Genomic DNA, 144179 nt, shown 5'->3' on the forward strand with positions numbered 1-144179 from the left:
ATGAATGAATTTGAGAAGTTGTGTGTGTGTGTGTGTATGTGTGTGTGTGTTCCTCTTAATTTTATAACTCTTTTTTCAAATTTAGAGTAAAAGCTTAGTAGATTTATTTTATTGTCAATTTAAATCCAAGGAAAAGCAGCAGAAAAATTCAGGAAGCTATTTATAAATCTGTTCACTGACCAAAACAATACATATAGTATGGATAATATTGTCATAAACAATCAGATAAAAACTACTGGTCTGGCGCTGCTGGCTCACGCCTGTAATCCCAGCACTTTGGGAGGCTGAGGCGGGTGTACCACCTGAGGTCAGGAGTTCGAGACCAGCCTGACCAACATGGCAAAACCCCGTCTCTACGAAAAATACAAAAAAATTAGCCGGGCGTGGTAGCAGTCGCCTGTAATCCCAGCAACTTGGGAAGCTGAGGCAGAAGAATTGCTTAAACCTAGGAGGTGGAGGGTGCAGTGAGCCGAGATTGCGCCATTGCACTCCAGCCTGGTCAACAAGAGCAAAACTCTGTCTCAAAACAACAACAACAACAAAACAAAAACAAAAAACCACAAAAACCAAAAAACTACTTAATTCATTTATGCATAATTTTAATATAAAAAGAAAACCAAACAATTCACACAATGTAGCATCAATTTTCTTTATGGTAAGGCATATTATAAGCAATTATTCAAAAGATATACTATACTAATTGTTTAAACATTTTACAATGATAATTTGTAACAACATATGTAATCAGGTAGAACTAAGTTTCTTTTCTTTTCCTGACGTCATGTATGAATTTCAGACCCACCTCAGACCTTCTTATCCAATAAATTCAAGAGTATAATTAGAAGTACATTTATTTGGAATAAAACTGAACTAGTGTTTCTTTTCCTATATTTCCTGTGGAGTACTATTTTAGCTGAATAAATATTATTCCCCCTTGTAATCTTGTTTTTTCACTGAGAAGTGTTTTTTTTTCATAAAAAAATATTTCAAATGATAATTTTATGATAGTGGATATAGGAAACAATCCATACATGACGAATAAATGATAAGGCTGATGGTATTATAAAGACAGCTACTCGGGAGGCTGAGGCAGGAGAATCGTTTAGTTTTGGGAAGGGCTATTATAATTTAACCTATAAAGTAAATTTCTCCCAAAGTTAGCTTGGCCCACACTCAGGAACGACCAAGGGCAGTTTCGAGGCAAGATAGATAGTTAGTTAGGTCAGATCTCTTTCACTGTCATAATTTCCCCACTGTTATCATTTTTGCATAGGTGGTTTCACCACTGTATTTCCATGTTCAAAAATGAGTATAGTGAAATCAAAATAAAAACCAACAGTGTCTTTCCACTTTTGACCTTAGAATAAGTTATTCTAATGGAAATCATCAAGATTGTTAGGTCAGTTAAATAAGCCCATTCCAAAATCTGAAATTTATTACAATCCAGCGTGATGAATGAGGTATAAAAGGAATCTGGTCTCCTAGTAAAAGATGGATTCTCTTACTATACTGCAAATACTTAAAGCAGGACTCATGATCCTAATTTTCCTACAAGTGTGCCTGAAAATGTATCATGAAGAAATTCTTCAATGTGACATAAAGTCATAAATAATAAATGTATGATAAACAGATTTTTAGCAGGGAAGTTTGTCTGAACTGAGTTCTCACAATGGTAGTCCAGCTGGTGAAAGATCAACTCATTTCAGCAAAATATTGATTCTATCAGTATTTGTTGTTTCTTACTGTCATCCACAAAATAACACAGGCAGTCATCCAGGAAGCTATGTGTTGATTAAAGTGGCAAAAATAGAGAGATTTCTATAGCTGGGAAATTTCTTAGACCACCATGTGAGCAAGTAGAATGAATATCAATAGCCAAGTCAAAAGGTTCAAATTTTTGCTTCACAGTTAGCAGCTGGGCAAATTACTCAACCACTCTCAGTATCTTTCTCTGTAAAACAGGAATAATCTGCTTCTGAGGGCCTTGGGGAAGATAAAAGAAATTAATACAAGTAAAGTGCTTAGACTTGTTGCTGGTATAAGGTAACTATGCCCTAAATGTTAACAGATAAATATACCTTCAAAATAGGCAAGCAATAAAAATGTTTCCAAAGATACCATGAAGCATAAAACTCACACACAGTTACACAACAATTCAAGGATTACAGTACTTGGATAAATTTATAAATACATTACATCATCTCATTTTTATATACCTTCAAATATTTATAGACAACACTGATATTTCACATTCCATAATGAAAGAGTCAGCATCTTTCCTGAGCAAATATTTAAAGTTATACACTAGAGAGGAAGATCAAAGGCCTAAAGGAAATTCATCCTTTAGGGGGACCAAGGTCTCTCATTATACATTTAATTGAAGTTTGTTCTTTCCTGACTGTATGTCTGCATTTCTGCAAGTCAGAATTTGTTCTATTCACTGCAATCACAAACTCCACCTACAAAGAAGGCATGTATCAGAATTTAAGCAAACTTTCACAAATACACTATATATATCTTTCCAATTCATAAATTCAGATTCTTTCTGGCTGCAGACAGCAGTCATTATTCCTTTGAGCCTATAATATATACATTTTCATGGAAGTATGAGCTAACAGCATTATTTTTCTATCCCCCCCAATATTTTATTTAGATACTATTAATAACTATCAAGAAGAAAATTAGTCACAAAGGCAGAGGAAACCATGTGCATCCCTGTGCGTTTGTGTGTACAGGTTACCTCTAGAAACCAATTTTTAATCCCAGAACTAAGAAGAACAGTCATTCTCTGATGTGTGGTGAGGCAGCCATGATTCTCAACTTCAGAGGGGCATATGGGTTGGGGAATTAGCTAAAAGGAATCTGCTCTTTCTCCTGCCCATAATTCAGTCAAGTATAATTCTCCCACAAACAATGGATCAGGAGATGAACTTATGTCACTGTACGATCTTTCCTATCATCCAAAAGTTAACTTTCAAATATGTTTGCTCATTCATACATATACATGCCCTTCATACATATATATGCAGGAAATGTATGTTCATTCATACATATATACACTCTCCCTTCTATTTATACTCTTAAAAACCACTATAAAAAAGTCAGAATTGACAATCTTAAAACAGTCCCAGTAGAAAAAAAAAATCTGAAAACAAGATTCAGATTTTTTTTTTTTTAATTTAAAGCAGAATCTGTCTTCCATCATGAGAAGGCACCTGGTTTCTTCAACTATTTGGTAAGTTTTGAAGAGTCCATCCATTAAATATATATTTGTTTGATTTTCTGAAATGTCATCTTCTTGCAAAGCCATTGGTATGTAATAAGTTCCATTTAAATAATGGCATTGTGCCATTTTAACATGAAACTTGGGCTGTGTTTCAGAGAATAAATAAGACTCACGCAGTCTTTCTAAATCAGATCTTCATCCAGCCAGTTCATTTCCGTAACCTAATCAACATTAAATAAGGGGAAACACCTTCGGTCTTCAATTCACTGTAGAAAAGACAACACGATGATCAAAATGGAGAATGTTAAACTCTAGTGATTATGGCTAGACTACCACACTCAACTACCACAATACTATTCATATCAAATCTGAACTAACTGCTTTGTTCTAAGAGATGTGTTAATAGATGTGTTCTGACCAGTTCCCCATGATATACAGTAGAATCGCATTGTGAAAGCATTTAATGCATGCAAATTCTGCTAGATGTAACAGGACAAGAATGAGGGAGCATGAGGGAAGCCGGAGAGAGGAAGAGCCTGTATCTGCCATTCCACCTGGTGAAGACATTCCCCAGAGTGAGTTGGAGATGACAAAACACAAATCAACTGTTCCCCCAGGCTATTTTAGTTCAATGCATTTTGCATAGCCTGAATTTATTTCCTCACTGTGTGATTCTAGTATTTAAAACTGTAAGTATGTGTGTGTATATATATACATATGTACACAGACATATGTATGCATGCACACACATATATACATATGCATATTTTATTATTGTTGTTTAACAACATGGCCCCTCATCTCAAGCAAACCACTCAAGAAACATCAGGCTGGATGCAGTGGCTCATGACTGTAATCCCAACACTTTGGGAGGCTGAGGTGGGATGATCACTTGAGCCCAGGAGTTCAAGACCAGCCTAGGCAGCATAGCAAGACGCTGTTTTCCACAAAAAGAAAATAGCCAGGTGTGATAGTGTGCCTGTAGCCCTAGCTACTGGGGAGGCTGAGGTGGGAGAATCCCTTGAGCCCAGGAGTTTGAGGTTAAGATGAGCTATGATTGCACTGCTGCACTCCAGCCTGGGCCACAGAGTGAGGCCCTGTCAAAACAGAAAAACAAAGAGAGAATGAAAGGAAGTGGAGGGGAGGGGAGGGACTAGTTGGGAAGAGGGGAGGGGAAAGGAAGGGCAGAGAGCGGGAAGGAGGGTAGGGGAGGAAGGGGAGAGAAAGAAAGGAGAGGGAAGAGGGGAGGGAAAGGAAGGGAAGAAGGAAGGACGGAAGGAAGGAAGGAAAGAAGGAAGATCTATATGTTCTAATGCTCAAGTAAAAAAGAAAAAACCTTGTTTGTTTGTATTCCCTGAGAGAATGTGTAGAGATTTGCCAAGATTAAATTTTTATGTGTACATAATTTTCTAATTTCAGTCTTAACAGTTATCTTTATACTCAAATCTCTCCCTAGAGTTAATTCCATTGTATATTTGTGAATCCAGATTTACCAAACCAAACTACCACTTACATTTTTCAAGCAACCAATGGGCCATATTTTATTTTGCAAATGTGAGTCCTGCCTTTATATCAGGAGTGCCCAGCCCCTGGGCCATGGACTGGTACCAGTTTATGGCCTGTTAGGCATAGGACTACACAGCAGGAGGTGAGCAGCGGGCAAGAGAGCGAAGCTTCATCTGTATTTACAGCCACTCCCCATCGCTCACATTACCTCCTGAGCTCCACCTCCTGTCAGATCAGCAATGGCATTAGAGTCTCATAGGTGCACGAACCCCATTGTGAACTGTGCATGCGATGGATCTAGGTTGCATGCTCCTTATGAGAATCTAATGCCTGAACATCTGTCTCACCCCCAGATGGGACTGGCTAGTTGCAGGAAAACAAACTCAGGGCTCCCACTGATTCTACATTATAGTGAGTTTATAATTATTTTATTATACATTACAATGTAATAAAAATAGAAATAAATGTAATGCACTTGAATCACCCCGAAACCATCCTCTCCAACCTGGTCCATGGAAAAACTGTCTTCCATGAAAATGGACCCTGGTTCCAAAAAGGTTGGGGACTGCTGCTTTACATAATTAATATGAGAATTTCTATCAAAAATCACAGAACAAAGGGGACATTCAGTCTCGTTTCACCACTTCAGTTAGGAAATTTCCCCCATTTGGCCTTTCCCAAGTCACAGGGAGAAGAAAAATCTTTAAACAGTAAACCTTTAACTATTAATTAGTTAAATACTAATTAATAGCTATAGCTAAAGCGTTGGCCAAAGAAATCATTCTCTTCAACATGACCCCTATATACCAGCCAGAGTCTCAGCTTTCAATACTAGAGTAGTTACCATAATACTAGAGTAGTTACCATATGAAGATAACCAGCTGTTTCATTGTCTGCTCCATTCTGGCCCCATTCCCTCCAGGGTCCAAGCAGCTGGGACTGGCCATAGTGCTTCACCATCCCAGTGGGAATGGTAAAGATGGAAGGGAGCAAAATATTAGCCATCCTTCCTCCCCTTAGAATGTCACGCTTGCCCTCCTAGTCCCAACTTTTCACATCTTCCCCAACTGAAGTGACTCCACTCTCCCTGCTTCTGAAATGTAGGCATTTCATCTCCTCCTGGGAAACCTCTGAGGCTTCATTTCTTTTCTTTTCTAGAAGTTGCAGGGCTAGTGGCCAAAAAGTTTCTAACAAGCATCTGGAGGCCGAAAGATTTTAGAGGACTTGAATCATAATAGTTTCATCTCTAGTCTCTAATTACATACATCATTAGCAAAGTGAAATACTGTTTCAGGCAGTTTTAAAGAGAGAAGAATCTTCCTGAATTCCTAGACTGATGCTAATCATAGTGGGTCTGATTTTTCCACCTCCGGCACTGGGCTGAAGAGACGTTTAGAAAATAAGATTCTTCCCTAGAGGGACTAGCTTGGGAAATTCAAAAGCTGTTAGAAGAGGAAGTTTTTAATCACTTTTTGAATGATACATATAATTAGAGACTATGTTTTCTTTTAAATGATAATTTCATTGGGTTTGTGGAAATGAGATTTGAGCCCAGATTCTGATTTTGCCAACAACCACAACAAAAATTTAACTTAAAAAAATGACTTAGATGGTTTCAACCATCATTTCAATTTCTTTAGTAGGTCATCATCATCGCTTGAAATCATTCATTATTAGATAGTTGTTGAAGAACCTTGTCCTTAGCAATGCAGGAAATTAAAAAGAACTATTCTTGCCCTGGTGATATTTATATTAATAATTTATTAGAGTTGACAACATAGCAATTTCAAAAAATGCCAACAATTAAAGATTAAAATGTCCACCAATGGCATAAAAAACTTGAGCAACAGAAGAAGAAAGACAAAAAAGGAGATGATCTGTAATGTCTAGGTGTTGGAGTTGAGACTGGGCTTGTTTTAGGGCAAAGAAGAAAAAAAGAGATATCTAAATTTGTTCATTAATTTATTTAGTATTTCTGTGTTAGGCTTTGAGGATTAAATCATGAACAAGATTAACACAGTTCTGAATAGAAACTGGGAGAAAAACAGTAAACAAATGATTGCATAAGCAGTGAGAGACTGGAATCTTTCTTGAGTGGGTTGAATGTCTAACATGTTCAACATAGGTTGTGAAGACAGGGTGGAAGAAGACAGAGACCTTACCTTGTAGAGACAGCCTTAGATACCTTTGTCCTAGGAGTTTCAGATGAAAGTGCTACCTGGGTTTTTAGTTCTTTATTCTAAAATTGAAAAAAAATGCAGACATCAAATAGCTAACACATTTATTAGCTACACCCTCAATGCTTCTATTCAACCCAACACCTGCCTCACTCGTTGGCAGCAAGTTTGTTACTGCAGTTATGCTATAGAACACAGAAAATAGCCAGTTGAAAGTCACTAAATATTATCTCTGAAGATGCAGCTACTCCTTTAAAAATGTATAATTTACCAAGGGACTAAAATAGAGTATTCTGATTTAGCATCTGAAATTCAACAGCTGAAGTATCCATATTTTATTTTACAGAGTTTTAAAAATACAGGCAAATGAAAAGAACTTTTAAGGAACCTTGTTAAAGATACCCACAATATCGATCACATGTTCGTCTTTCTTTTGCGATCTCTTGATTATAAACCCCATGAAAATAGGTCCCATCTGCTCTTTACTATTAATATAAGTTCATGGCCTCTATAGCCTCAATTTTCTTATGAAACCTTAGTTTCTTTATATCTATACTAGTGGTAAATGATACATGTCCTGCCTACTTTGTGTAAGTGTTTGGAAGAAACAAGTGTCATATGAACATAATATTTTACATCTGGAAGCACTCTCATAATTCTGGGAGTTCATGCAACAGCTAAGAACAGGAGTGGTTAGAGCACAAGTTCTCAGGTACAAATCCTAGCACAGCCACTCACTGGTTACATGACCTCATTTAGGTTACTTAACCTCTCTGTGCCTAATTTCCTCATCTGAATTACAGATATAATAATAACGCCTTCTTCACAGATTTAAAATGAGATAAAAAAATACGTCAAGTGCTCAGCTAGTGCCTGGCACAGATTTTAAGAGTAAAGGCAATTGGTTATGATTTTCTAGTCGAAGTGCCTTTTTTTTTGACAGTGTCTGGCTCCGTCACCCAGGCTGGATACAGTATCTCGGCTCACTTTCAACCTCCACCTCCAAGCCTAAACCTGCCTTCCACTCAGCCTCCCGAATAGCTGGGACCACAAGTGTGCGCCACTATGCCTGGCTAATTTTTGTATTTTTGGTAGAGACAGGGTTTCACCATGTTGCTCACACTGGTCTTAAACTCCTGGACTTGAGTGGTCCACCTGCCTCAGCCTCCCGAAGTGCTGGGATTGTAGGTGTGAGCAACCACACTCAGCCTCAAGTACCATTTTTATAACTATAAATTGAATTCCAAAGACTTCCAGTGCCCCACATCCTATTCATGCAGAGCTCAATGCCAAGCTGTGTCCTCCTGTCCAGAGCCAGTGTTTTCTCTACAACATAGTCAAGTGAGCAATTTCACTTCCCAGATCTGGAAAGTGAGACTTAAAACAGTTAGGGATCATGAGCAATGCTGTTGCCAGTGGGTTGCACTTTAAAGGACACACCCATATAAAAGTGTCTGCGACCAAAAGGTAGCTGGGGGGAACGATGACAGGTGATGAACAGCAGAACATCAGCTCCCTTCCCTTTCAAGGAACAGACTTAGAGAGTCATGTAATTATAGTTTAAAAGGTATTTTCTTTCTTTTTTTTTTTTTTTTTGAGACAGGGTCTCACTCTGTCGCCCAGGCTGGAGTGCAGTGGCACGATCTCAGTGTTACAAGGTGTCATTTTTCTGGCCGCAAATGTTTGAGGCCAGTGGTGCCTTTGCCACAGTTTTACTTGAGTCCGTTGGGCTCATTTTGTCCACTCAGCCTGGCAGGCTGCGAGCTACTGGCCTAGGTCTCATGCCTGTCAAGGGCAAGTCAGGTGTGAAATGGTGAGGGGTGTGTGAGCAAGTGGTGTGGGGTCCGGCCACTGTGTATAGTCAAACATGCCGACTGCTACAGTGGGGCACACAGCGCCAGGTACTGGCATGGGTGCTGGCTCTGCGAGGCTGCGGCTAGACCAGGTGCACCATAAGCAGCTTCCACAGCTGGCACCGGGGAACACGGTGGCACCCGGAAGCTTGGAGATGCCAGGAACCGCAAGGCCCCAGAGAGAGAGTCACAGCCCTGGCTCAGGGAGCTCCCAGGTCTGGGCTGCCCAAAGGGCCACAGCTCTTCTTTCCTTCTCTTTGCCTTCAACATGGCGAGCAAGGGGCATGTCTCAGCCCTGTTTGTGTTACAGCTCTTTTAGCCCAGGCATCCAGTGGGTCCTGAGTTCTTGTCCGGCAACCAGGAAGAATGAGGTACCCAGACAAGTGTAGAGTGACCAAGACAAAGAGGAGCTTTACTGAGCAATAGAACAGCTCGGAGGAAACCTGCAGGGGGCAGCTCCTTTCTGCAGCCAGGGTGTCCTGACAAGTGTCCAGCTCCTAGCAGAGAAGGTAGCTCCTCTCTGCTAGGCAAGTAATCCCAACAAGTGTTCAGCTATCAACAGAGACGGTAGCTCCTCTCTACAGCTGGCTGCCCCATCGTCTGTGCAGCTCTCATCAAAGAGGAAGCCCTAGAGTGGGTGGCTCCTCTCTGCAGGCAGGTTGTCCCAATATCTGCTTGATTCTCAGTAGAGAGGAGGCCCTGGAGTGGGTAGCTCTTCTCTGCAGCTGGTCATCCCAATGTCTGCCCAGCTCTGGCTAAGCCTGGGGCTTTCATGGCCTCAGAGGGGAAGGAGGTATGTGCTGATTGCTCCATGGGCAGCCATGAGTGGGCCCACAAAAGGCAACACAAGTTCTTACTCCAGTCCATAAGACTGGCAGCCCGGCCCCCAGCATTCAGACCCTCCCTGTCCTGAAGGTGAGGACTCACTGAGACCTGCCCCCTTCTGCCCAGGAGCCTGTCTGCCTTCTGCTGTGGTTCATAGCGCCCAGGCTGTTTGTGCCAAGGGGCACCTTCAGGCCAGCACCAAGCTGCCCTCAGCACCCCCTTGGCTTCCCTCTCATGCTCATTGGTGCCCAAAGTCCAGAGGGGGTTGAGGCAGAAGGGGGTTAGCATGTCAGCTCTAACTTGAGCATGCACACACCCAGCTGAGCTGTGACAGTGCCTGGGCTTGGTCCCAACTTTGCTCCGAGATTGGGGAGCCAACAGCAGGGAGAAGCCAGGCAGTGGGAGCAGGCACTTCCGAGCCTGCAAGGGCAAGGGGGGCCTTCCAAGGCCCCCAGGAGTGCAGGGACTCCTGAGTCTGCAGCCACAGTTCAAACAGCTGCAGCTGTGCCCAGTAGGGGTGGGGCTCTTGTGGGCTCCATGAAGAATGCAGCCCTTGCCACGCCTCCCTGCTGCAGCCAGTGAGATGGCAATAGACCCTCCAGATGGCTCATTACAGCCATCAATGGCTCACTGCAACCTCCACCTCCACTTCCTGGGTTCAAGCGATTCTCCTGCCTCAGCCTCCCGAGTAGCTAGGTTTACAAGCACGTGCTACCACAGCTGGCCATTTTTGTATTTTTTTTAGTAGAGACAGGGTTTCACCATGTTGGCCACGCTGCTCTTGAACTCCTGGCCTCCAGTGACCCGCCCGCCTCAGCCTCCCAAAGTACTAACATTACAGGTGAAAGCCACTGCACCTGGCCTACAAGGTATTTTCTGAAATTCCACCTGATGGTTTGGAGTAAGTTAATGGTTTAGAGTCAGCCTTGAATTGTGCCTCTTCTTTTTTTTTTTTTTTTTTTGAGACGGAGTCTTGCTCTGTCGCCCAGGCTGGAGTGCAGTGGCGCGATCTCGGCTCACTGCAAGCTCCGCCTCCCGGGTTCACGCCATTCTCCTGCCTCAGCCTCCCGAGCAGCTGGGACTACAGGCGCCCGCTACCACGCCCGGCTAATTTTTTGTATTTTTAGTAGAGACGGGGTTTCACCGTGTTAGCCAGGATGGTCTCAATCTCCTGACCTCGTGATCCGCCCGCCTCGGCCTCCCAAAGTGCTGGGATTACAGGCGTGAGCCACCGCGCCCGGCCGAATTGTGCCTCTTCTTAGCTCCCAGCATTTATCTTGAATAATAACTCAAAGATGGAGCCAGTATCTTCACATGCAATCATCATTTCACTGTGAAATTTCAAGAGTGAAGCTAAGTTTCACCAAGGAAATGTACTTCAGATTTGATCAACTGATGGTGAAGATTTCCTCATATAATGAATATAAATCTATTATACACTCCAAACAAGGGCAGGCACATATTATAGGCCAAGCATGTGCCTAGAAAAAAGTCCCTCTCTATAGTACTTTACACTTGACAAAGCAATTTGAAACACACTCTCTTGATGACAAGCATGATTGAAATGAAAATATTCTGTGACTGGACAATTAGGTAAAAGCTACTTAGGTTTTCCCCAGAATAATCTCCCAGTTTCTCAACCAATTCAGTACCAAACAATACAAAAGCATAGGAGTTATTATGTTAGACTCTCTTCAATTTATTTTAAATTCCATGCTGATTTGTTTCATCTACCAGATTTAGGCATTTAGTCTTGATTCATAGACTTTTCTGATTTTTCCTTTAACTAGGACAGTATATGCATGAGTTTTATTTAAAAACTACAAATCACTGGCCAGAATATGCCTGCCATTATTATGGCTCTGTCTAAGGATAGTTTATTGACATAGTTTTCACAAAGAATATAATTTTTGCATACTTAATATTTTAGCAACACACTCCAGAATTAAATTTAAAGGATGATGGTGCTTATATAAAGTAGGATAATCTTCAAAGTTTAGAAAATGGAGTAATTTCTGAAAATGCATTTCCCTAGGAGCAGGTCCTTAGCGAAGAAACTAGAAATGCAAGAAATATGAGTGTCAGAGCTGTAAATTAAGATGATGAAAGATATGCAAAACCAGAAAGAAAGTAAATAATTTTGGTAGAGTTAAGCAGAAATTTTCTGGTGATATTTAAAACTGGCTAAGAAGAATTAAACATTTTTTAAAAGATAGGGTTATATGAGTCAATTTTATCACCTATAGGGAGGGGAAAAAAAACTGCTAGGATAGAAAGACCACCACAGGAAAAAAGGAGGTGTTTCCATTACTTGAAAGCTAGAAGTAAGATAGAAAATATTTAATACAGTAACTGTGACAATGACTAAAATCAATGTAAAAGACTATGCAAATTTAATGTTATAACCAGGTGTTTAAAAATATATTGGCTACACATATATATTTCACAAACATGTATACACATACACACACACACACTTTTAATCACCCAGTGTATTAGTCTGTACTGACGCTGCTAATAAAGATGTACCTAAGACTGGGTAATTTATAAAGGAAAGACGTTTAATGGACTCACAGTTCCACATGGCTGGGGAGGCCTCACAATCATGGCAGAAGGGAAAGGAGATGCAAAGACACGTCTTACATGGAGGCAGGCAACAAAGAATGAGAACCAAGCGAAAGGGGTTTCCCCTTAAAAAACCATTAGATCTCATGAGACTTATTCACTACCGTGGGAACAGTACAGGGGAAACTATCCCCAGGATTCAAAGATCTCCCACAGGGTCCCTCCCACAACACGTGGGAATTATGGGAGCTACAATTCAAGATGAGGTTTGGGTGAGGACACAGCCAAACCATATCACCCAAATACCCAGATAAGCAGATATTGATGGGCAGACATGTGCTGCAAAATTAAGCAGACTCAAATGCAGGTTCTGCCTTGCCGAATGATTTTAAACAGGCTGCTTAACTTCTCAGATCCTCAGTTTTGTCACTTGCAAAATGTAGTCAACATTAGCTCTCCTGGAGCAGCTTTCAGGATTAAAGAAAACAAAATATGTAGCATGACTAAACAGAGACAAACGATTTTAGCATGAATGAGAAAGTGATGCTGTTTTTATGGTTTCAAAAATTGCTGGGTTTAAAAGGTTGTTCAAGCTCTGATGATCATTTTTCATAAACTGAATCAGTTCCTCCTGTTATTTTAGGAATTCCAAAATGGGCAGTGACCTTAAATTTGCAGTGCAAGACAGTGTACCCCTGCACATTTTATTCTAGCTTAAAAGCTTTATAATAAGCCATTCACTAGGAATAGGATAGAAATTTATTTACTATGAGGCTGAGTGAAGTGGTTCACGCTTGTAATTCCAGCACTTTGGGAGGCCAAGGCAGGAGGATCACTTGAGCCCAGGAGTTTGAAACCAGGCCTGGCAACACAGTGAAACTCTGTCTCTACAATTTTTGTTTGTTTGTTATAAATTAGCCAGATATGGTGGTGTGCGCCTGTATTCCCAGCTACACAGAAGGCTGAGGTAGGAGGATTGCTTGAGCCTGGGAGGTTGAGGCTGCAGTGAGCCATGATCACGCCACAGCACTTCAGCCTGGGCAACAGAGTAAGACCCTGTCCCTAAAAAACAAATAACAAAATAAAAATAAAATAAAATAAAAAACTGAATCACTATGGCTCAAAGTCACTATATTTAGGTATTTGGATACCTGGTCCAACATGTGCTCAGGGATGCCCTCCCTAATCCCTGTTACTCTGCGACTCCCCACACTCTTCCATTCTTCCTCGGAGAACTTGGCACTTCCTAAGCAAGCTGTGTACTTGCTTGTTTATTTGTTTGTTGTCTGTTTCCTCAAAGTATAAGTAAGATGAAATCAGGGACAATCTGTCACATTCATGGCCACATACCCAGCACTTAGAACATTTCCTGACACATCATAAACACACAAAAATATCTGTTGAATAAATAAATTAATATGGCTTGGACTTTTTAAAGCTCAAATGGGCATAGTAACATCCACTGCTGTGAAGGAAAGATTTATCTATTGAAGAAAATAAATGTTGAGAACATAAAGTCACTCATCAGATACTGTTATTATTTGAAGCCTTTTTTTATACAAGTGTTAGAAAACACTGGCTTGAGTCTGGGCACAATGGCTCACACCTATAATCCCAGCACTTTGGGAGGCTGAGACAGGAGGATCACCTGAGGTCAGGAGTTCGAGACCAGCCTGGCCAACATGGTGAAATCTTGTCTCTACTAAAAATACAAAAATTAGTCAGGTGTGGCGGTGGGCACTTGTAATCCCATCTATTTGGGAGTGTGAGGTAGGAGAATTGCTTGAACCCGGGAGGCCAAGGCTGCAGTGAGCCGAGATCACGAGATCACGCCACTGCACTCCAGCCTGGGTGACAAAGTGAGACTCCATCTCAAAAAAAGAAAAAAGAAAACACTGGCTTGGGTTGAGCTACATACAGAGACTCTAAGACAACACTGGGAGGTTCTGTCACATTACTGTAGAGAGTCTGCCACAAACCAAGAAGTTTCCATGAGAGGAGAGGTACATACGTCTATTTCTGTGGCATAATTGCTGAATAGTCAGTAATTATTTGCTGAATTTTGGAATATACAAACGGAGTACAATGGAAACAAATACATCTTCCTTGTCTAACTGTTTAACGAACAGGCCAGCTGAATAATGTACAGTGTCCGGGTTAAGTTGTCAGTTTATTTAGGAAGATAAACTCCTCATTGGAAACAATATAAATAAATAGGCACAACTAAAGAACACAAAATTGAATTAGAAGCAGTAGTACCACTGACACATTGACTTTGTGATAAGAATGGGCACTTAATTAGATATGAGCAGAGCCCAGAACCATATGAAGTGAAAGATCTGAGAATGATGCCAACTCTAAAACAACCTCTCCAATTAAAACATATTACAGATGTACAATAATTAAAGCAGTAAGCTATTGGAGCCACAATAGGCTGATTCGCTGTTGGAAGAGCTTCAATAAGAATTTAGTCCAGAAGAAAGAGGCATTTCAAATTCACTCACTAGGCAGTACGTTCCAGGAAGCAGGACTCATGTCTATTTTGTTCAACATTGTTTTCTAGAATTTAGTGCCTATACTGTAGTAGCCACTCAATAATTAAGTGTAGAAGTAATTACATAATTAGTGATGTGGAAAAATGAATGAAAGTTTAAAAATGAGAATACAATAGGCACAGTGCAGTGCCATATATATTCTATAGTTAGTATGTACACACAGGTATATAACAGGCACATAGATTCCCACAAAACATAGATATACCCAGCTATGCTGATTTGGTATCCAGGGACGGTACTTTTATCAGCGATTTTCTTGTTCTATTTGCTTATCCATATGTCCCAACTTATATGGAATGAATGAATGTTAGTTACGTAAAAAATGTAAGAAATAGGCCAGGCATGGTGGCTCATGTCTGTAATCCCAGCACCTTAGGAGGCCAAGGTGGGCAGATCGCTTGAGGTCAGGAGTTTGAGACCAGCCTGGCCAACATGGTGAAACCCCGTCTCTACTAAAAATACTAAAATCAGCCGGGTGACATGGTGTGCGCCTGTAATCCCAGGTACTCGGGAGGCTGAGGCAGGAGAATCACTTGAACCCAGGAGGCAGAGGTTGCAGTGAGCCGAGATCATGCCACTGCGCTCCAGCCTAGGCAACAGAGTGAGACCCTGTCTCAAATATATATATATATATATATGAAATACATAATATATTGCTACATATAATAATATAAGAAAAAATATTTTATCAAGTAACATTTGCCAAAAAGCCACTAAGAAAGGCTGTGAAGAAATGTCTTTAGAGAACATTTCATACAAGGGGGCTCCACTGTGACATGAATCACATAATCTGAAGGTCCCCTGAAATAAATTAGCCAGCTATTACTGGGCACTTGAGTGAACACTAGTTTTGAGCCAATTATTCCACAATCAAGGCATTTTTAGCTGCACAGAGCTGACAGCAGTGTGTTAATCAGTCCCATACAGCCTGAAGAGGGCGAGAGTCTAAAGAGAGTGCGAGGTTCAGTGAGGCCTATCCTCAAAACCAAAAGAGAACAGTTGTCTGCTGGGAAGGTAGAAATGGAAAATGAGGCCACAAAAATTAACACGTAAAAAACTATTATTATGATTTTTTATCTTCTGTTTGGGGAAAGCAGAAAGAACATGATAGTGGAAGGAATAATTCCAAAAGAGGATAAGGCCTCCAGTGGGAAGTCAGAACATCTCCACAGTCCACAGGACTGGGCAACATTAACGCTGGCAGGTGACAATTGGCAGAAAATCAAAATACTGAGGGATGGAGTAGAACAGGTGAACAGCTCCAGGCAGTGGGTGATGTGCCATTTGACAGAGGCAGAAGCAGAGACACGGCAAGAAATGGAATGAGGTGGAGGTGCCGTGGGGTCTTCAGAGGAGCTCCAACCTTGGCAGGGGCTTCATTGCACTTCCTGCAAGGCAGGGGCATCGCCAGCAGAGGACAGCTGAGTGCTAGCAAGGGGGTTGATATGGTTTGGCTCTGTGTCCTCACCCAAATCTCACCTTGAATTGTAATAATCCTCACCTGTCAAGGGCAGGGCCAGGTGGAGTTAATTGAATCATGGTGGCAATTTCTCCCACATGGTTCTCATGATAGTGAGTGATTTCTCACAAGATCTGATGGTTTTATAAGCATCTGGCATTTCCCTTACTGACACTTCTCTTGCCTGCTGCTATGCAAGCTATGGCTTCCACCTTCCGCCATGCCATGATTGTGAGGCCTCCCCAGCCATGTGGAACTGTGAGTGCACTAAACTTCTTTTTCTTTATAAGTTACCCAGTCTTGGGTATGTCTTTATTAGCAGTGTGAGAACAGACTAATAGAGGGGTCCTGAGGAAAGGGGAAGTGAATGGGAGAGAAGAAAAGCATGTCTTATCCCAGGACATTAGATTGTATTGTGCTCAGTTTTAAAACACTGAAAAGCAAGACAATTATAACAGGCTTCTGGAAGTGGGTAAGCCTGGAGGCAAAGCTGGGAGGCCAGGATGGATGTGAATGAAGAAAGGAGGAAAGAGGACATCCCAAGCCAGGAAAGGATCATGCATGGGAACCAAGGCAGGAGACAGGAAGCCTGGCCATCTGACTAGAGTGAAATTTACACAAGAGTAGATTTGAGCAAGCTTCTGATTCAAGCCCATATCGAGAGAAGTTATCATCTGCCTCTCCATTACAGCAAGTATTCTGGAAAATCCAAATGAACTTTTAATAATAATTTAATAATATTTATTTAATATGTAACAAAAATGCGAATAATTTAATAAACATACAATCTTTTAAACACTTCATAATTTAACAATTGTTAAATTGTCAGTCCTTTTTTCCATAGTGCTAATTTCTTATGCATAGAATATGCACAGACACACTCACAAAATGACACTTGGATACACACAGAGACACACGCACATACACTTAGACATAGACAGACCCAGCACGCACAGTCACACAGACACTCACATGCCCGCTCCCAAACAGACATACTCGTAGTGTTATACAGGCATACAATGCATGCTTTCATACACAGGCTCACTGATACTGATACCCTCGCGTGCACAGACACACACACACACACACACACACACACACTCACACCCTCACAACAAAATGTAAGACAGGTTCCCTCCTTACCTGGGCTTCAAGTATGTTAACCTTTTCTCTGAGATTTTCAATTCTTTTGTCTTGTTCTTTTAAATTATTTTTTAATCCTTCCATCTAAGAATTAGAAAACACAATAGGAAAAACCTTGTCAGACCACAGGAAATAGTTACTTAAGTCAGAAATTGTACGGATTTCTGAGGTCAAAAGATGTTCATCAAATTAAAAAAAAATTAAACCCCAAAGCATTAGCAGACTCAGCAGGCAACAGAAAATAGCAGGCCAAACTGACACCTGGGGCTGAGAGCCCTCAGCTGGTGCCGTGATTCACTCTAATCTTTGGATAACCTGTTTAAACCAAGTTCAGCAGGAGTGCGTCCTGTGAAAGCAGCACTGGCCACCCTTCTGCATCTCAGCAACTTAATGTTTTCATCCTGCAGATGCAGCTGCTGGTGGACAGGATGCAAGACCACTGCCTGGTGTGCGGAGGGTCCCTGCGGTAGAGATTTGTCAAGCAGCAGCATAATAAGGTGAGCCTGCTTTGCCAAGAGGCAATGTGGAATTGGGAGGTGGGGTGATGAGATGCAAAGCAGTGTAAGAAGAGAGGGGACACAAGGATTCTAAGACCAACTTTGGCACCACTAGCTGTCATTAAACTGCTCTATAAAAAGAGGGTGTGGGATGCCCCCAAAGTCCCTCCTGGCTCTCAAATTCCACTACTCAGTTCTCTGGCCTTTTAGTGATGTCATAGCCAAGCAAGCACAAATGCTATATCTATGTGAGGAAGGCTCTGGAGTATTTGGGAGGACTTGTATTTGGCAGTAAAGTAACTGAATAGAAGTCTGATTTTAAATTTTAAAACAGACCCCCAAAACCAGATCAATGCATGTCTTGAAGTAGATTTTAAATACACACTCCGCCATCTAGCTGGCTGTTACCACAATCGCCTCGACTTTGCCACCTGTCAGGCTGCTCCCAGAGAAGAAGGGCCAGGCTACACCCCTATCCTAAATCATGTCCTAAATAAATTATGAGGTTATGAAAACAGATCATTTCATACTCAAGGAAGGGCTGAATCTCCTGATCTATGAAATTGTCTAAAGACCAGTGTACATTATTTGGCGCAGAAGACTTTTAGAAAATCACTGAAACATCTAAAAAACAGTTATACATAACTTTCCAAGCTATCTTCATCGAGAGCATTAAAGGTGTTGGTGTTACAAACAAGAGAGGGCATTGAAAACAGAGACATATTGCATGAGAAACAAAAAAGGATATGTCAGTAGGGAGAGAAATCTCATTGCTTCAAAAGTCCAGTCAAGCCACTCGTATTTGGGCTCCATGCTGTAAACATACTGTCTACCAGATAAATACACTTGATTAATCTGACCTCCTGGATGACACTGCGCAGGTTCTGATGTTGGGAGTGAATCACAAACTGCAGATGAGAGATCTGCTCCTGGAGAATGGAAATCTCCCTCTGAAGATCCTGGCAACTGGGAATGCAAAGGGAAAAAGAGCAAGAGAAAATGATTGGCTCACACGTTCCATAGCTCGTCCTTACTGCTAGCCCTCCTACACACTCTACTGCTACTGGGGATCAGTTGGGTAAGACCCCAGGGCCCCATTATGCCACATAGGACACACTGAAGATAAATAGCTATGAAGCGGGCTCTAATTTGATTGGATTTAACTTGAATGAGAATATCAATTCCCGTCAAAATCTCCATTCTGGCCATCTGTGACTCCTCTAGCAGGTAGTGGAATCAAGTTGTATTCAGTACGATAAAGCACTTATATGCTAAATTGCCTTGCCTGAGCACCCACAGACCTGGCACCCATCAAACTTCACAGACAATTGCATGGCAATAGCAGAGTCAGAACATGGGAGCAGAAATGGAGATTTTATCTATTAATATATTTATAAGAAACCAATTTCTCATGATTCGGGCTTAGTATATGTTGTGGATTGTCTGTGTTTGTCTTTTTTTATTTTTTATTTTTTGGATTCCTACTTTTGGTAATTCTACTATCATTCCATAGGGAAACGGGGGGGGGGGGGAGGAAAGGAGAAGAAAGGAAGAAATTTAATTCCAGCAAATATTTTTGAGTCCACATCCATCATTATGGAAAAAAAAGTCAATTTTGAATTTAGATTATTTATACTTTCCCAAAGCTTCATTCAGGTAACTGGAATTGGTTGTACTGTTTTGGCTGTTTCTCTTCTTGCTACTGTTATTAGAGTTATGAAGCCACATGCACTGTGGCAACACCACCAAGCTTAGAAGCATTGTGACCTCGGAGAAGTCACTTGGCCTTTGCTCTTATCCAATGTCATCCCAATTCTGTTTCTTTCTTTTTTTTTTTTTTTTTTTTTTTGTTGTTGTTGTTGTTGGTTTGTTTTTTTTCAGACGGAGTCTTACTCTGTCGCCCAGGCTGGAGTGTAGTGAGGTGATCTTGGCTCACCGCAACCACCACTTCTGGGCTCAAGAAATTCTTGCAGCTGGGATTACAAGCATGCACCACCACATCTGGCTAATTTTTGTATTTTTAGTAGAGACGGAGTTTCACCATGTTGGCGAGGCTGATCTTGAGCTCCTGACCTCAGCTGATCCACCCACCTCAGCCTCTATGTGGATCACAAAGATAGCAGAAATTCATAAAATACTATATAGCACGTTCTAATTAGAAAAAAAAGAGTTATTAGTTTTCATTTTGTTTCATATAATGGACTAAAACATTGTTTCAGAGAAATGCACATCTAAACCACTATGAGATACCATCTCGCAGCAGTCATAATGGCTATTATTAAAAAGTAAAAAAATAACAGATGTTGGCAAGGATGCAGAGAAAAGGGAATGCTTATACACTGTTGGTGGGAATGTAAATTAGTTCAGCCACTTTGGAAAGCAGTTTGGACATTTCTTAAAAGGGTAAAAGTAGAACTACCATTCAACCCAACAATCCCATTACTGGGTATATACCCAAAGGAAAACCGATCATTCTACCAAAAAGACATGTGTACGCTTATGTCCATCACAGCAGTATTCATGACAGCAAAGACATAGAAACAACCTAGGTGCCTATCAACAGTGGATTCAATACAGAAAATGTGTTATATATACACCATGGAATACTATGCAGCCATAAAAAAGAATGAAATTGTGCCTTTTGCAGCAACGTGGATGCAACTGAAGGTCATCATCCTAAGTGAATTAAGGCATAAAAATAAAATCAAATACTGCACGATTCCACTTATAAGTGGGAGCTAAACACTGGGCAAACACAAACGTAAAGAAGGAAACAATAGACGCTGCGGACTATTAGAGGGGGAAAGAATGGAGGGGAAAGGGTTAAAAAACTACCTACTGAGTGCTATGCTGGCTACCTAGGTGACAGATTCAATAGTAGCCCAAACCTCAGCATCAGGCAATATACCCACGTAACAAACCTGCACATGTACTCCCACAGGTAAAATAAAAGTTGAAATTAAAACAAAAAATCAGAAGATTTATTTTAATTGGTCCAATAGAGTCCTGGAAAGAAAACAAAAGAAGTTTACAATTTACAATTACAAAAGAAATTATTGTAATCTTCCAGGACTCTAGAAAGAGACAGGAGGGGAAGATAGGAGAATGTTTGGGAGTACAGCCGCAAGAAATCTACAGGGAACAGGATGCCTACAACATTGGTGAGGGGAGTGAAGCAAATGAGGGGCCTGGGAGAAGGATGCAGAGAACAGAAAGAGAAGGTACAAAATGACGGGGGAACAAGAACATGCGTCAAGTGTGCTGCTCTGTTTTAGATGATAATCGGAAACACATCTGATTATCACACCTACACAACTAAATCTCACTGTAAAAGTCCATTTCCCTCCTCTTGATTAACACTACAAGCAACTATGAAACTAAGAAAAGCTATGAAAGAAATGTAAACGGTCAATGCAGGCTGAAGGAAGATCACTAACTAGTTCAGCTGTGCCAATATTTTATCTGCTTTTTATAACATGATCATTTAAAGGACCCCATACCTGGCAGAAAGCCTCACTTTGATCTTTTTCTCTTAGAGAGGGGCAGTGGGGAATCCGAACCAAGTAAATAAACAAGCAGTCCCTTTGTTTTTTTTTCCATGGTCCACGGCAGGAAGTGTTTGAAAAGAAATAAGCTGGATGCCTGATTCAGATGAAAACGCTTTGTGCCCATGTAGTTTGAACTGACAATAGCAGCAATACTGAGCCCTCAGTATTTCCAAAATTCAAGTTCAGAGAATGGCTGCATCAGCACACCAGCCTGTATTCACATTAGATTTCAGTTGTCCCTAGACTTGAGGTTCAGAGGCTTCTTGAGGCACGGGAGACTGAGGAAATTTCAGGACCCCCAGCGGGTAAGGTGCCACACCCTAAGGATGTTGCGGGGAGATGGAAGAGCCTTCCAAGGTGAGACCAGGCTTTGGATGTTGGCAAACATTCTGAACAAACAGTGAGAAGGCTTACCGCCCACAGAGAATCTTCAGGGGCAGGATGTCTTCAGAAGTCCAGGGAGATTGGGAGCGTTCGAGGGGCAGGACTGAGAAATCTGCAGATGTTGCTCAGAACCCTTGGAGGGTAGAATTGCTGCGAACATGCAGAGGATGGGGTAACTGAAGAGCCTCAGAAGAAAACCTCAGTTACTAGGAAAAGATGACTGGAGGATATAAAGATCAAAACAGGCCAGGCATGGTGGCTCACGTCTGTAATTCAAGCAATCTGGGAGGCCAAGGCGGGTAGATCACTTGAAACCAGGAGTTCAAGACCAGCCTGGCCAACATGGCAAAATCCATCTCTACTAAAAATGCAAAAACTATGCCGGGTGCGGTGGCTCACACCTGTAATCCCAGCACTATGGGAGGCCAAGGTGAGTGGATCACTTGAGGTCAGGAGTTCGAGATCAGCCTGGCCAACATGGTGAGACCCTGTCACTACTAAAAATACAAAAATTAGCCGGGCATGGTGGCATGCGCCTGTAATCCCAGCTACTTGGGAGACTGAGGTACAAGAATCGCTTGAACCCAGGAGGTGGAGGTTGCAGTGAGGCGAGATCGTGCCACTGCAATCCAGCCTGGGTGACAGACCAAGACTCTGTCTCAAAAAAAAAAAAAAGATCAAAACACAGAGGGCAAACAGAAATTGGGTCCATAGCTGGTGCTAAAATTCAAAATTGCTCCAGCAAGGAAAGTAAAAGAAGAAAAGATAAAAATAACAGAAAGAGCAGCTATGACCCACTTAATGGTCAGACTCAGGACTTTCCCAGGAAGTAATGAGAAAGAGCTTAAGATGCCTTGCAGAGGCAAGCTGGCTTTGAATATGCACGAAATATAAAAATACTGTAAGCTGTTAAAGGTGAGTAAGGTGAGAATTTAAAATGGTTCTCTTTGTGTCCCATGACCCAGAACCTTGGAAACAATGGGAAAAAAAGATGGCTTTAGGCACGGAGAACAGAGGTTGTTATTTTTCTATCAAAAATCCCAAGCTCAGAAAAATTTCCCATGTACTCCTTGAAGGTATTACCATAGCGTTCACTGTAAGTAAAAAAAAAAAAAAAAAAAAAAAAAAATTGAAATTGGCCTCAAAATAGAAGAAAACTATTTCTAGAAGCACTCTTGAAAACACATGGCCTTGGGGCTTCACTTGTCTCCATTAGTACACTAAAACAGTGACTAAAGGCCATTGCAGAAAATCTCTATTAGGACTGTCCAATAAATATGAAGCCTAGTCATCCATTTAAGACCTTTAAATGTAAAAATATATCTAAGTAAGCTGCCACTTGATCTTCTTTTGAGCTTTGTTATTTATCTTTCTGTTAAAGCACTCAGTCTTTTTTTTTTTTTTTTAAACAAAGTCTCACTCTGTCACCCAGCCTGAAGTGCAGTGGTGCAATCTCAGCTCACTGCAACCTCCGGCTCCTGGGTATAAGTGATTCTCCTGCCTTAGCCTCTTGAGTAGCTGGGAATTACAGGCGCCCACCACTATGCCTGGCTAATTTTTCTATTTTTAGTGGAGACGGGGTTTCACCATGTTGGCCAGGCTGACCTCAAGTGATCTGCCCACCTCAGCCTCCCAAAGTGCTGGGATTACAGGTGTCAACCACTGCACCTAGCCCAATCTTATTAAAGAGGTACACAAGCAAAACTGGAGGAAGAAAACATAAGGAAGGGTCAAGCCTAAAAAAAGGAGGCAAATGTCTGTATCTGGGATTCGTGCTCTGCCTTCCAATGTCTCAACATAATTTTTGACCATGTTTTCCTCTACAATGCAACTGAATAAAAATATAAAGCAAATGTTGAAATTAAAGCAGAATTGAAAAGCTTTGGCTTCTAAGAAAATGTAGAATACATGCTTTTCCCCATTCTTCCCGCTAAATACAACTAAAAGCCCTGGATATTGTATATGAAAAAAAAAACACAAGAAGACTCTGAACAGTGGAGAGAAGAAGGCAGACTGGCTCTGGAACCTGGGATCCAAGAAATGACACAATGGTGAATCCTCTGGGGTTTCTTTTTATCTCACATATCCCAGACTTGGAGCTGGAAAAAACCAGCAGCCTGGAATGCCAATGGGGGCAAGGAAAAAAAGCCCCAAGAAAAAGAGAAGAGAATCTCTGCCCTACCCTTTTGAGGGAGGGAATTGAGGATTCTCTCTCAATTCATCACTGAAGGAGGGGGAAGAGACAACTATTTCTGGTTCACTTCCTGTTAGATTCCTTAGCATTCAAGAAAGGAAGTCAATCCTATCTTTAACTGCAGAAATGTGAAAAGAAATTACTTTGCCTCTAATTAGCAACATGGGATGATCATAGAAGAAGCACTTGACAGGAAGCCCACCCTCAATTTCTCTACTCCCCAACGTCTCCCAAAGGGTTGGTGAAAAGAAACTGAGTTCATGGAGAACTTCTCTCCCTCCATTCCTCACAATACTCGACAATCTATCTTTGGGTCAACTTATACCATAGAGGGTAGCATTATTGGACTTTCTCACAGTGCCCTCTGTTCCCCCCTGTTCCAATGGCTTTTATTGAATTGTGTTGGCATCATGCTATTCTGTTTAGATGATGTTCTGAGGTAAGCCTTTGTGTTTATTACAAGGGGTAAGCTGAAAACATTATTCAGGGTTCTTTTTATGACCATACCCTGGGCAATTTTCTTTCTGGCTTTATAGATAGATAAGAAATAACTGAATGATCGCAAACACCTGATTGGTTTTAATCATGTGGAATTGTGACTCAGAAAACTAATCATCATTTCCTGTTTGGGTTGGCTGCTGGAAAATTTGAAACTGAGTCAGTGATCCCCTGTGAGCAAGTCTGTAGCATCCATGGGCCTAATTTTGTAAATGTAACTTTATGGTATACCTATTCTTATATCTCCTTGTCCTCATCATCTAATTTTTTTCTAATTTAAGTAATCATATTATATTTTACATAGTTTTTATAAATAACCTTAGATTTTCTTAAAAATTTCACAAAGGGCATGAATAGCCTGAGCATGGCCATATTTACACAACTCAAGAATATAACATGTTTAAATCTTTATAAAGTACATTTATTACCAAGGATTCATGTAGTAAGATGTTGATGAGAATGAAAATTCCAGAAGAAGCCAAAAGAGCTAGGTGCTGAGACAAAGGAAGTAAAAATAGCAACGAAAGCCATGTTGCAGGCTCTAAGAGGCTACTTCTGGGTACACTACAGATTATAGAGGCATTGGAAATATGAATAGCCCTACATAGAAATCCCACAGGATACAGAAGATAGTGAGATTAGTGGCATCGTAGAGCTTCTCTGAAGCTATAAAAGAATCTTACTACCATCTGTGGGGACTCATATTGCCTTCTGTTAAGGATCCAATGTTTCTCTGGACTTCCATGAGTGTAAACATCACTGACTATGGGCCCCCAGTGGAATAAAGGATAACTAGGGACCACAACCACAAGAAGAGAAGAGGTCAGATCCTTACCATTCCCAGGCCAGACTAAGGGAAAGAATCAGCTTGGATGTAGGTGTAGCCCTGTTTGCATTTCAACAAAATTCATGAATGTGTCTTACTATTTTCTATAAAATTCTTCTTTATTATTATTTTCATTGGTGGTACCAAAGGGGTGCCTTGAGAGAACACTCCCACCCCAAACTACTGCAGATAAATGTACAATTTAAGTGGCAACCATATGCTTTGACATGCAACCTCAGCTTCAAGGTCTTTCCTCCTCTAAGGAGTTTCCATTCCTAAGCAGCATCTATGTAAATACGGAGGGGCCAACACTGTTTATTTTTACAGCTCCCTGTATTAGTCTGTTCTCATGCTGCTCTGAAAACATACCTGACACTGGGTAATTTATAAAGGAAAGAGGTTTAGTTGATTCACAGTTCTGCAGGGCTGGGGAGGCCCAGGAAACTTACAGTCATGTTGGAAGGGCAAGTAAACATGTCCTTCTTCACATGGCGGGCCAAAACCATGCAGCAAGGAGAAGTGCAAAGCAAAAGGAGGAAAAGCCCCTTATAAAACCATCAGAACTTGTGAGAACTCATGAGAACAGCAGCATTGGGCTAACCGCCCCCATGGTTCAATTACCTCCCACCAGGTTTCTCCCATGACATGTAGGGATTATGGGAACTACAATTCAAGATTCTCATCTTTTCGGGTGGGGACACAGCCAAACCATATCAATCCCAAATATGTTTCCCCAAAAGATAACTCTTAAAAAGGCCTGCATATTTGTTCGTGATGTGGCAGGGCAGGTGGAAAAGTTGGAAAATGGCTTTTTGCTAGTCGTTACTCAGAGGAATGAAGAACCCAGTTTAAGAGATCTTCAGAGGTTTCCAGAAATAAAAGAAAGATGGTCAAAATCTTGTATAGCAGAATGAGCTAATGCTTTGCTATGTATGAGAATGTAGGAGCAAAAACTCCGAGCTCTATAATTTCTGAGAGATTGAGCAATCTTGGACAACTCAATTAGAACTTCAGCTCTTTCCCAGAAAGGTGAATGAAAGGAATAAAATAAAGAAGTTACCTGAGGTTATTCTGAAAACTGCAAAGCATTTTACCTGTGTCAATTACCAGTAATGGTAATAGAAATATGGAGTCAACCTTATTTTTAAGAAGACAAATCTTTTTGACTTTTCTGTCTCTTTTTTATGACCCTATCTATCTAAACTTAACCTAACAGAAACCCTCTTTTTTGTAGTAGCTTAATCAAGTCTCTGTTATTTCAACCAAAAGAGTCTGAGTCATACTGATTTCATTTTCTTGTTACTTCACAAACTGAATGCCTCTACATAAAGCTCGGACAAAGTAATAAGTCATCACAAATATGTATGATACCTACAATCTGTAAAAATTGCGTAAGCCTGGATGTTGGAAAAACCTTTCTAGAAACACCAAACATCCATTTTTCCCAAGAAATTTCTAAAACTTCCTTAGGAGCTTTTAAAGAATTCTTTATAACAACTACTTATATAGAATAGAAGAGAAAGAATAGATCAGGTTGGTTTTTAAAACAGCTATATTGTTGGCTCAAAGACAGACAATAGCCCTATCACCAATTTTTTTAAAAACACATTTTTTTAAAGGAAAAAAAAATCAAGCTTGGAAGGCCTGAACTTTTACTGGAAGATGCGTACAAATCAGTAGTTCTGCTACCTGGAAAAGCTCTGCCTATTTAAGAAAAAATATTAACTGAAGATGTACTTAGAATTAAGTTATGAATATCCATATGTAATTCCAAGATCTAAGGATACTTTCTACAGTATTTCCTTCAATCTCTACAGAAATGTGCAGTGTTATAAAACTATCTTAGAAGTCCACTCTCTTGGGCTATATGTTTGTTACAGGGAAGAAGATAGGAAAATTAATAACATATTGGTATCCTAGTATGTTTCAAATGTGTGTGTGTAATTGCCAGGATCAGCCCATTTCTGGGCTTTGGCATATGTGGTCCAAAATGCAGGAATACAAGCCAGGCAGAAGGTACAACATATGAGGACAGGTGGGAAGAAAGATAAAAAAGGAAAGGAAGCAGCAGGGAGCCTGTAGGGGGGAAATCGAAAGACTGAGAAAGAGGGATGTCTGAGCACACATCATTGAATAAATGACAACAATTCTGTCCATAATGGTGCCTGATACCCTAGTGAACAACAGTTCTAGGATGACAAACTAAGATCTTGAAATCGATTTGACTTTGAACAATATTATATAATTATATCGGAACATACAATGACTGTGTTGGACTTAGAATTTTTTAAAAATAAAGAAAAATCTCATAAAATGTCTTATGATATGATTTATTACATGATAATACAGAGACTTTTTCTAATAGCAGCTGAGTAGCACAGCGATTATGGTGATATCCACAAACCCATCCCCAGCATACTGAGGACTGTGACTGCTTGTGAACTTTGAGTATTTATAAGTAAGTCCAAAGGACTAAGGATATTGTCCATAGCATTTCCTTCACCTTACAGAATTAAGGAGTATCAGGAAACTATCTTAGAATTCTGCTTGTGGGCTGGCCAGTATAATGTCTGCTGTAGAAGTGACTCATTAATAAAGACAGAAGCATCAGGGAATAAAGACCTCTCAAGCGTCCTCCTTAGCACAAATGGTAAACCAGGAGGTGCCAGGCTCACTCACTCATTCACTCTTTAGAAGGACTAACCTTCCTGCAGGGTTCCCTGCACCCCCAGAACTCTGCCCCCGGCTCCCAACTGCCCTGTGATTCCTCTGAGTTTGAGGAAGGGGAGGCACATAACTACATGACTGTTAATCCCAAGAATTCAACCTTCCTCCTGCACTGTCAGTCATCCTATTTCTTTGGGGGACAGAAGGTCTTCTGTTCCCTGGCTGGCATACCAGTGGACAGGAAAGAAATCAGGAACTGCCTTTACTTAACAGGTAGCTTCACAAACCTTTTTCCATATGTAGCACTGGATTTGAGTTGCAGTAGCTTGTTTTCCAAAGACAGTTTTCTTTCTAGTAGTGTTCTCTTTTCCTAGGAGAAAATAAGATACAAATTTTGCTAAACTGCATGTGTATGTTTGGTAAGGCCTTCCTCTTGTCATACTATAACTATGGCTTGAGCTAAAGAGTTAATTTCACACGTGCTGTTACTCCTCATCTTCAAGGAAACCTGGCCAAGTATTCTCCTGTGTGCTTTGCACATAGTTCAACTATAGGCCAAAAATAGTTGTCTTCACTCTCTCACCTGCCTGGAGGACTTCTTCTGCTCCTCCTCCAGGGCATTGCCCATAGCCTGTTCAGCTCAACCTCTCCCACTAACCTCTCCCCATCCTACCACATGTAAACATCCTGCCCATCTCTCACTAGACCCTGACTCTCCCACCCTTACACCTGTTTCGCCTACATTAGACTGACTTGTTGGTTTCCAAGGACACTAGATACCTCTACATACTACTTGGCATCTGTCAGAAGGTAGTAAAGCAATAAACATGTTTTTGATGAAGGATCAAGGCCACAAAGGATACAACTGCTTTCCAATTAGGATACAGGAGAAACTGAGATTGCAATTTTATGATGCTGGGAAAGAATATCTTTTAAAAAGATGCCTTAATTTGATTATTAAGCCAAAGCTTTTCCATCCAAAAGGAAAACAGACAAGACCATGAAAAATGAAGCTGAGATGACTGTGTTCATTTTATATTTGATGGCACTCGGCTGAAAAAAAGGAATTTGGTGCTTTGGCCTGATGGTTTAGGTTGCCAAGTTGGAAAGAATCAAGGGAGATTGAAAAAAGGCAGGAATTGGTATTGGCAACATGGATGGAATTGACTGGAAGAGGCGTGCCAAAACCATAATGCTGTTTAAAATTACTTCCTGCTGCAGCATCTGAGTGAGTGGTACACAGCAAGGCAGTGCTGTATAGAAGAAACATCACAAAGACTGTACATAGGGACTTACCTGGTTTCTAAATTTTGGCCAAGGTTTTAAACTCTCTGGGCCTTACCAATGTTAAGAAAAATTAACCCAAACTTGGAAATAAAAACAATATACAGCATGCAGTTTTAATGTCATATTGGGTCATCATTTAATCATCTGACCCAAGATTTATTTAATTCTCAGAGAATTTCCCTGCGTTCGCTTTTATTATTTATTATTTCATTAGAGCCCTGAGTCTGTGAAGTTGCATGTAAATTTGTAGATTTCTGTCTGGTAGAAGGCATAATCCCAAAGGTTATGATTTAATTGCCTTAAAGAATATTAACCATTTAAAATTTAATCTAGTACTCCTATACTATTTTTCACTTTTTCTCCAAAATGCCTATAAATGGCTAGTTTCTGAAAATATTTTATTTAAACCAGCTTTCTCATCTTACTGTTTCTCTCATTAATTAATGAGTTAGTTACAACATTTGACTTGTATTCATTCTATATTCATTTGACTTATATTTGTATCTTCTGAGCATTCCTAAAATGGGGATAATATTACCTATATTGAAATGCTGGGATAATAGAGATAATATATGTAAAAGGCATACAGGCTTCCTGGCACATATTTGGACCTCAATATATAATAATTTGAAGGCACTAATTACTTCAAATCTTATGTGTTCTGTTATGTTTTAAAATTAGCTTTTTCAAATTTTTCTTATAATATTCTTGCCAGATAGAAATTGTCCTGGAGTTTCCCTAGCTGTGTTCAAATTATTTCTGAAGGATCACAGTTACTCACTCCCTTCCTTCCTTCCTTCCCTTCCCTTCCCCTTCCTTCCTTCCTTCCTTCCTTCCTTCCTTCCTTCCTTCCTTCCCTCTCTCTCTCTCTCTTTCCTTCTTTTTTATACAGAGTTTTGCTCTTGTTGCCCAGGCTGGAGTGCAATGGTGCGATCCTGGCTCGCTGCAACCTCCGCCTCCCAGGTTCAAGCGATTCTCCTGCCTCAGCCTCCCGAGTAGCTGGGATTACAGGCATGTACCACCACGCCCGGCTAATTTTGTATTTTTAGTAGAGACGGGGTTTCTCCATGTTGGTCAGGCTGGTCTCGAACTCCTGACCTCAGGTGATCCACCCACCTTGGCCTCCCAAAGCGCTGGGATTACAGGTGTAAGTCACTGCGCCTGGCCCACAGATACATCTTACAAGCGTATGATAAGGCTTGGATTGTCAAAAAAAACACACCACAGATAATGTATTTTGAATTTGTAGGGTGAGGGAAAATAGTGCCTAACAAATGTTAAATAGACTTACTCTTGGTTAATGGATTTTCATAAACAGGGGTCAAGGGGACCAGACAACCGGACAAGTAAATGCTCTCCCTTGGCCAGGCTCTGCCATCTAGCTTGGGTTCTTTTTGCCTCCTCTTTGACAATACAGAAAATCTCACCGTACCAGATAGCGCTTCTCAGGCAATGTCTTCAGGAAAGGGAAAGGGAGTTCACAGCACCACACAGTGGGCAACCCCGCTATTCCCAGAGCCATACCTCCAGACAGCTCCAGGTTTCCCTCACCAGGCTGATCGGAGAGGGCACCAATTTCAATCATTGCCAAATGCTAACATCTAAATGTTTTGGAACCAAGTCTATCATTTTTGTCCAGCATTAGAGAAGACGGGGGCATAATGGAAAGGGTTGTGATCTAGAAAGTGGAGGATTGTGGAATAGTTTCTGGTTCATGCTGTCCTCATTTATAAAATGATCATGAGGAACTAGGTGGTCTCAAAAGTGCCTTTGAGCTCTAAAATTGCAATGGAGCTAAATCAATGACACTAGAAAACAAATATGATGTAACAGAATTGCACTGCTAGCAAACGGAACATATGCCATATTAAAATGCTCTTATTGGGCATTTTTGCTAGCTTATCACTGTGCTTATGGAATTCATTCTCACTGCATTCCTGATCAAAGTGGGACAGATGGTGAAGGTTTTAAGTAATATGTTCATTACCAGACCTCATACCACTAATGGCTATTTACTGGAGCGGTGGATTGTTCAAGTGAGTAGCAAGTAAATTTTTCTCCAGGGGGCACCTACGACCAGGCCAATATTTATCAACCTTTGTGAGGATGTTTGTTTTTAATTTTTACTTTCTTTTTGAACTTGTGTCTTTTTCCTATTAATACAAAAGGCCCAGTACACCCTCCCCTTACTCTGGCTTGCGCTCCCCACCTGAGACACGCTTCCTCACAGCCTGTCTTCTCAGTCTCTCTTTAAACCAAGAAGTTGCCAAACTTCATTCCTTATAGTTTTATTTATTTGCTTGTTTCACAAATATAAAATATTTTTAAACCAATTCGGTTTTTTTTTTTTTTGAGACAGAGTCCTGCTGTATCACCCAGGCTGAAGTGCAGTGGCGTCATCTCAGCTCACTGCAGCCTCCACCTCCCAGGTTCAAGTGATTCTCATGCCTCAGCCTCCAGAGTAGCTGGGACTACAAGCACATGCTACCATGCCCAGCTAATTTTTGTATTTTTTTTTAGGAGAGACAGGGTTTCACCATATTGGCCAGGCTGGTCTTGAACTCCTGGCCTCAAGCGATCCTCCTGCCTCAGCCTCCCAAAATGCTGGAATTACAGGCGTGAGCCACCACACCTGGCCTAAATCATTTTTTATTTTAAATAAAACTGCACATTTCCCCTCCACATCATCCACACTTACCTCCACCCTCCAGAGATTCCAGTAGGCTTGCCCTCCAGAAAGTCACTGAACTATTCTGGAAGGTTGCTGCATGGCCTTACTAAGCCATGTGCATCCTGTCTGCTTCCTTTGTCCAAGATCTCCTGGAGACAGCCCACTGTTGCGAGTTATTATCAGGGCAGGAGATAGGCCATCACTTCCCAAGAATGTCCTGCCAGGATCTGAGCCATTGAACCTTATTCTGGGGCATGCTCCTCTGCCTTTGACTGGGCTTTCAGCCTCCCTAAAGGACTCATAGAGGAATTAAGAAAGGGAGATCTGGGAAGTTCCTTGAGCCTCACACAATCCAGATATACTACATTGTCATCTCCACAAAAAGAGACTGTCTGGTTCATTCACAAATATATATTCAGCCCCTAGTTCTATGCTACGCATGGTGGTGTTCAAATATTTGTTTAGTAAACAGTCAAGTAAATATACCCCAGAACTCTGAGATGAACTAACATCTAGTGCACATTTCTTGGGATTACTAGGAAATAGAAATTATCTTCCACTGTTCTTTCTTTTTTTTGACACGGAGTCTCGCTATGTCACCAGGCTGGAGTGCTGTGGTGCAATCTCGGTTCACTGCAACCTCCGCCTCCTGGGTTCAAGCAATTCTCCTGCCTCAGCCTCCCAAGCAGCTGGGACTAAAGGTGCGTGCCACCATGCCCAGCTAATTTTTGTATTTTTAGTAGAGACGGGGTTTCACCATGTTGGCCAGGATGGTCTCGATCTCTTGACCTCATGATCTGCCCACCTCGGCCTCCCAAAGTGCTGGGATTATAGGCATGAACCACCATGCCCGGCCTGTTCTTTTGTTAATTTGGGGGCAGTGACAGTTGCCACTAAACCTGACCCAATATTACTGGGTTTGAGATGGCGTGAGCTCTAGACTAAACTTAAATTTTAAGCTGGTTAATCAAGTTGTTTGGTTAAGCAATTTATTCGTTTCCCAGAATTGTCTTTCTTTCCTTAATGCAAACATTCTTTGTACTATCTTAGTTTTGTTAAGCTATTTATTATAGGATCAAGTATTCTACCACTCCCAAGTATACAACCAAATATTACAGTTTTTCCAAAACAGCATAATTATAAATTGTCATGCCTGGATAAACTAATTGCTTAAGGAGATTCTAACCCAGTGATTCTGCTAAAGTATAACACTCAGTGACCTTCCACATAATACACATGCAGCTGAATATTATCTTAGAGCCACTTGATAATGGGCATATTTAATTTTTGTGATTTCCTCATAGGACCTTCACCAAGACTACAAATTCAACCAAATCACAATGTCATAAAACTTTAAATTCTTGGGAAACATTTTTAAACAAATCAAGTTTCCTTTGGTAAGAAACCTGAATATTGAAATGTGATGTTTTTGAAATGACATTTATAAAATGGCATAAACCCAGGCAGACTCATAAAATAAATTAAAGCTAAAAAGAATAGAGGCAAATACAATAAATATAAAAAATGTATTGGGCAATATTTACTAGTATCCAAAGGCTATATTTTTCTCTATCCCCAATTCAGTTTCAGAGATGCCAGTTTTCTCTTTGTTTTGCTATTAAAAAATATTCCTTGATTTGTCCAAATTCTAAATTCTATGGCATACATACACAAATTTATGTGTTCACCTTTTGTGTATATTTTGAGTGCCAGCTACTTAAATGAACATGGCATGAAACATTTTAAAATTTTTCTTCTATTATTGCTCGTCTCTAAATATGCCTTCTTAAAGTTCCAATTTCTATAGAATAGATTTTCTTAATGTGAACTGTATCTCTCCTAGTGCAGCCGTAGGGTTTTCCAAACACAAAGTAGACTTGGGTGGCCAAAAATGGATACTGCACTGACTCTAATACATAAAAATGCTGTGATTACAGGGACCTGCTACATTATTACTCCTAATAGATGGACTTTGTGATCTTTTCCATTATTTGCATTCACAGCCTCACCTGGTTCCCCTAAGTCACATATTTCCTAGAAAGAGAAAGTGACAAGTGATGATATGACTACAGGATTTGCAGAAAGGTAAATCAATCACCACAGTATAGATCATATGAAATGTTTATGGGAAAAATTAATATTAAATACTTCCTAAGGCCAAGAATTGTAAAGAATACTTTCACATAATATTATCTTATTTAATTTAATATCCTATTTATTTTAGTATTGTTTTATTTCATTCTCATCCTAACGCTGTCAGTAAGAAAATCCTCTAATTCTCCAGGGGCATACCTTTTCCATTCTCTGTACAAGGTTCTCCAATTCTGTAATTTGACTGTGTTTTTCTTCAAGTTTTTCAGCAACTTGATTCAGATTTTCAACATGTTGTTTCAATTTCTGTTCTTTTTCAAGCTTGTTAACCTATGGTCAGAGAAACAGTTGTGTTGTGAAAACTCTGTTTTTCTTAAACCTATACACATATTACCTCTTTCTATAATTTTCTAATTAGCCAAAAAAATTCAGAATTCATACTTGTTTAGAATTACTCTTTTGATTTCAGTGTTTACTTCAAAATAACCCTGATAGACTACAACAACATTAAATAGAGAATTAATAATGTATAATATTCTTCCTAGAATGTTTCCATTTGTTACCATAAAGCATACTTCCTGAACAGGTATAAGAGAGAAAGATGCTAATTTAACGAAAGCAACATTTTTGACTTTTTCTCAACAATTATTATCCAGAACAAAAAAAACCTTACATGTTCAATTAAAACACGTTTTATTTTTAATTAGAAAGTGTCATAAAAGCAGAATAACTCCCCTCAGTGTGTCATGGTGCTACTTCATAGGCATAGAGCAGGGGTTGCTCTGAACCATCATAGGAGAGAAGACTCCATCTAGCCGGCAGTAAGCTACAGTGGGACTGTGTCGACTAACTTGTTACTCTTCTGCGTGTGTATTTAACAAAGCTTGACATTTCACAGGGAAAAATAAGTGTCTGGCTTCCCTTGTAAATACCAAGTGGGCCTCCAGTCAGGTCACTCCAGGCTGGTGCCGAGCCCACATTACAGGGATGCACGCTTCCCGTCCCCACAAGCGCCCCCATAGCATAGCACCCTCATCCGCTTCCCGCTTATGTTCTTCATCTGCACCCAGCACGCATGTGAGTTTGCAACCATCACTACCACAGCCTGATGCATGAAAGGGTGTCACCTAGGCAGTGAATTTCCTACTGTACTTCCCTGAGGACCTTCTTAGAGCCTGAGCTGATAGACACCTGGGTGCCCCAAACTATGATGAATGAACTTTCCTGTTAGCTGTTTTATAGTTTTAATTTTGGCAAACACACACACACAGGCATACACACACTTTTTTGACTCCTCCAGTTCTAGAATATATTTTTCAGACAGATTTTATTGGTCCTAGTATATATACTTCAGATTTAAAAACAAATGAACAAAAAAGAATATGTTTGAGTGTCTGTACATGATTTTTATTTTTAAAATTTATACATATTTACATATTAAAATATAAAAGCATCTAAATTTATATATTTTAAAAAATATATAACTATTATTTATATAGATAAACATATTTATTTATAGATATTATATATTTATTTATGATATTAGATATTATAATTATATAGATAAATATATAATTATTTATATAGATAAATATATATCTATATATTTTTAAATATATAGTTATATATATTTAAAAATATATAGATATATATTTTTAAATAATATATAAAAATATAAATATATAAAATATATAACTTTATATATTATTTAAAAATATATAGATACATATTTTGTTTTCTGTTTTTTTAAATCCGAAGTATCTATCCTAAGACCAAAAAAATTTTGAAAGCATGTGTCTAGCCCAACTCTTTCATTCTAGAGACAAGGACACCCAAATCCAGAGAGGAAGAATGGCTCAGTCTGGGTCATCTAGCCAGTCAACGGCAGAACCCGAAGAGAAGTTACCAGCCCAGCTCCGCAGAGCCAGTCGAGATTTCCAGGCAGGGTGGCACTGCCTCCCTCCCACCTGTGCTCATGGGGGCTCTGGGCAAGAACTGCAACACAGCAGCTCAGCAACATCTGGGGTGTCCGGCTAAGCAGGGGTGAGAGAAATTGGCAAAAGAGACAAGCACACCGCTTCTTTCCCAAGTCTTTTGCCAAGTCACTTGGCCATTGCTTGTTTCATTTCTAACTCTTCTAGAAAGATGAACTTCAACAGCTCAGGGTGGGGGCTAGTTCTCCAATAGACAAGCTGCATGTTTGGTACCTGGAGTAATTGTTTACTGTCCTCCTGCTTCTTTCTCACTTCTTCAGATTGCGTTTGGTAGTTTTCAAATAATCTCTGGGCCACGTTTCTCAGAGCTGCTGCTCCTGCTTCTCTGGAGGCTTCCAGCTAGAAAAAAGGTCACTATGCATGTTCTGACATTTACAACAAAAAGTGTTAAAGGCAGAACAGTTTGATGGGCAATTAAGAACACCAAAGGTATAACTATACCATTTACAGCCTCATAGACAATGGATACGAGAGAAGACACTGTTATTTGGTAAGAGGAAAATGTAAAATGAGAAACTCCCTATGTAGAGGGGCTGTTGAACAGGCAGATTTGCCATAGTCAAACCAAACCAGAGCTCTGTGCACAGTAACGCCCTGCAGTGATAGTCCTCACTGTTCACATAATTCCATGGTGCTCTGTCAGCTTATACACTTATTTGCAAGCCTTTTATCATTAATGTCCATAACAGTATTAAAAAGTGTATCTTCCTGAAATAGAAGTGGGACAAGGTTAAAGTATTGAGGACAATAATGCTAAAATGTTATGAATCTTTCCAGGATTTAACCTAAGGAAACAATCAAGGATGACTATAAAGATTTCCCTACCAAGATATTCATTGCAGGACTGCATATAAAATAAACCCCTAAAGAGGAAAATCAAAACCATTCAGCAATAGACAAATGTAAAAATATTGTGACATTTGACTATGAAGGCTATAATTAATATTTATTAAATATGAACACACTTTTAAAAAGGTATTGTGGACTGTGGTAAGAACAATTAACATGAGATGTACTAAGTGTACAGTACAGTATTGTTAACTATAGACACAACGTTATGCAGTAGATTTCTAGAACTTATTCATCTTGCATGACTGAAATTGTACAACTGTCGAACTTTTGTAAGATATTTTCAATAACAAAAGAAGCCTCAAAAATAAAACAGTGAGATATGATTTGTGAAATATAAAAATGCTTCTCTATGTAAGTGAGCATGCAGATGGACCTATGGATGTGTGTGGACATCTCTCTGCTTTTACAGAGCCACAGATGCTAACAACCCATTCTATTAGCTCAAAGGCTCAAAACACAAAATTTGAAACTTCTAACAGTCATACCTTGATTTTCAATACTTCATTCTCTTTGTTCATTTCTAAGAGCTGTAGGTCTTTTCCTTTTATCTTTTTCATAAGCAAATCCAAACTGCAACAAGAAGGATCCATTTCAGAATCAGAGCCCTGTTGAAGGTTTCCACAGTGCTGAAACAGACAAATGAAAATCATAGACCTGACTATCTTTTCCTCTACAAACTTTGACAACAATAATGATCATTTAGTATTACATATATCAAAGAAGCTTCAGGTCAGCATAAATAAACATCTTTTGAATCTCAAATATCAATGGGAAATTCTAGATGAAGCAGTTGACTTCTAATTTGCTGAAATTTAAACAGATTCTTATATTGAAAGAGTTAGAATGACATTTTAACTTTTATATTTTCTATAGTTTCAAATATACTGATAAGGGCTTTTTAGGAGATAAATAATGTCCACAAGGCCAGACATTTTTAAAAAATCTAAGTTGTGGACATAATTACATTTTGGTCACATTGCATTATAGACTAATACTGTCAGACCTAATAGTTACAATACATAATAGTCAATGTTTGGTGATGCTTCACTGTAATTACCTCATATTAAATTTCCAATCAGAGATATCAGAACTGAATGACACTGCCATTATAACCTGATGTAAGCTCTAGCTCACTGAAAATACACTTGGAACATAAATCTCATCTGGAATCGTGGACACGCAGAGGTGGATAATAAATTGGAAACCATCTAACTTAAACTGTCCATTTTGCAGATGTAGAAACTGAAGACCATGGCCCAAGTTTATGCAGCAAGTAGCGGGAGAGCTCATGGCACTGCCTCTTGAATAGTTATTGTGTGCTCTTTCTGTTCTTTCAATTTATTTCAAAACTGAGAAACGATTACACAATTACACATACACTACAATTATAATAACAGCTTCTATTTGTTAAACACCTGTTTTATGCCAGGTCATCTTTTAGATGTTTTACGTACAGTCATTTGTCTGAATACTCAAAACACTGGAAAGTGCTAGGCCCTTTACACAGGTGAGGAATTTGAAGATGAGAGTTTAACTAACACACCTAAGATTTTACCTAAAGTAACTGCCAGACCAGAATTAGAATCCCAGTTTGTTTAACAACAAAATATATGTTCTTTTCACTACAATATAATAACTATGATTGCAGAAATAAAAAACAAAAAGAACTTAGTGTATGTGGATAATATCCTCCCTCACCATAACTCTGTCACAGTTTTGTGTTTTAGAGTCAAGACCCTAGTGCATACTTCCACTCTTCATATACAGAGTAGGAATTATTTTCTTTTTTAATTTGTTAAAGAATATTTGACAAAAAAAAAAAAAACTCTTGAAGAAGGTAGATTATCAGCAGTGGTAGATGGCTACAAAGATCATTGATCAGTGCTTTTCAAACTTCAATGTGCCTGTGAATTACTGGGTGATAGAACTGGTTAAAAATGCAGATTCTGAATCAGGAGGTCTGGGGTAGAGCCTAGATGCGGCCTTTCTAACAAGCTCCTGGTGATGCTGAGCTGCTGGGACTGCAGACCACACTTGAGAGTAGCAAGGCCCTAGATCACTATGGCGAAATCTCTACAGGGCCAGAGGGCTGATGTTTTGATGCATGGTTGATCTGCTGACCTTCTGTGGTTTGAGGTGGCTGAGGCAGACACATGGCAACACACTGTCATCACCATTCCTAAGAAGCTCCTCCTATCTATGGTGGGCATTCAGTCTTCAATTTCCTTGGCCCATGGACAGCATTTGACAGAGGGGTCCTGCCCTGCTTCTGAAACCCTCTCCTCATTTGCCTTCAGTGACTCCTGCCAAAGTGGCCTTAACATGAGTAGCTTCAAACCATAAGAGGTCAGCAGATCAACCACACATCAAATCATCAGCCCTCTGGCCCTGTAGAGATTTTGCCATGACAATCTGGGGCCTTGCTACTCTCAACTGTGGCCTACAGTCCCAGCAGCTCAGCATCAACACGAGCTTGTTAGAAATGCAGCATCTAGGCTCTACCCTAGAACCCTGAAATCTCCTTCTTTTCCTCCTAATCCACTCATCTCAGCTTCCTGGGATGGTTCTTCTTCCTGATATCTAAACACTGGGAACGGTCCCCTCAAGACTCAGTCCTTAGATCTCCTCTCATTTCTCTCCACACTCACTCACTTGGTAAACTTCTTCAGTTTCAGAACTTTAAATACAATCCTTAAATGCCCAAAATCTCTACCCTGTATCCTGGACCTTCTAGCTCAGTCTTCTACCCGCAGCTCCAGAATCAGATGTCCAGCTGCCTATGAGAAGCCTCTACTTGGAGGTCTAACAGGCAGCTCAACATAGCCCAAACTGAATTTTTTAATCTTCCCTATCATTCCTAAACATAATCTTGTTTTCTAGTTTAGAAGTATTTTAAATAATAATTGAAGCTAGTTACGTTAGTGTGGGAGGCTGAGGGTGATGAAAATGACTACATTTATGCATTATACCCCACGTTCTGGTGGACTCTGTGGCCATGCCTATAGTGGACAACACTGATTAAGTACACTTGGCTCAGATGTGGTTTAGCTTGGTGTAATCCAGACAAGGCTAAGTGCAGATTGCTCGACCTTAGGTATATAAAGCTGATGTTGGGGAAGGGAGTGCATTCAAGCTTATCAACTATCTGACAAAGTCTTGACTCAACTCAGGCCTAAAAGCTTCAACTGTATGTGTCTATTCGTGTGGCCCACGTGAGTCTAAAAGCTCTGCCTGTCATTGGGAAATGTTGCTGTCATGGATCTTGGCTGGGCCAACATCTTCTCATTTACTTTCGATAAGTAAGCCTTGTTTAATATATTCAAGTAGGGCCTAGCCATTCCAATTTGATCTTATAACATTTGTGGTTAAACATTTCACACGTATGGCCATTAACGTCTTTAGATATGCATGAAATATTTCAACACTCATCCTTCGAATCTTCAAAGAAGTTAGTAATTGCCCAAAAATTACTTTAAAAAGTCTAAATGGCTTTATGCTAATCTTCTGCAGGAAATTATTACCTTTGCATCTAGTTTGTGATTTGTACTGTTATGTCTTATTTCATCTTTAAACATCTGGGTCCTGATCTTTTGCAGAGTAGTTCGAATCTAGAGAAGGAAAAAAAAAAAAAACATTTGTTTCAAAGGCATTTAATGCCAAACGCTTTTTTTCTCAATACCAGTTACAGGGTACCTGATTATCTAGAAAGTAATACATATATACATATATTGATCTCAGATTTAAATAACTGCCACCATCAACCTAACTTGCATTTAGGCTAATATTGTTTAGATTGCTGAAGGTAAGCATTTGGTCTTTATAACTCTTTCTCAGACAAATCTAAAATATCACTTAAGTGAATATTATCCCCCAAACAATTATTAGTTAGTAATTAGTACTTAACACTATTTAGTTTTGTTTTGTCTATTTAGTAATTTAGTACTAATTTACTGTTTAGTAATTACTATAAAACAATTACTACTTAGTAATCACTACAAAATAATTACTACCTAGTAATTACTACAAAATAATTACTATTAAGTAATTGCTACAGAATAATTACTGAGAGATCACACACATTTATGCATGAAATATAAGCCCATGTCTTGATGACCTATGGAGTTGCAAGACACTCAAAGATGATGGAATTAATTGATTTGAACAAGTTATAAACTATGCCAGAATTTGCCCATTATTTCACTAAATAATTAAATAATCCAAAAAGGTAAAATATGAAATTTCTCTTTTTATTCAGCATCCTCTTAGACTGTAAGACTGTAAGAGTAGGAGCCAGGTTTATACTCTACAACATTATTTTATTTTTTATTATTATAATTTTTTTGAGATGGAGTCTTGCTCTGTTGCCCAGGCTGGAGTGCAATGGTGTGTTCTCTGCTCACTGTAACCTCCGCCTCCTGGGTTCAAGCGATTCTCCTGCCTCAGCCTCCTGAGTAGTTGAGATTACAGGCACCCACCACCAAGCCTGGCTAATTTTTTTGTATTTTAAGTAGAGACGGGATTTCTCCATGTTGGTCAGACTGGTCTCAAACTCCTGACCTCAGGTGATCCACCTGCCTCGGCCTCCCAAAGTACTGGGATTACAGGCGTGAGCCACTGCACCTGGCCTACTCTAGCACATTTTAAGTGCTTAACACATGTCTGTTGTAAGAAACAGTTAAGAATATATATTTCTGCCAGCCATTATCATTTTGGATTCTCATAAGACTTCACATGTTTAATGAAGTGATATGCCAACCCACAGTCACTGGCAATAGTTACCCTGAACTGTGAAAAGGAACAAGGTAACGAGAGGCACCAACTCAGCAGGAAATGTAAACATCTACTTGGGAACACGATCAACACTCATGAAACCACTGGAAAACATTATAAAACAGTAGGAAATCCAGTGGTGAATAGTGAGGGACAAATTAAGTGCTGATAGGTGTTTTGAACCCTCCTGGCCCATTATTCAATTTTACTGAGTGAGTAAAATCATTTTACTCCAAGCGTAGGAACAGTTTCATATCCTCAAGAGAAATGACTAAACATGGGTTTAAACTTCAGCTAGGAAGACTGTCCTTTGCCAAACTAGAGTTGTTCCTTTACATATGTTCTATGGAGAGGGAAACAAAATCCTCCAGCCCATATTGGAATTTCTCTTTAAAAAATCATATCATACTAATGATTTCTGCTACCCACATACCTTTTTCACATACTCGGTTTCTTCAATAATGTGAGCGGACGTAGACTCATACAAGGCAGAATTATCTTCCATCTTATCCCTTGGGGGAATTTCTGTGGTCACTGTCACTGTTGTCATTGTGAATTCTGGCTTTAGGAAAACATAAATCAGCTAAGCAAAACAGACTGTTTTGATTGTATGATTATATGGTTCATAAACTGAAATAAGTTGTTTTATCACTATAGTCAAATATAGCAGAAAAGCTATAAATCATTGGTATCTGTATATATTCATAAATCCAGGAATTAATTTAATATAAAGCCATATCATCTGAAGGAATCATTAATTTAAAAATTAACAAACATTTAAATAATCTAAAAAGGTAAAATCTGAAATTTCTCTTTTTATTCAGTATCATCTCAGACTGTAAAATCTAAAATCTCAGACTGTAAAAAGGAATGAGGTTTATATTCTAGTACATTGTAAGTACATAATAAATGTAGAATTAACATGATACAATTATAACAAAATTATGTTTTGTGTGCATGTGTGTATCTTCATACATAGTCTGTAAAGCCTATTTACTATTAGGAGAACTAATAGTGAAAGACTGGAAAAACCCCATGCCAACAAGAAGAGGATAGATTAAATAAACTATCAACTGCTATGGAGCCATCACTAGGATGTATTATTACCTCATGAAAAAGCATAGAGCAGAAAAGAATATGTAATATCACATTTTCTATAAGAAGGGTAGGAAATATGAATGGAAGGAAGAAATCTGTGTCTTAAGGTTTTAATACTAAACCACATATATGTATTATCTAACCATGAAATAAAATTGACAGAAAAAGTAATCATCCAAAATAAAGGTGAAATGAAATAAACAAATAAATATATCTGTATATCAAGTTCTATAACCATAAGAATTATTTCAAGTGATTAAAAATGACATATCAGGAACTATTTATCCCTGGTGTGCTATATTCTAAGAACAAAAAGAATAGCAAAACAATCTTGAACTATATTCACTCATAATATTGTTAGTGGAAATATTGGTATTGCCATTTTGAACTGTGAACTGTGTTTGGTGTGTTTATGTACACAGGTTCACATTATAGAATAAAGCCAACAGGTAATTGTGTTAACATCATGAAGAATCAATTATTTATCATAAAAGAAAAAATAAAATATACAACAAAAATGTTAGGTGAAGCCGGTGAAGCCGGGCATGGTGGCTCACATCTGTAATCCCAGCATTTTGGGAGGCCAAAGTGGACCGATCACTTGAGGTCAGGAGTTTGAGACTAGCCTGGCCAACATGGTGGAACCCCGTCTCTACTAAAAATATAAAAATTAGCTGGGCATGGTGTACATCTGTAATCCCAGCTACTCGGGAGGCTGAAGCACGAGAATCACTTGAACCCAGGAGGTACAAAATAATGATTTATTTTCCTTTAAATAATATATATTCTACCTTTATTCACCAAAAAACCTAGAAATAGTAGCAGTTAGCATCCCTCATGGCCAGACTGTGGTCTTTGAATATCATATCCTACCAAAAAGGAAACTAGGACTTCTTGGCTGATCCAGGTCTGGGGTAAGAAATATGTAAAGTGAGCTTATAATTATTATTTACTATAATAAATAGTAAATAACTAATAAGTAAACTATAATAAAAAGCCCTGTGGAGTAGGATTATTAATCTTATGTTACTGATAAGAAGCCAAGACTCCACTCCCATAGTCTGAGATATCTGGTCATATCAGCAAGCAAAAAAGTGATCAATACTATTTGAATAAGACACAAAACCCATCCTGAAGAAGAATGTCTGTGATGGATTGAAACTTATCAAAAATGTTAAATCCCTGAATTTATGATGACTGAAGAAAAACCCACAACAACCACAATGCTCACTGTCCACCTTTAGAAGCACATAAGGCAAAAGCTCAATGCACATAAACCAAAAGTACACTAAAACCTGGCAAAAAAAGAAACAAGCATGTATTATATGAACTATATTTCATAGCAACCAAGTAGTTGATGAGGGAAAGTTTATTTATTGAATTCCAGCTAATAAATTCAAAAGGAGAGATAAAATTAGAAAATCTATATTTTGCAACCCTTGATGAAGTAAAAAAACCTAAGCATCATCACCTAAAGCTAAAAACATTAGTGAATATTTAATGAGGAAACTTTAACCTGAGAGACACCATTAATCAATCTTAACATAAATTAAGGATCTTAAGAGATACAGGACCAAATGCAACATATGAATCTTGTTTGGATTTTGATTCAAAAAAATCAACTATGTAAAGACATTTTTTAGACTAACTGGATAATATGTGATGTTAAAGAATTGTTGTAATTTTGCTAGCTGTGATAATTGTGACATTCTTTAAAAGGATTGTATCTTTTAGTAATACCTACTGACATATTTGCAGGTGAAATTGTGTTACATTTGGAACTGCTTTAAAACTCAAAGAGAGAGGTAAAAAGGAGATGCGGATAAAGATTAAGGAAGTTTAGCAAAATATAGATAACTATTGAAACTGGGTGATGAGTCTATAGGGTTCATTGTATTCCTCTATGTATTTTGGTTTTGTTTGAAATTTCTATAATAAATAGTAAATAACTAATAAGTAAACTATAATAAAAAGCCCTGTGAGGTAGGATTATTAATCCTATGTTACTGATAAGAAGCCAAGACTCCACTCCCATAGTGACATTAACTTACCCAAGACGAAGTAAAATTAATAGAGCTCAAACGCCAACCTTGGTCTTTTAGAAGTTCAGAGATGTTTCCATCATATTAAGACTGGCTTCCCTGGAGAGAAACAATAACAACAACAAAATATTTAAAATCTAACAGTGACCTAGGCTGCAAAAAAAAACACAAAGAATTTGCATATTTGAGGGCATCACTTTGAAACAAGATCGCTTCTGGGGATACTACAAAGTCCTGCATTTATCCTTTAATCCTCAATGAAATTGACAGAGGATGCCAAGAATTTTCCATTTTATTATAAATCCTCTTAGCAGCTATGGCTTCTATTAAATATTTGTTTCCGCTGAAGTTGATTTGGCAGCAGCAACTCTGCAAGTGTGCTTTTGCAAACTGTGAATGGAAGTACGTCTCTTACTGGGTCCTCTGAAGTATCTTCCGGGATTAAGATATTGGTGCAAAACAACATTTAAATGCTTGAAGTAAGAGAAACACCCATAGAGTCAATATGCAGTGTGCTTGGAAGCCAGAGAGAAGATGGTCAGGCCAGGGTAGGGGTCAGCAAACCCCAGCCTGGGAGCTCAATCCAGTTTCCCTCCTGTTTGTACAGCCCCAGAGCTAAGAATGGTTCTTACATTTTTGAATGGTCAAACAAAAAAATCAAAAGAAGAATAACATTTCATGGCACATGAAAATTATATGAATTTCAAATTTAGTATTCATAAAAATGGTTGGAAAAAATCAAAGGAGAACATTTCAAGACACATGAAAATTATATGAAGTTCAAATGTAGTGCCTATAAATGAAGTTTTACTCTAATACAAGATAGCCATTCATGTACATATCTTTTATGTCGCTTTGGCGCCACAAAGAGCAGAGTTCAGTAGTTGTCACAGAGAAAGTACGTGGCAGGCAACGCCTAAAATATTTCCTTATCTAGCCCTTTACAGGAAACGTTTGCTGACCTTTGGGTTGGGGTTTGGCAAGGAGTAGGGGCAGGACCAGTGGGAAAATAGAGGCAAGCAAAGCAATCGATCCGGCCTGAGTTTGTTTTTTTCCTCCAGTACAGTACCCTGGATCTACAGTCCCATTTGACTGATTTACTTTCATTTTCCTTTTTAGTATGTTATGCAATGTGTACATTAACAAATGATAAGAGGCATTTTATCATAGGAATGAATCGCTCTTTAGAATGAATCCCACTGCCTTCTCAGGCTCTTTCATAATTTGAAAATTGCATCGGGCCTTACGTCTTTTATCCTAAAATATACTCTCTTATGTACCTTTTATTCTTAAAATCAAGGAATTTTGTTTCTTGATGACTGATATTTCTGAAAACTTCCCACCTTTTCCACTCACTGGTTGGGCCACCTTAAACAAGTTACATAAAATCTTTGTCTTCACTTACATAGCTGTCAGGTAGGGATGATAACACCTAGAGATAGGAAAATGAGTTTTTTTTTTTTTAAATGCCTGCTAGCAGAAGGCACTCACTGGACAGTCACTGTCAATAGTGTTGCCCTGTTATTTTATATTATCAATAGCCACAGAAGACAAGCAGGGCAGGTAGTTCACATCTATCTGGTTGCAAAGCTTTATAACTGTATCCATATGAAATTAAATTCCATTTCTGTCTTTGGTTCAGAAAACTTTTGTACCCAGAGTCCTTGGTTGGTATAAAGAAACCCAAGGGGAACATAAGCCGGCGAAGTCCAAATTGCCATATGGCATTACTATCCTGGGGAAAATCCATGTTAGCATTTTATTTCAGCCAGAAGTAGATTAAGGGGATAAAATTTTCCAAATAAATCACAATCAGTTAATTAAAGTAAGGAAAGACTTTTATTTGTCTTATGCTAGAATGGATTGAAGACAGCTTACAGGTGGCATCACGCCAAGAGGAGGTATTTCCTAGACAAGTGCCTTTCAAACAGGGCTCCCAGGGAGGAGGCAGAGGGCTGCTGAATAGACAGGGCTCTGCCACCTCAACTTCAACCACCCCAGCTCTGCTTTATTCTGTCTCACACACTGAATTTTTCCATGAGGCTTTCTGTGAAGAAAGAGGGTTCCACAGCTGAAACAGTTTAGAGGCAGCCTGCCTAGTCTCATGGCTCCATTCTGCCACTCCATACCTGTGTGACCTCTGTCAAGTCCCTTAACTTCTCTGTGCCTCGGTTTCCTTAACAGTAAAATGAAAATAATATTAATTATTAACAATAATCAATGTGGGGTTGTTCATGAGTTAATATTTGTCAAGCACTTATAGCAGCACAATTAATATATAATAAATGATTTGTACATATTTGTCAAACAAGTACATAAAATATGAAACCACTATCCACAATTAAGGCTGACATGAAATCTGGGTGGTTTCCTTTCTTCCAGGAAAGAAGCAGGTTATATTTTAAATAATCTGTTACTGGACTATGAAGGAAAAATTGCTTTGGGGGACTTTAAGATTAGCAAATCCGTGGGAGAAATTCCTTATTGCTAATGCACCGATAATTTGTCAGTTTCCTCAAACAATGATGCTAACATCTATTGAAGAGTTTACAATCTACAAAGCAATGCACACACGTTATTGTGAACTGTAATCCATGTGATAAACCACCATACCACCAGGCACCCAGGAGAATCTAACTAAACCTTGTGCTCTGGTTAATGACATGAGGATAGCAGTACTACACAATAAACACAAACAAATGCCTGTGATGGGTTGAATTGTGTCCTCCCTTCAAATTCATGTTAAAGTCCTAACCCCCAGTTCCTCAGAATGGGACCTTATTTAAAAATAGGGTTTTGCAGGTGTAATTAGTTCAGTAAACATGAGGTCACACTGGAGTAGGGTGGATCCCTACTCCAATATGACTGATATCCTTATGAAAAGGAGCAATGTGTCGAGAGATGAGAACACCGAATGCCCTGTGAAAATGAAGGCAGAGATGTAGCGATGCTTCTGCATGCCAAGGAACACCAACGATTACTAGCAAACCACCAGAAGCAGGGGAGAGGCATGAAACAGATCTCTCCCACAGCCCTCAATAGGAACCAGCCCTGCAGACACCTTGATCTTGAACTTCTAGGCTCTAGAACTGAGAGATGATCCATTTCCCTGTTCAAGCCACTCTGTGTGTGGCACTTTGTTAGAGCAACCCTAGAAAAGGATTACAGACACTGTTTATATTGTAGAGACTGTAACAAGAGTGTTTCCTTTCTTTACTTAACTCTTGATTCATTTATTGAGAGAGTAAATATTTATAGAAAGCCACTGTGTTAGGAACTGTGGTTACAGGGCTGAGCCAAAGACCCTAGTTTCGTAGGATTTTCAGTACAAAGGGAGAGACAGACATTAAACAAATGAGTAAATATAGAGGGAGTCTAAGGGAGGCTGTGATGAGTGACATGAAGAAAAGCTGATCAGGGGACCAAGGGTAAAAGGAGGTGCTGTTCTAGATGAGCAGTGAGGGAAGCTGATCTGAGGAGGTGGTATTTGAGCAAAAGATGAAGAAAATCAGGTGCAAGTCATGTGGCTCTCTGGGATCTAGGAGAAGAGAGTTCCAGGCAAATGGGAAAGCAAGAGCAGAGGCTGGCAGGTGCCTAGAGCAGTGTTTTTGTTTGTTTGTTTGTTTTTTGAGACAAGGTCTCTCACTCTGTTGCCCAGGTTTGAGTAAAGTGGCGTGATCTCTGCTTACTTCAACCTCTACTTCCTGGGTTCCAGTGATTCTCGTGCCTCAGCTTCCCAAGTAGCTGGGATTACAGAGCTGCATCACTAAACCCAGCTAATTTTTTTGTATTTTTAGTAGAGACGGGGTTTCGCCATGTTGGCCAGGCTGGTCTTGAACTCCTGTGCTCAAGTGATCCACCCACCTTGGCTTCCCAAAGTGTTGGGATTACAGGCATGAGCCACAGCACCCGGTCCCTAGAGCAGTGTTCTAAGAAAACCACGGCACATAGCAAAGTCTGCCATTTTCTTTTCTTTTAATGTTGCAGGACCTTTTTCTTTTTGATCTAAACTTTTTGAGGCTTCGTTTGCCTAAGGAGTTGTCTCCTTGGCCACATTAAAACAGGTCTAGCAGTGGCTATTACGGATCCCCCAGGATTGAGGCAAAGACAGAGTGAAGCTGTCAGGTACCGCAAGGTGTAAACAACTGACTCCAGATCAGCCCAGAGAAGGGACAATGAAGTCTGATTGACCGCACAGAGGTATTCACTCACGTCTGGGGGCTGCTGATTGAAAAGCACCATGCTGGATGTCTGGCAGGTTTTGGCTAGCTAGTGCTTGAATCTCCTTCCCAGATATGCTGAGGCACCATCTGTATGAGTCTTGCAGGAAAGGTCTCTTACTTGTTCATGCTCACTCCCTGGAGCTGGGGCACAGGGACAACACCTAGAATCAGCCAAATGACAGCTCCCGCTGGAAGTGCAACTCAGGGAATGGCCATCTGGCTGGTTGGAGCTGGAGGCAGTGGAAATCCAGTCATTGTTCAGGAAAGGGAAGGAGTCTCTGACACAGAGTGGTGCTTCATGTCCAAGTGGCAGGAAATTCAGTGGCAGTATCCAGTGGCCAGTGGCCAGTGGCTACGTCAGGAGGATCCTAACTCCTCATCCCACAACCTGATTTCACCGGTGTCCTAGCATATGAGATCCTCCCATTTTCCAAACCTAGTGTTTCAACACTCCCATCAATTCCGGTAGCTGCTCTATATCCTCTCAGTAAATTCTTCTTCTACCAAGTCAGCCAGAGTCAATTACTCTGGATTGCAATCAAGAGCCCTGCTTGGTTTTAGCACAGTTTCTGAGTTTTCAGATTTTTGTTTCCTGGTTCTAAGAGATTATTTGTTCATTTCTGATCACTATTTTATAGAGCTGGAATATTAGAAACTGAAAAAGTAAGTTACTACAAAAGTGCCACATCGATAATTCGGTTATATGAGGGAAAATAGCGAACGTTATCTCCAAACCCTTGATGAGGCTAACCGTGTCCTGAATACTAAATAGCACACCTGTTCTGCAGCTACGTTACACAGCACAATGGTGACATCCAGTGTCAGCTGGCTAAATCTCAGGTGACTGTGCAGTTTACCTGAAAACGATGCACAGTATACGAAAGACATGCATGTTACACTGTACCCAAGTTCTGTTTTCAAATAAGAATCTAAACTTTTGCTAAGCAGAATTAATTTTATTCAACTACATGCTAATCATTTGTATATACACATATATTATAGCCAGTGCTATAGAAAATTCTTAGATATAAGATAAAAGCTATTTTGGAGGAAAAATGAAATATTGGTGTAAACACAATATATAAATATGTACTATTGACAAAACATGTGCCATTTACCAAATAATTTTTCATATATTGCCCAAATTAATCATTACTTCACTGTGTTATTGTTATTATCTTCAGTGTATATATATATAAGATGCAATAAGGCACAAAAAAGGATGTAAGATTTTCAAGGTTATAAGAACCTCATCAACTGAACACAATTAGGTTGACCCCAAATTCAGATGTCTTTTTAATGAAATAGTCTATCCTCATAGTTCACTGGCATAATTTGAAACATTGAAAAACAGCTGAAAGCTTCAGCCAATGTTCAGTTCAGCAACTAAACTGCAAAAAGCTACAAAGCACATGCATCCCTTCCCATCTGGAGAAGAGTGGGAAGCAGGGGCCAGGATTTGTTAAGTGAGGACTATATGCCAGGTAGGGTATGCTCTCTATAATACTTCTCACATATGCCCTGAGAGGTTGATATTATTATTCCCATTTTGCAGATGAAGAAACAAGGCTCAACAAGATAAACAAAGATAACTAGTTGGTGGCCATTGGATCCCAAACCGTGAGTTGTCTGGCTCTTTCTCATGAGTCTACTAGCTCCTTCTAACTTACCACTTTGCCTCTGCTACATTCTGAAGGAGTTTCTAAGCCTCAACTTCTTGGGCCCAAGATAGCTTAAGAATCAAAGTTTTCCAAAGTAGGTCACCAAGTAACAGTCACAGAACTCCTGATGGGAGGTCCCAGGTGTGTCCTTCAGGAGCCTGAACAGATGTTGTTGTCCCAGTAGATTTATTCCATGAACAAAGGCAGTTTGGCTGCATGGCTTAAAAACAAGGGATTTGGACTCAGTTGTTCTGCCTACAAGACTCTGTTCCACTTCATCACCAGCTGGGAGGTCTTGGAAAATCATTTAAACTCCCTAAGCTTCGGTTCCTCAACAGAAAAATTCAGATGAGAATGCCAACCTTCTCAGAGTTATGTGAGGATTAAATGAGATAATGCATGAAAAGTGCTTAATGGAGCATCTGACTTCATGCACATTAAATTAATATTAAATCATGATGTTTATACTCACAACTTATTGTGGACATTTGCTTGTAGGACATGATTTGAAAGTGTCAATTCCCAAGCTTAGTTTTCCCCTCACTATTCCTTCCTTAACCCATCAGCCAATTATTCCTCCCGATTTGAACTTCTCTATTAACAAGTCAACCCAAAAGCTGAGTAACACTTGCCAGTCAATAAAATATAAAAGGAAGCTGAGGTCAATGACATATGTCACAGTCACTTGCAACACTTACATGATGCTCTTTTAGAAAATGTCATTTGTGGCTCTATAAAATATTTTAGGAGTGAAGAGCCCAGGAATTTATAAAATACCTACAGTTTTCTGAGCTTGTCCTGGATTATTTTAGCTTGAACATAATTTATGTCATTTAAAAAAATTATCCAGCAAGGGGAAAAAGAGAAACCATACCGGTTCTGGTGAGGATGTGGAACAGTTGGAACTCCTGTCTGTTGCTGATGGGAATGGAAAATGTGGAGCTGCTGCGGACAACAGCTTGGCAGTTTCCTATACAGTTAAATACATAGTATACAACCCAGAAACCCCATGCCTTGGTATTTATCCAAGTGAAATGAAAAGTTATATTCCATAAAACCTGCACACAAATGTTCATAATTGCCAAACACTGCAAACAAGTCAAATGTTCACCAACAGGTGAATGCAACTCCTCATTAAGAAGGAATGGACCAGGCATGGTGGCTCACACCTGTAATCCCAGCACTTTGGGAGGCCGAGGCAAGCTGATCACCTGAGGTCAGGAGATCGAGAGCAGACTGGCCAACATGGCGAAACCCCATCTCTACTAAAAATACAAAAATTAGCCAGTTGTGGCGGTGCTCATGTGTAATCACAGCTACTCAGGAGGCTGAGGCACAAGAATCGCTTGAACCTGGGAGGCAGAGGTTGCAGTGAGCTGAAATTGTGCCACTGCACTCCAGCCTGGGTGACAGAGTCAGACTCTGTTTCAAAAAAAAAAAAGGAATGTATTACAGATACACACAACAACATAGATAAGTGTCAAATGCATCATGCTAACTGAAACAGCCAAATTCAAGGAGCTACATATTCTATGGTTCCATCTGACATTCTAGAAAAGTAAAAACTGTAGGAATCAAAAGGGATAGTGGTTACTTGGGACTGGCAGTGGGGGACAGGTTAACTACAAAAGGAACACATAGGACTTTGGAGTGGGGGAATATATCTTGTTAGTGATCATGGTTCTATGACTATAACAATTTCCAAAAACTTACAATAGTCTATACTGAAAAAGATGAATTTGTACATGTTATTTAAAAAATAGTAATCTGGCAGGATCTAAAAAAAGCAATGCACAATTGAGATTTCAAAATCCAAGAACCTTCACTGATTTTATCAGAAGTAACAGGAAGCCAAAATTAATTGGATTTGTTTTTCTTCATTCAAATTCTTGACCCCCAAAAGAGTGTAAATGATTATATATATACATACACACACACACACACACACACACACATATATATATATATATAGAGAGAGAGAGATACATAGATACAGAGCAATGGAATCAGGGTTGTTAAAAACAACAGGCAACTGGGCTGCTGATTCTAGCTCATGCTACATGACTAGTCAATTAAACTTAGCATTCAGTATGACAGAAACAAGGAAAGCCTTTTAAACATTTTTAAAAACTTAATCGTAAGCACTGTTTATTAAAGGTGATAAAGTAGAAGGAAATATACAATAATACATAAGAAATATAAGAATATTTCCAACAAGCTTTAAATCTAATTTGTGAACCTAGAACTTCTTTTCTCATTTACCCATTCCTTTTCTAATAGCTTTCTAGATGCACAGTATGTTTTCATTCTTCATATTTGTCCATCTGCACATACACTGTTGGATCAATGATGAAAATATCTACTTATTCAGGGCCTGAAACAGCCAGGACCCTCCCCTCCCCTCCCCTCCCCTCTCCTCCCCTCCCCTCCCCTTGACTTCCCTTCCCTTCCCTCCTCCTTTCTTTCTTTCTTTTCTTTTTTTTTGTTTCAGACACAGTCTCACTCTGTCACCCAGGCTGGAGTGCAGTGGCTCAATCTCAGCTCACCACAACCTCCACATCCCAGGTTCAAGCGATTCTCCTGCCTCAGCCTCCCGAGTAGCTGGGACTACAGGCATGTGTCACCACACTCGGCTAATTTTTGTATTTTTAGTAGAGATGGGGTTTTACCATGTTGCCTATGGCTGGTCTCAAACTCCTGACCTCAGGCAATCCACCCGCCTCAGCCTCCCAAAGTGCTGGGAATACAGGTGTGAGCCACCATGCCAGGCCATGACCCTACTTTTTATCAACACCATCGCCCACCCTCCCACACCATGAAGATGTTTGACTTATCCAAGAGCAGCATCCTACCAAAATCCAGGTGTTTATAGAAAGATAGAAGAGTCAGAGGCAGCTTCCCACTTTGGGTAAAACTAAGTTCCTTGTATGAGATCACAACAATGTAAGTGACCTCATCAAAATAAATAGCAGGTGCTTACAGCTCAATACTATTCAAGCCTTCTTTCTCTTGATAAACCAACATAGCTTGGTGAATGTCTCTGCCCTGATCCTGATCCCGATCCCTGGAGTATATGAAAGTGAGAATGATGAAGGTGGATTCCTGTAGATGGTAAATACCTCTTAGGAGATACTTGCTATAAAATTGTGAGTATAAGGCTAGAAAAAAATGCATTTGTTTTAGAATTTTAAAAATCCTTACCAAGGAAACAAAGGTGTATTACCAAACAAGATTGATTACTCCATCCAGTCACAAACAGATCATCAAAACAGTAGTAGTATTCTCACCTAGGAGTTTTAGGAAGTTGTTTTGACATTTCAAGCAGAAAAAAATGAGTTGCAAATGAAGACATTCAGCTTTGGAAAACTATATTATTTAACCTACATTATCTTCTTTTCAAATTGTAGATGTTAAAAAAAATAGTTTGCATTCTAAATTGCCAATAAAATAGACTTCAAAAGTTGGCCACAGTGGTTCACATCTGTAATCCCAGCACTTTGGGAGGCCAAGGTGGAAGGATTGCTTAAGGCCGGGAATTGGAGGCCAGTCTGGGTAACACAGTGATACCCCATCTGTGAAAAAAAAAATTTAATTAGCTAGGCGTGGTGCCACATTCCTGTAGTCCCAGCCATACAGGAGGCTGAGGCAGGAGGATCACTTGAGCCCAGGAGTTTGAGGCTTCAGTGAGCTAGGATCCTGACACTGCACTCCAGCGTCAGTGACAGAATACAACCCCGTCTTGAAAAACACACACACACACAAACAGACCTCAAGTTATTTTGATGCTCTTTTTTTTCCCCCAAAAGGAACTTGCAATTTGAGTAGTAACTTAAGGGCACTCAGAGAGACACTGTCTTCTTTTTAGGCTCACAGAACTGGCTAGATTTTTATAAAAGGATTTCTGTTCTACTAGAGAAATCTTCCTAAGAGGATATTTAAGCATAAGTTGTGAAGCATGACCCGCCCCCACCACCCAAAATGCATTTGCCATAATAGTTAGCACAAAGCAAGGTCAGTGGAGATATATAAGAAAACAATGCTGGCTGGGAACTGCTATTCCAGTTTCCTGATTCCTAACAGAGGTATAACAAAAGTCAATGTTCTTGCAAAGTTAAGAAGTTCTTTTTTGTTTGTTTGTTTGAGGCAGAGTCTCGCTCTGTTGCCCAGGCTGGAGTGCAGTGGTGACATCTCAGCTCACTGTAACCTCCACCTCCCAGGTTCAAGCAATTCTCCTACCTCAGCCTCCCGAGGAGCTGGGATTACAGGCGCATGCCACCACACACAGCTAATTTTTAAAAAATTATTTTTAGTAGAGAAGGGGTTTTACCATGTTGGCCAGGCCGGTCTCCAACTCCTGACCTCAGGTGATCCACCTGCCTCAGCCTCCCAAATTGCTGGGGAAAATTAGAAGTTCAGACGAGTCTTGCTCTGTCGCCCAGGCTGGAGTGCAATGGTGCAATCTTGGCTCACTGCAACCTCTGCCTCCCCGGTTCAAGCGATTCTCCTGCCTCAGCCTCCCGAGTAGCTGGAATTACAGGCGCACGCCACCACGCCCAGCTGATTTTTGTATTTTTAGTAGAGATGGGGTTTCACCATGTTGGTCAGGCTGGTCTCGAACTCCTGACCTCGTAATCTGCCCAGCTCAGCCTCCCAAAATGCTGGGATTATAGGTGTGAGCCACTGTGCTCAGCCAAGGTAAGAAGTTCTTAACATTGGTTTGTTGGAGAGTTACACACAGAAAACACCACTGCTTAATAGGAACCTGGATGTTTAACTCTTGGCATTCATATTTAAAATTATCATAGAAGAGAGTCAAAGCACCAAATAAGAGGTTGGCTCATATCAGTTATTCTCACATTATGCTACCATAGAAGCTGCACCAATGTATCTGTTTTACCATGCAAAAGTATTTGCAGAAAGGTCTACCAAATGGTGAACAAAATGCGGCATAGTCATGGCATGGAATAAATCCTAGTTAAGCAATAAAAAGGAACCAACTACAGCTACATGTGACAACCTGAATAAACCTCAACAGCTATTCTAACTGAAAAAAGCCAGATGCTAAAGACTATATATTGTACGATTCCATCTGTATGAAATGTCCAGAAAAGGCAGATCTAAACAGACAAAATAGATTAGGGGTTGCTGGGGCTGGGGTAAGAACGGTGAGTGATTGCAAATAGGCCCCAGGGATATTTGGGGAATGATGAAATGATCTAAAATTGGATTGTGCTAATGGTTGCACCATTCAGTAAATTTACCAAAAATCATTGAATTATACACTTGGATGTATTTTATGGTATGTAAATTATACCTCCAATAAAGCTTTTTTTAAAAAAAATACAGAAGGAAAAGTAAGAATAACTTGAATAAAGATGCTGTTTTCCTCTGGCGGGGGGTGAATATAACTGTAGTCTTATTTTTCTAATTTATAGGAAAAAATATAATTTAATGGATAGATGTTTTTCAGTTTTAAATTTTTTGTTCATTAATTTTTGTCTCTAGATTATTGTCATCCATACTACAAGTTTAGTTTTTATTTAATTTGCATGAAATTGATACTTAGCTATTTTAAGTTAATATTTCATAACATTAAGCCTGGAACACATGATTCCTAAGTTCTTCCCCAACCTAAACAAAAGAGAAAACCACTGAGCAGAATAACATGCAAGCTCCTCTATCATTTTAAGACTTGACTTTTTAAATCAGTGAAAGGAAATATGTGATTTGAAACTAATCTAGTTTTAGTCACTGTCGAAATTGAATGGATCATTTATGGGGTCTGTAAATCTATGGCCTTGACTTGGGGTGGCCTGGAGGACTCCAATGTAGTAAATTCCAGGAGGATAGAAATGTGTCTGATTTACACAGGGCTGTGTTTGGCCCAGACCCTACTTCCCCTCCCATCTGGTTCTCCCACACAGAACACAGTGTCCTCAATAAATATTGTTTCAATGAATACATGAATAGGCCCACAAATTTACAGATGTACCAAATAGTTTCTAAAACAATGTACACACACACACACACACTCTCTCTCTCTCTCGTTTTCCAAACCTACATAAATGGCTGTTTTTGTGCTTAGTAAATGACATTCATTTAAACATGTTAGTAAATTCATGGTAAAATTTTGCCATTATGAAATGTTTTCAATCAATAAATAGCCATATAATTTTGATGTAAATATCTCAGTTCTAAAGATGAGAAACTACTATTTTAAAAGACTTTTACATTCCCATCAAAATCTTCAGTTATTTCCCCTTTCAGTCATTATTCCAAGCAAATAAACACCTCATTTTTCAGGTTTGTCTAAATCTAGCTTACGTTTTTTAGCTTTGGCCAAAATTTGGATTACAACTCACCTTCAATGTTGAGCATACTGTAAACAAATAAGCTAACAAATAACATGCCTATCAGTAATTCACAAAATAGCAACAGTATTAATTTCAAAAGTCTCTTTCTAGTTAGGACAAGGGATCAATTTATTTTGTAAATAACAAGAGGAAAGAACCTTCTTATGACGTCGGCCTTACGACGTTGGCCTGGGTCCCAGGAAGTGTAGTTGTTTTCATTCTTTCTGCAAACATTTGAGGAACCACACGGGGATACTCCCTGCCTTGGGCAGAAATTCCTCTGTGTCAGGGGCCTTCCCTCTCAAACTGGGAGTGGGGTGGGGAAGAGAGTGCGCAGCGGGGGAAAAGCATAACAACAGCACCAATTGTGTCTGCCAGGGTACCTGACACTCCTGCCCAGCTCACATATCAGGAAAACCAGACTTCAGTAGCTCTGAATATTTAATGGCATTAGGTAAAATCAAAAGAACAGATTATCTCCTCCCTATCACAAACACAGAATAATTCCTTTTTGTATTCTGACACTTCATCCGAACTATATACACCAAGAAAGTAAAAGAGGTTTTGATTCCTAAAATAAAACAATCAGAATATAATGGGGAGCAGGTACACCTTCAGTTATGTTCAGGGCTTGTTGCTTGTTCTGATCCTTATATTCAATTTTGTCTTCACTTCCAAAAAGGCTGAAAATTCACAGCTATGTTATCATCCAATCTAAAAACTACACTTGCACGGTCCCGTACTAATCTTTAGTAAGATAAGAGTGTTCCTTTGTCTAGCCGCCTAGCACTCTGTAACTTCCACATCTAAAATCTCATGATGCTACTCAACATTAAGTAAAAGGTCAAGCAATGGGCTGCTCTTTTCACTACACCTGCGGCTGCAGAAGCCCGCACAAATGAATGAAGACAGCCACCTTCATTCATCTCTGCTCTTTAAAAAATGCGAGCGCAGTGACCTGTCAAAGCCACCACGCTGGAGTTCCCAGGTCAGGGCGTTTACCGCAGGACTTTTCTCCATAGCCTCTGAAATTAGCAGGCAGAAATCGCGGGGACCCCTGACAAACGGATTGTATAACAACAACCTAAATAAATAATCAGGTGTGCGCCGGACTAAGTAGGGGTTCCTCTCTGCGGAAAAACAGCTCTTCCCAATGGGGAAGAAACTTCTCGCCCAGGAAATTCGAGCCCAGAACCGAGGTTTCCAGGGAGGATTACCTCTTCAACAAGGACCCTTTTACAGGAAATGTCCTTGATGCCAGGAACTCCACTGGGGAAGCCGCTGGAAAGGCACCTGGACACCCACACACATGGAGGGGGTGCGGGGGCGCGCCGCAGGGACCGGGCCCGAAGGTGGCCAGACTCGCCTACCTTGTGGGGCGCCCAGCCGACGCGGGGTCCCGGTGCTGCTCCTCCCCTGGGCGATCGGACCTTGGGGCCAGGGTCGGCTGCCAGGGCCCTGCGAGTGCAGCCGCCACCGCCCGCAGGCTTGGCTCCGCCCCGCGGGGCGCGCCCAGGGCAGAGTCCGGCGCCGGTGAGGCCCCGGGGAGGAGTCGCGGCAGGACGCGTACGCCCAGCGCTGGAGAGCCAGGCTCTGCCCCTCACGCCCCTCGCTACGGTGCTGTACAGGCGGGTGGGGGGAGGGGATCGGCCGCTGCTTTTCAAGAAGGTTCTATTTGCACCCTAAGTTTATAAACTTTTGTTTTTGTTTTTTAAATAATTTTTGATTTTATTGTTTTTAGTATAAATTTATGGAGTACAAGTGCAATTTTGTTGTTTTTTTAAAAAACTTTCTTTTGGAACTTAAAAAAAGTTGCAAAGATAGTAGAGAGAGTCGTCTGTATACCCCTCAGTCGGTGTCTCCTAATGCCTACAGCTTCCATAACTGTGGCACATTTGTCAAAACTAAGAAATTCACATTGGGCCAGGTGCGGTGGCTCCCGCCGTGGTAATCTCAGCATTTTGAGAGGCCAAGGCAGGCGGGAGGATCGCTTGAGCTCAGGAGTTCGAGACCAGCCTGGGCAACATAGTGAGACCTCATTTCTACTAAAAATATTTTTTAAAAGACATTAACATTGATCTGCCACTATTAACAATACTCCAGACTTGATGTAGCTGTCACTAGCTTTTTGGCTAACGCCTTTCCCTTTCAGGATCCCAGCCGGGATACCACACTGCATTTAGCATCCTGTGCCCTTTGTCTCCTCTAATCCATGACAGTTTCTCTGTCTTTTCTTGACTTTGACAGCTGTAAAGAATTCTAGTAAAGTACTGTGATGAAGTATTCTGGTAAGGTATAGTTTTGTGGGGGTACCTCGACACCCACTCATGTGGGTATTGTCTACTGTTTTTTTCTCATGATGAGACTGGGGGAGGAAAGACTCAGAGATGAAGTGCCTTCCCCACTGCATCCTCTCAGGGACGATGGCACGATGGCCAGGTGACTTATCACTGGTGACTTGACCTTGATCCCATAGTTAAGGTTGTGTCTGCCAGGTTTCTCTACTGCAAAGCTGTTTTTCTCTTTCCATACACTCTACTCTGAATGGCATGAATGGCATGACTCAATTCAGCTGACACTCAAGATGAGGGCAAGATTAAACTCCATCCCAGAGCAGGGAGTATCTATATGTTATTATTTAGAATGATTCTGTAAGGAAGATTTGTTCTATCTCTCTTGTTTATTCAATCATTTATGTCAGTATTTGTTATGTCAGTATGGACCCATGTATATTTATTTTATACTTTGGGCTAGAATTCAATACTACATTATTAATTTTGTTGCTCAAATGGTTCCAGCTTTGACCACTGGGAACTCTTTCAGGTTGGCTCCTGTGTCTCTCTGAAAGTTCATAAACTTTTAGGATTGTGGGGAAAAAAAAAAAAGGTGTATTTCCTCCGCCCCCCCTCAACATTTAACAGATTGAGAAAACTGCACCCTAAATCCTTCAATATCCAAGGGCTTTTCAGAATCTTCCTGGGAATCCTACGATTACTGATTCCCACCACAGTTAGAGAGGAATGTTATTTTTTTTTTCTAGCAGATTAACTTGTAGATTGTGACCCAATTGAAGAAGTGAAAGTTGATGGTTCTTAGGTAATTTTTTTGTTAACTAATCCTTGTGGTTCTAGTAAATAGATGTATGTATGTTTACAGACAAATCATGTTCCAAAGATAGCCATGGATGTTTATTACAAGTTTCAGCATTGAAGAAACCCAGCTGTTGAGGATCATTTGTTACATTGCTTTGGTTTGCTCATGTTTGCATTTGCAAGTTGGTTCCATAAACACCACATTTCCTCCTTCTGAGCTTGGCTTTTGCTCAGCATTTGACACTGCCTGCTTTCTGAGACCTGTCCACCTCTCTTCCTGGCCTTGACCCTTCCTGGAGAAGGAAATCTACTTCTCCATTATCTTGGGTTGAGCTGGGTAAACACAGGATGCGGTGAAGTACCAGTGAGTACTCCAGAACTGCAGAGCTAACTCATTTTCTATCTTTCAACTATTTTTAACAAAGTTAGAAAAGTAAGAGTTAAAGGAAAACATTTCATACCTAAGTCTCACCATATCTGCTATGGACTGAATGATTTGTGTTCCCCCCTAAAAGTTTATATAATGAAATCGTAATCCCCAACGTGGTGGTGAAAGTGGGGTCTTCAGGAAGTAATTAGGTCATGAAGTAGAGCCCTCATGAGTGGGTTTTAGTGCCTTTCTCAGAAGAGACAAAAGGCTGGGAATGGTGACTCATGCCTATAGTTCCATCTCTTTGGGAGGCCAAGGCAGGTGAATCGCTTGAGCCCAGGAGTTTGAAACCAGCCTGGGCAATATGGCAAAACCTCATCTCTACAAAATATACAAAAATTAGCTGAGCATGGTGGTGCACTCCTGTAGTCCCAGCTACTCAGGAGGCTGAGGCGAAAGGATCACTTCAGCCTGGGAGGTAGAGGCTGTAGTGAGCTGACAGTGTACCACTGCCCTCCAGCCTGGGTAACAGAGTGAGACTCTGTCTCAAATAAAGAGAGGGAGAGAGAGAGAGAAGAGATATCTGTCATGTGATAACACAGCAAGAAAGCAGCCATCTGCAAACCAGGAAGCAGGCTTCCACAGACACCACATCTCTGGGTGCCTTGATCTTGGACTGCCCAACCTCCAGAACTGTGAGAAATAAATAACTGTGGTTGAAGCCAGTTTAATACCAGTCTATGTTATTTTGTTATAGCCCCTGGAACTAAGACAATATCCCAGAAGAAATCGACAAGGTCAGAGATAAAGCTGAGATTCTTGTGTACGTTTCTTGGGGGGAGAGGGGAGACTTTAAGTGAAAGTGGTCATTCTAATTAGAATGAAATCATAGTTTTATTTCATAGTTCTGCAAATAGACTATTCTCTCAGTAACTTTAATAAAACTTTTTTGGAGGGGAGCAGAGTAAACTCAGGATTCATGAGAGTGTGGAGTTACAATATATTAGCAACCTCCACAGGGAAGCTCAGGAGAATCTATAAACTATTAATTTAAAACTCCAGTGGTGTTTCTCAGAGGTTGGATATTGGGGGATTAGGGATGAGGCAGGGATTGATGTTTATGGATTTCTCTTACAGCTACTGCCTTTGATTATTATTTTTATGACAGCATATGTACAAACCATTTAAAATTTTTCTAGAGCTGTATATCTTTACACTTTTAAGATTATCCACATTAAGAAACAGTATTGCTATTACATAATTTTCGGAATGGCTTTGGTTGGGTCTGATAGAGATTAGGTGGGGACTAAAGCATCCCCAAACCACCCAGAGTGCCCTCGTTGAATAAATCCGTTCTCCTACTCACTCCACTAAAAAGAGGAGGGATTGAGGGTGCAGAAGAAAGCAGCAGATGCAGTCTCCCCTCCTGAAGAACACTGTGAATTGTCACCCACGTTGAAAGAGGGTCTAACTGTAAATCTAACACCCTGCCTTGTGACATTCAGAGCCTGTGGCTTGTGGCATTTGGACCCAGGCTCATATTTGAAATCGCTCTTGTTTATTTCTGTTCAGGGATTATTTGCTGAAAGGGAAAGTTGTGTGTGTGTGTGTGCGCACACACACGTGTGCATGTACTTAGTGCAATTTTATTTTATTTAAAATTTGCGTTTAAAATGTATTAAAATTATTTTATTTTAATATTATTTTAAATTTGCATTTAAAATATATGTGTGTGTCTATACACACATACATATATTTAGTGCAATTTTAAATGCAAATTTTACTGTCATTTCCAACCTCTAACACGTGCGCATACACACACACACAAACACACACCATTCTTTAAAACATTTCATTGTCTCCCCATGAGCTCTTATTAAAAGCCTAAACACTTCCCCAGGGAGAGAAGTTGCTTTGCTCTCCCCCATCCACCCCTCCTGCTTCATCTCTTGCCACATTGTTTTTCAACAAGGCTGGATGATTTGTAGTGTTCCAAACCAACTCTTGTTTCTTACCTTATTCCTTTTGTTGCTCTTGTCTCACCCCCACCCCCGACTCCTAGACTAGAATGTTCTTTCTCCTCCTCTTTGACCTGGAAACTCCTTCTCCATTTATTTCCTATGTATAGGGAAACCTTCCCTGAGCTCCCCAGTTTATGTTGGGTGTCCCACTTAGGTCTTCCCATAAAGTGCTTGAGGCACTGCATTTGCTGTTTTATAAGTTTTCTGTGGGTACTGTAACAAATAACCACACTTGGCTGCTTACAACAGTGCACATTTTTTGTTATAAAGTTCTGTAGGTTAGAAGCCTGTCATGGTACCAGGGTAAAATAAACTATTCCTTACTGGAGTCTCTTGGGGAGAATTTGTTCCCTTGCATTTTCTAGCCTTTTCTAGAGGCTCTCTGCATTTCTCCACTCATAGCCCCTTTCTACACCTTCAAAACCAGCAGCACATGTCCTCCTGACTCTGTCCCACTTTCACTTATAAAGACCTTTGTGATGACATTAAGACCAACTAGATGACCCAAGATAATCTCCCAATCTCAACATCCTCAACTTGATCACATCTGCAAAGTCTCTTTTCCACATAAGATAGCATATTCACAGGGGCTAAGGATTAGGACATGGACTTCTTTGCAGGAGGGCATTATTCTGCCTACCATAGTTTTGTACCTAGGTCAGGTCACAATTCAAACATTAAGTAGGTTTTGTTATGAAATATTTCATTTTTAAGGCACAAAATCAAGAAGGCTTTGCAAAATTATAAAGGAGCCATGCTCCCATCACTTTTTTGGTGATGCCTTTCCCTGCTTTTCCCTCCTGTCCTCTCACATTCCTGTGACGTCCCCATAACGCCACCCTAAGGGGTTCCTGATATTGGATAATTTTCCAACTTCTTCCTCCTCTCCCATACCTACAGCCTTTCTACATTTTCTGCGACTTGTGGAAAGGAAAAGGGAACGCAAATGTGGAAGTTGCAGCATTGATCTTGACAAAATTTAACTGTATGAGCCCCCCAAGTCTTGCATTTTGAGCTCCAAGCTCACGATGGAGCTGACTGCTAGGGAAAACACTCTATACCTAATGTCTCTCGCAAGCTTAGGACAAAACTCCATCTATTCTGCACAGTTCACAGCTGATGTGCTAAGTGTTGGGGTCCATTTTACAATTTTAAATTTCAAAGAGTTTGCACTTTAAATGGCTAGATCACATATACGCACATAAAAATACCTATACATGCAATTATATAATAAGCTAGAATATTTTCCAGCAATAAATCATCACTGAGTATTAGTGAAGCTACTAAGTACTAGAAAACTAAGAGAAAGTACTGACTTTAGTTGGTGTTCTAGGGAAGGCCTCAAGAGGAGGTAGGCTTGGCATTGGTTTTTGAGAATAATTACCATGTTATTCTGGGAGAGCATGGAAGCCTTTAAAGGTCAGACACAGCCAAAGGCACCAGGGCAAGTCAATGTTCAGGCAGACTGGGAATCTACCAAGTAGACCAGTCCAGCCAAACCACAGGAGACTAGTGGGAGATAAAGCAGACAAATGTAAGCAAGCCTTGAGAAACAAACAAGAAGTAGAGGAAATACATTTTTCTTGTCCATCTCTGCTAAGAGAGAAAGGGAAAACAATATTGTAGGAACTGAAACTCTGGCTATTGAATGAGTTCATTAGTAAAATAATTAGCCAATGCTTATCAACAATATGTGAATGTCTACTTGTGTATACAAGCCTGTCTACACAGGTGAATCTTTTTCTAGGACTCCTTTCACATAATAGGTACAGAAACCATGACATAACCAAGAGTGATATTCAGAATATGAACCTATGGGTTGAGCAGTAGTACTGACCAACCAGAAAAGCTGCCAGCCATAATAGACAACTGGCGAGTAGGAACCCAGGTGAACCAGCAAAAAGTCAGCCCTGGACATCATTATTTAAAATGATTGCTGCTCTCTTAGCAAAACTAAATATCCTGTTGGAAATGTCTTTTCAAAGCACCCAGTTGGAGTTATTAAGTTCTGATTTCTGTAGGCATTCTTTCTGTTGATGAGCTTGGTTCACTTTATCTTAACAGTAGCTGGAATAATAAATAACACTTCCCTCTGCACTGTGAGCCCTTACCCCTGAGTAAAGAACTCATAGAGAAAGGTGAAACAAGACAAGAGGGTTGAGATGTGCATTCTAAATTCAGGTATTTCTAAGTTTGGAGGAGGGACGTGAAGCCCAGGATAAGGCTGTAGGAAGGCTGTGTTAGACAAGCTTATTGATTATAGGTAGAGACTGAATTTCAAGACTACTTGTCTTTGCTATTTGTTCACTTTCTCTGCCTTTATTCTCATGCTACCTTCAGTTGGTAAAGACAATTTCAATATTAACTTCAGAAGCTCATGTTGGTTTGTTTTTATTTCTTCAGCTGGAATAGAAGAAAGCTTACTGTATTCCCAGGCCAAACAAGATGAATTTTCTTTGATTATCCACTGTTTGAACCTGTCCACACACTGTAGTGAAAACCATACCTTTACAAAATATTTTTGCTTGTTTTTAAAGGTATTCTCTAATAGTCTATGGGATTTTGGCTTTCTATCCTTTTTGCAACAGCAGTGTTTTGGGGGATAATTGTGGTTTGATACCTATATCCCTGTTTCTTGGTTTTTGTTTTTGTTTTTTCTTTGAAATATTATCTTTCTTGATGGTTTGGTAAGTGGTTGATATCAAAATAAAAATTTTGGGAAAAGAAAAATAATGTCTTCATGTTAGCTCAAGTAATAGTGGGGAGTTAATATTAGGGTCCACATGGCAATAAGGAAGATGGAGAGCTCATCCAGGTCCCAAAGCAGGAGCCCTGCAATCGCTGAGATTCCTGGAGACTGGATAAGGATGGAGGAGGTTTAGGGTTTCAGCTAGAGTCTGGGGATTCTCCCTCGAAGCTTTACCCAGCATTAATGTGGCATCTCTGCTTCTATGAGGATGGCTTCTGGTGTCTTGCCACTATTGAGTGGCTTCCTTACCCCTTGTCCTGTGACTCTTCAGTGGCCATGAAGTGCTGTGTAAAGCAGTGTTCAGGTTAGCTATTCGACCTTAGGCAAGTGACATAGCCTCTCTGGCTTCAGTTTCTGTAAAATGGGCTCTAACTTTCATGAATCCTTGCAACCTCAGCCATGGCGACACACTGCTAGATTATTTTTGTTCTTATCACAGTTTGAATTTTTGAGAGTGAAGATTTGATTAAACCTGCTTTCTCCTCTTTAGGATGAGCTATTCATAGATCACCTCAAAAGTCACAGGCCATGCTTTGGCTTGGCTGCCGTTGGGATGGGTGCCCATCACTTTCTGTCTGTCTTCTAAGACTTAGTAACTACTTGGTGGTTGCCCATGACAGAGCAAATGCCTGCCTAGGGCCCTTCCCTCAACAGGGGCTATGGGTGTAACAAGCCCTTCAAATGAAAACTAGGGCTGGGGGGCACCATGGTTGTGGCTTCAAGTACAAAGAAGATAAGGACTGAGGCCAAAGAATTCAACTTGGGGCCAGGTGGGGGCAGGTGGCATCTGGAGGAAGAATTAGAGTCTTTAAGAAAATCACTAAAGAAGGAAAGAAAGAACTCAAAAATTAAAAAACTATAATTATCTCCCAGCTGTTAGGAACTGTATTTCTCTTTTTTAGCCATAGTTAAATGCTTTAAATTATTACCTAAGTAGGTAATAAATCTCTACATTTATATATCTGTGTATGTCAAACTTCACACACATGTAAATAGTGATTAATAAATTATTATACTAATAATGCACAAAACTAATAACATTAGAATTTGGGTATTTTTTTTTTCTGTAAAATGACTAAGTTATTTTATGCCCAGATTGGTAGAGATTCTGCAGAATCTGTTAATTTTGGGTACTTTTTGATATAGTCTTTAGTCATTTTTAAAAATAGTCCTTGCTTTTGGAAACAAAACTATATTCCTTATCATTGTTAATGTTATTGCTGTATATTTTTATAATGTTGCCTACAAACCTGTTTTTCTTTAGATACTTATGACATTTGTAGGATGTTTATCTTCTTCAGCAATTATTTTTTATTTTGCCTTTCCTAAATTCAAGCCTCAAATTCAGAATAATAAAGTCATTAAGATGTCTTTCATACCTCAATTGTCTTTGGGTTTCTTAAAATGGACATTAGGTAACACTAAGATGTATTTGTTTACCCTACAAAAGAAAAGGCAATAGAAATAATTGGGTTTGAATAAAATTCCCTAAATTTTAAGTAAGATACTTGGTCTGTTTTCATACTGTTATAAAGATGCTACCTGAGACTGGGTAATTTATAAACAAAATAGGTTTAATTAACTCAGTTCTGCATGGCTGTGGAGGCCTCATGAAACTTATAATCATGTCAGAAGGTGAAGGGGAAGCAGGTACCTTCTTCACAAGGCGACAGGAGAGAGAGAGGGAGGAAGCACCAGACACTTATCAAACAGTCAGATCTCGTGAGAACTCACTCACTATCACAAAAACAGCATGAGGGAAACTGCCCTCATAATCTGATCACCTCTCACCGGGTCTCTCCCTCAACATGTGGGGATTACAATTCGGATTACAATTCGAAATGATATTTGGGTGGGGACACAGTCAAAGCACATAAGTAATTCAAAACTCTTTTGCAATGTCTTTTCTTTACCAAACTTATGATAATTCAAAATAACTGACAAAGCAAAATGAGAATTATCTTCCTAGATTAATTATACATAACACATATATACTAACAAACATCTTTTTATGATTATATACTTTTTAAGTTAAAAAACATCAAGCTCCTGTTGAAGCACAAAGGCTGTAACAATAACTGTCTATGAAAAGATTTCTACTAAAGGATTTCAGACTCACAAATCATTTTCTCTTTTGTTCATGGAAAGTCTGAACAAGCACTGGAGGTACTGAGTCATTTACAAGGAATCATCAGAGGTCTTTTTGCTTCCGTTTTGTTTTTTTGTTTTTGTTTTGAGATGGAGTCTCGCTGTGTCACCCAGGCTGGAATGCAGTGGTGCAATCTCGGCTCACTGCAACTTCCACCTCCCAGGTTCAAGCGACTCTCCTGCCTCAGCCTCCCAAGTAGCTGGGATTGCAGGCACCACCACGCCCGGCTATTTTTTCTATTTTTAGTAGAGACGGGGGTTTCGCCATATTGGCCAGGATGGTGTCGAACTTCTGAGCTCAAGTGATCTGCCTACCTTGGCCTCCCAAAATGCTGGGATTATAGGCCTGAGCCACCATACTCAGCCCTTTTTGCTTCTTTAAATCTCTCATTAGGTCCAGCAACCAAGGCATCTCCTCCTTATCTAAAAGCTATAGCAGCAATAGCAAAGTGTATTTGTTTTTTAAAATTTAACTCAGTGGATTTAGTCCTAGGGTTTCCACAAAATGTAACTGTATTAGGCCGTTCTTGTATTGCTATACAGAAACACCTGAGACTGGGTTATTTATAAAGAAAAGAGATTTAATTATCTTACGGTTCTGCAGGCTGTACAGGAAGCATAGCAGCTTCTGCTTCTAGGGAGGCCTCAGGGAACTTACAATCATGGCGGAAGGAGAAGCAGACAAGTCATATGGTGAAAGCAGAAGCGAGAGAGAAGAAGGGAAGTGCCACACACTTTTAAACAACCAGATCTCATGAGTACTCTATCACTATCATGAGGACAGCATCAGGGGATGGTGCCAAACCATTTATGAGAAATCCCCCGCTCTAATCCAATCACCTCCCACTAGGCCCCATCTCCAACTTTAGGGATTACATTTCAACATGAGATTAGGGCGGGTCAAATATCCAAACTATTATCAGTAGTATTTCTCAGTTCTATACAGATTTTCTGATTGTCCTGCTGACTGCAAACACTCAGCCATTTATACAGCTCGTTTCTTGACCTCCTATGAAATATTGTTCATTTCTCTTCACACATCACTACTCGTTACTGCAACACTCTATAGCCAGTCTTTCTCTTCCCTCACCCTAAGGAGCAGGAACTTACCTCTCCCGCACAGAGAGACTTCTTTGAATAATGCTGATTAAATTTTGTTTGATGATGATGGTTTCTACTTAAAAAGAAAAAGTAAAAATTGCATACTGGGCTACATTAGCACAGATGCGTATTTACCCTTAACATCTTAGCTTCTCCCAGAAAGTAACATAGTTCAAACAGTTCGATTAATTGCCTTTGCCTGGGCATGCTGACTGACCAAAGATAAAATAGCAAGTATTTATACTAATAATAGGTATGATTTGAAGTTAATAGACTTTGAAATTTCCCGAGGCTATCCTTGCTACAATGGTCAGTTTGTTTTCTTCAGAGACATTCCAGCCTGCTTTGCAGAAATTATATAATTCTATTTAATGAGCCTGCCCACCTTAAGGGGTCAATGTCTTATTTCTGTGGTTCCCAGTAGAATCTGTGACCCTCTGTCACTACTTCTTAAGCAAGCATGATTTCTGCTCTAAGCTAGTTTAAATTTAAATTCATAACCCAAGGGAAAGTTTATGTTTTAGCAAACACTTTTTGCTGTGCCTTTATAAATTCTAGAGGTCACATTGAACGGTTCAGGACCAGGATAAAGGAGAAAAGCATCCAGGTCTCTAGAAAAGGCCAGCTGAAATTTGGGACATCCTGGGATGATAACTGAGGCCTCTGCTTCAGGGTCTAATAAAAGAGTGGGTGGCCCTTTGGTTTCTCACACTCACTGGGTTGCAGCTGGCTGATGCATCTCTTTCAGATTCTTAAATGCTACTTTACAGCCCTTGTTACACCAGAGGTTTGAATAACTCATCCTGTAACAAAAAGAACAGAAGACATTAACCTTCCCCCAACTACAGGCAACATTCGCTGGACAACCTCCTGATCAGCAAAATCATAGCAATGGTAAAATGCTGTATATCCTAGACTAATGCCCTGTGGTCTAATATTGCTTACCTTTGGTCTAAAATGGGACTAAAAAGAAAAAGCAGCTCCTGAGAGTCAGGAGATAACATGGTATTATCAGCTGGCCTTGGCATTGCCAGGAGAAAGGAAAATAACAGGCCAACACCATTTATGAGCATATATAGGTAAATCTCTCAGACAAAATACTATCAAATTGATTCTAGCAAGATACAAAAGGGGTAATATAACCCAACCAAGGTGAACTTGTTCCGCGGTTGCAAAAACAGTTTAACTACTAAAAATCTATCAACATAATTCTTCACATTAAGAAAATAAAGAAATGAAATGAATCATTTCAAAAATGGAGAAAGGACTTTTGTTAAAACTGGATACCTGTTCATGGTTAAAAGACAAACAAAACTTATAACAAATTAAAAAAGTGAACTTCCTTAATTCAGTAAAGAATATCCACAAAACTTCGTAGAAAATATCACACTTAATGGTCCTCTAATCTGAGATCAGAAATGAGGTAAGAATACTTCCATCACAGTTGTTGTTTTGTTTTGTTTTTGAGATAGAGTCTCACTCGGATGCCCAGGCTGGAGTGCAGTGGCACAGTCTTAGCTTACTGCAAACTCCACCTCCTGGGTTCAAGCAATTCTCCTGCCTCAGCCTCCAGAGTAGCTGGGACTACAAGTGTGCACCACTACACCTCGGTTTTTTTTTTTTTTTTTTTTTGTATATTTACTAGAGACGAGATTTCACCATGTTGGCTAGGCTGGCTTGAACTCCTGACCTCAAGTGATCCACTTGCCTCACCCTCCCAAAGTGCTGGGATTACAAGCATAAGCCATTGTGCCTAGCCTCATCAAAGCTTTATGCAATATTATATTGCAGATCTTATCCAGTGAAATAAGGCAAGAAATGGAAATAAAATATATAAAGATTAAAAAGGAAAAAATATAAGTGTCATATACAGATAACGTGACTATATATGTGGAATGTCCATAAAAATCTATAGATAAATGTTTTAAGTTAAGAAGTAAATTCATCCATGTTGCTGGATGCATGGTTAATATACACACACACAAAATTAATCAGTTCTACTTCTGTAAAAAAACAATAAACAAGTAGAAAATAACAAGTTTTAGAAAGATACCGTTTACAATAGCATTAGTAAACAATAGCATAAATAAAATACTTGGAATAAATAAAACCAAAGAAATGCAAGACCTTTACACAAAAAACTGTAAAACAGGCTGAGCCAAACTGCAGAAGGCCTAAAGAAAATGGAGGGATATACTATGTTCATAGAGTGGAGCACTGATTCATAAAGTGGAAGATGTACTATCAAAATGCCAGTTGTTTCTCATATTGATCTCTGCAGATTTAAAAAAATTACAATCAACATGATGACATTTTAATATTTTAAGTTGACAAGTTATTTATTTATTAAATTTATATGGAAATGAAAACATCCATAAACAGTCAAGACAAACTTGAACAAAAATGGACTAAGTTGGACTTACACAGTCAGATATCAAGGCTTAATAGAAAGCTAAGGTAATTAGCTTTGTAAATGGCCAAAATATAGACAAACCCACGAACTGAGTAGGATAGAAAGTCTAGATATCCACATATATCCAGTCACATGATTTATAAAACGGAAAGGGTTACACTATAATTGGAAAAGACTTTTTTCCAATTACAGTGCCACCAACTAAGAAAAAAATGAATCTTGCACTTTACTTCACACCATACGTGTATATTAATTCCAGCAGCATTGTAGATCTAAATATGAAAGACAAATCAACAAAACTTCTAGAAGTTAACATAGAAGAATATCATCACAATTTTGGCATATGCAAACTTTCTTAAATAGGATACCAAAATCACACACTATGAAGGATAAGATTAACAAATGTTACTACATTAAAATTAATAAGTTCTGTTCATTAAACTAGATCCAGAGAATGAAACTTAAGTCACAAAGTGGTATAACACACCGTTAAATACTGTATAGAAGTTAGAATAAGTTAGCTCTTCCTGCATACAACAGCACAGGTGAATCTCATAAACATGTTAGAGAAAGAAGCCAGACACAAAAGTGCACACGTTAAATTCATTAATATAAAGTTCAAAAAGTGAAAAAACAAATTTGCGGTGTCAAAAGTCGAAACACTGGTTACTTTTGGGTGCACAGTGCCTGGGAGGGGGCAAAAGGGAGTCTTCTCTTCCAGGGTGCTGGTACTATTCTATTTCCTGTTTTGGGTAGTATTGACCTTGTAAAAACATTTCACATTTTACCTAGGCTTTTTGTACATTCTGTACGCTTGTTATACTTCACTTAAAATGTTCAATAAAAACAAAGACAATCTTCTCTTATTCCCACTTCCTCTACCAGTTACCTTTCCATTTCTTTGTACCATATATAGCAAAACTCCTAAAAAGAGTTGTTATTACCTCCAATTTCTGTTTACTTACTCTCTCTTAAACCCATTCCAATCAGGCTTCTCCTCACCCCCCCACCCCCACATCATACCAACAAAACTGTTGTTGTCATGGATACTGGTGACCGCCACATTGCTAAGTCCAGTGGTCACTTCTCAGTTCTCACTTCACTTCACCTGTCTGCAGTATTTGGTGCAGTCGTCTCTCTATCCCAATAGACGTGGATGCCTTCTCTTGGCTCTCAGGACACCACTCTCCCAGTGTTACTCTTACTTCGCTGGCAGTTTCTGTTGGTATCCTTTAATGAGTCCTCCTCGTTTTCTCAAACTCTTCATTTTGGAAAGTCCTAGCCACTCAGTACTTGGTCTCCCTTGCCCCTCCATCTAAGCTCACTTCCTTGATTAAATGCCATTTATGTACTGATGACTCACAAACACAAATCTCCCAGCTTGGGCCTCTCCTCTGAGTCCAGACTCGTGTTCCCAGTTGCCTGCTCAATATCATTACTGGGATGTCCAACAGACCCTTAAACATGGCATGTTCAAAGCGGAACTCATGATCTTACCACAAACCTGCTCTACCGCAATCTTCTTCACTCGGTAGAGGGAAAACTTTATAATTCCAGTCATTTAGGCCACAAAATCTTTACATCATCCTTGAATTTCCTCTTTCTGTTATATTTCCCATATGTTTCCTATCCTACCAGTCTATCAGAAAATACTATAGGCTCTACCCTCAAAATACATCCATCCCTTCGCTACCACCCTGGAATAAGTCATCATTGTTCCTAGCTCAAATAACAATAGCTTCCTAACTGTTGCCCCTGTTTCCACTCTTGCCTCCTTAAAATCTATTCTGGATCATTACTAGAGTGATCCTCAAGAACATGAATATAATCAGGTCACAGTGCCAAAATTCTTGCAAGGATCTGCAAAGACCTGGTCCCTACTCCCTCTCTGTTCTCGTCTCCTCCTCTCCCTTCTCCCCAACTCCCTCCACCCTGACTCCTGGCTATTCCTTGAGTGTGTCTGGCAGGCTCTGGCTTTACACTCTTTGCACCATTGGTTGTTTGCTATGCCTGGAGTATCCTTTGGGTATCTGTATGCTGAATTCCCTCACCAATTTCAAATCTTTGCTCAAATGCCACCTTGATGACATCTTTCTAATCCTCTTATTTAATGCAGAAGACCTCTTTCCACTATACGCTCATCTAATTTTCTTTCTTATTTTTATAAAGAACTGATCACCCTCTAACACCCTAGATATTTCTTTGGGTGTTTTATTTACTGCCTATTTTCTGCCTTCCCCCGCCTTTGTGTCCACTGGTATATCTTCAGCAATATCTGGCATATAAGATGTACTCAATAGTGTTTCTACAATGAATTAATTTGTGAGATTAGAATAGCAGAAGGAAGAGTAGGTTTTAAAGGAAAATTGAGTGTTTCTTTTTAAAACTTTTTATCTAAAATGCCTCCCAGATATCCAGTTGCAGACAGCTAACAATTACATATCTCAATGTATTAGACTAAAGTTCTAAACTGGATACAAATACATATATGAATTATTAAATGTATATGAAAATATAGAATGGGTGAAATAATCTAGGGAGTGAGTGTAGATGGGAAATATTTAGAAAAGGGTGTATCAAAGACCTAGAAAAACAACCAATACATTTGGAGAAATACTAGATGTATGTAGCTCTGAAATTTTGTATTTCTTGGTAAATTTCATGATGCGATGAAAATAGAGGAAGTCAAGCAGAAATCCAACTAGTTAATTAATTAATGTGACTAGTACATAACCATTTAAAGCTTACATATATGTATATGATGTTTTGATGATGATGATGATCTGTAAAATAATAATTTATTAAAACATAAAGAAAGATATTATTTAGGACAGTTCAAACAGGTGACCAGTTTCAAACTTGGAACAGGATAATTCTCATCCTGTTCCTAAAAGCAGATAGTAAGCAAAAGTCACAGCTTATCTTTACGAGTAAATAAGTGTCCCCTTTGTGTGCACATGATTTTTGTGTGTGGTATCAAGCTGTCACAGATGCGCAGGATATAGCATTTCAGGTGCCTCTGGAAACAGAAGCAGGCCTCAAGTGTCCACAGCTGACCTGAGTGTGGACGCTGAGGGCCTCAAGTGTCCACAGCTGACCCTGAAATTCTCCCTAGGTGCCTCTCTTGCCCCCTCCTGTCCTGTATCACTGTTTCGCCCTGAACTTTAAACTTGGTGACAACTCCATACTTGAGTCCTAAGGAGATGCTGCTTTCCACTCCATAATCTTAAAGAGACTAAAAATATTTACTTAAAAACTTAGCTTAACCAAATAACTATGACTTTGGAAAGAATTGTTTGGAAAGCTAAAGCAAAATATAGCTATCACACAGGTGCAGTGAGAATGTGGTAAGTTTTAGATGTCACAAGATGCTCAGTTAATTCTGGAACTTGTTTCCTGATCATTGCTTCCCAAGACCCTTTGTGGCCTGTCAAAGGGGCACGATTTTCATTCTACTTTCTGCTCTCTTCCCTTCTAGGGTCCTTCTAGCTTTGCTCTAGCTCTTGGTTCAGCAGAAGGAAAAAGAAGACACAGTATCCCCGAGTCCTCCCTGGACTTCTGGTCTTGTAGTGAGTTCTTGCCCCACCTCTCCAAAAAGGCCCTAGGATATCTGCTCTCATAAGGCCCACTTCCCACCTTGCTCCATCGCTCTGTGTGTCTCTGTGCTGTGGAGCTGTTCTATGCCACATTCACTACGTCTTCCTCAGGGAAGCAGGGCACCTTCATTTGTTGTGCTGAGCTCAGGCCTCAGAGGGCACAAGTGACCGCCGTATTGCTCAGTCTTCATCTTGAGCTCCTTGGCAGGTATCACGTCCTTTTCTCACCTGGAGGAAGAATCCCAGCCCTTCCCATTTCCAGGCTCTGAATTCTCTTTGGATCCTTCCAGGAAATTTGTTTTCTAGGCTAAAGAAAATCTCTAATTCTTGGTTTATTTGCAAAATAGAAATTATTGCTGAGTCATATGTCAAGAGCATGAATTCCTTTCCACAGAGTCCCTAAGACTCACTCCAATAATTAAGGAAATAATTCTCTAGAGTTTGACAATAGCAAAATGATTTAAATGCACATTGAGTAGAATGTTGATATAATTTCTACCAAAAGCAGGGTGGTAAGTATTTTCCCACAGTTTCTACATACATTCTTGCCTTTAACGATGTAGTTTAACATCCTGACCCATACAATAATATAAATATGCTTTTGAAATTGAAACACGAATACCAGAATATATTCACTTACACTTCACATTCTTCCAAAAATAACTTGAGGAAGGATATCATAAATATTCCCAATTACCTTAATAGTTGGAAGCATAGAACATTTACAGAGAAATGAGAATTTAAAGTGAACTAAATATCTGAGTAAATTAGCTCAGAGAAGAGGCTCCAAGTGTTCAAATATTGATTTTCACTGCAAAGAAATACTGTTCCTTGCCTCACAAAATTAATGAAGCTCTGTGTTAATTAATCACTACGCCTCTATAATGAGAGGCTGCCAATCAGCCTGTCAGATTGTTTACTGCCGAAATCCTAGCCTAACATTCATCTAATGATCTAAGTTAAATTTAACCCATGTCTCAGGACCTCAAACATAATTTCAAATCACAACACTGATCATAGCTTTAGAATCCCATATGTGCATCTTTGCTTTTCCATTACAGTAGCCAGGACCCAGGATCATGTTGAGCCTCCTGGTCCAAGGCTGAAACTTAGCTGAACCTTCCTAGACTATGAAAATCTAGCTAATATACAGAAAGTCTATGCATATTTCTTTTCAGTCTCATAGAGTAATATGCTTGATAAAGAATTTCTTTTCTGCTATTAACTAGAAAATTACTAAACTATTTGATACATTTATAACTAAATCTTTAAAATTTGGGACGAATATACCATCAACTAGAAATAAATTAGAAATAATGGTTTCACTTACAGTGCTGAGTTTATATTTTTATTCAAAACTTAAGACTTTTGGCCTATTACCCTTTTGTGATTTTTCTTCTTTTTTACAGTGTTACAGACATACCTTGGAGATATTGTGGGTTCAGTTCCAGATCACCACAATAAAGTGAATATTGCAATAAAGCAAGTCACACAGATTTTTTGGTTTCCCAGTGCATATAAAAGTTATGTTTAAACTATACTGTAGTCTATTAAGTGTGTAATAACAATGTACATATCTTCATTTAAAAATACTTTATGGCTAAATATGCTATTGATAATCTTAGCCTTCAGAATCATAGTTTTTTTTGCTTGTGGCGGGTCTTGCCTCAATGTTGATGGCTGCTGCCTCATCAGGGTGGTGGTTGCTGAAGATTGGGATGGCTGTGACAAAATTTCTTAAAATGAGACAAAAATGAAGTATGCCACATTGATTGACTCTTCCTTTTATGAGAGATTTCTCCATAGGATGTGATGCTGTTTGATAGCATTTTATCCACAGTAGAAATTCTTTCAAAATTGAAGTCTATCCTACTGTTTTATCAAGTAAATTTATGTAATCTCCTAAATCCTCTGTTGCCACTTCAACAATGTTCACAGCATCTTCCCCAGCAGATTCAATCTCAAGGAACCACTTTCTTTGCTCATCCATAAGAAACAACTCCTCGTCCATTAAAGTTTTATCATGAGATTGCAGCAATTCAGTAACATCTTCACACTCCACTTCTAATTCTAGTTATCTTGCAATTTCTACAACATCTACAGTTACTTCCTCTACCGAAATCTTGAACCCTTCTAAGTCTTCCATAAGAGTTAGAATCAACTTGTAAATGTTGATATTTTGACCTCCTCCCATGAATCACAAATGTTCTTAAATGGCATCTAGAATGGTGACTCCTTTGCAACAGGTCTTCAACTGACTTTGCCCAGATCCATTAGAGGACTCACTGTCTATGGCAGCTATAGCCTTATGAAATATATTTCTTAAATAATAAGACTTGAAAGTCGAAATTACTCCTTGATCCATGAGCTGCAGAATGGATGTTGCATTTGTATGCATGAAAATACATTAATCTTGTACATCTTTATCAGAGCTCTTGGGTGACTAGATACATTGTCAATAAGCAGTAATATTTTGAAAGGAATCTTTCTTTCTGAGCAGTAGTTCTCAACAGTGGGCTTAAAATATTTAGTAAACCATGGTGTGAACATGTGTGCTGTGATCCAGGCTTTGTTGTTTCATTTATAGAGCACAGGAAAAGTAGATTTAGCGTAATTGTCAAGAGCCCTAGGATTTTCAGGATAGTAAATGAGCATCAGCGTCAACTTAAAGTCACAAGTTGCTTTAGCCCCTAACAAGGGAGTCAGCCTGTCCTTTGAAGCTCTGAATCCAGGCATTGATTTGTCCTCTCTAGCTATGAAAGTCCTAGAGAGCATCTTCTTCCTACGTAAGGCTGTCTTGTCTACATTGAAAATCTGTTGTTTCACGTAGCCACCTTCATCAATCATCTTAGCTAGATCTTCTGGGTAACTTACGCAGCTTCTACATCAGCACTTGCTGTTTCACTCTGCACTTTTATGTTATAGAGATGACTTCTTTTCTTAAACCTCATACATCCAAACTCTGCTAGCTTCAAACGTTTTTTGGGCACCTTCCTCACCTCTCTCAGCCTTCATAGAATTAAAGGTTAGGGCCTTGATCTGTATTAGGCTTTGGCTTAAGAGAATGTTGTGGCTGGTTTGAACTTCTATCCAGATCACTAAAACTCTTCATATCATCAATAAGGCTGTTTCACTTGCTTATCGTTCATATGTTCACTAGAGTAGCACTTTAAATTTCCTTCAAGAACTTTTCTTTTGCATTCCTAATTCGGCTAACCATTGGTGCAAGAGGCTGAGCTTTCAGCCTATCTTGGCTATTGACATAGCTTCCTCACTAAACTTTGGCTTTAAATGGGAGACCTGCAACTCTTCTTTTCACTTGCACACTTGAAGGCCATGGTAGGGTTATTAATTGGCCTATTTTCAATATTGTTGTGTCTCAAAGAATAGAGAAGCTAGAACAGTCAAGACACACAACATTTATCACTTAAGATCACCGTCTTCTATAGATGTGATTCATTGAACCCAAAACAATTGTAATAGTAACATCAAATGTGACTGATCACAGATCACCATAACAGATACAGTAATGAAAAAGTTTGAAATATGGTGAGAATTATCAAAATATGACACAGAGACACAAAGTGAGCACGTACTGTTGGAAAAATCATGCCTATAGACTTGCTCGACACAGGGTTGCCACAACCTTCAATTTGTACAAAACACAATAACTACGAGATACAATAAAGCAAAGCACAAGAAAACGAGGCACACCTGCACTTACATCAAGCCACTTTCCTTGAAAATGAAGGCTATAGGATTTAAGAAAGCAATCCTAAGGAAATGTTATTCTCTATGGCACTTAATGATTTTAGAAGTATATTAAACAATTTCTTAAAGGGTCTTTTCCAACTTTGTGTTTGGTAAACCTTTGTGTGATGGAAAAACGTGTCCAAAGCGAAGATTCAATGGACTCACACATTTCAATCATTTACCTTACACTGGATGGCCAACAGGCTCTCTGTAAGTGGTGTGTTATTTTTGTCAATGGGGTTTCCATTCAGATGGTTTCCCGGGAGCAATGACACAGGAGTGGGGAGGGTAAAGGCAGGGCTAAGGGTTCAGGAAAAGGAAAAATCACACAGTACAGCTAGCCTGGGAACTAGTCCATCTGTGGTCAAAGAACAGCCAGGGGCTCCTACCAGGTGACTAATCTATGGTCAGCCCATGTCTTCAAGTTTAGGGTCAGGCTGTTGTTTCAAGCAGCATTGTTGAATAAGGCAGCCAGGATCCACCTGGGACAGGTGAGCTGCTCTAACCCTCAGAAAGGCTGACTTGGATTTTGCCACATGGCAGCAGCCATTTTCCAAGAGGACAATCCCCAATGCAAAGCATTTTTAATTTGTTTTTATTTTTGTTTGGTGCTGTTGTTGTTGCTTTGTTTTATTTATTTTTTAAATTGGCAAGTAAAACTTGTATGTATTTATTGTGTATAATATGTTTTGAAATACTATAGATATACATTGTGGAATGGCTAAATTGAGCTAATTACCATATGCATTACCTCACATACTTATCTTTTTTTTTTTTTTTTTTGCAGTGAGGGCACTTAAATCTACTCTCTCATCAATTTTCAAGAACACAATACTTTACTATCAACTACCATCACCATGTTGTACTATAGTTCTCTTGAACTTACTCCTCTTATCTGGCTGAAATTTTGTATCCCCTTCAAGCCTCTGCTTCTGTAACATTTACCAATGTCTCATTGGACAAAGCAAACCACATGGCCAAGCCCAGAGTCAATGCAGGGGGCGGCCACACAAAGACATGGATACCAGGAGGCATAAAACTGTCAGATTTTACCATCATAATTTACCACAGTTAGCCATGTCAGGTAATGTACTGACTAGAGAGCAGGATATAAGCAGGGGAATAGTAGGAAATACTACATGAAAAGTAAATCACCATTATATTTTGGGAGGCTTGAAACTCCATGGTGAGAAATATACATTTAATTTGTCAGGTTCATAAGGAACCACTGAATGTTTGCAGTAGAAAAGTTCAATATGTGTAGGCCAGGTTAGTTGTTTTTTGTTTGTTTGTTTGTTTTGTAGTTTTTGAGACAGGCTGTTGCTCTGTCACCCAGGCTGGAGTGCAGTGGTGTGATCTCAGCTCACTGCAACCACCACCTCCCAGGTTCAAGTGATTTTCCTGCCTCAGCCTCCCGAGTAGCTGGGACTATAGGCATGTGCCACCACACCCAGCTAAATTTTGCATTTTCATTACAGACAGGGTTTCACCATATTGGCCAGGCTGGTCAACTCCTGACCTCAAGTGATACGCCCACCTCAGCCTCCCAAAGTGCTGCTGGAATTACAGGCGTAAGCCACTGTGCCCAGCCTAAGCATCTTGATTTTAAATAAACACACCTAAAAGAGCATAGTCTAAAGTGTCCAGCTTCAGTTCTTTTCAAGAAAAGTGAGGACATAAACATACTTGGGAGGAAATCTAAGTACAGGACACTTCTAGATTTTCATTGATTTTTTGAATCCATTGTTTTCTTACCATTTCCTATTTGGGGAGCAAAATCTTTTTTAGCAATTTATCCTTGGGTCCTTTTCAAAGCATTCAACTTATTTTTCATAAAAACAATATTCTTTTTTGTCCTACTTCATCAGTTCACAAGATATTCAAGTAAATTATACAACTAAAATGTAGAGTAGAACTGGTACACATCAGCTTGGGGAAAGCATGTAATTGATGGTTAATAAACACACAACCCAGTCATGTGAGAAGAGGATCTGGGGTTCCAGAGAGTTAGCGTACTAGCTGCGGGATCCAGAGGCAGTGAGCATCACTCACAGATGTTATCAATGGCATCCATGCCATGGATACTAGAGATTAATTTCAGAGAGTCAGTTAAATGGGAATCAGATGAAGAGTTTCTTTTGTAGATTTTGTGCTAGCTTGAAGGATAGCAGGATGGTAACAAATTGGTAGTGCTGTGAAACATGTTTACTGGCTATTTGAAAGACCATTAATTAGCAATATTAAACCATATGGGGTTTTGTTTAGGTTTTCGGTTGTTGTTGTTTTACATGTACAAGTCATTTATTTAGTAAACTTAAATTCCAGTGTGTACTCTAGGTAAACTTTCTTCTTTTATTTCAAATTTCCTGTAGCCTTCTTTTCCATCATTACCACATGTGTTACAATGTTTACTTATTGTCTGTTTTCTATTAGAATCTAGGAGCAGTTGTGGGGTCAGAGACTATGCCTATTTGGATCACTATTGAATTTTTAAGGCCCACATCAGAGAGTCAATAAATATTTGTTTAATGAACAATTATATACAGTATTTTGTCCTTGCTAGGGCCAAGTTTCTAGTTCTCGGCAACTATAATAGTTCTAAACCATCTGTTTACTAACAGTGTGCTTTCTGCAAAACAAACAGATAAAACCCCATTATATAACATTTACAGATATTTATGTCTTATCACAAGGTGATTTTCAATATAATTGGAAGGGTATGCTGGGACAATCCTCCTCAATAATCTGTGTTGTAATCAATATGCCTCCTTTCCTACTATGGAGCCCCCTACCACTAAGAACAACAGACGTTTAAATGTTGCTTTAAAATATGACTTTGAAAATGCTAATTTTATAATAAGCCTGAGGTTAATTTCCAGGCAGTAGCTGGATCATTAACGACAGTTTTAATTAAAAAGTAAAAACTTAACATGTGTAGTGATCAGTAATATATCATTATTTTACTATAGACAGTAAGAATTCATAAGAAATGCCTATAGAGAGAACTTGTTCTGGAACTTTATTTGCTAATATCAACTATTTACCCTTTTATTTTATGCTTTTAATAAATGTAAGTGAACAATAAAATGTATCATGGCATTCTCAAAGACCTCTCAATCATGTACCAAAATATTTATTATATAAGATAACATTTTATCATACAAATCTCTCCTGTGTCTTTATAGTGGTTTTATTATCTAACCGTGCTCCACATAACAATCCCCTCTTCAGGCTGGAGTTCTTCAATCCTAATTCACATCACTGGGAACCTTTTCTTACCACCTCTCTTCCTCATCCACAAATTCTTATATTTTTACTCCTTGCTGTCACATAACAGTTGTATCCCAAAGCCTGCTTTTATGTCAGAGTCATCCATTTATTCTTCCTTCATTCCTTATCTACATTTCTCCAAAAAAACACACTTTAAAGGAATAGCAAGGAAAGTAAAATATATGTTCATTTTAGAGAGATTACTTTGAATTTTGTGAAAAATCCCAGCCTGGTAGAACACAAGGTTTGTGTCCCATGTGCGGTTGCTGGCATTTTTGGTTTTGGGGTCTGCATCAAGACTTTGATTTAAGAACATAAAATGCATAAGAAAAAACTAATTTTATCCTTTCTTTCCCCAAGTCGTTAATATGATGCCAAATGACCAGGTCATGCAATGAGATTTTTTTTGAATCATGACAAACATCTAAATCCTTCATCCTTTGTCAGGTAATCAATGTGTTAAAACATTTAAAAATCAAATATGAGCATAAGAATAAAAAACAGAGAAATCCTCAAGTGTGATATTTAACATCATATTGTTCGTATGATACAAGGATAACCATTCAAACAATGTGAATAACAAATATGTTATTTTTAAAACAAAAGCCCACTAACTGGAGCTTTTTTTTTTTAGTTGAAATAATGACTGTAGCGAATCTGGTTTTGTTTATGATAAAATTGTTAAGTATCAGATAAGGTGAATGTGGTTTTTCAGGATCCCTGTTAGAAATTTAGACAGTGTGGACAGTAAATATGACAACATGTTGCCACCTAGTGGACATTTCATAAAACGTCTAGACATCCAGGTTCCTGAAACAGTGTACGTATTTAGGATCCTGGAGTAGGGCTGAGGGGATCTTCTTAGATATTGTCTGTAGGGCTGTCTTGTTTCACACGATTAGCCTTGGCTCTAGATGTATCAAAATTTTAACTGTAAACTCAAGGACTGAAATCAGAATGTAAAATGCCTAACGTTTATTGAGCATCTATTTTGTACTAAGCTGTGTGCTAAAAGCTTTAGCTGGATTATCTCATATGAGCCTCACAGCAACCCTGTTACTACATAACCACCCGCCCTTCCTGCAGATTAAGAAACCAAGGCAGGGGCCGATTAAGTGACTCACCCAAAGTCACTGGGCCCCAAGCTGTGGAACTGAGGCATGAATGGACTACCTGCCTTCGGAGCCCAGGTCCTCGTCCGAGCAGAAACCTTCCTCAGTTTATCACAGGCAAAACATTGGGACTGGACTTCACTGTATTAAATATGGCACGTTGGGGGTGGGGGGTGATATTAAGTTCTTTACTGAATGCGTATGATCCTCGGAAGTGGCTCTAGGCTTCCAAGAAAGAAAACAAGAGGGCCAGTGTGTCCTCTCTGCTAGACTGAAGACAGCAGACACTCTTGTGGGGGGATCTGGGCAGCTCACTCCTTTACTCCTGCCTGACAAAGCATTGCCCATTTCCAGACTCGAACTTCAGTGGTCACTGTTTAAAGGATAAAACACTGTGATCTGGGAGGGCAACCCAGAAGCTGTGAATATTTGATCTAATTAACCTATTTCTGCCTGTCATTTCTGAGAAGGACCAGCACCTCTTGATGCAGTAATAGAAAGAGTTGTACTAAGAACTAGTAAATAAAAGAATTGTCCACAAAATTGGAGCTGGAATTTGCACATGGAATGAAGAAAAGAGAGACTGTACTTTCCTCCAGTGCTCCGCCACCCATATGCCCAAGCTTGAATTCGTAGTTATATTACAATGAATATTTCAGTCATTTAAAAGCTCCTTACCCTCTCCATAAGCCAACTATTCTGCCCATACAGTCTCCTAACGATGCCAAAAGGGCATTTTTAAAAGTCTCTGGGCCCTCTGATGCTAGCACGATTCCAGGATCATGGTATTTATTCAATAAATGATTGTTGGATGACTAAAATGCAACTCAGGATATCTAAAGTTAAATCCCTAAATATACAATTTAATGGTATGCTGGGCTTCACAAGTCCATTTTTGCTTAGCATTTGAAATGATGTAGGTGATGCTTTCCAAGATTTTGTGATATTGACTGGTAATTTATATCATCAAACAAAATTCGCAATTTGGAAATAAATAACTGGGTTTATCCTGATGAGGAATAATTACACTATATATACAAAATTTTAGGTTAATAAAATGGAAATGTAATTTAAAGGAGAAATGAAAACAAACAGACGTTAAGAGTCACCAACCTTCTTGGAAATCAGAAATCTGTGAATCTCCGGATATGCTTATATTCTTTGAAAAGAAGAGTCTAGTTTTTCCACTGAATCCACAAAGCTAGATTCTAGTATTCCTTAATACAGGAAATCTCTGTTTGAATATCTAGCAGATTGCTCAACCTTAACATGTTTGAATTGGAACTCCTATTCTTTCTGCCATGTTCTCTTCTTCCCAGTTTTCCCACCTCAGGGAAGGACAACTCCCTGCTTCTAGTTCTCGGGCCCAAAGCCTTGAAGTCATTTTGACTTCTCTCATGCACCACATCCCACCCATCAGCAAATTATTTTGGCTCTTCCTTTAATGTATACCAAGAACCCACCCTTTCTCACAGCACTGTGGTTGGGCCATCCCGTGTCACCTGGATTCCTGCAGTGGCCTCCACACCATCCCACCCCCAGCAGCCCATCCTAGGAAGATGCATGACCTTGTAGTTTTGACGTAGATACTTTTAAGAATGTGACTCAGCTATCAGAGTGTGACGGCTTTCATGCTCAAAGCCCTCCAAGGGCTCCCATTTTTTCTCCAAGGACGAAGTACCCATAATGGCCTTCATGGCTTTAGACAGTTTTGACCCCGCTACCTCTCTGACTTTTCTTATTACTCTTCCACGCCTGTCCCCACCTTGTTCTTGGTCCACACTGGCCTGTGCATTTCTTTAGACAGGAGGCAAGATCCCATGTCAAAGCCTTTACTCAAGCAGCTTCCCTTTCTGCCTCTCTTCCTCGCACCTCCACAGAACTTTCTCACCTCTAAGCCTTTCTTTAAATGTCATCTTTAAATTGTAACTGTCCCCCAACCTTCCCCGAGGCACTCCCCATGCCCCTTACTCTAGTTATTTTTCACTTTCCAATAGCATGTGTGATCTTTCAGCATATTATATGATTTACTTAGAATGCTTATTGACCATTATCTCTCTCCTTCTACTGTAAGCTTTCAGAATAGAGGAAGTTTTTTTGTGTTTTGTTCACTGATATAGTTCTAATACCCAAAAGAGTGTCAGACACACAGTAGTCACTAAATAAATATTTTTGCATGAATGAATAGATCAGTCCAGCCATTCAAGACATTTTAATAGATACAAATGGCATCATATCTCAAATAGGAATTACACTACTTTTAATTGTGCTGATTTTTTTATTTCCCCCAAGTTACCTAAAAATATAGTGTAACTGGCATGCCCACTTTAATAAAACCTGCCATGTGTGCTTCATTTTACTTCTGACTAATCACTTGAGTCTTAAAAAGAACTTCCTGGTCAGGCTCAGTGGCTCACGCTTATAATCCCAGTACTTTGGGAGGCTGAGGCGAGTGGATCACGAGGTCAGGAGATCGAGACCATCCTGGCCAACATGGTGAAACCCCATTTCTACTAAAAATACAAAAAGTACCTGGATGTGGTGGTGCATGCCTATAGTCCCAGCTACTCAGGAGGCTGAGGCAGGAGAATTCCTTGAACCTGGGAGGTGGAGGTTGCAGTGAGCCAAGATTGCGCCACTGCACTCTAGTCTGGGTGACAGAGCGAGACTCCATCTCAAATAAAATAAAATAAAATAAAAGGACTTGAGGCTCATATTCTTCTTGCAGCCAGCCCACGACTTATATACATCACCCTTTTGTGGTATGTTTGTCCTTCACAAGTATCCAACAGAGACATCCTCTCCTCTCCTGTCTCCTCAGGTTTCTCTTTAAATAACTTCATTTCCTTTGAAACCTGCCCTGATCCCACAGTTTAAATTCATTTCAATTCAATAAAGAGAGTTAAGAAAGGCCTGTGTCGTAAACAGTATGATTTACTCCTATGTTGAGCCACAAAACTGATGCAAACTTGTAAACTAAAGGCCTGGATCTTAAGAACTTATGATACAGTTGGACCAGCATGCATGAGCCCACAGTAAACAGGACAAGATAGAGTGGATTTGGAGCTAAATCCAATGGTGTAGACACGGAGCGCTAGGGAGGAAAAGTACAGGGATTAAGGAGACACAGTTCCTGCCCTGAAAATTAGCCACTGCCCCAGTGGATTTTGGAATTGCAGGGCTAGTAAATCACGTTTAAGTCTCAGCTAAAAACACCATTCCTCCATGAAGCCTTGAGTTGTTTCTCCAGCCTCAGATACAACTGTGCCCTGAATTCTTAGAACACTCAGAATCTGTACCACATAATTGAACACATAATTGTATTTTTTCTAGTAATGCTTGCTGGTTTTTTTTTTTTTTTTTTTTCAGGATGGCTAGTCTTCTACTTCAATCAGATTGCAAACCCACTAAGGCCTGGGAACATATATGTCTGCATAGAATTGAATGAGATTTTTGAGATCATTCTGTATAATCGTTTTATTTCTACAGCTGGGGAAATTGAAGACCAACAAGTTGTGAGTTGTCCAAGCTCATACTACTAATTAGTATTCAGAAAACTCCTTAAAATTCTGTTTTTTTTTTGGTCTTCCCTTGATTGGTGAAGAAAAGAGGGAGTGACACTTTTCTCAGGGACTTTGTTACACTGTAGTTTGTCTAGGATTTCCTAACCTTGAGGAGTAGGAGTAGTAAGAGGCATGACCTTGTAGTTTTGGTGTAGATATTTTTGAGAATGTGAGTCACTTATCACTCTGTGCTGGCCAGGAAGACTTGAATGTGGAAATTCTGGGACTCTGAACATTGATTTAAATTCTCTCCACCAATACAGGATAAGGCATTAGAATCAAGAGTTTTTCTCCAAGTGGGAACTCCAAGTGGAGTTTTTCTCCAAGGCCGATGAGATAAGCCCTGGTCATAAGTGAGAAAAAGCAGTTCAGATCTGAGCTGGGTTGGCCAGACCAGAGAGAGAAATGGGAGCATTATAAGAGGCTGAGCCTGGGTCTGGAGGTGAGAGTGTTGGGCTTTCTCTTTAGACACCCAAATGAGAGATGCCTTCTTTCCAGCTGGGAGCCTTGAATGGCCTAAGGTGGCTTGCCATCACTGGTCACATCTATTCTTGAGCTGCAGATATCTGAGCCTTGAGAGTCATCAGCCCTGATAGCAAAAGTAGGAAAAAGTCCAGCTAGATCATTGCACATTTGCCATCTTCTCCACTAGTGCCAGAAAATTGCTCATTTTAATCTTTTTTACTTAAGAAAAAAATCAATATATTTTGATAAAGGTAGTTGGGTTAAACAGGATTTCAATAGTCCTTCTTTAACCTCCAATCTGTTTAGAAACCATTCTTGAGCAGCAATACTTCTTTGCCTGAAACTGAACTGCCCATTCCATTGGTTTTCTCGCCAAAAAGTTGAAGAAGAATCTATAAAAACTGAGCATTTTTAATTGCTAGTATTTTAATAGCTTTAGGGAGGTATCATTAACATACAGCCAACTGCAAATATTTAAAGTATACAACTTGATTTGGTAAGTTTGGACATATGAATCCACCTCTGAAACACCAAAGCTTCCTTGTATTAATACCTCTTTGAAATGTCTTTCTACCATTCCTGCCCCGTGGTCTCTAGGCCACCACAGATTTGCTTTCTCTCACTCTAGATTAGTTCACATGTTCTAGAATTTTACATCAATGGAATCCTACAATATAAATCTTTTTTCTTGGCTTCTTTCACTCAGCATAATCATTTTAAAATTTATTTGTGTTCATCATGTAATTCATTTTTTTGTTGCTACAAAATAGTATGTCATTGAATGGATATACCAGAATTGGTTTATCCATTCACCTGTGTTTAACCAAATTTTAGATCAATTTGTCTATCTTTATGCCAATACTACCCTTTTTGATTACTTATGTTTTACAATAAATCTTGAAAGCAGGTAGCATTAGTCCTCCAAATTTGCTCTTCTTTTCCAAAATTATTTTGGGTATTCTACGTCCTTTGTATTTCCATACAGATTTCAAAATCAACTTATCAATTTCTACTAAAAAAAACTATTGAGATTTTGATTGAGATTGAATTAAATCTATAGATGCAACTGGAAGAGATTGATGCCTTAACGTTATCAAGTCTTCCAAGTGAGGAACACAACGTATCTTTTCACTTATTTGCCTTATTTAATTTCTCATAGTAATGTTATGATAATGTTATTTGAATTTCAATTTCTGATTGTTCATTGCTAGTATATCCAAATATAATTAACTTTTACGTTGATTTTTGTATCCTGCCACCTTACAAAGCTCACTAGTTTTAGGCTGGGCATGGTGGCTCACGCCTGTAATCCCAGCGCTTTGGGAGGCTGAGGCAGGTGGATCACGAGGTCAGGAGATTGAGACCATCCTGGCTAACATGGTGAAACCCCATCTCTACTAAAAATACAAAAAATCAGCCAGGCATGGTGGTGGGCGCCTGTAGTCCCAGCTACTCGGGAGGCTGAGGCAGGAGAATGGCATGAACCCAGGAGGCGGAGCTTGCGGTGAGCTGAGATCGCGCCACTGCACTCCAGCCTGGGTGACAGAGCGAGACTCCATCTCAGGAGAAAAAAAAAAAAAAAAGCTCACTAGTTTTAATTTCTTTTGTTTTGTAAATTCCTTAAGATTTTTCTACAAAGATAACCATATGTCTCCAAACAAGGACAGTGTTGTTTCTATCTTTCAAGCGGAATGTCTTTTATTTCTTTTTCTTGTTGTATTGTGCTGGCTAGAACCTCCAGTACAATATTGAATTAAAGTGCTGAAAATGGACATCCTCATCTCTTTCTTGATCTTAGAAGGAAAGCATCTAGTCTTTCATCATTAAATACAACATGAACATTTCTGTAGATGCCTTTAATTGGTTTGAGGGAGTTTGCTCCTAACCCACGTCCTGTGAATTATGAGGGTTTTCTTTCAGTCTAGCTGATGGGAACAGGCTTTATTCCTGACTCTGTGAGAGCTCTGGATACTGAGTTTTGAAAAACCTACAGTCCTTTATTGAGTTGAGGAAGTTCTCTTCTATTCCTGAATTGTTGAGAGTTGTTTGTTTGTTTGTTTGAGACGGAGTCTTGCTCTGTCACCCAGGCTGGAGTGCAGTGGCTGGATCTCACCTCACTGCAAGCTCCGCCTCCTGGGTTCACACCATTCTCCTGCCTCAGCCTCCCTAGTAGCTGGGAATACAGGCACCCGCCACCACGCCCAGCTAATTTTTTTTTGTATTTTTAGTGGAGACAGGGTTTCACTGTGTTAGCCAGGATGGTCTTGATCTCCTGACCTCGTGATCCACCCGCCTCGGCCTCCCAAAGTGCTGGGATTACAGGCGTGAGCCACTATGCCGGCCAAATTGTTGAGAGTTTTTAACATGAATTAATTTTGTCTGATGCTTTTTCTACATCTCTTGATATTATCATGTGGTTTTCTTTATTTAATGTGATAATATGGTAGATTACATTGATTTTTGATGTATTCTTTAAAAATCTGTTCTTTCTATAAAAATCTTTTTGCAACAAGACAAAAAGAATGGGATGGGGTGCCATTGTAGGAAAAGGTTCTGAAGCCTCATTCAACCTCAGCAGGCAGCAGTTGAGAATTGACAAGAAATGCCTGACCTAGGGGTAGGAGGGGGAGTGGCTGCCCATACACCTGCAGCTGCCATCTCATCCCTCAGTGGTGATGTATTCAACAAAGTAAGTGATGTTTTCACCCACTGCCTTGCAGACAGCTTGTAGTCACTTCTGCTTACGAAATTTCCACAGTCTGGGTGTGGTGGTTCATGCCCGTAATCCCAACACTTTGGGAGGCCAAGGTGGGAGGATCACTTGAGCCCATGAGTTGGAAACCAATCTGAGTAATACAGGGAGATTCTGTCTCCACAATTTTTTGTTGTTGTTGTTTTGAGATGGAGTCTCGTTCTGTCGCCCAGGCTGGAGTGCAGCGGCATGATCTCAGTTCACTGCAACCTCCACCTCCTGGGTTCAGGCAATTCTCCTGCCTCAGCCTTCTTAGTAGCTGGGATTAAAGGTGCCACCACCACACCCAGCTAATTTTTGTATTTTTAGTAGAAACAGGGTTTCACCATGTTGGCCAGGCTGGTCTTGAACTCCTGACCTCAAGTGATTCACCTGCCTCGGCCTCCCAAAGTGCTGGGGTTACAGGCATGAGCCACTGTGCCTGGCCCACAAATAATTTTTAAAAATTTGCTGGGAGTGGTGGTATGTGCCCCTGGTCTCAGGTACTCAGGAGGCTGAAGTGAGAGGATTGCCTGAGCCCAGGAATTTCAGGCTACAGTGAGCTGTGATTGCATGACAACACTCCAGCCTGGGCAACGGATCAGACAAAGGAAAGAAAGAAAGAAGGAAAGACATAAGGAAAGAGCCAGAGAGAGGGAGAGAGAGAGGAAGGAAGGAAGGAAGGAAGAAAGGAAGGAAGGGAGGGAGGGAGGGACGGGGGGAAAGAAAGAAAGGAAGGAAGGAAGGAAGGAAGGAGAGGGAGGGAGGGAGGAAGGAGAAGGAAAGAAAGAAAAAGAAAGAAAGATAAAGAAATTCCCACAAATGCAATGATGATCTACAAGAGTAGCATCTGAGCCCCTCATGTTGTGTAACTTACATTTTATTTCATTTTCATAAGTTAATAAAGATGTTTACTTTCTTCTCATTTGAAAAAAAATAACTGTTATATAAACAGCAGGCTTGTGGATATATTTAAGACTAGAACTTCCCCTGACATTTCTTCCGGATAAACTTGTCCTTTGGTCCTCAACTGGGTATCTCTGGGGTGTGAATGATCTGGAGAAATGTCTTTCTTTTTGAAGTTGTAAAGCATAAATGAGAAATTGGCAGTAGGGATTATTTATGCCTATGCTGCCCCTTCCAAACTAATCCCACACGCCAATCTTTATGTCTCTAGTAGAGAAGCCACTGAATGGGGAGAGATGTGTTCATGGTATCTGCAACTAGAATTCAGAAAGAACTTCTTCATATCACTAGGAGCTACATGCCACATAAAATATTGCTTAAAGTGTTTTGTATGGATGCATTAAGGTTCAAATTTTTTAATTTTGTTTTTCTTAGAATCTACCCTTAAACATAAAGCTTGCTTCAAATGACCAAGAGAAGAATTCATAGAACTTGACCCATTTGTAAGTTGGAGACAGTTGGAATATTATACTAATACATAATGCTAAAGCATATATGTTCTATGTATATTTAACAATATGTGAAGACATTTGAGATGACAATGAATAAAACCTTAGGTTTCTTGTGCAGAAAAAATGAAAATTGTAGAGGGAAAAAAATCCCAGACTGCTACTGAGCTGTCTGAGACAGCTAAACTTGAAATTGATTCTGGCAAGGCCATTACGGGGGTAATTGTCCAAGAGAATGTTTTCTTAGACAGGAAATTAGAGACAGGGAAAACATTATTAAAACTAAAAATTTGTAGATTTTTGAGTCTGCCAGAATGTGTAGCAGCTATTGTATCCCCTTATGGGATTAACGATTAAATTGAATTTCAGTTAGACTCTGAATTTGAGCTGAATTCCAAGTTAAAGAATCTTCAAGGAGAGAGAAAACAGGCAGAGAGATTCAATATGTTGTTGGATACGGTGAAACCCGCCCCCCACACCCTTGCTGGAAAATCGCATGTTCTAAGACGTTACCAAAAAAAAAAAAAAAAAAAAAAGGAAAGTGAGGGGTTTTATTGCTTATATTAAGTGAACCATCAAAATGTTTTGATTGGTGCTTTTGAAAAATCTGGCCATATTTCTGCACCAAATTCACCATATGTACGTGATTCCAGAAGTTAGACATGACAAGATATGAAAAATATCTGTCACTAAATCTTACAATTAAACTCTAGCAAAATTTAGAATTGATTAACTAATTCAGGAGGGTGGGTGGGTGTGAATATGTGTGTTGTGTATGTATTATGTGAGTGTATTTATATGAACAGGGAATGGCATGGCAGGACTTAAAATGTTAACTTGAAAAGAAAACTTCTTGAATATATGAATTACGGTGATTACTCATTTTAATCCATATTATTAAGTAATCAAGTAACTTTTTATTTGGCCTATATACATATAGTTCTTTGGATTTTCATTTTAAAATTCAACTTTATTAACATCACAGCTTCTTCCTCTCTGCATTGATATAAAACAATGACTGTACTATGTCATGTAAATAGGCATTTTTGGATAAGACATGATCTACATTTATTAACAACTCGTTTATTTAACATTATAAGTTCTGCATAGTGAATTTTCCAGATAACCAGAATTAAACACATGAAGTTTTTATTTTAACCATTTTAGTGGAAAGGGCTCAACTTTTCTCATTTTGTAAGGAAACCATTCTTACGGGGAATCCAAGTGAGTATTAGATAATTATGAGAAGGAAATCCTGATAGCCAGTCAGCAGGAATTAGAATATAATGTACAATTTAAATGATGTACAATAAAGTGATACTTTTGCATGACATTTAAAGATATGAAAAATGGTCACTCTATCATGCTGAATGGAAAAAGAAGTATGTAAAGCTGTAATCTGTATTATCTCAATAATAATCCTCATGTAGAGTATGCACACATGTAGAGTATGCACAAGAAAATATAAAACATCAAATTAGTAACAGTAGTTCTCTTTGGATGGGGACTTAGAAATGATTATTAAATTTTTTTCCTCAGTCCAGGTGCAGTGGCTCACGCCTGTAATCCCAGCACTTTGGGAGACTGAGGTGGACAGATCGCTTGAGGTCAAGAATTCGAGACCAGCCTGGCCAACATGATGAAACCCCGTCTCTACTAATAATATAAGAATTAGCCAGGCGTGGCGGGGTGCGCCTGTAATCCCAGCTACTTGGGAGGCTGTGGGAGGTGAATTGCTTGAACCCAGGAAGCAGAGGTTGCAGTGAGCTGAGATCATGCCACTGACTCCAGCCTGGGTGACAGAGTGAGACTCCATCTCAAAAAAAACAAAAAACAAAAAAAAATCCTCAACCTTTCCTTCAGATTTTCTACAATAAACATTTTTTTAAATAATCAGAGTTTTTTCCCAAAGGTTGTTGGTTTTTAAGTTATATGATATATAGCCTGTTTATCCCTTATATAATAGTACCTGTGCATATTAAGCAATTAATAAATGTTCCTATATGAATAATAGGTGCTCAGAGAACATTCATTCATTTTGACTTTGCAGAAAAATATCTCCTCAAAATTTCTGAGGGCATTTTTATAAACAAGCTGTCCTTGGACTATTTCACTCAAGAGAAAGCTTCCTTTTAGAGACTCAGATTGTTCTTACAGATGCACTCATTTACCACAAGAGGCAAAGGGGTTCACTAGGAGATTAAATACAGATACCTGATCCTTCATCTGTATCTACATTCTACAAAGCAAAGTAAGAACATACTATTTATAGTTCTCAGTCAGAGTAAACCCTTGAGGATGGGCTACTCCAGCCCAAAATGTCTACCAAAAGCTAGAAATTGCCTGACTTGCTGCCTACATTAATCATGTGAATGGGAAACTATACAATTAGTTCAGTGCTGCATGGAATAAACTAAGTTCTCAACAAACATCTAGGTCTTCCCTTCAGTTCTCTGTGGATCATTGAAAGGCAGCAAGAAAAAGAAATGGAGAGTTACCTTGGCTAAAATGCTTTATAGTGGTTTCCAAGGTAGTGATATTTAATTTTTTAAAAATTTTTTTATTTTATTTTTCCATAGGTTATTGAGGTACAGGTGGTATTTGGTTACATGAGTAAGTTCTTTAGTAGTGATTTGTGAGATTTTGGTGCACCCATCACCTGAGCAGTATACACTGCACTATATTTGTAGTCTTATATCCCTCAGCCCCCTTCCACTCTTCCCCCCAAGTCTCCAAAGTCCATTGTTTCATTCGTATGCCTTTGCATCCTCATAGCTTAGCTCCCACATATCAGTGAGAACATAGAATGTTTGATTTTCCATTCCTGAGTTACTTCACTTAGAATAATAGTCTCCAATCTCATCTCCATTAAATGCTGTTAATTCATTCCTTTTTATGGCTGAGTAGTATTCCATTTTGTGTGTGTGTATATATATATATACATACATATACACACCACAGTTTCTTTATCCACTTGTTGATTAGTGGGCATTGGGTTGGTTCCATGATTTTGCAATTGTGAATCGTGCTGCTATAAACATGCCTGTGCAAGTATCTTATTCGAATAATGACTTCTTTTTCTCTGAGTAGATACCCAGTAGTGGGATTGCTGGATCAAATGGTAGTTCTACTTTTAGTTCTTTAAGGAATCTCCACAGTTTTCCATAGCAGCTGTACTAGCTTACATTCCCATCATCAGTGTAGAGTGTTCCCTGTTCACCGCGTCCACGCCAACATCTACTGTCTTTTGATTTTTTGATTATGGCCATTCTTGCAGGAGTAAGGTGGTATCACATTGTGGTTTTGATTTGCATTTCCTTGATCATTAGTGATGCTGAGAATTTAGAAAAAAAAATCTTATCAAAAAGTGGGCTAAGGACATGAATAGACAATCCTCAAAAGAAGATATACAAATGGGCAACAAACATATGAAAAAGTGACATTTAATCTTTAAGATCATTGTGGACTGGGTGATCCACAACAGCAGTGTTGTCACTTCTTTGGCCAGAGCTAATTAGAACAAACTCAAAGGGCCATTTGACCAGGGTGCCATTGGACTTGTGGGCACCACACCTGAAGTCATGTATTGCAGTGTGTGGAGGCAGAACTGAATAGTAGTTTGTGGGCTGGGCTGTGGATGTGGGCCACATGGATTCCTTTTAACTGGCATTCTTGAGCATGATACTTAAAGTCTCTGTGCTTTAGTTTCCTCATCTGTAAAATATGACTAGTATTAGAAACTACCTCCCAAGGCTTTTGAGCTGATTAAATGAGAAAATTTATGCATGATGCTTAACACAGTTCCAGTGACATTTAAGTGTTCAGAAAATGTTATCTTTTCCTTATGATTATAAATAAACATAACAGTACATGTAAATATTATAAATTCTTAATGTGCCAAAAGGATGATGGGATTATAGCAAATCTGTCCTGGCAGGTGATAGTCAAGAACACGGATCAGCAAACTGTAGCCCTCAGGCCAGATCCATTCTGCTGCTTCTTTTTGCAAATAAAATGTTATGGAAACACAGCTTCACCCATTCATTTGCATATTCTCTACAGCTGCTTTTGTGCTATGATGGAAGAATTGAGTAGTTGCAACAGAGACTACATGGCAAGCAAAGCCTAAAATCTTTTTTTTTTTTTTGAGATGGTGTCTTGCTCTGTTGCCCAGGATGGAGTGCAGTGGCGCGATTTCTGCTCACTGCAAGCTCCGCCTCTCGGGTTCACGCCATTCTCCCGCCTCAGCCTCCCGAGTAGCTGGGACTACAGGTGCCCGCCACAATGCCCGGCTAATTTTTTGTATTTTTAGTAGAGATGGGGTTTCACTGTGTTAGCCAGGATGGTCTCGATCTCCTGACCTCGTGATCCGCCCGTCTCGGCCTCCCAAAGTGCTGGGATTACAGGCGTGAGCCATCGGGCCTGGCCTAAAATCTTTACTATCTAGGCCTCAACAGAAAATATTTGTCATCCTCTTGTCTAGACCATAAAGAGAATACAGTGAACCAGGGGAGAATATATAGGAGCTGAAGAAAATGCAATACTTAGAGAAACATTAACGGAGTCGACTGTCTGAGAAATTACACTGATTCAGTGATTAGCAAGCAAAAAAAGTAGTAGTAACCATTATAGAAGCAAGTGATTACATAAACAGAATATCAAGGAATAAATAGCAGTTAGCCTATTTGAGGCCAAGGGGAGGGATACCATTGATGAGAAAGGGAAATAATAAGGAAGGGCAAATACATATAAAGGTTTATATTACCAACTAAGGAAAACAAGGAATGCCATCTTCATCCTGTATAGGTCCATGTTCCAAGGCAATGATAAAACACAGAAATTAATCAGTGGTGCTGTATACAATTTGGAAAACGTATATGGGTGCACACATCAAGAATGTTGGGGCTAACTATAAGATGACTAAGGCAGAAATAATAGAACCTAGAGAAATCAGCAAAATCTAGTTTTCTGATAAGCTAAAAGTAGATGACAACCTCTTGGGAAATATACAAAGATACAGAAGAACACTTAGTCTACCCAAAGATAATCATGGGATGATGTTCTCTACTGGGTTACATAGTCTTTGGGAATTTCAAGACCACAGCACCTTCCCAAGACAAAAAGCCCTACAAAATATTAAGGCAGAAATACTTTAGTGGGGAAGAAATTGTGACTTTATGGGATAAAGTTGCCAAAGCTACAAAACTTCTCATCATTTTTTCTTGCATAGATTCGGCCAGCAATGTATAAAGACACAAAATGCCAACATCTGAATAAGCATACATAGTTTCTTTGAGTCTATAAGGTTCAAGTCTGTAAACCACATCACTTGTAATTAATGTAAACTCTCCATTCTCAAATGTAGCATAACTTCTCTCATGCCTCACCTGCTGAAAACAGAAGGGTCAGGCAACTGAGTGACCTGAAGGTCCATCCAGAACTTCTGAGATTTCCTGAGTCCTCTTTCAACCAATCACATAGGACAAGCTTAAAATGAGGCAAAGCACAGCGATGCACATTTAGATGCAAAGACTGCTTCCGTAGAACCTGAATTTCCCACAGAATGTCCAGCATTTCCCTTCACTTGGGCTATGTAGACTATTTCCCCATCAATCTTTGGTAAAAGACTAAGTAGTGCAGGGAGCAGCTTTCACGTTAAACTAAACTAATGGAATCAAAACAGACCTATTACTAGCTGCTATCTACAGGGAAGAAAATTCTTACCATGTACTATGTTCCAATTTTGGAACCAATAGATACCTGCTGAGACATTAAGTTCATTAGATTTATTCTTCACTAACATTCTGAATTGTACGATTTCTTCATTGATGCTCCTTTCATGGTTCCATCATCATTACAAGGCACTTGGGAGAGAGACTTGGGAGCAGTATATGGAAGCTCTGCTCTGTCACACATATGGTTGGATACATCAAAAGCAGTGAAGGATGCAAGGTTGAAATTAACTCAGTTTAGCTAAAACATCATTTCTGTTGGACTCAGAGCAAGATGCACGAACTAAGGGTTTCGGAAGCATTTTGTTGCTTTTCTTCAATGTTGGGGGGGAATAATAACGATGCACCTAGTAATTATTGAACTCTGGATATTTTAATGGTTCCCCAAAATGTTGGTTTAAACCTGTAAGTAGTTATAAATGGGGAAACAAAGACTGGAAGGAAGACAATTTATTAAAATGTTAAGATATGCTTTATTTGGGTGGTGAGAATACAGATTTTTCTTCTCTATTTTCTGTATTTCCAAGTTTTCTAATAAGTATTTGTATTCTTATATAGTGGAGAAAATATATAATGAATTTTATTACATTTGTTTATCTAATATCTTCTAGCATATTTGGAGGAAAAAAAAAAGAAAGAGAAAATTAGCTTATTTCCTGATGTGACAGATGGATGTCTGGGAACTACATTTTTAAAATGATTTTAATAAATGAGAGTAGGCAAAATAATAACATTTTTTCTGGCATCTAAGCTTAATATAAATGAGTAAAAAGGCACAGTCCTACTACCTTAATGAAATACTTCTGCCAAAAAATCATTCATTTTTATTTGTCATATGAATAACTCAGTGTGATTCCCCAACTCCCATCATTGGTTCTACTTGTTTCCTTTCTGCCACTTTACCTTTCCCTTTTTCTTTCTCCCCATCTCCACCTTTATTGTACAGATAAAACAACAGTCACCATTATTCAAATACATATAATAAAGGCGTTTGTCTTTTGAAGTAGCAGACTTAACATTTCGTATGTTTATTTTCCATCTTGCTTCCCACCCATAAATTAGGTTTGTGTGAATTGCTCTATATTGATCATTAAAATGAGGTAGATATTATTCTAATTCGAGAAATAGGTAGTAACTAGGATATATTTGCAATTAATGAAAATTTTTTGATATGTCTACACTACAAGTCAACATTTAAAAACACATTTCTCAGCACATATACACTAAAATGTGTATTTTAGGCCATTATAAATACTATAAGTACAAAAATTGCCGTGTCTAAAACAATTTGTACTTTTGCATTTGCAATTTCCTTGGTCTATTATAAACAACGGCACATTTTATAGAGCACATTTAAATGCATTATTTCCATGCTTAAAAATGTACTCTTTTTAAAAAGAGCATTAAAAGAAATTTAATGTAGCCATTTTACTAATTTCACGCGGGCAAAGGGTGAATCAGTTGAAGCTTGGGAAATCAAATACAATATTCTAACTCTGTTGACAAGATATGTGATCTTGTACTTAGTCAGTATAGCAGTCAATCAATCAGACTGAGGCTGACACTGCATAGGATAAATATTACCAGACAAAAAAGACCATCGACAGTGTATAGTCCCGTAGGCTTCCAAGCCAGAGAGATCTGGCTGTCATGTCCAGCTCTACCATTCATTCGTGTGACCTGGGGGGTGTTTCTTATTTATACTGAGACTTACTTTCTTCATCAGTCACTGTGTGTGAAAAAAACAGTACCCATCTCATAGGCCTTCTGTAAATGAAACAATGCACATGAAACATTTCATGTAATTAGAAGTCTGCAGTAATGCTCAACCAAGGGTGTTTGCCACAGTTTTGTTTCTGTTGTCCTCATCCGCCTGTGACCCAGTCATTTATCCTACAACGCAGAGTCCAGCTCTTCCTGGACCCCGTTCTAGTGGCTAATCCACAATGCCCATTCACCTGATTTTCTTGAGGCATCTCCAGTCCAGCAACAGGCATTAATCCAGACCCTACTCTGTGTGCAGTGTCATGACAGGCAGACTCCTTGGAGAAAATAAATAGACTGGGGTGCAAAATAAACATAATATTGTTTTTAAAACCTAACAGTCTTAATGCTAAAATTCTTCCAGCACACACAGAGCTCCTGACTCCCGCCCCTGTACTTCTTACCTTGCCTACAAATTCCCAGTTTGGTGTCTTATAAATAGTAGAACTTGATCACATTATTATGATGTGGATTTAACCTAAGCCCCAACAGGCTCCTTTCCTCCTTCAGACTTAGCACCTCCTGAGCCATGTGACTAATCCTATACTTGCTTAGCAGGGTGAACAGAAGCAGCCAATATGCCAGACACACAGAGGCCCGGCCTCAAGCAGATCCCTCCATGGAGTTGCTCTGGCCTGTGCTCTGCCGCAAGGCTGCTGCCCTGTCTGGGAGCCATCTCTGATGGGAACCAGACAATTTTCATGTACCTGAGTCCATTCTCCAATAACCCGCCCAGGACTTTTTTTTTTTTTTTTTTTTTTTTGATAGAGTCTCACTCTGTTACCCAGGCTCAACCGTGATCTCGGCTCAACGCAAACTCTGCCTCCTGGGTTTAAGTGATTCTCCTGCCTCAGCCTTCCGAGTAGCTGGGATTACAGGCGCCCACCACCAGTCCTGGCTAATTTTTGTATTTTTGATAGAGACAGGGTTTCACCATGTTCGTTGGCCAGGCTGGTCTCAAACTCCTGACCTCAAGTGATCCACTCACCTTGGCCTCCCAAAGTGCTGGGATTAGAGGCGTGAGCCACCGCGCCCATCCTAGGGCTCCTTCTAAGGACGGGATGGTGGTTTATTCTAGCCAGTAATCCAGGAATGAAGGCCTCCTCTGAGTCCTCTGAGTCCCGCTTTCTAGAGGCACTTACTTTTTAAACTCCCTCACCCTGGCCAGGGGCCCACATGCCTGGATTTCTCTGATTCCTGGGATGGCTGAGACGCTCTGGCTGACTCTTGGCTGTCACTCCCTCCAGATCACTCTGTTCTTTGGAGACCAAATTGCCCTCAAAGGATGCAAATTGCCCTCACTGGTCTCTCCAGTCACCATGCTCCCCATCCACAAGTAGGGTGCCTGCTTCCCACATGCCAGCATCACTTAGCTGGCCTCTTCTCAGTAGCCACAGGCTTCTTAGCTCCTTCTCTGACATGGAAGATCTGAGAATGTGGCTGCAGTTACGGTGTTGGAGCCCAGAGGTGTCGCAGTCGAGAAACAACTAGAAGTCTTATGGCTTTCATTGTAAAGGCTTCAAAGTATATGGATTTTTTCCCCTCCATTAATTTAGTTCTGAATCTGTAAATGCCATCTGGGATTCTTTAAAAGTTTTCTCAACCAGTGTTTGTTGTTTGAAAAATACTATGACTTGCCTCATTGTGGGCTGTTGAGAGAATTGATGCTCTGTTCTTTGTTCCACTGCACGCCACCTGAGAGGCACTTGTCTGTTTACTAATGCACGGCGAGCAGTATTTTTAACGGATGAGAGGATTGGGAAAGTAGCCTTGAGACAGACCCAAATGAAACAGAAAAAGGATAATATTAGGGCTGCTAGAGATGGAGGATCCTGGAAAATATGCTTCTTCAATACAAATCATATATGTGTGTGGATGCAGATTATATATGTGTATATATACACACACACACACACACATATATGCCAAGATTTGTAAGTAAGCCGTCTCTACCTTCCCATAAGAAAGAGAGCTGGAGCCTCAGCAGGGGTAAATGAGCTTCCTGCAGGTTTAAGAAGGTGTTCCCTGATCCAAACCGGAGTGCTTGAACAGTTCCGATAATGAAATGAAATGAATTTTCAACTGCTATAGAAATGCTGCTCAGCCGACCCAGACAGGCATCTCCACTGGTGCTCACACAGAAAATGAGTTTATCACAGATGTTCCATCTCTTAAAAGTCTTCCTCCCATTTTATTTTAAGCAACTCGCTCTCTGAATGGGTCCTTCACAAGGTTATCCACATCTGAGCAGCAGAAAGAGCACCTGACCTGCCTCATACCTTTCCTGAGAGCAAAAGCAGCAAATGCATTGTTCAACCTGGCCATCCTGGTGGAGGGATATTTTTGGAGTGAGGTTAGCCAAGCACACGTGAGTGAGCACCAGCCCAGCAGCCCACCTGTGTACACAAACACACACACTCCCAGGTCCAAATTATGTTAGGAATTTCCTGATGAGAAAAATTTATTTACTTATGTATTCACATGTGTAGGTCTTTCCAAGTTACTGAGATTTGAACACGTAAGAAAATTACATTTCAATGAGTAAAAATGACCATAAGAAAGCTAAACATCAGACTGAGAAAAATATTTGCAATAAGTGACAGACAAAGGTTTATTATTATTCTTTTTTTACAGAAAGGGATCTTACCAACCCTAAGAAACAAGTAAAATCTTTCATTCCCCTCCTCCAGCTTAAAACTGCATAAAGGGCAGAACCAGCTAATTCACAAAAGAGAATATATAATTGCTCAATAAGTGCATGAAAACAATTCAAATATCTAGTAGTCACAGGCAGATTTTTTTACAATTTGAAGTGGCACCAATTTTTATTTGTTTAAATATTTAATGCTTGTAGGTTTAAGAGTGTTAAGTGACAGGTATAATGGGTCATGACTGTGATCCCAGCACTCTGGGAGGCTGACGCAGGAGAATCTCTTGGGCCCAGGAGTTCAAGACCAGCCTTAGCAACATAGTGAGATTGCATCTCTACTAAAAATTTAAAAAATTAGCCAGGTGTAATGGCGCACACCTGTGATCCCAGCTACTCTGGAGGCTGAGGTGGGAGGATCACTTGAGCCCAGGAAATCAAGGCTACAGTGAGCAGTGATTATGCCACTGCACTCCAGCCTCAGTGACAAAATGAGACCCTGTCTCAAAAAACAAACAAACAAAAAAGAATGATAAGTATTCTTTAACACTTCAAGTGAAAGTATAAATTGGTTTTATTGTTTTAGAAGTCAATTTAGTTTACATGTCGATTGATCTGATTTGTGAAAACAATTTTAAAATATAATAAAATATTTGTTTCAGTATGTTAATAATTCTAGGCTGTAAAAACAACATATTTACCGATAAAATATATGATTTTATATAAATATAAAATATATAATATTAACAAATGCATTTGTAAGAAAAAGACTAGAAAACAATAGATTATTAGTGGTTATTAAAAAGAATGATAAACTTTTAAGTGACTTTCATTATTTCTTTATTGCTTCTCTTTATTTTTTATTTATTTATTTATTTATTTTGAGATGGGGTCTCACTCTGTCGCCCAGGCTGGAGTACAGTGGCATGATCTTGGCTCACTGCAGCCTCTGCCTCCTGGGTTCAAGCACTTCTCCCACCTCAGCCTCCCGAGTAGCTGGAATTACAGGGGCATGCCACCACGCACAGCTAGTTTTTGCAGTTTTAGTAGAGACGGGGTTTCACTATGTTGGCCAGGCTGCTCTCGAACTCCTGACCTCAGGTGATCCACCCGCCTCAGCCTCCCAAAGTGCTGGGATTACAGGCGTGCATCACCGCGCCAGGCCTATTTTCTACATTTTAAAAAATGATCACTATTTTGTTTATATCAGAGAAAAAATGTAAAACATTGTATGTATGTTTTTAAAAATACACGTACATACCTTAGTTTTCTTGCTGAGAAGTTTTAATATCTAGGTCTTTGAATAGTTTTCTCACCCCACCTTTATTTGAACAGTGGATATGCATGAAGGACTTCCAGGCCACTGAAAGTTGTCTGCGCATATGAGGTGTGGAGAGAGAGAGTCACATCTGACTTATCGGCCACATGGCTCTGTAATTATATATAATGTTATTGGTCACATAGCTCTGTAATTATATATAATGTTGCAAATCCTAGTTTTCCATTTTCTCTGACTGTATGCTTTTGTTTAAAAAGAAATCACCAGCACATCTCATTATACAGGATGCCATCAGTGTACTTTTTTAGGAAGTGGACTGAATTTGAAACATTGCTTTTATTTTAGTTTTGCAGCTCTGAGTTTGGTAATGTCCTGGGCATGGGCTGTATTTCACTGCAGAGTCCACGTGTAGTCCAAGTGGGGTTGTTGCCTATGCCTAATGTTACAGAACTCTGCAGTTTACAGTGCATTGCATAACTCCAAGATTGAAGAGTGCATCTGGTCCAGATGATGTGGACCTGGCATGATACATACCAACGAATGCAGAAAGCTCCCATGTGGATGTGGATGGACTCAGAGAGAGCCTGCTGTGTTTCCAGAAGGTCTGATATGATCTTTACTCACCCAGACTTTATCACCCACACAGGCTGGATTTCCAGCTATCAAGCAGAATGAAGGTTTGAATTATTGTGATTTTGGTGCTAGAAAGAAATTTAGCTTCATGGATTATGAAATTCTGTAATATACTTGCCATATATGTAAAAGTGTTTGACATAAAGTCTGGCTCAAATTAAGGACCCCAAAAATGGTAATGCCAAGAGTAGACTTCGGAGGTTATAGGAATGGATTCAAACATTAGTTTATCAAATTCTGCGCTCTTAACTTTTGTGGTATAGCGGGTTTTTGGTTATAATAACGCTAAGAATTGATGGATATGTAATTCATCATTTTAGGTATTTAGGGCTCATATTCTTTATGAAATGACTTCTTTGCAAAGATGCCTGCAAGAATAAAGGAGGATGGAAAGAAAGCTGCAAAAATGACTTTCCATTGGCTCCCCAGTGGACAAGATAAAAGTGAGAGAAGCACAGAGACATATCTCAAAGGCAGGAAGAGGCTGGCTTAAAACAGCCATGGATTAATGTGAGAAGGCCCAGGCCCCTTAGTATTTCTGCAAATCAGACCCAATACTCAGGTACCAACCATCTTTGAAAAGTTAAGTAATTCCCAGTAGCCTCATTTGTACCTTATTGTAAATTGCAACGATCAAAACAGTCTCTGCCTGTTAGTCCACGGACTGAGAATCTTCTGTTAAAGAGAGGCAGAGTTTGAAAAGATGGACACTAGACATGAGTGAGAGGGAGTTTGACCAGCCTGAGGCTCTGGAAGCCAATGACAGGTAGTAGAAGGATTCAGAAACCGGAGAAAAAGGCCATAATGACCACAGCTAACAGAACACCTCCGGCCATGTATCGATTACATGGATTTCCCAAGTTTATTAGTTTCACAGAGAATAACGGGCTAATGGGTCTACCCTTTCAAAACTCAGACGCCCTAGCTTCACTCTCAGGGTCTTTCCTTGCACTTTTGCAAATATAAAGCAAGTTCACTCACTACTGAATTAAAGCGATATGTACATTTAATAGAAAATATCATCAACATGTGTATTTTAAACGTGTGCTTTTAATCGTATGTAAATTGTATCTCAATAAATAAAATATAAGAAAAAGCCAGCTTTTGAAATTTAAAGTTGAATTTTTCTAAGGCTTTGAAAGCTTGGCTTGGGTGAAGTAAATGATTCTTTTCCTTTAATTCCACCAGCTCACATTCACCTAACCAGAAGAAGGCCTGGCGATGTAGTGCAGGTGAAATTTTACTGAAAGCAATGGGGTAGAGGGTTCTGACTGGGGGACTTGGGGTACTGGATAAGGGAGAAACACTACATAGGTTCATGGAAAGTCTGAAAGCAGGGAATCCTGAGAAGAGACTTTCAAAGTAGGTTTGAAGGATTTCATGTCAGTTGCCAAGGCAGGTGGTTAGACAGATAAGCCTGAGTGTTCTTGGCTCCTTAGGGACTAAAAATGGAAACTGCTTGTGAGAAATCCAGAAAGTTCTCTGTGCTTAATGGAGGGAGGACTTGGAAAAACTTTCAAAGATAGTGGACAAGCAGAAGTCTGGGTCAGCAAAAGGGGGCCTTTATGTACTGGGATTTGACAATTAGAAGCAAAAGGCAAGGATCAGAATCTAGAGCAATGGGTGGCATCATGATGTTTCAAGAAACCAGATGAAAGCAGGGTACTCCAATAGGCAACCTCCAGGATGCAAGCCAAAGTGTCACCAGCGGAGACATGTGAACATCTACAGACACTGACCCAATATGGGAAGGTTGAAAAAGCTAAATGGCCAACCATTTGCTCAAAAGACGCCAAAGCATCCAATGAAGACGGCCTGAGCATAAAAATTCTGAGATAAACATTTAATTGCAAATATAAAGTCAATTTTTTTCTTGCTACTGAGAAAGGTAGGGATTTATTTAGGGTTATTTAGGGATTTGTTTAGGATTATTAAATTAGTTATATAAATGATAGAATATACCTCTTCACACATTTGAATTACACTGAATATAAGTTTTTAAACGGCTTTATTGAGATCTAATTTACCCACCGTATTACCATATAGTTCACCCATTTAAAGTGCATCCTTCAATGGTTTTTGGTACATTTGCAGAGTTGTACAACTATTACCATAATCTAATTTTAGACTTTTATATTATCCCCAAAAGAAAACTCATGCACATTGAATGTAAAATTTTGATCACACTTGATAATTTAAAAACTTTTGGATGAAATTTTAAAAGTAGGTTGGGAGAGGAAATTTTATTAAAATGATCCAAGGGCACTGGATCTCAGGAATGGACTAGACCTAGGAACAGGAAGTCCATCCTATTTCTCTCTGTGTCCCTACTTCTCTCAAGTGTCTGCTCTATTCTGTATTCTCTGCCAGAGACCAAATTTCTAGTGTTTTTCAGAGTCACCCACAACAGCTTGGGAGGCCTCATAAATATTGCAGTTCCAGCGATCCTCAGACTCTAGAATTCCAAAAGCTTGGGGCAGCTAGCCACTTCCATACCACCGAGTGGTAGCTCAGGATGAAGACCCATATGTGGCTCAAACGTGATATTTAAACATCCAATCCCATGGACCATCAACAAATTACAGGCAAGCTGTGTTGCAGATACTATGGAATGATTCAATAATCACACTTTCTCAATTCCCATTCTCACCTCTATCAAGTATGATGATTGATAATTCTACTATGCAGATTAGAATTCTACAAACTTGCTCTCAGCTTCCCTTGCAGTGAATTGTAGCTTCCTGATTCCAGACAAGAAAATACCTGCAAAAATCATTGGGGAAAAAATTAATTGGCAAAAAATAAAGAGCAATGTGATATCTATAATTGCAACAGCCATCTGTGACCATGAGATGAGAGCAATGAGGACAAAGGCTAGTGTAAAGGATGGCAAAGCAGAAATATGGAATAACCTGGGTCTCTGATGGTATTTGGTTTGCCCTGGACTTCATAAGATAAAAAAAAATCTCTTTGTGTTTCTGCTGTTAGGCTTTCTGTTCTTGTAGGCAAACCCATGCCAACCAATGAACAAGGAAATCATCATCTGAACATATACCCCAAATGGTATTTACTATACTCTTGCCGCTCCTTTCCACCTTTATTCATTGATCCCTTCATTCACAAGTATCTGTTAATGACCACTATATGATGGAGACTCTTGCAGGTGCTGAAGATATGGTGATGAACTAGATAAAGTTCCTGAGCTCCTAGTGATGAGATCTACCTAGTGGAAACTCAGGCTCTGCAATAGCCTCTTCCAGATGAGCCTCCTCTTAATTCGAGACGCACCTCCAGGTGAAATCTACTGATTCACAACATAAAGGGAAACTTAACTAGGGTTTCTCTTTTGGGTGTTTGTCTCCTTTCATCAACCAACTGGTAAGCTTCTCAAGATAAGAGACTATGATTTGTGCTTCTTTTATGCCTCAGTTTTTGGCACTTGGAAGTTTTATAATAAAGTCTTCTTGGTTGACTAATATTTTGGCCAAAGTGAAGAAATTGTAAATTTTGCCCCAAATACCTTTCCAGCAGCACCTGCCTTACTTTCACCTACCGTGTATCCTTCAAGGGGGTCAGAAACATGGATAAGGTCCCTTGCATTTTTAGCCATTTGCCGCTGTCTCTCTGGTTTATATATCCTATAAAAGTTGGATTTATTTACATTGTTCTTGGTTGGAATTCAGTTTGTACAGCCTTTCCTTTTGGAAGATTCCGCAAATTTCCTCATACTTACTGCCATTCCTTAAGCTATGTTTCAGCACAGAGCTTTCTTTGTTCACAAGAATTCTGAGTGTCTTGCTGCAGCAGCTGCACATAACCTATACAGGAATGTGTCCATCGCTTTTTTGTGAAGGGGGATACATGTGTGGTTTCCGAACCCCTATGCCTCAATGAAAGGGTAGTAAAAAAAGTTTATGTCGATGAGAAGATTTTTGTTCCCTAATGCCAAAACAGCAGCAAGTCTGAACCAGAAATAACATGTGTATGAAGAGGAATGCACTTGCTTTGAGCAGCCAAAGTGTGGCAGCTCAGTCTATGAAAGCAACCTACTATTCAACATTGATTGACTATTAGCATATTATAATTTAACCTCATATTGCAAAGATTCTTCATGTAAATGGTTGGGAAAAAATCTGTAGGCAATTATTGTTAATAACAAGCAATTTACAGCATCCGGGGATCATAAAACCTGTTACAAATTAGTATGCAGTATCATTCAAAACACACCATCATGAAGGGGAAGAACAGAGAGGTTAAGGGGTTTCACAAAGACTCCACAGCCAATCACAGGGAACAATGCGATGACCAGAGGCTGGGGGTCAATGGAACTCATACTAGAAGCACCCAAATTCCAACACCAGAGCAATCCCATGACACTGCCGTCCTCCGCTCTCTTACATTCCCACATCACCCACTCATCAGATTCTTCTCTGTGGTCCATTAACCTTCAAAGAGTTGAGCAAAGACAGTCAAAGGCATCACAATAGATGTATGGAAACAGTGGGACTTGAACACCTGCATACAAGTAATGAACAACAAAAACAAAAAAACCTGACAAAAACCAATTAGTCCCTAAGTAACAGATTATTTTAATCAGTATATAAGCAAGTAGATGTTGTCCACTGGGCACAAATGATTCTTCATTCTTCTCTCTTATTCTCTCTGTCAATAGATCTCTTCTGTAATTAGTCCCAAGTTAGAGAAACATAGTCAAAATAAAAATCAAGGGTACCTTTAAGTCCACAGAAACAAAGGAAAGATGTTTCTGTAGCTTTTTGGAGACATATGAAAAACTCCTGCATGACATACATTTGTGGAGAATGTATGACAGCCGTAGGGCCTGAGGTATCATTTGGGGGGGACTTAGGGTGACAGTCTTTTTTTTTTTTTTTTTTGAGATGGAGTCTCACTCTGTTGCCCAGGTTGGACTGCAGTGGCACAATATGAGCTCACTGCATCCCCTGCCACCCAGGTTCAAGCGATTCTCCTGCCTCAACCTCCCAAGTAGCTGGGATTACAGGTGCCTGCCACCACGCCCGGCTAATTTTTGTAGTTTTTAGTAGAGATGGAGTTTCACCATCTTGGCCAGGCTGGTCTTGAACTCCTGAACTTGTGATCTACCCACCTCGGCCTCCCAAAGTGTTGGGATTACAGGCATGAGCCACTGCGCCCAGCCAGCCAATAGTCTTAAGGTCAATAAATTGGCAATTATATAGAAGTGGATGCTGTGTATAATCCTTATTTGAGGAAGAGAGCGAAAATAGCTCTGAGTTCTTCCTTTCATTTTGCACAAAGAGAAATTATTCATTGGATTTATTTGCCATTAAGAGGCATCTTTGAATTGTGGGAGGTGTAACACCTTTCTTGAAAGAGTGCTCCTGTATCTCCTGCCAGTTAAGCTTGTTAGTTGAATATGTAGCTCTGCTACGTGTAGCTTTGAGATCCTCTTATATAAAAGACACCTGATCTTCCTGCTTGTCCTCACGCCAATTCCTTTTGCCGTGAAACTACTAGTATAACCTAAATCAAAGAAAATCTTTTGAACCCACAGATACAGCAGATGAGACTGTTCTCAAGCCCACAGTCCTCTAGGGAGCTTTTTTTTTTTTTTTTTTGACTACTCAGTCCAGTCAATATAATCCAACGTAGTTCAATAAAACTCTATGCCAGGATTTAAGGGCTAGCAAAGGAAACAGAAATAATCTTGCCCTCCAGAAGCTTGCAACATTCTTTTCCTCTCAAAATCCACTGTCCAAAATGTCTGTACTATGCGTATGTTATTAGATATACATGGTCTTTATTTTTATTTAGCTTTTCAAGGGAGGCTATCTTGAGACTCTGTGCAGACAATTCTTCAAGGTCAGTAAATTTGCCATTTGTGTTCTTCAAAGCACCCAGAATAGTTCAAGGCCTATGGTAACCATAATTTAAGGCTACTCTACAAACATTTTTAGTCAATCAATCAATCAATAAGAGTATTCATTGCATCTTTATAGGAAGTATTATATCAGGTTCCCGATCCTGCACTCATCTGAGGGGTTTCTATCTAAAGGATCAAATAGGACATCCACAAGAGATCAAAGTTTTGTAACCATATGCCAGAGATTGGAAATTACCACTGTATTATAGATTTGGGATTATCTTGGAATTTTATGGCATTTCCTACCCATCTTTCTTCTCACTAAAGTTATCTGCAAAAATCCTTGGGGAAGGAGAAATTGGCATCTTAAGTTTAATTGCATACCTAGAGTCAAACAATACGCAGGAGCAAGATATTTGGTCACATCACTATTGATATATAAAGAGCTTGATCGGCACCTTCTGTTTCAAAAATGTTGAAATTTACCACTATGAGGAAAAAGGATAAATACAAGTTTCTATATCACAGGATGTCTCAGAGCCTTTACCTGGCTATAGTACACCATAACTTTCCATGAGAAACATGTCTGTAATATTTCCTAAATATACTTGAAAATGGGACTCATATTTTCAAAATACCTTGTATGACTGGTGTTCCACAAAACATAAATTGGACTAATCTATGAGGTTTACAATACACGAGATCCGTCCTTCAATGACTGTACAAAATGCAACTCCACTTCTTTGTCAATCTGAACAACTTTAGAAAATGTGTGTAAGTAGAAATTTGCAATAACTTTCACCTCTACATTGAAAACAAAAAAACTCTTTACTCTTTTTACAGGCTGATATGTGACTTTTCTCCAAACACCCTTCAAAACCATCTCTCTGATCTGATTCTACACAGTAGTGTATGCCCAGCAGGCTTTCTTGCATCTGGGTTTCCAGAGAAGCCATGGTAGCCTATATGTACAGTTCTTTTAGATGACAATTAAGGATTAATTGGATTAATTAGAAAACATTTTTAGGACCAGGCACAGTGGCTCACACCTGTAATCCTAGCACTTTGAGAGGCCAAGGCAAGAGGATTACTTGAGCCCAGGAGTTAGAGACTAGCCTGGGCAATGTGGTGAGACCACATTATATGGTTAGGCTTTTTGTCCCCACCTAAATCTCATCCTGAATTGTAATCCTCATAATCCACACATGTCAAGGGAGAGACTAGGTGGAGGTAATTGAATCACAGGGGCAGTTTCCTCCACGCTGTTCTCGTTTCGTGATAGTGAGTGAATTCTCACGAGATCTGATGGTTTCCCTCTTTCTTCAGCACTTCTGCTTCCTGCCGCCTTTTGAAGAAAGTGCCTTGCTTCTCCTTCACCTTCCACCATGTGTATTTCCTGAGGCCAACCCAGTCATGCTGAACTGTGAGTCAATTAAACCTCTTTCTTTTATAAATTACCCAGTCTCGGAAAGTTCTTTATAGCAATACGAAAACGGACTAATATACCTTGTCTCTACAAAAATAAAAAAAACTTAGCCAGTTGTGGTGGTGCACACCAGTGGTCCCAGATACTCAGGAGGCTGAGACAGGAGGATCATTTGAGCTTGGGAAGTCAAGACTGCAGTGAGCCGTGATTACACCACTGCATTCCAGAGATAGAGGGAGACAGTGCCTCAAAAAAGAAAGAAAGAAAGAAAGAAAGAAAAGAACACATTTTAAGACACCAAGATCTAGACCTTGTATATCATGCTCAAACATGGTATATTTCAGGGTAAATGATAACAGCAAATAGAGATAAAATCCTGATGGCCTCACTAATGAGATTTCCTTGATTTCATGTTTTGTGTTACTTTTGTAACCACCTTGCTCTTCATCATGTCCAAGTCTGTTTTTGTTGAAGAATTAACATCAAAGCAAAATATGTGACAAGGTTCTTACTTTTAACTACTTTCTTAATTAAACTCATCAAGTTCCTTCTTTTCCTCAAGTTGAAAATTTATGTCCTCACCCAAAGGTACCATATGCCCCTGAGTTTTAGGATGCTCAAACCATATACCCTGCTGCTTATTGTTTTAAAAACTAAACACATTCACACCCGAAATAACTACAAAGCCTGTCTCCAAGCCACACACCAATCAGACAATGCCTGTTTGAATTCACCACTAATTGATTGCATGCACTAGACACATGGAAAAAAGTACATTGCTGCAGTGTTTCCTAATGACTTCCAGAACTGAACTCTTCAGAACGTCGTGAATCACAGCAAGCATGTGTCTAGGTTGCAATTGGGAGATTGTTTAATTATTTACTTTTAATATAGGCTCTTTGCAAAGGAATTTTTTCTGAGATCTTTGTTACTCAAAGTGCTGCCCTAAGACCAGCAGCATGAGCGTTCTGCGGAACCGTGGTAGAAATGCCAAACTAAACTCCACCCAAACCTCGTGAGTCACAATTGCCAGTTCGGCAAGGAGCTCAGGTGATTCTTATTCACATTAAAGTTGAAGAAGCCCTGAAACCTGGGAGACTTTTGGTCAAATTTCCCTTTCTAGGCTTGAAGCCCATTCACATTTATTGTACAGTAAATGATTTTTTTCCTTTCCTACAAACATAAAAATATATTGTTAACAAATCATGGTATTGTATTAATAATACAAAGAATATGAGAGATTTTCCCATGATGAATATTGGATGTTGCAACAAGCAGAGAATGTAATGATTGCAAAGTTCCCTTAGGAAATCTTTCTTATTTAACAGTGTGCTTGTTTACTTCAATGTGGCCACTAAGTTGTAGAGGTGTCTGTTGACCTCACGTCATGCAAAGTCATGAGTCAATGATTGGCTTTCATAGAAGTCAATCATTTATGTTTCAGGGAGGTAATAAAAAAAGGCCTAAACAGGCCGGGCGCGGTGGCTCACGCCTGTAATCCTAGCACTTTGGGAGGCCAAGGAGGGCGGATCACGAGGTCAGGCGATCGAGACCATCCTGGCTAACACGGTGAAACCCTGTCTCCACTGAACGTACAAAAAATTAGCCGGGCGTGGTGGCGGGCGCCTGTAGTCCCAGCTACTCGGGAGGCTGAGGCAGGAGAATGGCATGAGCCCAGGAGGCGGAGCTTGCAGTGAGCCAAGATTGTGCCACTGCACTCCAGCCTGGGCAACGGTGCAAGACTCCGTCTCAAAAAAAAAAAAAAAAAAATGGCCTGAACAAAACCCCCACATTTTAAACAGCTTCCATTGTATCTGCCTCCCTGTAAAATAGCTTGAATTTGGGGGAAAAGATTATTTTAAGTCAGGGGCTGAACCGATGTGGGTAATACCTAAGTGATGTTTAACACTCTGAAGATCGAGAATGACAGCATTGTAGAATAATGTACTGATCTCCATCTTTGGTGTGATAGTTCTGCTTTACTGTTTATATTTGTAAGTCCTGGAATTTGGCCTAGACTAGAAGAGTCGTTCACTGATTGGATAACACAAAAAGCTGAAAGGAACAAGGTGTAATGCTCAAGAAAAGCCTTCGATTGTTAACAACTTCAGATTTTGTTCAGTTTTGTTTAATCCCCTTCAAATTAGTCACCTGAAGAGGCCCACACTTTTTTGTTCCTGCAGCGTTGTTATCAGAAACATTCTTTTCTAACTTATCTTTTAAAACTTGGGCCAGGTGTGGCGGCTTATGCTTATAAACCCAGTGCTTTGGGAGGCTAAGGCAGGAGGATCACTTAAGGCCTGGAGTCCAAGACATGCCTGGACGACAGAGCAAGACTGTCTCTGAAAAAAGAAAGAAAGAAAGAAAACTGCCCTCAAAATGATCTCATGAGACTCACAGGGAAATGATATGACCGGTTATTAAATTTTGAACTTTGTTATCACACCTTATCACCCACACTTAGCTCTTAGTGATCTTGAACTATTTCTCTGTAATTTAGAAACCAGCCCTAAAATAAAGCTTGCACCACTTGGTTGTTTAAAAGCTTGTCCCCAGCTTTGTTATTCCAATAGAGGAATTCCATAGCAGCTTTGGCCAGCAGCAAAATAAGAACAGCTTCCTCATTCTCAGTTTCTCTTTGTGGAGATAGAAAATACTCAGATTAAGATGTTCAAGTGTGTGGTAATTCTGGTAAGTTTTGGCAAGAACTATCAATTCAGTCTACAGTCATGTCTTATCGTGTATAGTATTCATCTAATTTTGTATATGATGAATTACATAACTGGTGAATTGTCAAAAGTTTTCTCCATCTCTGAAAAAGCCTTAATTCCCACTCCTCTGCCCTAGCTCCCTGTAAAGTCAAACCAGAAAAGGAGTCAGTGAGCTGTCACAGAGAGGTCCACTATATGAATAAAGGGGTGTGTGTGTGGTGTGTATGTGTGTGTGTGTGTGGTGTAGATATGTTTCTAAATGCACACTCATAACCATACCACACCACTTTGTCTAGTTTTCCTGTGCTTGCAAGTCAATTGTGATATTCTCAATGTCTGTTTCAATGATGGCTCAGTGAAGAGTCTTCATCCATTTCTTATCTCTGAATCTTCTCAGGATATGGGCTGGACTGTCACAGAGTGTGCGGGCTGGTGCCCATAAGAGGCTATCTCTGAGGTTCTGTGTCAAGAGTCTGCCAACCCTCTTTCCCACTTTTCCCAGTATCCATTTTCCCTATTTTCCTCAATATCAGAAATATGCTTATCTGATTATATAGCCATTATACAGCCACCAACACACCCCAGGAAAAAACGGGGAGGAAGTGCTAGATTTTCCCAGCCTTTCTTGCAGCTAACTGAGTCATGCAGCTGATTTCTGGTCAATACCCCGGTGGCGGAAGTTGTGTGTACATCTTCCAGAAAGCATCCTTAAAGGCCAGCAGCTTATACTCATAGACCTCTCTTTTCCTTTTTACTGACTGGAATATAAATTTAATAGCTGGTGCTCCAGCAGCTACTTTGAACCATAAGAATCATTACAAACAAAAGTTACAAATGGGAGAAAAAGACTTTATTCTAAAAAATAAATGGGAGAGAAGGAACTTTAATACCATGGCCTGCCATACCAGCCCCAGACTACAGAACTTGATATGGCAAAGAAAGAAACTTTGAACTTAAGTTGCTACTATTATTTTAGGTTATTGTATTACTTATGGCTAAACCTAATAGAAGCTGACACAACCTCTTGTGTGTTATATTGGGCTCCTGAATCAGGGTAGGGATGTCTTTCTCCTAGTTTCTCTAAATAGTGGCTAGTTCATTAATTATTAGCTAGGCCACTTTAATTGACAATTTATCAAGAATTGTCTTCAGTATTTCTTGTTGTCATTGTCATTTTAAATTCATATTTAAAGCACTAATTTCAGTTCAACTTCTGTGTACTTTCATTTATTAAACCTTGCTTTTTCAACTAAATTGGAAGCTTCTTCCATTGTTGACTCACATCCAGGGATTCCAGATATTTAAGCCTCAGTGATAACTCAGGGAGACATTTAGCACCTCGTGTTGAAATTTGAAATGCATTTGTGTTTTTTAGAGATAGGCTGTATATTTGTATACAGAGTTACTAAAAAGTAAGTTAGCATGTGGTTTAAAAACTTGGTTTAAATCCCCTATATTGAATTAGGTGAGTTACTTACCCTCACCATGTCTTGGTTTCCTCATCTGGAAGATGAAAAAAATCATAGATGAAAAAAATATACATGAAGGTTAAAAATATAAAATCCTCTCTTAGGAAGAAGTTGTCATAATTAGTCTCATTTATAGGTGAGGAAGTGGATTCTTCAAGGTCATAGATTAGGGAGAGGTGACAGCAGTGTTCTCATTTTTTTTCAAGTGAAGACGAGAATAGAATAGTCCTATGAGTGTCTTACAGTTGTATAGAACTTTACAGTTCATAAATCACTTTGCCCCTCCTATCTGATTTAATTCTCATGTGAACCCAGAAGAAACAGATATGATCTAACGCCAATTTACAAAACAGGAAACCAAAGATCAGAGAGGTAAAGTGACTTTCCCAGGATTACATAGATAGTAAGTAGCTGACCCATTTATTCTGGGTCCAAATCCAATTGGTCTTCCTACTATTTCATGCTGTACAATCTCGAAAATCTTAGCATAGGTCAGTAGCAGAATTTAAGTCCCAACAATCTGATTTTTGTCAAGCTTTCTGGGAAAGGTCAAATGAGGAGTACCTAGAATCGCACATTATCTGACTACAAAAAGATTTGTCCACATCCTATGAGAAAGCTGAAAGAATGCATGGGAATATAACCCAACAATTCTACTCTCAATGCACATATATTATCTATGGGTAGGCACCAAGTCTATGTTTACCTTAGGAGGCACAATAAGAAACAACTTGAATTTATCTAGGAAAAAAAACTTGATTTTTTCCCCCTGATCAAAGGAATAAGCCAGAATTGTCTAAACCTTCCTTCCTCAAATGCCGAGATGAGCATTTCCTTTCATCAAGTCTCCCAGCAATTTCTTTCCTACAGTTAAATCTTGAGTGTGGACCCTGTGGACATCCAATGACCTGGAATATAGAGGAGCTATCCCAGAAGATCTGGGCCCAGGTGCAGAACAAACCAATGCTCTTCCTAATGTGTTCCTCTTTTCAGTAACAATAAAAAGTTATAATCACTTTTTTAATCAGTTTTCCCCATTTGGATAAGCACAGTCCATGGCTCTCTCTGGTCCTAAACATGCTGTTCATGCCTGTTAATGACCAGCCCCCATCATTTACTAAGCACATGCTCATCTCACTTTGGTGAATTAATATTGGCACTTAGCTCACTTATAAAGGCTATTTATTATCAATTTTTCAAATTAGCAGTTGATTGGCATTCAGTATAACTTCTTTTGGGGGCAGGGTCTTGATGTACAGCTAATTAAACTAAGGAATTCATCTGTTCAAAAGTTAGAAGAATTAGAATTGTGAAAAAATAACATTTTTTGCCTCAAAATTGCTATACTCATATGTATAAAGTTTCTATATAATGTGATGAAATAATTATTGTAATTAGCAACTTAATTTGAATTTAGATGCAATTTGTTTTTTTTTTTTCTTTTTAGAAATCTAAATTAATTCCCTGGGAAACTGATGAGAATTTTTCAAAGTAGAAATAAATGCCTGTAATAAATCAAGAGATAAGGGAACAGGCAGAGATTATTCTGCAATTAAAGTTTACTAAATTAATTCCACTTAAACTCCTTGGAATTTAATGTGAAAAAACTAGGAAGTGTGTGTATCTTCTTGGATTAAAAAATTCACACTGAAAATTTAAAGGCAAAGAAGAGAAAAGAACCATGTAATCACTATTTCCCTAAACACTAATCAGAAAATGAATGTTCATATCCGTCTCACAGTTTGATATTAAAAATATAAATAAAAGGCACCAAACTTGAGTAAATTAAATGGAAGCGTGGACAGGTGATTGGAAGTTGAATGTGAATATTTGTTTTACCCAAATGAATCTAAATTTCATTAGTTGATAATTAAAAGGAAATTATACAGACATTACAATTACTGGCAATGGCATAAATTATGAAGCAGTATGGCAAAACAATTTAGGAACTCACATTGCTGTTACTATTGTCAAACTGGTTACCAGAGAAACCTAGGATAAATAATATACTCTGTGAATATGGAAATGAGGCCTTGATGTGTTGCTAAGCTGTTAAAGCTAATGTCATTGTGTAAAACAATAATGTTAAACATTATTAGTTTTTTAATTATGTCAGTTAATTAGGATTGTTCCTGTTAATTGCTTATGATTCATCTCCAGATGAAAAATGCTCAAGTAAGAGCTTTCGCTTTTTCTCTCCAACATACCATCTAAAATAAGGCCGGAGTTTTGTACAGCTGAATTTTACAAGCACCATTAGCCTGGGCAACATTGGGAATCATGGCCAAATTCATCCATAATAAAAGATACATTAATAAAAACATAGTATTAAGGAAGATAAGAATACAGAGCCATCATTTTATCACACTGGACTAAAAGATTGACCCTTGATTCCCAATCGTTGCTTTTACATCAAATATTTTTATATCAAATCTAAAGCAAATGTGATTTGGGCAGACTATTTGACATTTTCCTAGCCTATAAAATACCAAAACATTGAACTTCTGTTAATTCAGCTTCTTCTTTATATTTTATGACCTCAAAAAAAGTTTATATATCTTAATTTTACTTGTATTGTTCAATACGTATTGAGTATCATAGTGTTTGATTAAAAGACTATGTTAAACACTGGATATCTGGTTACAGGAAAATAGGAGCATGAGCCTTCCCTTGTAGGACTTAGGGTTTAAAACCACAAAGGCACCAGTATATCACTTACTGCAGTTGAGACCATCAAAACTTTAAAACCATATCACAGCGTCATGGCCAGAATACCAACAAACTAAGTCTAACCTTCTCAGCTTCCCCCATCTAGAATAAAAGCAGAAATGCTTGTTCATGAAGTTTTGGTCTGCTACTATATTCCTAGTGCCCAGACGGCGGTTTATTATAGGTGTTTACTTCATATTTGTTGAATTGATAAATTGACTATTACTGGAAAAGCAAAAAAAAATATCAAATAAGCTTCTCCAGAGCAATTTTGTTTGGTATTAAACTTTAATAATGTAACATCAAGAGAGTTTATGAAGAAAACACATTTTTTTAAAAAAATAAGTTAATTTTTCAGTGTTTGTACTTTACAATTAGGTATAAGAAATGTTACAGAATTTGTGCTTATATTCTGATGAGAAGTCTTTGTTTTTGAAATATCTAAAGTTTTCAGTGGAAGAGGGGCTTTCAGAGAATAATTGTATCACAATAAAATGATATCTATAATATAATTGCACCACTTCCTACAATATGCAGTAGCAAGAATGACTCATCTCTGTGGAATTTTAGAATTTCAGAAATCTTAGAAGTCATTTGGTTCAACCACTCTTCCCATTCTCTTTATATTATCCCCATTTAGAAGTCACTCAGTATCTCTGAATAGCTCCAGAGGCAAGAAATTCACCATCTGTCCAAGAATCCCATTCCATCACTGGACAGTTCTGGCTGATGGAAATATTTTTCTAATATTCACCTCAAATAAATTTAGCTACAAACTTTATGTGTTAGTCCCAAGTCTACCCTTTGGAGCCTCACAGGACATATGGCATTTATTAGATACTGATAATTTTTTAAACCTTTAATAAATATATGAAATAAACATTTGAAAATGGCCCTTTTTACCCCCAAGCTCTTAGCTAAACAAACCATTTATTTCAAATATTTCTTGATGATGTTAAGCCCCCTTTTCTTTTTTTGTCTCTTTCCTTCAGAATGACTCCAATTTGTCTGTGAAATGCAAAGCCTAGAAATGAGTACCAATTCACCCTTTCTCTTCTGGTGGGCAGAGCAGAACAGGATGAACACCTCCCTCCTATTGAATATTATTCTTCTTACTCTGAGATCACATCTGCAGTTTTGGTGACGGCACCATGCTCTTGATTCATATTGCACTTTAAATCAGAAGAAAAACAGTCTTTTTCACATGCGCTATTGGTTCCCCATGTTCCCCACTCTCTCCCAGTCTATACTCTGCATGTTTGGGAGGTCATTGGGGCCCATGTATAGAATCTTATGTTTATTTTTATGAGGTTCCACCTTATTAGATGAAGGCATAGAGTTAGAGGTTATTTCATCAAATCTTCTATTTAAAAGAGGCAAAAACTGACAGCCCCACAAAAGTGAAAGGACTTCCTCAGGTTCCACAATCCACAATTGGAGGAGCCAGAATTCCAACTCAGGTTTCTGATTCAGTATTTTCCCCCAGGTCCGTGTTCTTAATGTGTGGTGCACAGGCTGGTAGCATCAAGATCACCTGAGAACTTGTTAAAAATGTGAATTTTGGGTACCCAATTCAATCAACTGAATTAGAATCAGTTGGGACCGGGAGGTAGAGGGTGGTGGTTGGAACTCAGCGATTTGTGGTTTTACAAGCCCACCTCGTGACTTTGATGCACCTTAATGTTTGAGACCCACTGTTCTACACCATGTGCCTTCACACTGTTGCAAAAGCCCACTCCGTGTTTCTAACCCATCAACCTAGTTAGGAACCTTTATTCTGCCATCAAATGTGTGAGAGCTCTCTCTCAACCTCTTATCATGTTCAGGGGAAAGCAAAACTCAGGAAGACAAGTCACTCCTTCCCTCCATGGGGAGAGAAAGGAGGAAGAAAGGACTCCCAGAGGAGAAAAGTTCTCTGGATCACCGGGCTCTTTTCTTCCTATCCACCATGATCACTGCTGGCAGAGAAAACCAGTACTCCTTGCTTTTGGTTTTAATGAGTTCTTGGAAACCCTTTTAAAATTTGAGTTGGCAAAAATCAGGCAATAAGTTTTTATAGAAATCATGTATCTGTTGAGAGTTATGTTCCAGACCAAAAGTTTTGCCTTAAATAAATCACGGTTGTAATCAACTTTTAGGACACAAAGTGCAACTATAAAGCTTGATGTTAATAAGAATTCCTACAGTACACTCCAAGCACCAAAAATAGTCAGAAAATTCTCTGCATAATAGAAGGGAAACATTGTATTAAGTAGAGCATACATAACACATAAAAATTCAACTGGTTATAACATCATTTTGAGCTACCAAAGCTGATCTTAATTAAAACAAAAAAAGTTTTTGCCTCCTTAACTTTATAGACTTTCTAGACTATATGAGTGACATAAGTTTGAAAAATGTCTCAGGGGAGTCCAGGCGTGGTGGCTCACACCTGTAATCCCAGCACTTTGGCAGGCAGGGGTGGGCAGATCACCTGCCCCCTCCGGCTGGGTCAAAGAAGGTAGTATTAAGGTTGCAGTCTGTTAATAGTATAGTAATGCCAGAGGTCAGGAGTTTGAGACCAGCCTGGCCAACATGGTGAAACCCTATCTCTACTAAACATGTACATATATATATATATATATGTGTATATATGTGTGTGTGTGTGTGTGTGTATATATATATATATATATATATATATATATATGAAGCTGGGTGTGGTGGTGGGTAGCTGTAATCCCAGCTACTCAGGAGGCTGAGGCAAGAGAATCACTTGAACCCAGGAGGCAGAGGTGGCAGTGAGCCACGATCACACCACTGCACTCCAGCCTGGGCAACAGAGTGAGACTCCATCTCAAAAAAATAGAATAAAATATAAATATAAATAAATAAAAAGTCCCAGGGCAATATTGAATAAATGCCTTGGCCTATTTCTCAGTTACAACTGGAGGCATTCGAAAACACCTCGTGTCCTACCTCCCTCCCACTTCACATTTTCTGTTTGCTTATTATGCTCCATTCACTGTTCCAAGGCATATGTGACTCCGGATTTATTTATTCCTCACAATAACTCCACAAGAATGCTATGATTCTTGCTCCAGTTTGCGATGAGAACACCAAGGCACAGAGTAGTTCATGAAATTCACCCAAAGACACAGAAGCAGTAAGTGAAAGAGCCTGGATCTGGGCCCAAGAAGTCTGGTTCTAGAATCAAAACCTTTCAAGTGGGTTACCTAGAACCTCCCTATCTAGGCTAATACCTAGAACCTGGGTTCTTTGCTATCATCTGTACATGTTATGGCAGCTCGATGTTTCAAAGCATTTCAAGGACTTTGTTAAAGCACACTAAGGACCTTGTTTGTGTCATTTTTGTCTTGTCTTCACCCATAGACCATTCCCTGATAATGAAAAGAGCAGAAAACCGTGAATAGGGAAAGGATTCAGTGGAAAATGTACAGTTTTCAAAGATGGTTTTCAGCAATTCCTTCTATTCCTCTACACTCATGTTGTTCTTGCCATCAAGAGGTAGAGCCGGCCAGGTGCGGTGGCTCACTTGTTTACTTCATATGTGTTGAATTGGTAAATTGGCTGTTACTGGAAAAGCAAAAAAAAAAAAAAAAAAAAAAAAAAAATATATATATATATATATATATATATATATATATATATATATATAAAATAAGCTTCTCCAGAGCAATTTTGTTTGATATTAAACTTTAATCATGTAACATCAAGAGAGTTTATGATGAAGAAAACACATTTTAAAAAAAAGGTTAATTTTTCAGTGTTGGTACTTTACGATTAGGTATAAGAAATATTACAGAATTTGTGCTTATATTTTGATGAGAAGTCTTTGTTTTTGGCCTAAATCCCAGCACTTTGGGAGGCCGAAGTGGGTGGATCACTTGAGGCCAGGAATTTGAGACCAGCCTAGCCAACATGGTGAAACCCTGTCTCTACTAAAAATACAAAAAATTAGCTGGGTGTGTTGGTGCATGCCTGTAATTCTAGCTACTTGGGAGCATGAGACATGAGAATTGCTTGAACCCAGGAGGCAGAGGTTGCAGTGAGCTGAGATTGCACTCCAACTCGGGTGACAGAGTGAAACTCTGTCTCAAAAAAAAAAAAAAAAAAAGAATTAGAGCCTACCCCTCATGCACACATGCAGAAGAAAAGCCCACCTGACCCACAGAATGGAAGGAATAAAATGGTTGTGTTAGGCTACTGCGTTTTGGAGTGGATTCTTATTCAGCAAGAGAAATGGGATAGAGAAGGGTAGCAGGACAGCCTTCTCTGGCTCCTTAATCCCTATCAAGCCAAGTTCATTTCAGCTTCCTATTTTCTTTGTAGCTTCTACCTGGAATTCTTCCCTCTCTTTGCTCAGTCCACTCCTACGTCTCTGTTCCCCAGCTTCAAGACCTGGATATGTTTCCCATCCCCTGTGATGTCTTCCTCAACATCCCCAGGCCAGAGGGATCTTCCTCTCCTCTGAATTTTTCTACATGTATTGCCTTTCGGACGCAGATTTATAATTTACTGTTTTATTGCAAGTAAATTAATCCCAGATAAATTATACTCATGCAATTTTTATTCTCAGTCTCCATCTGGTCAGGCTGGAGAGAAACTTAAACTAAGTCATTCTGGGTTTGCCCTCTGCCTGGGTTGTGCCACAGTCAGGGTCTTAGGCAGTGCTAAGTCATTAAGTGGGATGCCTCTCTGATTACTGGGCATTGCTCTTCACCTTACTCCTGAGAATTCTGCTGTTTCTATTCCCTCGTATGTTGACATTCTGGTGATACTCTGCTGTTTGGGGACCTGAAAACCTGGCTGGATCCTATCTCACAGATGTGCATAAAGTCAGTCCTTTCTAGCACATTGCTGTCTGCCAACTAGGGGACTGCCAGGGGACAGGGCTCTTAGCAGCAAGCCTGCCAGGACTCCTAGACACTGTTATCTGCTTCTTACAATTTCTTGTCTAGGGAAAAGTTTCAATCCATGTCTCTGTCTATTTCTTACCACAGTGGCAAGGAAGGGGACAGTGCCTATGCATGCTGACAACCTCCCACCCCAAGCATCTGGCATTGACTCTCTGCTTTTCAGCCTCAGTTCTTTCTCCTAAAGTGAGGGGAGCTTCCTTAACACAAGCACTGAAGTGGCAAGGCAGGAGGAAGGTTTGAATACAAATGGCCATGGATGAAGGGCCCAAACTCTCAAACATAAAAGGGCCATTTCTGAGGTGCAGCCTGTATGGCCCTTCAAAGAGGCCCAAGCAGGACTGAGCCCTGGTTGTCTTCAGTGGTATCCAGATAACTAATGTATCATTTCCCCTTCCTCCCTGTCTGAATCTCTCTACTCTTACATTCCTGCTTCCTGGGATCACATCCTAAGTTCCCCGCATCTTGGTCCTTGTCTCAGGCTTTACTTCCAAGGGAACTGAAAGTAAGACTGTTTCCCATCCCTCTTGAATCTTCCAAACTCTCCCTTCCATTCCATTGCCTGCTCAAAGCCATCAATTTATCTACAGACCTAGACCAGTGATGCTATATCATGGGCAATTTTGCCACCCCTAGGTGACATTTGGCAATGTCTGGAGACATTTTTGGTGGCCACAACTGGAGGACCGTGCTAGTGGCATCTACTGGGAAGAGGCCAGGGACGCTGCTAAATCTCCCACCTTGCATAGGACAGCTCCCTACAGCCAAGAAGGCCCCAAATCCAGCCCCACATGCCAGTAGTGCCCCAATTAGGAAATTCTGGTGTAAATATTTAGAGATGAGAAACAGGAAGTGTTGGAGGCTACTGCTTCTTTTCATCAGTCACATGCCTTTTTACAAGTTAAGATTCTCAGGTTTCAGCTTAGATCTCCTTCCTGAATCAGAACCTTTGAAGAGGACTTGAGAATCTGTGTGTTTTTCTTAAACTCAGGTGATTTTGATGGATCCAGGGTGGCGCCAAGGCATACACTAGCATTTGGGGTCTAGTCCCCTTGATGTGTCCTGGGAAGACCAGCTTCCTTATTATTACAGAATGTTCTAGAAACATACTAACTCGCAAACAAAAGTTTATCATGTGGGCCCACTAGATGCTGGTGTGAAATACCCTGTGACAAACAGAGACATGAGGAAAGAAGATGTGTTTTACATGTGAGCAGGGGGCTACAGAGTTGCAGGCAGGGGCTCAATAAAACTTGGAAACCCCCACCCAAACCTTTGTCCAGAGACTCAGAGAAAAAGTGACTCTGCTTTGCACTAAAAAACTGATAGGACCAAGGGGCACTGGGTGTGAAGCATCCCTGTCAATTCTCACAAATATTTTGGAGATGAATCACAAATATTAGTACTTTCAGGGGTTCAGTGACAAGGGCTGGCAGGGTTCAGAGCATTAAGATTTGATGAATTATGTTAAACATGACTAATATTGTCCTCATTCAGTGTTTAAGCCTGCAAAGCGTGGACAGTGCATTTTCTCTATTCATTTTTGTTTAGCTATACATTTTCCCCAGTTAACCTGGAAATGTTCTCAGTCTATGCTACATATCCTTGTTTTTCAATCCCCTGAAAGCTCCTAACACAATGTTGGATTCATGGGCTTCTGTTGAATTGATTTTCTGGTTGGAAAAGAGCCCAGATAACTATCTAGTGACATTTCCAAGAATTCTGGATTAATATCAATAGTACTCTCCATCAAAAATGTACTCAGACTACCTGATGTCTAACATAACTTACATTCCTTTTTTTGAACTGACTAGCCTTTGTAGACTTGATACAGGTAAGCTTTAAAATAGTTTGTCAAGAAACATTTATATATGGATTAATTGACTAATGTACAATCTTTTCCATATATCTTGAATATTGACCTGTTGTTTTGCTTAAAGCAAATTCAGCAAAGAATTGTTTTGTTTGATTTTGAGGTTTGATCCTTGCCTGATCAATGGCTGAGATTTCATCTTTGAATTTTAGGCTCCTGGACATCAGTGAATAACCTAACAACCTTGGGAATAAGCAAGCATGAGGAATTGAGGAATATGGCCCAAAAGTTGAAAGTAAGACTCAGAGTCAACCCACCCATCTCCAAGTATAGATGTGCAATTTACCATCAGATTATGGGAACTCAGAGGTAAGTTACTTAACTGCTCCGTGTCTACTTTCCTCATCCAGAAGGCAGGAATTGCAGGTTGTGATGATTAATTGGGTAAATGCGTGTAGCAGCTTTAGGACAAACCCTGGCACAAGGTGAGTGTTCAGTCCACAGTAGCTACTACTAGGATTATTTTAATGCCCAGGTCTGATAATGAATTTATCTGCATTCTAACATAAAATTTCTTACAGCCTTCCCATCACTGTTGGTAATCTCTCATTTCTAATAATTTTGGTAGAAGATTTTGAGCATTCACATATATAATTTTTCTTTGCCAGTAAAACCTTTCTCCTTCATCTTCTTCACCCAGCTATCTCTAATTCACTCATTGATTCATTCATACATTCAATCCTTCCATAAATATCTGCTAATTATGTCAGGCTCAGGGTTTGGTTCAAGGACTATAATGGGAACAAAATAACCCAAATATGACCTCTTTTCTCATGTAACTTATCAAGCAAATGGGATGGGGTGGAGGAAAAATCAAACAATTATAGAAATAAATGTGCCATGAAAAGTGTTGTGTATCATAATGAGTGTGCGTAATGATACTTGACTAATCCAGTGAGTTCAGAGAAGACTTCCATTGAGAAGCAACGTATAGACAAGATTCAAAGGATAAGTAAAAGGTTGCTAGGCAAATCAGGGAAGGAAGAGCATGCCAAGTAGAAGAACCAGCATGTGCAAGGGTCTTGCAGCTAATCCTTTGACTCTCAACTCAAAAGTCACTTCCCTGGTGAGACCTCCCTTTTCCACCACTGCCCCTCCAGACAGGGTCAGTGTTCCTCTTTGCATTTCCTTCTCAACAGTTTGTAATCCCATATTTACTTATTTTTGTCCCCACCAGATTATAAGCTTTATGGAAGCATAGGACATGGACATGTTTGCATTATATCCCAACATCAACCCCGTGCTTGGCCTGTGGCTGGTGCCCCATGAATATTTGTTATATTCATTGTGCCTTCCTTCAGGGATAGTTCATGACTTACTGATTGGTTTTCTTTAAGCCTATTGTGCCTGTCCTGGTAGTAAATCAAGATTATTCAATTATCCAGATCGTGTAAAATCTCTTCCTTTTGTAATACCCTCCAACTCATTTGGGGTATAGAGATTCTCCAAGTGCCTGTTATTACAGAGTACAAAAAAGCCATAAATCATATGATTGAATAGATTATAATTTAATGGATGAGTTAAGATTAATTTAAAAAACCAAAGAATTGTAGATTTTTCAGAGCCAGAAAGGGCCTTGAAGTTCATTTAGCACTCATTTTATAAATTATCAAAAGATCAGGACAGGACAGGCCTTTCCACTCCACCAGCCATCTCCAAGATACGCCCTTCAAAGAAGCTTCCAAAGGCATTTACCAAAGGCATATAGGGTAATTTGATTAATAGAAGACCTAGTTCTCCAACCCTTGCCTTCGTTGTGAACAATGTTTTTATCCTAGCTGTTACGTGTCCATTTGGATCTTAATGGGAAGTAGCATTTTTTGTTCCTAAACTGCTTCCTTGAACTGGTTACAGTTATTCCAACTCAGTAGCAGGAGGGACTAGGACAATAAATAGATGCCTTAACACCTGCAAAAGTTCTGGAAGCCTTCACATGTCACATCCTTTATCCAGAATCTGAACTGATAGGTTGGGATGGATGTGTTGTAGAAGCCCAATATCCCTGCATTACAAATAAAGCATTAAGACTGCCTATTCAAGGATAAAGAAAGGACTAGACAATATTAACCCAGAGAATAATGGCCTTGGAACACATTTGCACCTTTCTAACAATTTCCCAGCTTGCTCCACATGCTATTCAGTAGTCAAGCTGCCAAACAGACGTTTTGTCCTTCTAAAGATGGTCTCATTCCTTGAAGTTTCAGTTTTTGTAATTTGGCTGATTGGAGAACTTGGCTGAGCAAAGCATCATCAGAGATGATTTCTCTTGTTGTGAATTCAAAAGGCTTCAGCACACAGCACAAATGATCCATTAGCGTCCATTGTCTGGAGTTCAGGAAAACACCTTCTGCAGCATTGTGCAGTAATGTGTATGGCTTTTTTCTTTCTCTTTCTTCTTCTATGAGGAAAACACGCCTCCTAACATATAGGACGACTTGTTTTTCAGTATGTGAGCAGTTTATGTATGATTAAAGTTGGGGAAAACTGTCACTCTTCAAAAATTTTCAAAGAATTTTGACAAAATGGCAGGAACAAGTTTCAAACAGACTGAGAAAAGCTGCAGTACTTCTGAGTTTATCAGGAAAATGTACATGTTACATAGAGGGAAGAAACAACTAAGTATTTACTGTGCATGGTAAAATATTTTCAGGTGAGCAAAGTAGAATAAAACATTGCCTTTATCTTCTTCCAGCTTACATTTCTATTGTAAAAACAGAACTTAAAATAATACATTACCAGAAAAAAAAACAGTAAGCCAAAAGAACTTTGAAAAAGAACAAAATTGGAGGACAAACAGTATCTGACTTCAAGACTTACAAAGTTATAGTAATCAAAACAGTATGACCATTGGTGTAAAGCTAAACAAATAGATTGATGAAATAGAATAGAGTCCACAGATAGATCTGTGCATATATGATGTATGGACAACTGATTTTTGACAAAGATGCAAAAGCAAGCAGTGGAGAAAGGGTAGTCTTTTCAACAGCTGATGCCAGAACAAATGGATTTCTAGCAGCAAAAAACCAACAAACCACAAAACAAAGAAACAACTTTGATCCATGCGTAGCACCAATATAAAAAGCAATTCAATCTAGTTATTGGAGGCTGGTAAGGGTCTAAGGGAGGGGAGTCTAGGGAGAGGTAGGTTAACAGTTACAAAACTATGGCTGGATAGGAGGAATAAGTTCTAGGGCTCTATAGCACTGTAGGGTGAATATAGTTAACAATAATTTATTGTATATTTTCAAAACACTGGAAGAGAGAATTCTGAATGCTCACAGCACACAGAAATGATAAATTTTGGAGGTGATAGATATGCTCATTACTCTGATTTGATCATTACATATTGTACATTACATTTATCAAATATCATATCACTCTGTATCCCATAAATGTGTACAGTTATTACTTGTCAACTAAAGATAAAAGGGAAAAAAAACTCAAAAGGTATCATAGACCTAATATGATAAAACTTTGGAAATAAAAAGTAGGAAGAAATCTTTGTGACCTTGGATTAGGCAATATATCTTATATTCAATGCTAAAAGCATCAAATTGATAAATGAGACTTCATCAAAATGTAAGACTTCTGTTCTTCAAAAATCATTGTTAAATATATGAAAAGACAAATCACAAAGTAGGAGAAAATATTGCAAAATTTTGCAAATTATATCTGTAGAAGAACTTGTATCCAAAATAGAATTTTCAAAATTCAATAAAACAACTACAAGCCGCCTATTTTTTTAATGAGCAAAACATTTGTGCTGACTTTTTGGAAGATACCCAGATGGCAAATAAGCACATCAAAAGATACTTGACATCATTTGTCATTAAGAAATGCAAGTTAAAACCACAACGAGATACAACTACATCTGCTTTTCTGGCTGAGATTTAAGAAACTGACCACTCTAAGTGTTAATGAGAATGTGGAAAAACTGGAATTCTCAAACACTGCTTGTGGGAACATAAAATTGGACAACCATTTTGCAAAACAGTTTGGCCATTTCTTAAAAAGTTAAACTTATACTTACCATATGATTCAGCTATTTCATTCTTAGGCATTTATGCAAGACAGATGAATGTTTATGTCCATGTGAAGACCTGTACATACTGTTCAGAGCAGCTTTATTTGTAATAGCCCCAAATCTGGAAACAACCTAATGTCCACCAACAGGAGAATTAATAAACAAATTATGGTACCGTATATCCAGACAACAAAATACTACGCAGGAATAAAGAGAAATAAACCCAACAATATGGATGGATGCCAAATAATTATGGTGGTAAATAAAGGCATACAAAAGATAATACATCTTTTAATTCCATTTATTAAGTCCTAGTACATGTAAACTAATCTGTAGTGATAAAAAGCATATCAGTGGTTGCTTGAGGAGGAGGTGCAAGGAGAGGCACAAGAAAATTTTTTGGCTTTAGGAATGAAATGTTCATTATCTTGATTGTGGTGATGGTTTCATGGGTATAAAGATATGTCAAAACATCGAATTGTAAACTTTAAATATTTGCAACCTATTATATGTCAATTTTACCTTATTAAAGCTGTTAAAACAAAAACAGCACATGATAAAGTTGGGAAATATTGATTCAGGGAATATGCATTGTGGGAATTCTTATGGGATCAATATACAGTAAAGTCAATAGGAAAGGTTTTCCAGAGGAAGGGAGACCTGGCACAAACCTGAACAAATGAGAAGAAATTTTAGAACAGATCAGTTCACTTAAGAGTGTTTGAGCAAGAAAATTTGGAAGAAGAACTGAGTAGAAATTTGCACAGAATGTTCTGGAAGAACAGAGGAAAGTAGTTTAGCCCTATCTGAAGGTTTGGTAAGGGCTTCATAAAAGATGCCATCTGAGTTAAGTGTTGTAGGATGAGGATGAATTAGCCAGGAAAAGAAAGGTTGGGCCAGGATTCCAAGAAGAGAGAACTTCATGAGCAAAGGTATGAAGATATGAACAGCATGTATGCTGAGAAATAAAATTCAATATAAATAGACTATAAAAAAGAAATGAGAGATGCTCATGCATTCATCCATTCAGTTTGCCATTCAACAAATATTTATTAAGTGGTTTTTACATCAGATGACAATGCATTTGAGACTTGTGACCTCATGAAACTTCTATTGTGGAGATGGAATTCATTCTAGATGTTCCCTTGATAAGCCCATAAAGACCAATGAGGACCATATTATGAAGAGCTTTGCCTACCATTCCAAGTGACAGGGCTTTATTCTGGAGGCAAAAGGGAGCTGTGGCGAACAAGATGGTCAGTTTTTAAGATCATGCAGATTTGGAGGGATGCATGTATCTGATAGGGATGAGTAGAGAAGAGGAAACCTGCTAGCTCACTGTAACAAGAACCAAAATTGGAAACAAGAGAATAAAACATTGAAGGGCAAAGACAATGACGAGTTCAATTAGAGACATGTTGGCTTTGATGAGGCCAGGGCAGTTGGCTCTGTTATTCTGGGCTCACCAGAAAGATAAGTCCTCAAGATAGAAGCATACACTGAGAATCTAAATCAAGAGAAGGATTGAAGGCCAAAGAGACACATTCGCCCCTTTCCTATCTGCTAGTCACTGGATGCTTGCATAATTGTTGCCTAAGGAACCTCTTGTCCTGGTTATTAGCCATTCTTATTGACTATTCTTACACAGTCACACCCAGCATGATATACCACTTCTAGGAGGTGCCAAAGTGAGGCAGCAGACCCAAGATTACCAAGTCCAGCACATTGGATTCAAAGGGGTTCTAGAAACAATTTTACTCATTATCCTCAATTTACAACATCATTGCTTCAAAAACATTTTGGTAATCTACTGTCTACTACTAAATGAGCCATCCAAAATCATGTCTATTCCAGAAATTAAAGGTATAAAAATCCCACTGTAGATTTAATAATGTGTCTAAACAGCCCTTAATTATTTAGAGAAACAGAAGCAATAGACACTTATTAATCACAAGAATGAAGCATTATCTGTGTGTGAATGTCTCTGGATATGAGAGAACATACTATCTTTCATTGTGCTAAATTGTAACCCAAAAAATTTAGACTAATGATGGTATCACTTGTCTCAAAGCTCTTTAAAATGCCCAGAGATATAAACTATCAGCTATAGCCTCTCATAAACCTCAGACGTGAACTATACATCGTGCATGCCTTCCCCCTGCTGGAGCATTTGTACATGAGAAATGAAAGACTGATGCAGAACCATAGTCTTTGATACATCCATAAGAGTGGCCAAATATCCTGGTTGTCAAAGTAAACAGAGAGACTTCTGTCTGGGCTTTTCCATGATTACATTTCTTACTTTTTGACAACAGGCATTTCAGAGCTCCCCTGTGCTAAATGTGCCTCTGATTTCTGTCCTTCGCTCAATGAGGCCTGAAAACATAGTCTCCAATGAAAGAAACTTAGAATTTAATCCATAAATACAGCAGTCTACATTTAATACCGACTGTTGAGATGGGACAGAGGACTTCTCTATTTATGAAGACAATGTAGAAATGAACAGGAGCCCGAGAGAAGACAGTCACACCCACACCTTCTATTTTCTGTCAAGGAAATAGACACAAAAATGGCTGTTTCCATGACAGGAAAACAAAGCAAAACAAAACAAAAATGTCTGAGTTGCAATTGTTGCTTTGGTAATTATGGTGGTGGTGGTGGGCTCTTCTTTCCTTCCTTCTCCTCCTCCTTCTGCTCTTCCTCCTCCTCCTCCTGCACTGCCACTGGCACCGCCTCCATCACCACTTTCTCCTATGCCTCTGTATGCCTCTCTCACGTCAGTGAAAACACGAAGTTGTTATCCGACCTACCTGGTTCCAGCGACCCTGAGCAAATTATATAACTCTCAATGCCAAAAACAACTCAAACACAATGCAAACATCAACAAGTTTCCCTCTCACACAGCCAACTATTTTTTTTCTGAACCTCTGTTAATCTGCTTGGTGACACTTTTGGTTCCGCATACCCTTCTGATGACAAGGAGAGCTGGAGTACTTTAGGGAATGCCCAACACAGCAGCTTATGTGCAAAGATCGTAGCTGACTAATAACATGAAGGTTCTGGGTCAGAATGGTGCTGCCTAAAGTCATTGTTTTTGCTTATACCTATGGAGCTCCTGTCATCTTGTACTCTAGCAATGATGTAAGAACAAGACTTACATTTTCCTTTTCACTCTTATAAGTGGCTCTCATATTTAGCTATAATATTTTCCAACTTCTTATGTTGACTATTTTACAAACATAATTTGTGTCAAGTTTAGAGCTGAAGCATGTTCACTTTTTACATTTGTTAGAAGTCTTTCCAAAATATCCACAATTCATTTCTTAGCTTTTTCTAGCAGAGAACATTTCTGGGTGCTGAAATACTGATTTGGAACTGTCTTTGACTGAGGAATTGGGGGATTGTTATGGTAATTGAATCTAGAAATCATATGCACCAGCTTTTCTCAGTGTATATTGCTTCCAAATGAAGTAATCCTAAGAAAACATTTGTTGTAACCTTCAACAGAAATTTGATCGCAATTTGAGAAAGAGGATCCAAAAAACTTCACTGGTCAGAGTGTGAATGACTTTCTCTGAATTACAAAGGGTTAAAAGCCATTAACTCCAGTGCGTGTCTATGCTAGTTTCATTCAGCACAGTGAGAGGACACATACAGCACCTCTCATGTCAGCTTATTAAATTACCAAAGCACAGGATCTGCATCCTACGGTCTTCGTAAGTGAAGGTATTATAAATTTCTGACATCGCCTACAGTCAGACATTAAAGGAAACGGCCTTTGATTGTTTCTCACTTATAGTTCACAAATACAACCCAGGCAATTTAGGAAGAAAATGAAAGACTAAATAACGAAATGCCAAATTACAATTTGTAGACTTCGATCTTGATGTGCCACTGCTGGATTGGGCTCTTTAATATTCTACAACGCCTGTGACAACTACTTCTCCAAGTGTTGGATATGCAATTTCGATCTCTTTTTCTCTGAATCTTTGTACCTTTTAGTCTAACAACAAAGAGGAACAAAGATCCTAATTATACCCATAATCATTATTATCTGAAGAAGTTCCCAGTAATTAAATTTTAAAGAAAATTTATTTAATGAGCTTTCTACAGTCACATCCAAGCAATACACATTCAAGTAGATAGTGATTAGTATGAAATAGCACTAATTTGAATGACTTGATAAAAGCTCCTACTTCACTACTATGTTTTTAATAATTGTGTAATTACATAGAGAATTATTCCTGTAAATATCGCTTGTTTTATATAGAATGGAGGACATGAAGATGTGTTCTATCTGAAGCAAATTTCCAATATTTTGAAGCTGTTTCTTCTTGTGTCAGCTAAAAAGTTAATATGTACGTCTTAATTACACAAACACACACACTCTCTTGCATGGAATATACACCTTTCATTTGCATGAGTTAAGAAAAAGTGCTTAGCTTAGAAGAAGCAGAGGTGGGGGAAAAAATAAATCTTCTCTGAAGGAGTGCATGGTCATTACCAGTAAATGAAAATGAAAAGCATATTTCAGCGAACAACTCCTAATTATCCTATAAGAGAGGCACGATAATTGACATAGACTATATCGGTGTTGTTGCATCTATATCATTTCCAGTGATTCATGGAGCTTTAGAAATGTTATCATGTAATATTGTGCATTTGTTCTTTTTATTTCAGGGCAAACTAAAATGCTGATCTTAAATACAATTGTAGAAAGATGAACTACAGCTCAAAGCAGGCCTCCTTCATTTGAATATTTTACTTGCACATCACGAGGCTGAGATACTAAAGGATACCATGTATACTCAGATAACTTTTATAAGACACAATGAGACAAAAGGGACGTTTACTAGTCAAGGACTCTATCACTAATTAGATGGTATCAACTTGAGCCAATCACTCGCCTTCTCTGGGCCTCAGTTTCTTCATCTGTAAAATGATAAAATTGGAGATCTGGTTTCTAAGGACACTTCGAACTTTCAACTGCAATTTATCTTAATATCACTAGCTCTATGATATATTTTATTTAATTTAAAAAATAGAAACATCTCCCTGGGTATTTCCCTTCTTTCTAAAATGATAAATAAAAGCAACTATGTATTGCTTTCAAAAGGAAACATTTGAATGCAAGCCATCTAATTCAGCTGTAGGTACCAAAATGTTTACTTAACATTTTATTCTATACCTCAATGATACAATTTCAATTAATTTTTAAAATAGGCAATACAAAGAGACAATATTTAAAAAGAAGAAAGCAAATATGATACATATGACATAAAGTTTCGATGTCATGAAAATAAAATTAAAATGGTCCTGCATTCCTAACTCCTACCAAACTCTTCTTTTCACCCATGCACAATTCTATCCCTGGAGAAATGGGGCTGGGGTAGATGTAAGAAGATGAAAGCTTCTAATGTAATTGGAACCTAGCTTCTCACATGCTGACATTTGTCATAAGAAGTAATTGGCCATTGTTGGTGCAGTCTTTAACCTACAAGGAGATATTAGTGGTTTCAGTGCTACCAGAGTGGATAAAGAGAAACTGAGTAACTCACGACAACGCCATAGGACTCAATCCCAGAAGGAAAGTTAGTGTGGGTCTAGCCCATCTGATTTGCCACAGGATCCTTGGACCTGCCAGGGAAAGCATTGCTGATCTTGATCTGGCCCCCTGTGATTATGAATCATTAGAATTCCTCTCTGGTCAACACAGACATTACCCTCATTACTGATACCGACATGACACAATGGAGATATTTATATCTCCTAGAAAGTCCATAGTTTTCCTAAGCTGAAATGCAGGCTGAGAAGAGAGGTTTTATCACCATTTATCTTAGTATCTTAGTAAATATGAAGGCAGAGCATCCTGTCTGAGGTCAGACCATTCACTTGATTCACTTCGACTTTTAGCAGTCCAGGACTTGGTCATTCACTCAGGAAATAACCTCAGGTTAAGCTAATAACTTGAAGTTTTCAAGCACAAATCTAAAACTTGTTGGGTATCTATCTAAGCTTAGAAGAATTAAGGAACACATCTTAGGCATTATCAGCTTGTCCTCTCTGTGTGGCTCTGACTAAATTGTAATTTTTGAAACCAATTTGGCAGCCATCTTAAAATTCCAGAGACATCTGTCATTCAAGCCAGCATCCTTAATCAAAGTTGGGCAAAGGAACAAGTGATAAGGAGACTGTTAAATTATTCTCTCTTAGGCAGAATCCATGTAAAAAGAAGTCCAGTTAGATCAGCTCTCCAGTTTGGTGTGATCCTTTCGTGGAAGTTTTTTCAGGCTTCATAAAGAACAGCACCCTCAAAATAGAGCCAGATAAAAAGACAAAAATTAATCTTCAAGAATTATAGATATTAAGAATTATGTGGAGTGTCTGCCACTTAGAGTTTTCTGCTTCTTTAAGTTCACTTTCAATTTGATAATTGAGAAAGATGTTAACTACTCTCAGTCCAAAATTATATTTACATTTGCTTTAAGTTCCATAACTACCACATTTCACATAATTGTGTATTAGGGCACCAAGCTTCATTTTTAATGTGTTTCGTGAGTTCTTAAGATGTGAAAAAAATAACATGTCACAAATACGGCAATTCATTTGAAGATAAAATTTGGATAAGGGAATTTTCTTTAGTAAATACATTATTTGAGCAGGCTAGATTCAATACCAATCATCTTCAGATTTTCCCGTTTAATCTCAAAAATAAAGCAGGCAAATTTAAAAAGAAGAAGGATCCTGAAAATAAGAGAAGTTTGAGAGCAATTTGTTGGTGATGTTGAGGAGCCGCCACTTTCCTGGCTGATTTTATTTTCTATGCCCATGATGTGTGAGAAAAATGCCAGCGCAGAAAAAATAAAAGCGGAAGAAAATGGATTTTGATTAGTAAGGAAATGGTACTGATTGTGAATTTCCAGTTCATCTCATTCTTCTGGCTTCCCTTTCAAATGTCTTTTCTTGCATGTTTTATGCTCCCTGAGCTGTTAATGTACCCTAATTAGTTGGTTCTGCTTTCAACTCAGGCATTCACTACCTATACCTGTACATCCTCATCTCTCTTATTACTCCACAATCTTTTGATGCAGGTAGTTATTTAGATATGCTTTCTATCAAGTCCCCAAGATTCCCTGAAAAGATGTCTTTCTTGCAGCTCATCAGGATACCTAATAGCACATTCAACTTCATGCAATTCAATTCCATGAACATTCCCTGAGCGGCCTACTATGCACTAAGCAGCTGGTCAGTAATAGCCGAGAAGCTGGGGTCTCAATCTGGTACAGGCCTGCCTCAGTGGAACTTCCTGCGGAATATTCTTACCTCTGACACCTCATTTCTCTTAATCTCATCATCAACCTCACATTTTAAATAAACAGAGGTTTAGACCATTTAGCAATAAACTGTTTCACAACTACGTAGAGGCCAGACTTCGTACTGGGAAGTATACCCACACAAGGACCAGAACAATGTACAATCACCATTCAGTGTCTGAATCTAGTGACTCAGTTAGTTGGCATTTAATTAGTTAATAAGCAGACCGTTTCATTGAGAGCATGCATTAGCATCTAACACCGGCTGGCAGACGAGCCTTCTTGATTGATTAAAATATACATTTAAATACATTCCCTTAATTTATATCAGTCGCAAAGTGAAGCAGTTATCTTTATAACTGAGAGCATTAGCGTAAATTATTTAGTATCTTCATTCTAATTTGCACCATGTTATAATATCTATCTTGATCTCAGAACTAAATAAGTCATCTGTCCCAAATCATAAGCACACCGTGAGTCCCAAGATTTTCATAGCACTTTTTGATCTGCCTCGCAATTTTTCCAAAGGGTACTGGAACTCCAAGGATTAGCAGTAGATTACTTTAGCAGAGAAAATGAACTTTTGAAAATGCTGTGGTCATTTTCATAAGAATGTGAATCTTAGAATCTGATCTATCTTTATTTAAATATGTTGTCATGAATTGAATATAGAAAACTGTCTGAGCTCTCTCAAGATGTAAGGGTGCTGTTTTCTTTTTTTTTTTTTTTTTAAATCATTGTTGATGTTTTTTGTCTGTTTCTAATCACTATAGAAAAATCCTTCTATCACTAATCACTTATGAGAGCCGATTATGTGACTGGCTTTGTAATGAGCTCCATAGACAGGATGGTATAAAAGAAAACACAAGATTTAACTGTAGTCATGTTAGAAAGATGAGACATACAAGAGGTATGTTGAGAAAAAAGGAAATATTATGTAGTGTTATTTCTGCAAATATAGGTAAGTGAAACACTTTTTCAAAATAATTTTTGCTGATAACAAAATACATATTGACTATAGAAAACCTTAAAAATGCAGAAAAGTACCAAGAAAAAATTAAATTACCCATAATATCATTCAAAAATAATCATTATCAATATTTTGGTGTTTCACATCTTAGATTATCTGAACATATTTTTTTTTACAACTGGAATTGTACTAGGCTTACTTTTTTATAACCTTCTTTGCCCCTTTAATGTTTTATTATGAACATACTCCCATGTTGTTAAATTCTATTCTAGAATCTTTTTGTGGCTGAATATTAATCTATCATGTGTATACAACATAATGTATTTAACCAATTCTCTCAGTCTAATATTTTTATAATTCATTCTTTGAGAGTATTTAAAGTAAGACTTTAAGTGAATCTTTGTCCACATTCATACTTAGGGAAATATATTGTGATAGATATTACTAATGCTCATCAATATCCCATTCCTCTCTATTGCATAGGCAGTTGGAAGAAAGCACTGCCGAATTCCAAATTCCTACTTAGAAAGGGTCATATAGGCCAGGCACAGTGGCTCACACCTGTAATCCCAGCACCTTGGGATGCCGAGGTGGGCAGATCCCTTGAGCCCAGGAGTTCAAGATGAGCCTGGGCAACACGGTGAAATGAAACCCCATATTTTAAAAAAATACAAAAATTAGCTGTACATGGTGGTGTGCACCTGTAGTCTCAGCTACTCAGGAGGCTGAGGCAGGAGGACCCCTTGGGCCTGGGTGGTCAAGGCTGCGGTGAGCTTAGTCCTCACTGAACTCCAGCCTGGGTAACAGAGTGAGATCTTGTCTCAAAAAAAAGAGGGGGGGTCATGTGACTCATTCTGAGTCAATGGGCAGAAACATTTAATAGCCAGGGCATGATTTATCACTCTTCTCCAATTGTAGTAACTGATGAAACCCTGTGTTCCAAATGGTGCAGTAGCATTGAGGAGCCTCATCTTGCTGGGTCCCAAGTACAATAGGAATACAATAGAAGCAGAGCCCCCTGACAATTTAGTGAGAGATAAACTCTGTGTCAAATCACTGAGACTTTGAGTTGTTTATTTCTGCAGCATAACTTAGCTAGCCTGGCCAATACATGCATTAATATTTTTATCAATACTGAAATCATGTAATACATTGAGATTGGGTTTCCTTTTGATGTTTGACAGTGATAATATTAGCCATAGGATTTCAGTTTTCCCTTATAACTTGACATTATCCTCAGAGACTTTATTGAGCATTTATTATGTGGCAGACATTTTTTAAGCACAATGCATATATTAACAACTCATAAGTTATACCAAAAGAAATTCATTCCTTCTTTCAACAAATTATTCAACAACTAAGGGTGAAGCATTGTGTTGGGTGCCCTATGGCTTATGAATTTAGAAAACATTTACATTCTAAAGTACTTCCCAGCTCAATAAAAGAAAAGAGACACACACCAATGGCCATGAAGGTAAACAGAGTGCTAAGTGTCACATGAGGACTCCACACCAAATGCGATAGGAGCTTGGAAGAGAGGAACCAGACATACTTTCTAGCTGGAAGGTAGGATTTCAATAGATGAAGTAACAAGGAGGTCAGGTCAGAGAATGGGAATCCCAATACTAGTACATATAAAGAAGAACGATGAAATGTCAGAAAGTTTGAGTAGTTTAGATTAACTAGATTATAGGGTTTATTTTTAGGAAGATTGTCAGAACGACCAGAAATCAGCTTGTAGCAGCCCAAAAGGCACAATCATGAATGCAAGCCTAAGGAAATCTTATTTGATGCATTACTTATTGAGGAATTTTAGGAAAAAGTTTGAGTAAGTGAGTTGCAAAATTGGATTCATTCTTTAGGATGTATAAACAAACTCAGACATGTGAAGTAGAGTGGAAAGGGAGAGAGTGTAGACAGGAGTTTCTAACCATGGTTGCACACTGGAATCTTCTGGGGAATATTAAGAAAGATTAATGCACTGACCCACCTCCTAGAGGTTCTGATGTAATTGGCTTGGCTATAGCCTGGGGATCATGTGTTTTTAAAGCACTCCAGGTGATACATACATCTAGTGCTGGCTGTTAACCATTGAGAAGGTGATTGAAACATTTCAGCTGTGATAAAAGAGGGTCCTGAACTAGGAAAGTGAAGGTGTGGATGGAGTGCACTGATTTAAACAGGAGCTGAAGGAGAAAATATAGGAAATGATGTCTTCAAGACTGCAGGACCAAGTGCCCAGGAAAAAGAGAAAATTGTAACAAAGAGAGGACAGTCAGAAGCAAGAGCTTACTTGGGAAGGAAGACAACAAGTTGAGTTTTGGCTACCTTGACTTTTTAGTGCTGGTGGATGATCCTATTAGAAACTAAGATTTCAGGGCTCAGATGTAGGTGAAGAAATCAATCATTTGGAATTAGGTCACGGTTGACATGGGAAAGTTGAGCAAAGGACAGGACACTAAGACAGATGTCTGAGAACAGAGAGAAGACAATTCATAGACTGAAGTGTCCAGAGGCTTGTAGGCCAACCAGGATAGTGGAATATAATCAACACTAATAAAAAAGAGACTGTTATAGAGGAGAAGACTGATGAATGCTACAGGAGAGGTAAAAGGGATACTGGCCAAGAGAAGATTACAAGGTTCAGGGAACAGGAGACATTGGGGACCTTTGGAAACCATTTCAGTGAAGTTTAGAGTCAGATTCCAGATTAATCATAGTGATGACAGGAACTATAGATGTTTGTTACAGGGTGGAAACCAAAAAATGGAATCACAGGTCAAGGAAGTAATAGAGCAGATAAATAGTTTTAACAGAAGAATGAAAGAAACAAAGAGAAGGAGGATGTTGAAGATGCTAGCCATGGAGGACATAATTCAATGGGGAAAAGGTCCCAGAAAAGAAGAGAAAGAAGGGATATGGAGTACATGTACAAGAGCTGGATTTGGAAGGGAAGGATTCTCTTTTCTAAAAGAGAAGAGGGTCGATGTTGGGGTACAGAAAATGATTCCCAAGAATATGGCACTTTTGCACACTGAGTGCTTTGAAAGACCCTGGAAATAAACCTCAGAACAAAGGGCTCTCTCCTGCCTTCCTTCACCTCCCTGTCTCTCAGATCCTCTTTCACAAAGCACCTGGCGGGACCCTCTGGAATTTCTTTATCTGACTAAGAAAGCTTTTTTTCCCAAAACAAATGCAGTTATCTTAACACCCCCTCCCTAGGAAGCTCATCAAATAACCAGGAAAGATTAACAACCAGAGAAGAGAAGAGACTGGGCATCATCACCATGCCCAGACAGACTTTTCATCTGTTGTCCTGAGGGCAGCTCCAAGAGATTACTTGGAGGACTTTATCTGCATACTAAGACAACCTGTATTCCTGTGGAGTTCTGCCCTTCACCTTCCATAACTTGTCTATCTCAACCAGCTTCCAAAGAGAATAATTTACAAAATAATTTCTGCCCCCTTGGTCTACACATCTCTCCCCTATGAAGAGGGTATTTAAGCCTCAAACATCTGGTCCCTCTTTGAGTCTCATACTTTGTGTCTGGCTTCCATGTATATGCAAAGGAATAAATCTTGTATGCCTTTTTCTCCTGTTAATCTGCCTTTTGTCAGTCCATTTTCAGCAATCTTTTGGAGGGGGAAGAGGGAAGCTTTTCCTCTTTGCCACAGTAGTGAAAAGGAGGAAAAAGAGAGAACAGGAATAGAAATTGAGGGATGGTACAGAATATGTGATGATGGGTAATAAAATGGGGCATTTTAGGACCAAAAGATCATGGTTTTAGTAATATTATATATACTAGGATATAAATCCTAGTTATCTACTGAAAATGAGGAAGATAGCGTAAAAAGTGAAGCCTCAAATAATATGAAAAATGATTAGAAATATGATAAAACATTTAACAAAGAAAAATGAAGTAGTGAAAGCAAAGTAGCAAACTATCAACCCTCTGAAAACAGAGCGTGAAAAGTAATTTAAAACTCCAGAAAAAGGCTTTGTCTGAATGCTTCAAACCTGTGCAAAGTCGCATATGATTTGAAAAAGAAAAAAAAAGTACAGGTCATTCTATTTCTGACTGCTAAACCACTCTGAGAAAAAAAATTTCCTGTGCAGCATTATCACCATTGTAATATGCATTTATTTGTATGATCTTTTAATTAACATCTGTCTCCACCCAGCAAATGTTACAGACCTTGAAGGCAGAGTTAATGTGTCTTTCTTCCCACCATTAAATCCCAACATCTAGCAAAGACCTTCAGTTAATATCAGGTTTTTGGTAAATATTTGCTGAATAATTGATCTTTTATTTAAATGCATTCTTTTATTCTCACTGTTCTTTATTAAAAGGCTAATTTCAAAGTAGCTTTTGAAGCCAAGGACAGTACTTTTCCAATATAGATAGGTGAGAGTCAAACTAAATGAAATTAGCAAATTTGAGTCATTTATATGTATAACCTACAAACTCTAAACTGCAGGAATGCAAAGAATTGCCAGGGACAGTGTCCTTGAGAAGTATTAATCCTTTCCAGGAGACAACACCCAAAAGACATTTAAAAATTATATAATAAAAAATATTTCAATAAGTTTCAAGACAAAAATATAGGCAGGGGAGGTAATGGGTGATTAACTGTCAAAGATTTTTCCAGACCACAAAATTTTGCTTATGTACTTCCTAGATTTTAAAAATTTTGGATCCTCTTAAGCATTTTAAGTTTACATATAAAAATTTGATTGAATAATTATAGTTCCAAAAAGATGTATTTTCCAATTAACCATATATTTCTAAGGGTTTGAATATATTTTATTGATATATTTTGAGCTGCCAATATATATGGAATTGTGGGTTTAACTCACTTCATTTGTGGAAATTGTCTGCCATATAATCAAATAGGCTGAGGCAGTCCTCACTGTCGAATAAATTGGTTAATCTAATTGAAAAGGAGGGACTCCTCCCTAACTCATTTTATGAGGTCAGCATCATCCTGATACCAAAACCTGGCAGAGAGACACAACAAAAAAAGAAAACTCCAGACCAATATCCTTGATGAACATCAATGCAAAAATTCTCAGCAAAATACTGGCAAACCGAATCCAGCAGCACATCAAACAGCTTGTCCACCATGGTAAAGTCAGCTTCATCCCTGAGATGCAAGTCTGGTTCAACATATGCAAATCAATAAATGTTATTCATCACATAAACAAAACTAATGACAAAAACCACATGATTATCTCAGTAGATGCAGAAAAGGCCTTTGACAAAATTCAACATCCCTTCATGTTAAAAACTCTCAATAAAGTAGATATTGATAGAACATATCTCAAAATAATAAAAGCCATTTATGACAAACCAACAGCCAATATCATACTGAATGGGCAAAACCTGGAAGCATTCCCACTGAAAACTGCACAAGACAAGGATGCCACCTCTCACCACTCCTATTCAACATAGTATTAGAAGTTCTGGCCAGGGCAATCAGGCAAGAGTAAGAAATAAAGGTTATTCAAATAGGAAGAGATGAAGTCAAATTGTCTCTGTTTGCAGATGACATGATCCTATATCTAGAAAACCCCATCATCTCAGCCTAAAAGCTCCTTAAGCTGATAAGCAACTGCAGGAAAGTCTCAGGATACAAAATCAATGTGCAAAAATCACAAGCCTTCCTATACACCAAAAATAGACAAGCAGAGAGTCAAATCGTGAATGAGCTTCTATTCACAATTGCTACAAAGACAATAAAATACCTAGAAATACAGCTACAAAGAGATGTGAAGGGCCTCTTCAAGGAGAGTTACAAGCCACTGCTCAAGGAAATAGGAGAAAACACATACAAATGGAAAAACATTCCATGCTTGTGGATAGGAAGAAACAATATTGTGAAAATGGCCATACTGCCCGAAGTAATTTATAGATTCAATGCTATTCCTATCAAACTACCATTGACATTTTTCACAGAATTAGAAAAACTACTTTAAAATTCATATGGAACCAAAAAAAGAGCCCGTGTAGCCAAGACAATCCTAAGCAAAAAGAACAAAGCTGGAGGAATCACGCTACCCTCCTCCAAGCTATACTACAGGGATACAGTAACAAAAACAGCATGGCACTGGTACCAAAACAGACACATAGACCAACAGAACTGAATAGAGATTTCAGAAATAAGACCACACATCGACAACCATCTGACCGTTGACAAACCTGACAAAAACAAGCAATGGGGAAAAGATTCCCTATTTAATAAATGGTGCTGGGAAAACTGGCTAGCCATATGCAGAAACCTGAAACTGGATCACTTCCTTATACCTTATACAAATATTAACTCAAGATGGATTAAAGACTTAAGTTTAAAACCCAAAACCACAAAAACTCTAGAAGAAAATCTAGGCAATATCATTCAGGACATAGCCATGGGCAAAGATTTTATGATGAAATCGCCAAAAGCAATTGCAACAAAAGCAAAAATTGACAAATGGGATCTAATTAAACTAAAGAGCTTCCACACAGCAAAAAAAAAAAAAAAAAAACAGTACCTGTCATCAGAGTGAAAAAGCAACCTACAGAATGGGAAGAAAATTTTTGCAATCTACCCATCTGACAAAGGTCTAATATCCAGAATCTACAAGGAATTTAAACAAATTCACAAGAAAAAGCAACAAACAACCCCATCAAAAAGTGGGCAAAGGACATGAACAGACATTTCTCAAAAGAAGACTTTTATGTAGCCAACAAACATATAAAGAGAAGTTCAACATCACTGATTATTAAAGAAATGCAAATCAAAACCACAATGAGATATCATTTCATGCCAGTCAGAATGGCAATTAAAAAGTCAAGAAACAACAGATGCTGGCAAGGCTGTGGAGAAATAAACACTTTTACACTGTTGGTAGGAATGTGAATTAGTTCAATCATTGTGGAAGACAGTTTGGCGATTCTGCAAGGATCTGGAACCAGAAATACCATTTGACCCAGAAATCCCATTACTGGGCATATATCCAAAGGACTATAAATCATTCTATTATAAAGATACATGCACGTGTATGTTTATAGCAGCACTATTCACAATAGCAAAAACATGGACTCAATCCAAATGCCCATCAATGATAGACTGGATAAAGAAAATGTGGTACATATACACTATGGAATACTATGCAGCCATAAAAAGGAATGAGATCATGTCTTTTGCAGGGACATGGATGAATCTGGAAGCCATCATCTTCAGCAAACTAATACAGGAACAGAAGACCAAATACCATATGTTCTCACTCATAAGTGGGAGTTGAATAATGAGAACACATGGACACAGGGAGGGGAACAACACATACTGGGGCCTATCAGTGGGGCCGGGGAGGGAGAGCATCAGGATAAATAGCTAACGCATGTGGGGCTTAATACCTAGGCAGTGGGTTGATAGGTACAGCAAATCATCATAGTGCACGTTTACCTATGTAATAAACCTGCGTGTCCTGCACATGTGTCCTGGAACTTAAAATTTAAAAAAATAAAATAATCGGTTAATCAAACTTACTTTCTGCTAGAAAACTAAAATCTAAGTTTATTTTAAAAATTCAAAAGAACATGCTAATGTCACTTTGTGACAGTCTTTACATTTCTCAATTCTGTTTTTAATTCAATCTATAATAGGTAGGGAGATGGACAGACAGCACAATGCTTTGCTGTGAGTTTTTCACCCTGAAATAAAATGCATCCTTCAAGATTTCATACAGCAGCGATTTTTTGCTTGGATCACAAAGGACTGTCCTTTAGAAGTGAGGTATTTCATAAGGAGCTCTTTTGTTTTATTTCCCAAGGGGTTTTATAACTTTTCCAATCATTTTTATGCACTGGGGGCCTTTATACAGTAGGGCAAGAAGATCAGGATAAATGAAAAGTGTGCATTTCTTTGGTAAAGTGAAGCAATTGCTAAAAAGGAGGTAGGAAAGGAGACTAGGTTCACCACAGGCCTCAGGAGGATTAACTGCAGGAAAGAATGTGATTGAAGGTTGTGATCAGAAGAGTGATTCCCTTGAAGTTATCCATTCCCATGCACCCTCCGGAAAGCTTTAGTTTATCCCTAAAATTGAAGATTA

The 144179-nt window shown here is 39.0% G+C and overlaps 1 protein-coding gene and 1 long non-coding RNA gene across 13 annotated transcripts; one reads left to right on the plus strand and one right to left on the minus strand.

The window, feature by feature from the left end:
• Nucleotides 1-582: 582 nt before the first annotated feature.
• Nucleotides 583-58519, minus strand: CCDC68 (coiled-coil domain containing 68). Of its 12 annotated transcripts, XM_009434055.4 has the most exons (13): nt 58336-58519; nt 44738-44827; nt 42022-42150; nt 40340-40426; nt 37304-37444; nt 36180-36305; nt 34174-34302; nt 28211-28293; nt 18667-18772; nt 17310-17393; nt 6895-6971; nt 3400-3492; nt 583-2459 (listed from the first exon to the last, which is right to left on the minus strand). In XM_009434055.4, the coding sequence occupies exons 3-12, from the start codon at nt 42136-42138 to the stop codon at nt 3435-3437; spliced, it is 1008 nt and encodes a 335-aa protein (XP_009432330.1). In that variant the 5' UTR covers nt 42139-42150; nt 44738-44827; nt 58336-58519; the 3' UTR covers nt 583-2459; nt 3400-3434. The 12 variants fall into 12 exon arrangements, with proteins under 12 accessions (XP_009432330.1, XP_009432327.1, XP_009432329.1 ...); XM_009434052.4 differs by having other exon boundaries at nt 583-3492; nt 42022-42146; nt 58336-58485; XM_009434054.5 differs by having other exon boundaries at nt 583-3492; nt 42022-42146; nt 44776-44827; nt 58336-58474.
• LOC134808612 (uncharacterized) lies at nt 50506-92610 on the plus strand. The gene is made up of 3 exons (XR_010151942.1): nt 50506-50571; nt 90691-90758; nt 92304-92610. It is a non-coding gene; the product is annotated as an uncharacterized LOC134808612 (long non-coding RNA).
• The last annotated feature ends 51569 nt before the right edge of the window (nt 92611-144179 follow it).

The sequence above is a fragment of the Pan troglodytes genome, chromosome 17 (genome assembly GCF_028858775.2).
Source record: "Pan troglodytes isolate AG18354 chromosome 17, NHGRI_mPanTro3-v2.0_pri, whole genome shotgun sequence".
In the NCBI taxonomy this organism is placed as follows: Eukaryota; Metazoa; Chordata; class Mammalia; order Primates; family Hominidae; genus Pan; species Pan troglodytes.

Bases quoted from the DNA above. Each gene is read 5' to 3' on its own strand.
- CCDC68 (XM_009434055.4), bottom strand. From the start codon at position 42,138: ATGACAACAGTGACAGTGACCACAGAAATTCCCCCAAGGGATAAGATG. The intron at 17,394-18,666 runs GTCAGATTAATC...TCTAATTCTTAG, and splicing joins TGCGCAGTGTCATCCAGGAG to ATGGAAGGATTAAAAAATAA. The intron at 6,972-17,309 runs GTAAGGAGGGAA...TTTCAATTTTAG, and splicing joins TTAACATACTTGAAGCCCAG to AATAAAGAACTAAAAACCCA.